At 40.1% G+C, this 144,179-nt stretch overlaps 10 protein-coding genes across 10 annotated transcripts; 6 read left to right on the top strand and 4 right to left on the bottom strand.

Moving 5' to 3' along the window:
• The first annotated feature begins 39,456 nt into the window (after positions 1-39,456).
• On the top strand, positions 39,457-41,458 carry LOC127441900 (PYD and CARD domain containing). The gene is made up of 2 exons (XM_051699500.1): positions 39,457-39,721; positions 41,208-41,458. Exons 1-2 carry the CDS (start codon positions 39,457-39,459, stop codon positions 41,456-41,458), a joined length of 516 nt encoding a protein of 171 aa, XP_051555460.1.
• Positions 41,459-72,780: 31,322 nt separating this feature from the next.
• LOC127442549 (histone H2B-like) lies at positions 72,781-73,173 on the bottom strand. Its single transcript, XM_051700664.1, has one exon. It carries the CDS (start codon positions 73,153-73,155, stop codon positions 72,781-72,783), a length of 375 nt encoding a protein of 124 aa, XP_051556624.1. The 5' UTR covers positions 73,156-73,173.
• A 542-nt stretch (positions 73,174-73,715) lies between these two features.
• On the bottom strand, positions 73,716-79,320 carry LOC127442575 (histone H3-like). Its single transcript, XM_051700715.1, has 2 exons — positions 78,975-79,320; positions 73,716-74,390 (listed from the first exon to the last, which is right to left on the bottom strand). Exons 1-2 carry the CDS (start codon positions 79,303-79,305, stop codon positions 74,068-74,070), a joined length of 654 nt encoding a protein of 217 aa, XP_051556675.1. The 5' UTR covers positions 79,306-79,320; the 3' UTR covers positions 73,716-74,067.
• Positions 79,321-81,211: 1,891 nt separating this feature from the next.
• Positions 81,212-82,035, bottom strand: LOC127442347 (histone H2A-like). Its single transcript, XM_051700306.1, has one exon. The coding sequence runs from the start codon at positions 82,011-82,013 to the stop codon at positions 81,627-81,629; it is 387 nt and encodes a 128-aa protein (XP_051556266.1). The 5' UTR covers positions 82,014-82,035; the 3' UTR covers positions 81,212-81,626.
• A 370-nt stretch (positions 82,036-82,405) lies between these two features.
• On the bottom strand, positions 82,406-83,308 carry LOC127442143 (histone H1-like). Its single transcript, XM_051699987.1, has 2 exons — positions 82,679-83,308; positions 82,406-82,552 (listed from the first exon to the last, which is right to left on the bottom strand). The coding sequence occupies exons 1-2, from the start codon at positions 83,284-83,286 to the stop codon at positions 82,522-82,524; spliced, it is 639 nt and encodes a 212-aa protein (XP_051555947.1). The 5' UTR covers positions 83,287-83,308; the 3' UTR covers positions 82,406-82,521.
• Positions 83,309-103,053: 19,745 nt separating this feature from the next.
• On the top strand, positions 103,054-103,956 carry LOC127442159 (histone H1-like). The gene is made up of 2 exons (XM_051700005.1): positions 103,054-103,683; positions 103,810-103,956. The coding sequence occupies exons 1-2, from the start codon at positions 103,076-103,078 to the stop codon at positions 103,838-103,840; spliced, it is 639 nt and encodes a 212-aa protein (XP_051555965.1). The 5' UTR covers positions 103,054-103,075; the 3' UTR covers positions 103,841-103,956.
• A 370-nt stretch (positions 103,957-104,326) lies between these two features.
• LOC127442369 (histone H2A-like) lies at positions 104,327-105,150 on the top strand. Its single transcript, XM_051700346.1, has one exon. The coding sequence runs from the start codon at positions 104,349-104,351 to the stop codon at positions 104,733-104,735; it is 387 nt and encodes a 128-aa protein (XP_051556306.1). The 5' UTR covers positions 104,327-104,348; the 3' UTR covers positions 104,736-105,150.
• A 1,528-nt stretch (positions 105,151-106,678) lies between these two features.
• LOC127442301 (histone H3-like) lies at positions 106,679-107,981 on the top strand. Its single transcript, XM_051700225.1, has one exon. The coding sequence runs from the start codon at positions 107,057-107,059 to the stop codon at positions 107,465-107,467; it is 411 nt and encodes a 136-aa protein (XP_051556185.1). The 5' UTR covers positions 106,679-107,056; the 3' UTR covers positions 107,468-107,981.
• A 3,956-nt stretch (positions 107,982-111,937) lies between these two features.
• On the top strand, positions 111,938-112,609 carry LOC127442451 (histone H4). The gene has a single exon (XM_051700506.1). It carries the CDS (start codon positions 111,981-111,983, stop codon positions 112,290-112,292), a length of 312 nt encoding a protein of 103 aa, XP_051556466.1. The 5' UTR covers positions 111,938-111,980; the 3' UTR covers positions 112,293-112,609.
• A 577-nt stretch (positions 112,610-113,186) lies between these two features.
• LOC127442555 (histone H2B-like) lies at positions 113,187-114,076 on the top strand. The gene has a single exon (XM_051700679.1). The coding sequence runs from the start codon at positions 113,205-113,207 to the stop codon at positions 113,577-113,579; it is 375 nt and encodes a 124-aa protein (XP_051556639.1). The 5' UTR covers positions 113,187-113,204; the 3' UTR covers positions 113,580-114,076.
• The last annotated feature ends 30,103 nt before the right edge of the window (positions 114,077-144,179 follow it).

Raw genomic sequence — 144,179 nt, 5'->3', positions numbered from 1 at the left:
ATTCATTAATACACACCTCAGATGTGATTAATAATAATGATTAATTTCACCACCTGGTGAATTTGGTAGGGAAGATTAATTCCAAATTGAGAGCGAGGTGGCCGACTGTCACATCCCTTCATGTCACCATCCCTTCATGTTCACAGACTCTTAGTTTGACACTTTCATTGACTTTTATGTGGTAGTTTTTCCCTCACACAACATTTCCCAGCAGGCATCATCATCATTACATTCCCAACATTGTTCCCAGCTGTTCCTTGTGTTGTTATTCCCATGTCTGTAGATATTCTCTCGTGTTTCCTCACTAATTGTCTAGTCTCGTCTATAGTGGCACTGAACTAAGTTGTTGTGTAAAATATTTGTTAATACACACCTCAAGTGTGATAAATAATAATGATTAATTTCCCCACCTAGTGAATTTGGGAGGAGAGATTAATTTCAAACTGAGAGCGTACAAAAATCATGTAGCTGTGTAGACCAGCCACGCATCTGTGGAGTGGGATAACATGTGTGTCTTCTCGCTCGCTAAATGAGATTGAATGCCGTTTGCCACCAGGAAGCAGTTGTGGAAAGTACTCATTATTTTAGGAGGGAATCACTCGAGACAGAGTGACAACATTGGACCATTCGCAGTCTCTTCTGCTGCGAGGGACATGGCATCATCTTCATCATCAGCACCACCAAACTGAATCATAGAAGGGGCAAGTGGAAGAGCAAATGTGGCATAATCGTCCCTCAGAACGAGGTCGATCCAAGAGCGAAGTGTCTTGAGACCCATGCTCTCACACTGAGGGCAATCTGTCTCTATAAAAGCTGCTTCAGAGTGGCCGCGGCCCCTGCAACGAACACAGCTTTCATGACTGACTGAATGGATGTGCCGCTTGGAACACTTGCAGAATGACATCTTTAAAAAGACACGTACACGCAAGCAGCCCTTTTGTGATATATATATAAACACAATATCAACAATAAGCTTATAAGAAAACAAAACTCCTGCCGAAGCACTGCAGGGAATCAGGATGCTGAAGCATCAAGCGGCGAGGCAGAGTAAATGTTTGCTGGAAACACTGCAGGGGAGCAGAGAGTCTTCTTGTTGCCATGAATATCCTGCCCACTGACTCTTATGTTGATAGCGAAGTTATAAAGGGCTTCTAGATGAGAGAGATGCTGCACACCTGCTTATATACCGGACAGCTTCACACCTAAAGGGGAGGGGCTTAAACACCATAACCAATCTTAGAATTGCCGTTATTGTAAAAGGGTTTCAACTAGGTCATCAGAAAGGGAATTTGCCATATGCATCAGCATAATGCAATGTCAAGTTAACTGGGCCATAAGGGAATGAAAGACTCAGATACAAAGACAGAGTCGGAAGGTGAACTAATCAATTCTGTTTCCTGTAGAACCTGTGTGGCAGTCATGTGACTAATGAATGAAATGACTTGAATAAAGATTTGTTAATTTATCTGAATAAGATTCAAAGATCCAAGTCAAATAACAAAATACTTTATTTAATAAACAAACACAAAATCCCACAAGGAGGAAACCAACTAAAGCTAACCCGTAGGGGAAACTGAAATCCAGGCTGGGCAGAGGTGAAACGGGGAACAGGACCAACCGGACCGCACTGCAACCAGGGAGGTGAACAGAACTAACAGGAACACGAGAGAAAATAGACAAGGTAACAAAGCTAGAGAACAAGATACAAGACTTGCTTTGCGTGGGTGTGAGAAGCAGACATGAAGACTGACGTAGATTATTGACATGAGTGCATGCAGCCAAGCTGACACAAGTGCGATGCACCCACGTCAGTAACAGACAGACAAGGAGTATGAATGTTCTGGTCCTGACCTAGACTGGAACCGAACTAGACAGGAAGTCAGAACCTAGACACCATACTCCAGACATGAAATACAACAGACAGAAGAGCGCGTGGCTGGGAATTGTACAGGGACCGCAAACTCACATGAAGACAGACATGAGTGGATAATGTGACAGTACCATACTCCAGACATGAAACACAACAGACAGAAGAGTACGCAGCTGGGAATAAAACAGGGACCGCACACTCACATGAAGACAGACATGGGTGGATAATGTGACAGTACCCTCCCCACCCCCCACCTGATCCACCTGGTGTCCAAACACGGGAACATCAAACACAAAACCCAACACAGACACTGACAAAAAACAAAATAAGATAAGGGGAAAACACAGACCAAGGAAATAGACAGAACCAACCGAGGGAGGGAGGGAGGGTGGGGGAAACAATGGAGTCCAGAGGCCTCGGAAGACGGTCAAGGTAGGGGGGCAAGGTCCGGTGGCCTGGGGAATGCCTCAGGGTGGAGGTGAGGTCTGGAGGCCTGGGGGGGGTGACCACAGGGCAGGGTCATGAGGCCTGCGAGGCAGCCACAGGGCAGGGACAGGGGGCCTTGGAGATGGCCACAGGGCAGAGGGGGGTTCGGGAGGCCTGAGCATCAAACATATGTTTTGCAGCAGGATGGTCTTCTCAAAACACATTTGCAACCTAGACATAATGTTTATCTGATTGCAAGACGTTCAAACATACAGTACCCTCATGTCCCTCTTTTTAAGTACGGGCTCCCTGTCATTTTACACAACCACCTACATTCATACCGTTGTATTTCCCAAAAAGTCACAAGCACTTTCATTATAAATAACTTCCTTCACGACTGGGTTCGTGAAGGGGTTATTTTATACTATATGACCCTAGTTCATATATATATTCTGAGTGTTCCCCTCCTGGCTAACCATGAGGGTCATTCACTTGCAGCATACACATGTTGGTCACTGTCCCACGAGACTGTGGCATCATGTTTCCTCTCTGGGAAGGTTATGATGTGTAGTGTGGCGTGATGGGACTCTGTTCCCCATAGCGTCAGCTTAGTGTCAAATGAACTGAATTGTAAGGGAACGTCTTGGTAATGTATGTAAACTCGGTTGCCTGAGATGAAGGGAACGAGACATTGCGTAAATTGGCCGCACTACAGACTCAGGGTTTTTTGAGGTGTGAGCGATGTGCTCTTTGTCCCTCAGTCAGAAAATTTGGAGGAATGGTGTTTGCGCACCCGCTTTTATACAGGACAGCTTCGCATCTAAAAGGGCGGGGCTTAAACACCATAGCCAATCCTGGCATTATTGTAGAAGGGTTTCAAATAGGTCATGTAGAAGGACACTTCCCATAGGGTTAGCTTAGTGATGCAATGTCTTGTTCCCTTCATCTCAGGAAACCGAGGTTACATACTTAACCAAGACGATCCTACCTTAAAATAAGCTTTCTAGTTGCTAATTTCCCCCATAAGGTCTGAAATAAGTTAACACAAATGAATAAAATTACATTTTAGAAACATTTAAATAATAACTTGACTGATAACTTATAAAATCTGTTCAAAAACTTAACAGCATTCAAATAAATTGTCAGAATAACCAGTCTTGCCAACTATTTATCATGTGAAATCGCCAAAGGCTAGCTGAAATGTCGCTAAAAGAAGCTAAATCACGTGATGATGTAATTTATTACTCAAGACATCTAACTGACATATGTAGATCTATGGCAATTGTTTAACGGAGTAGAATTTTTTTTTTTTTTTTTTAATTGAACTAATGATATAACAAATAGTATTTACTGTAACTACTAATCATTTAGCTATCACTATTTGAACTTGTCAAACATTCAGACAGTGGGGGATTTCTATTTATTTTTATTATTATTATTTAATTTGTTTTGTAATTAAACTGCATTATTGAAAAATGACAAAGTCCATAATTATCCAAGCAATTATAGCAACCAGGGGTAGGCAGCGATGTAGTTTTGGGGATTATTATTATTTTTTATTTTTTAACGGCTCTATATGCTAATAATGCCTCATGTGGAGCTGTTTTGGAGATAACATGTAATGCATTTTATTTTTGAACATAACTGTTGTGTGATGCTGAACCATCAGTGTGTATTACTTGTGCCAGTGTTACTGTGTCACAGTGACTTTTTGACAGTGACATACACTTTTATTATAGACCAGGGGTTCAGATCCATTCTATTCTCTCTCTCTTTCTCTCTCACCCTGCTAGATAATTTCTCAATGCTCATCTATCGCTTTAGGCTGACTTTTCTTCTCTAAACAGAGAGCATGCACGTGAATTGAGGTTGAGACTGCAGCAACAAATGCCAACAACACAAAGGTTTGTCAGTCATTCGATTTATAGAACATCCATCTGTATGCACATAAATCCAACTGCTGATGGCATTCAGGTCAGTCATATTACTTAAAACATAGGGGGGTGCTAGGACACAGAGAAAAATGAGACATCGTTCACGATAGAGCTGATGCTTTTTCTGTGTCGCCAGATGTGGAAGAATGTCGCTAAAGCATACTACAAAAGTCACAAAAATTGTTGCTAGTCGCTAGATGGCTCTTTTACTCACAAAGGGGGTCAAACAGTAGCTAAATCTAGTGACAAAATCACTAAATTGGCAACGTCATGGTTACTGGTGTAACCTCCGTTCCCTGATGGAGGGAACGAGACGTTGGTGTCGATGTAGTGACACTAGGGGTCACTCTTGGGAGCCCGAGACACCTCTGGTCTTTGATAAAAGGCCAATGAAAATTGGCGAGTGGTATTTGCATGCCACTCCCCCGAACATACGGCTATAAAAGGAGCTGGTATGCAACCACTCATTCAGGTTTTACGCTGAGGAGCCGAAATAAGGTCCAGCCATTTCAGCGGGTAGTTCAGCGTTGTGGCAGGAGGGACCAACGTCTCGTTCCCTCCATCAGGGAACGGAGGTTACACCACTAACCATGACGTTCCCTATCTGTCACTCACTCGACGTTGGTGTCGATGTAGTGACACTAGGGGTCCCTATACAAAACGCCACAAGGCTGAACTGTGTTACGTGAACTGGCAGTGTGTGGTGGGCAGACTTGCTGTGTGCCTCATAGCCAGCGCACCAGGTCGACACGTAACCTCCCCCAACATAGTTATGAGTGTCGAAGGCCCTTTTTGGGGACAAGTCGACTACCCAGAGATAGAGAAAGGCTTAACCCAGTCGTGGCCTCTTTCCCCTTCTCTTTTTCCACTCCCTAAAAAAGAAGGGGGATTATCCGACTGGGCCGCCAGGTCTAGTCGGGGGGTGTCCCTCCTAAGGGAGGGGGGGATATTTAAGTGGAAGAATACATCACATGGTCTTTCCAACCATGTGGAGAGCCTTCAAGGTAGATCCTGTCCAATGGGGGAGGAGTTACTACAACATGGAGACTGGGGCAGAGGGGCTCTGCCCAAGGAAGACGCAGTTTGCCAGCAGGGAAACGAACTAGCGGAAGATATAGATCGCATGGGGTTAGCCTTACAGGGAACCGCCACATGCGGAGCACCTACCCCAGAACCGGGCTCTTAGTTAGCGCGTGTACTGGGCCGGCAGCAAGTCTCTCCGAAAACTCGACTGCCACAGGGCTCGGAGGAAGTCAACCAGGGAACAACTTTTGTGAACACTACTGGGAATTAACAGCACACGTCTTCAGCTCAAAAGGAGGTGGAAGGCGCTATGTGCAAGCGATACACCCGGCCAGCTATCCCGGGCTTATCCGCTTGTGTTGCGTGCCACTACCTGGGATGAAACCGGTTCCACCCGGAGGTTGTAGAACCTTGCAAAGGTGTTGGGTGTTGCCCAGCCCGCTGCTCTGCAAGTGTCTGTTAGAGAGGCACCTTGAAGTGGCGTCTGTTCGCTAAGTGGTGTTCTTCCCATCAGGAAGACCCCCAGAGGTGTGCAGTCAGATCAGTGCTTTCCTTCCTGCAAGAGCCAGGGCCCAAGAAGCCGCTACACCATAGGTAGAATGGGCTCGTAGCCCTACCGGGGGCAGCATGTTTTGGGCGAGATATGCCATAGTTATGGCGTCAATGAGCCAGTGGGCGATCCTCTGCTTGGATACAGCACTTCCTTTCCGCTGTGCACCAAAGCAGACAAAGAGCTGCTCAGAGATTCTAAAGCTCTGCATGCGATCCAAATAGATGCGTAAAGCACGCACCGGACACAGCAACGACAGGGCTGGGTCTGCCTCCTCCTGGGGCAGTGCTTGCTGGTTCACCACCTGGTCCCTAAAAGGAGTGGTGGGAACCTTGGGCACATAGCCCGGTCAGGGGTCTCAGGATCACTTGAGAATAGCCCGGACCGAACTCCAGGCACGTTTCGCTGACAGAGAACGCTTGCAGATCACCTACCCTCTTGATGGAAGTGAGCGCAGTCAGAAGGGCAGTCTTCAAGGAGAGTGCCTTAAGCCCGGCTGACTGCAAAGCTCAAAGGGGGCTCTCTGTAGACCCTGAAAAACTACAGAGGTCCGATGAGGGAACGAGGCGCGGCCTGGAGGGATTCAGCCTCCTGGTGCCTCTTAGGAACCTGATGATCAGATCATGCTTCCCTAAGGACTTACCGTCGACTGTGTCGTGGTGTGCTGCTATGGCAGCAACGTACACCTTCAAGGTGGAAGGGGACAGCCTCCCTTCCAACCTCTCTTGCAGGAAGGAAAGCACTGATCTGACTGCACACCTCTGGGGGTCTTCCTGACGGGAAGAACACCACTTAGCGAACAGACGCTACTTCAAGGCATACAGGCGCCTCATAGAGGGAGCCCTAGCCTGAGTGAACGCGTCCCGTCCAGGGGCCAGACATTGAGATTCCAGAGGTCTGGGTGCGGGTGCCGATGTTGCCCCTTCCCTGAGAAAGAAGGGCCTTCCTCAGGGGAATTTGCCCGGGGGGAGCTGTCACGAGGAGCGTGAGGTCCGAGCACCACGTCTGGGCGGGCCAGTAGGGTGCTTACCAGGACGACCTTCTCCTCGTCCTCCCTGACCTTGCACAGGGTCTGTGCGAGCAGACTCACTGGGGGAAAATGCATATTTGCGAATGCCAGGGGACCAGCTGTGTGCCAGCGCGTCTATGCCGAGGAAGGCCTCGGTGAGGGCGTACCAGAGCGGGCAGTGGGAGGATTCTTGGGATGCAAACAGGTGCACCTGTGCCTGACCGAATCGACTCCAAATCAGCTGGACCACCTGAAGGTGGAGTCTCCACTCTCCCTTGAGGGTAACCTGTTGTTACGGCGCGTCCGCCGAAGTGTTGAGGTTGCCCGGGATGTGAGTGGCTTGCAGCGACTTGGTGCTGCTAACTCCATTGGAGGAGACAGCGGGCGAGTTATGACATACAGCGGGAGCGCAGACTGCCTTGGCGGTTGACATATGCTACCGCTGCCATGCTGTCTGTCCGAACTAGCACGTGCTTGCCCTGGATCAACGGCCGGAACCTCCGCAGGGTGAGCAGAATTGCCAGTAACTCGAGGCAGTTGATGTGCCAATGCAGCCGCGGACCCGTCTAGAGGCCGGCGGCTGCGTGCCCGTTGCCAACAGCGCCCCAGCCTGTTTTGGAGGTGTCTGTCATGACCACGACGCGCCTGGAGACCAGTTCTAGCAGAACACCTGCTCGTGGAAACGAGAGGTCGGTCCAAGGGCTGAAAAGACAGTGACAGACTGACGTAATGGCCACGTGGTGTCCCGTGGCACCATGCCCGTCTCAGGACTCGAGTCTGGAGCCAGTGCTGAAGCGGCCTCATATGCATCAACCCGAGCGGGGTGGCCACCGCCGAGGATGCCATATGCCCCAGGAGCCTCTGAAAATGTTTCAGTGGAACCGCTGTTTTCTGTTTGAACGCCTTCAAACAGGCCAGCACCGACTGGGCGCGCTCGTTCGTAAGGTGCGCCGTCAAGGAGACTGAGTCCAACTCCAAACCGAGAAAAGAGATGCTCTGAACCGGGAGGAGCTTGCTCTTTTCCCAGCTGACCTGAAGCTCTAGTCGGCTGAGGTGTGAGAGCACCAGGTCCCTGTGTGCGCATAACCCGTCTCAAGAGTGAGCTAAGATTAGCCAGTCGTCGAGATAGTTGAGAATGCGAATGCCCACCTCCCTTAACGGGGCAAGGGCAGCCTCTGCGATCTTCGTAAAGACGCAAGGAGACAGGGACAGGCCTAAAGGGAGGACTTTGTACTGATACGCCTGACCCTCGAACGCGAACCGCAGGAAGGGTCTGTGTAGAGGAAGGATCGAGACGTGAAAGTACGCATCCTTCGGGTCTACCGCCGCGAACCAATCTTGATGCCGGACGCTCGCTAGAATGCGTCTTTGCGTCAGCATCTTGAACGGGAGTCTGTGTAAGGCCCGGTTCAGTACTCACAGGTCCAAGATTGGCCGCAACCCACCGCCTTGTTTCGGTACAATGAAGTAGGGGCTGTAAAACCCCTTCTTCATCTCAGCTGTAGGGACATGTTCTATCGCGTCCTTCCGTAGGAGGGTAGCGATCTCCGCGCAAGGTCGCAGCGTTTCCGTCTTTCACCAAGGTGAAGTGGACACCGCTGGACCTGGGCGGATGCCCGGCGAAGTGAATCGCGCAGCCGAGTCGGACGGTCCGGACCAGCCCTCGTGACTGACTGGAAAGCGCAAGCCATGCGTCCAAGTTCCGCGCAAAGGGGACCAAAGGGACAACGTCATTGGATGTACCGGCAGGTGGGGCCTCGCGGCGGGGTGGAGCTCAAGGTGCCACACCACATCGTGGCCGTGCTGAGTCCGAGGACATCGAAGCACTTACTTGGCTCCTTGTGACCACCCCGGAACAGCCTGGGACAGGGGAGGAAGAGACCTGTCCTCGTGACCCGTGGAGACTGTCACATTGGGGGCGGATTTGTGCCACAGCTGGGCACTCAGGGCGGGAGACCGCTGCTGGAGCGCCAACCTGCCAAATGGAGTGGTGGACGGTGGTCGTGATGCCAGCCGTACACACCGGATATGTGACCCAGGGAACAAGGAAACCACTCTTGCTGAGCTCTTGAGTACTGCAGCCGCTTGGGCATGCAGCGCAATTAAATGCAAAAGGTAACAAAAAGACGAAGATCTGCTTACCAGCTCCAGAGCAGCGGGTTTCGTTGTCCCTGGGTCGCCCTTCTCAGGGGCGCTTCGAAGACCTCCGTGGGTTCTTCGGTGCCGGCTGTGAGACGGGTGGCGTCGGCTTCCTGCGGTGGGCTCCACGCCGGGGCCGGGCCGGAGGGGCGGGCTGCGGCAGGGGGACGCCCTCGGCGATGAGTAGATGGGGTGCGGGATCTTGAGCCGCGCCGGGGCAGGATAAGCCGGCTAGCATCCATCTACTGCTCTACCATCGAGAACTGCTGGGCAAAGTCTTCGACAGTGTCGCCGAATAGGCCCGCCTGGGAAATGGGGGCAGTAAGGAATCGTGTCCTGTCGGCCTCACCCATCTCGACCAGGTTGAGCCAAAGGTGGCGCTCCTGGACCACTAGTGTGGCCATCGTCCGCCCGAGAGACCGCGCCGTGACCTCCGTCGCTCGGAGAGCGAGGTCGGTCGCCGAGCGCAGTTCCTGCATCAATCCCGGGGCAAAACTACCCTCGTGCAGTTCCTTTAGCGCCTTGGCGGACTTGCAGGAGAGCCATGGCGTGCAGGGTGGAGACGGCTTGTCCAGCGGCACCGTAGGCTTCGTCCGTCAGAGCTGACGTAAACCTACAGGCCTTGGACGGGGGCTTTGGGCACCCGCGCCAGGTGGCGGCGCTCTGCGGGCATAGGTGCACCGCGAGCGCCTTTACCCACCGGTGGATTGCCGAATTACCCTTGGCCGCCCCACCATCGAGGGTAGTGAGAGCGGGGAAGCTGAAAAGATCGGGACCGGGCAGTAAAAAGTGCCTCCCGCGACCTTGTCAGCTCTTCATGCACTTCCGGAAAGAAAGGAACGGGGCGGGGCGGGGCGTGGCTTTGAGCGGCGGCACCAGCCCAGGAACCAATCACCGAGCCGCGAGGGTTCAGGGAAGAGCGGTGAAATCCACTCTAACTGACGCTCGCGGCTGTCCGGGAAAGCATGTCGTCATCTCCGCGTCAGCCTGTGACTGGGCGATCGACCCCGAAGGGAGGAGCCCAGCTGAGGCTTCTGACTGGACGAGCCTGCTCTCCGATGCTGCGTTCGAGAGCTCATCACTTTCGCGGGCTCCGAATAAGAGGTCGAACTCGCCGTGAGACGAGCCGGCGGACTCACCCAGAAGCCCACTCGGGGTAGACGAGCGTGCTGGGGAATGGGAGGTCCGCGGGGGGATACTCGGCGGAGGCGGTCCCATTGGGGTCCCCAAATCGACCCCAGTGCTAGCCGCACTGGCCTCAAACCCGTGGGTAAAAGGACCGAGGCGGGAGCCTCTGGGGTGGCTCGCTTTCTTACGAAGGCGAGCCGCGACCGCAACGTTGCCATGGACATATTCTCGTAATGAGAACGTGACCATCCACAAACGCTGTCTCCGCGTGAGCAGTGCCCAAACACGAAAGACAGTGATCGTGACCATTAGAAGGCGAGAGATAACGAGCACAACCAGGAATAACACACAATCGGAAAAGCATCTTTAAAAAGACGTGTCTTTAAAAAGACGTTCCGTGTGTGCGCTCTTTTAGAGAAATATATACTCTTTTAGAGGGGAAAAACGCTCTTTCAGAAAATATACTCTCTAGTTTTTCTGCCGAAGCGCCCAGGGGCATTCTCTGCAGTGCACCAGTGCAGAGGAGGGAGAAGCCGCTGAAATGCGCCGTCAGATCCAGCAGGTGAATGAACAGTAGTAATCAGCTCAGTGAGCATGACCGTTCGGCTCCGAAGAGAAAATCTGAATGAGTGGTTGCATACCAGCTCCTTTTATACCCGTATGTTCCGGGGAGTGGCATGCAAATACCACTCGCCAATTTTCATTGGCCTTTTATCAAAGACCAGAGGTGTCTCGGGCTCCCAAGAGTGACCCCTAGTGTCACTACATCGACACCAACGTCGAGTGAGTGACAGATAGGGAACACTGTGCCAATTTACATTTTTGGGTGAACTATCCAATCAAGAATATTATTATCCAGATGCTATTATGTTTTTATTGTTGTGATTATTTTAGAACAAATTATTCCTATAAAGCAGTTGGACAACACACAGCAGTGGGAATTCAGGGTTATTTAATTATTTAACAGTGCACTTAAATTATACTTTGTACTCTCCCTTTTTATAATGTATTTTTTTTATCATTTGAGGTTGCCTGTAAGAACACACACAATGTTTGTCCCAATTTGATGGTGTTTATATATTGTGTCATTTAAAATCAAATGTAAAAGTAATAGTTTACAGAAATGTAACATTTTTAACCACAAGAAAAAAAAAAAAAAATTAAATAAATAATAATATTTTTTTACAATCCAATAAAATGAGGAGAGTTACATTTTAGATGTGGATGGTTTCAGGAAGGCTTCAGTTTTCCAAGAACCAATATAAGCATCTGAAGAATCTTTAAAGTAACATCAATGACTTTTTAATATCCAAAGAACCTTAGAACCAATTCAAGAACCCTATACAGTGAAAAATGGTTCTTCATAGTAAGATAGTCCTTTGTAGAACCTAAGGTGCCTGAAAGAACCATTGAAGAACCTTTATTTTTAAGATTGTGTCCTGCTGTTCTTCTCCAATGTGAAAAATAAAAAGTTTATTGGGAGTTATACTGGTATCTTAAAATCCTGCACCTCTGACACAATTGTTCAAATTTTAAGGTGTCTTCCTCCAAGAGGGCGCTTACCGTCCGAAAAAGCAGAATCTTCCATTGGGCTGCATGCAAAATTCAGGATGTTTTTGACATGAAATATTTTGTACATGAAAAGTATGATTGTTTAAATCTATTAACTTCAAGGATTGAACATAAGATACCAATCTGAATTCGCCCGTGTAATTTACAGAAAATTATTTTTAAAAAATCTTACAAACGACTGTGGTTGGTGCATCCTGAACAGCACTGAGAAAAGTTACAGGTGCCACATGACAACACTGTTTATATGCAGCTTCAAAAGAGGTAGAGCAATAATTTACACATGAATAATTATACTAAGGACCTTGTTGGTTGGGACATATCCAATTTTCTGAAAGGTGGTAGGGACATGTCTATCATCCCTATTTAAATCTACGCCAATGGGCCAAAGTATGCACAGTATGTGGCATGCCTGCCATTGATGGTACTAAATGACGGTACTCAAAATGCAGTTGTAGTTGGCATGCGTCTAACTCCTTTGTATTCGCTCTTAGGCAGAAGAGTATACTTTGAAAGGCAACTTGGTCCACCGGGCGCAATCCGATCCGGAACGCACAAAAACAAAGTATACCTGGGCCTTAAGGTGGAGGTATTTGTCCGTTGTGTCTTGCCCTTTAATCAGCACTTCTCATTATAAGCAACAGGTTTTAAAACGCTTTGTTAGAAAAAGAGTTCAATTTGGAAATGTGGGTCTCAAGGTCCTCACATTGTGTTTCATTCTTTCCATTTAAGGTGAAACAAAAATAAATTTTCATTGAGAAACTGGATGACCAAGACCATATCACTATTAGTCATAATTTTCTCTATTCAAATATGTGGATTCATTACACATAAAACTCCTAAGATTAGCCTGAAACCTTGTGATTGTGTTCTGAGGTATCAAAAAGTAAAGCACAAAGAGATTGTGTTAACAATACTGTTAATGACCACGACACACAATTTTGTTTAATTATGTAATTAATCCATTTGAATTTACCATACTGTTAAAAGGGGCATCTTACCACATCATTGGCTCATTCTTGGGTCAAACACCCTCTGGTGGGAATTGTTTTATTTTATTTATTTTTTATTTTATTTTTTATTTGTATCCCCTTTTCTCCCAATTTGGAATGCCCAATTCCCACTACTTTGTAGGTCCTCGTGGTGGCATGGTTACTCACCTCAATCCGGCATATTCATATGGTCCTGCAAAGGCTCTTCCGAAGTTATTGTTCACATGTTGTTCAAAAGTATGTTCTCACTTGTCCATGTTTTCAGATTGCTTTATATTTGCCTTGAGAATGTTGATCTCATTAAAATAAAGTGACTGTGGTGACATTTTACCAAAATGACATTATGCTGTCCAATGCATGTGTTGCGGCAGCTCCAAGGTGAAATGTACACATGGAGATTAAAGTGAGTTAAGTGATCTCCCAAACAGAAAAGTTTTTGAAGATTAATGCTCTATTGAGTTGTAGATCAACAAAACCTACTTCCCGTCCATAAACCTTAAACCTAAACCTAACTAATAGTGTCATAAAAGCAAATGTGAGATGAAAAACACATTTTCCGGTTAATAACACTTTCAGCTCACACATCAACTTGTGTGCTCTTCAGGACTCCTTTGTATTGCAACTGCAATGCTCTTATCAGTGATTTAGATCACACTTGGACAAGCATGCAAATGAAGTCAGTTTTGTAAAAAAACAAACAATAATAAAAATAAAAATAAAACATTTAAATGTATTGCTAATGTATTTCTGATTTCATAAGATATGGGTGAAAATTAGATGTTTTTTTGTTTTTTTACTGATAATCTGCTATTTTACCTGTGATTTGTGTGAAAGTGAACAAAAGTCATTGTTATACTGCCTCTAATTTTAATTTCACCAGGAAACCGTAGAGATATACAATGAGCCATGTAAAAATAATTTAGCAAAAATGAAGGTATAGTGACATGATTCTATGAGACCAGGTTGAAAAATCTTGAGTTACATCTTATAATTTTTTATTGTTTCAGAAGTTAATCATGAGAAATCAGTTTTACATAATATTGGTTTTACTGTAATGCAGCCACACTGTTACACATATGACAGATATATTTAAGATTATATTATGTTCTTAATTTTTTACATTCCATTTATTTACATTCCTAACTTCTAACTTAAAGGTGCAATATGTAAAAATGTTCATGTAGTATTTGCCTTTTTTTTTTTTTTTTTTTTTTTGCCAATGTGTGAACGGCTTGTAATGCAACTTAAAAAAATGAGCCCTTCCCGGACTTCCTAGATTGCCTATTAAAGCCGGTAGACTGATTTTCATGCGAAGGGAGCGGGTTGCTTTTGCCGGGAAAATCCAAAGGATGTGACGTTTATGCGCGCTCCCGAGAGCCTTGCCTCAGTGGTTCTCTTCCGCTATTCAACAGCGACAACAAACTGCAACACTAGGTAACGTTATCTTAGAGATGGAATCCAGCAAACATCCGGCTCCCAGCACAACACCAACTCCTACACAAACTCCGAGTAAGCCAAAAAAACATTTATCTACTGAATCCTCTCTGGCTAAGCGGGAACGTGATCGTGGTTGAGCGAAAACTAGAGTGAACATAGGCAAGGCATTTGATTCCTGGTGGGACCTTCGTTCGGTTTTGGGGATCAAAACCGACCCTGAACTGGTGTTCTTCTTATTGGACAGGTAAGCTTACATAACTGCAAAGCATGTGAAATATAGTGCCATAAGGATCGATCTGTGTCATTTTAGCTAAACTACAATAACACATGAAATGAATGCTAGACAATGTTCAAAATAATGCAAAAGCTCCATTCATTAGTTTAACGTAACTTGGTTATACAGAAAATATATACATTCTATTATTATAAAACAATAGCAAATTGATATATCAAAATGACAGTTGTGATGGAATCACACCAATACTGAATTGTGTCAACATATTTATAATGTACAGTCTATTTTACAAACAGCTACTGTCATCATCCACCAAATTTAGCTAACAGCTAAACTGGCTAGCTAGCTAACGCCGACATAGGCTATCATATAAATGCAATCAATGTATCATGCAAAGAAAAGTGATTACATCAAACTACAGTCTCGCATAGTCAGACCTATATCCACACTTTGTTTTAGCCCTGTTCCAGCACTGGAGAGTCAAATATAATATACAGTCTCAAAGTTTGTTGTAAAATAATCATAACTTTGTAATTTTAATTATGCTACCTCATCTGTCAGCATGATGCCGGTGAATCACGTTGTCTCTTTGTATGTTACGTCATTGTTTTGGCCGATGCTCGCTCGCTCGCGTCCCTATGGAGTGTGTGAATGAGCAGCAGGTAGCTGGCTGCAGTTCACTTAAAGGCCACAGGTGTCATTAATAACAAGGGTTTCTGAATTTTACATACTGCACCTTTAAGTTGTACTGATCAACAGTGGCGATTTTAGGGGGTGGCCTGTGGTGGCCTGGGCCACTCCTGAAATCTCATTGGCCACCCTGTGGCCACCCCAGAACTGATTGGTAGTTCATCATGTTCATCAACACAAGAACGAAGAACCAATAGAAACACCTGTGAATCAAAGATGACATCTCAGGTCATTTGTTGATTTAGAGCCACACTGACCCAGGGTCAGTTTTATATTTCTGACCATTATAGTAGTTGTGGGACTGAAGCTGTGTGAGCTGATCTTTGATCAGTGGTGGGAGGGGCAGGCTGCAGGTGGCCAGGCAGGTGCCGCAGTTCGCGGGCAGCGGGCACCAAGTCTGGAGTATAATGGTCGGTCAGAAGCACGAAGCTGACACGAGCTAGCGTCTACCTCCAACTTCCAATGAGTTGACGACGTCGATTTGTGGTAAAAAGAAAGCTGTTATTTGAGAGGTATGTTCATCTAATCTAATGTTTAATTTATCCCGAATTTCCATGTGAATGTGAAAACATTTTTTCATTGTTACAGTAGCTAGGTTAAAGAGTAAAGACCCTACACCACATTCAGCATGTTATCTTTATATTGACATGAAATATGAAATGCCATGTTTTCTGATTTAACGACAGAGGTGTGTAAAGCGTTTTACAGATGTATATGTTCAATAGCTAAAGTTATATATATGGCTAACCTGTGTGTGAAATGGAAGGGTTTGTGCTGTGACTGTACTTTAAATCTTTACATGAGTTATATATGAGCTCTTTATGTGTATTATTGGTCAGTCAGACCAATAAAATCTTCAAAGTTTTTATACCTTATTTGACATTTTAAATATACAGAGGCAGGGCAAATTGCACTTAAATGCCGCAAATGATTTGACTAACTATTTTATTTGGTAATATTCAAAGTAATTGAAGCTATCAGAACATGTGGAAAATAAACCTGAGTAGACACTGTAAATAGAGTTTTGTTTTTTACTGTATTCAGAGCTCAGTCTGCAATTTTGGGGTTTCCAGACAGACACCTATAAGCCCTCGTAGCCAATTTCACACACTGATTTGCACCCAATTTAACAATATTTCTGCTGGACAGTGCAGTTATAGCTAATAAATGAATGAATAATTGATCGAATGATTGATTGAATTGTGCCTCAATCAGTTATCACCTGTACTTGTATCTTTTTATGATTATACACTATACCTGATGTTATACGCAGATTAATTCTCTACAATGAGAATAGCTCTTAAAAATGTGTAACTGACTTTTCCTAAACAATTACTGATTTAAAACTGGATGTTATGTTAAAATAACCAGAGATTCCCTGAAACTGTAATAGGTTGAAATAGAACAGGAATAGAAAACTGTCAAATGTCAAAACAACAGTCTGATATTGAATACAAACAATTCAGTGAATGCTAACATGAGTTTAAGAATTCATTTATTCTACATGTGTAGATATTGAAGCAAAGCAATGCGATATTTACACATTTTGATCATGTGCCATTCATAAAGGTTCTCCCGGTATTGCCACCCCACACTAGGTCTGTGCCCCATCTTGGCCACCCCAGTAAAATGTCCTGGATACGCCACTGCTGATCAAATGCTACTTTACTTGAAAATGAATAAAAAAAATAGTCTAAACAAATAACATCCCATCACCAGGATTACAAATAATTTTATTTTAAGGCAAAGGCGTAGCCAGGAAATTACTTTTATGTGGGCCTCAATTTTTTTGTTTAACCAAATTTCCCTTTCATTCATTCAGTTCTTTCACACATTCAGAAATCAGAATTTATGCATTTTTAAAATATTTTATGAATTTATATTTTAAGTCAAAGAATAATCTCTAAAATTCCTGGTGGGCCTGGGTCTAATTTGGGTGGGCTACGCCACTGTTTTAAGGAGAGATTGTTTTGGTCTCATAAGAACTTGAGCATGAAAAGTGTTCCGTTAATCCATGTACTACAAATAAAACATGTGCATATAACATCAACATTAAACAAACTCATAAGATAAAGGTCATCTGAGATAATCACCTTCTTTGTTGCATAATTATAAAAAAATAAGTATTATGAATTAATTTCTAAGATTTGTCATCGATATGAGAATTTGATTACACTGCAGTACTGTTTAGACTTTCACATTTTACAGTCCAATAGTCACCTAGGAATATTTCAGGTTCAATAAAGTAAAACTTAATCAACAGTGTTTGTGGCATAATATTGATTAAATGTCGTCCCTCGTTAATAATAATAATAATAATAATAATAATAAAAGTAGTTACAGTAAGACACTTAAAATGGAAGTGCCAGTCCATAAATGCTAAAAAACACATTGTTTCAAAAGTATAGCTTCAAAACGAACATTATTCATGACAATGTGAATTTAATGTTATAAAATCTCTTAATAACCTTATCTGTGAAAAGTCATGTCCTATCATGGGATTACATGGTTTTGTTTTCATGACAACCAAGTTGTAATATTTGATATAACTTTACACAGAAATGGTTAGTAAGCAGTTTTATCACAGTAAAATTATGTGAAAAACAACATATTTTTTTTTAGTGTTTAAGGATCGTCCCCATTCACTTTCATTGTGAGTGCCTCATTGTAAGCGCAGCTTTTTCTTTTTCTGTCTTTCTTTCTTTCTTTATATGGTATTAGTCAAAGTCAGGGACTAAAAATTGTTCAAGGAATGAAACCGAAAACGAACATTATTATTATTTTTTTTACTTTATTATTATTTTTTGTTTTATTATTATAAAAAAAATTTGTGCAGAAACCGAAACATGAATAAAGTGATTTTCAATTGTTCCAGAGTGAAAACAATATTTTAAATGTTGGTTACCGGTTATAACAGGTTAATTTTGCTCCGATATATATATATATATATATATATATATATATATATATATATATATATATATATACACACTACCGGTCAAAAGTTTTGAAACACTTGACTGAAATGTTTCCCATGATCTTAAAAATCTTTTGATCTGAAGGCGTATGCTTAAATGTTTGAAATTAGTTTTGTAGACAAAAATATAATTGTGCCACCATATTAATTTATTTCATTATAAAACTAAAATTTAATAAAAAAATAAATTAAAAAAAACTTTTTTGAAATTGATGATTTGGACCAAATAATAAAGAAAAGCAGCCAATAAGTGCCCAACATAGATGGGAACTCCTTCAATACTGTTTAAAAAGCATCCCAGGGTGATACCTCAAGAAGTTGGTTGTGAAAATGTCAAGAGTACATGTCTGCATTCTAGGCAAAGGGTGACTACTTTGAAGATGCTAAAATATAACACAGTTTTGATTTATTTTGGATTTTGTTTAGTCACAACATAATTCCCGTATTTCCATTTATGTTATTCCATAGTTTTGATGACTTTACTATTATTCTCAAATGTGAAAAAAAAAATAAAAAATTAAAATAAATTAATTAATTAATATATATATATATATATATATATATATATATATATATATATATATATATAAAATAAAGAATGAGTAAGTGTTTCAGAACTTTTGACCGATAGTGTGTGTGTGTGTATATATATATATATATATATATATATATATATATATATATATATATATATATATATATATATATATATATATATTTTTTTTTTTTTTTTTTTTTTTTTTTTTTCATGAAACCAAAAACCAAACCATTTATCACAGAAAATTTGTGGAACTACACCACTTCATACTGCCCAAAAAAATGAAACATGCTTTGATCCTGAAGGAAACTGCTGCATCACACATTTTTATTTTTTATTTTTTGTCTAATTGCCTGTTGTGAATGACACATTCTGTGAATGAAGACCTTTTTAACAGCTATGCACAGTATAATTACTACATATACTGTACATGCACTGCTAATCCAGATACAAGGAAAACATTATTAGAGGTAAAAAGTACATTTCTCAGTTGTTTCCAAGTCTTCTCTGAATTATTGATAGATATGATGGATTAATACAGATTTGATGCTGCCAGGTTTTGACTGAGAAGCAGATCTTTTATTAAAATTATACTTAACTGTTAATTAACAGTATGCTTGTTATGATATCTATGCTGAAAAATCCACCACAAAAGAAAAAATTTAATTGCTTATATTCGCTTATTTTGGTGAGATAAGTGGCTTATTTTGGGCTTGTTTTTCCAGACCAGGTTGCTTGTTTCTTTTGCGAGATCTGGCAACACTGCAATTGGTATTTCACTCACCCCTTAGCACAGAGTACTGTAGTTTTAGGGTGCGTTCACACTTGTAGTTCGGTTCTCTTGGTCCTCTTTGTCCGGACCAAAAAAGAAAATGATACATTTAGTCCTGGTTCGCTTAGCATTCACACTGCATTTTTAACATAAAATCGAACGATACAAAACCAAAGGCATCAGGAAAAAGTCACAACCTGATTGGACAGCTTTTATGATGTATATTTTTTTGATGGAACTTGCCGATCATCCAAAATAATGCTGGCTGCTGGACGAAATGCACTCGTTATATTTATATATGTATTATATGGTGGTGTTTTTACCAGCTGAGAACAAACGAAGAGCTAATAAAATGTGTAAAGGAGTCAAAACAGTGCCAGGAATTCCTCCGTTGCACACACAAATGAAGATATGCTGCGAGGACGGCTGACGGCGGTTCCGATGCCTGTACCGAACTGTAATGGGCAACATAGCTTCTATGATAAGAAGAACCAGGTATGCTTGAGGTCAGTATTAGGCAAATTACTTCCTGTTTTTGGTCCGTTTAGACATCTTTGGTCCATGATGCGTTCATACAGTATATCAATCGAACCGCACCAGAGTTCGTTTGGAAGCGGACCGAGACCCACTATTCAGGCGGTCTCGGGTCGCTTGTTTGGAGCGCACCAAGGTTCGGGTGACAGCGTTCACACTTGTTCAAATGAACCGCACTAACAGAGCAATCGCACCAGAGTTCGTTTTAATCAAACCAAACCTGCCAAGTGTGAACACACCCTTAAAAAGAACGTTATAAACCTTTCTTTTATTTTGTTCTAACCGATTACTATTTGGAAAGGAGGCTGCAGAACTTCTGTACCGGAACGAAAAAATACAGTTTCTGCTCAAAACAAACCTAAATGAAAACCATTTAGTTTTTAGTCCCTGGTTGAAATTATTTGTGGTGGTTATCAAAATTATGCAGCTAATTTTGTTAATTGAGTTTAACTTGCATTGAACCTGGAATATTTCTTTAAGCAGTTAGATCATAATATTCAAATATAATTGTCATTCTGAAAAGTTCCATAAACAACAAACAAAAACTCTTCTATCCAGAGTTAACCAAGTGTTCAGTAAGGGTTGGATCATTCTTTAAAAGGCTCTGGTAAAGTGTGTCTTTTATGTAATTTCTCGATAAAAGGAAAGAGTAGAGCTTTCTCATTTTATCCTTGTTTGTTGGGGCTTCTCTGATGGTTAAACACTTTTCTTTGCCAATCAGTGGAAGAAGGTCATCTATGACTGAAGTAACATTCTTGACGTTCTCTGAATGATAACATCCTTGTGTGTGTCCACAAAACTGTCAGCTACAGAGAAAGGGGCATAATGGGCAAATCAATACAATTAGTCTATTGATAAAATATACAAATAGCATGCAATTGGTTCTGTGACTCTTCTGAAAAAAAGTAAAATCAATCATAACTCACCATGCACAACACATCTGATGTTGAAGGCAACAGGTCCTTTGATGGTAAACCCAAGGTAGAAGGAAACCGGGCCTGGCTTGTACACACTGGCCGGATTGTGGGCTGAAACTTCAATCTGATTCTTTTCTCTCAAAACAAACACCTTATGATTTCTGACTTCACCTCTGATACGCTGAAGACCTTGTAATTCTGCTCTTTTTTCACCTTTAGTGAGGTGGTCCAAGTCAGCTTTGCTGAGTTTCGATCTGTGAACAAAAAGTCTCCCAAAGTTTCTGTAATTTGTTCTGGAGTTCTTCTAGTAGTACTTCAGACACTGTGGACTTCTGACTCAAGATGATGTTGGCAAGGATGTAGTTTTTGGCCAAATCATCATAATCATCATCATCATCATGAATTTTTCTCCATTGTTTAGTGATTTGCTCCAACTCAGAATCACTTTTGTTCTCTGGAGTGGAAAGCAGACCTGCAAAAGTGCTGGCCATCTTCTCCTGAAGGATCTGCCAGGCTGTCTGTCTCTCTTCTTTTATGAATTTGACATAGCATTCTTTAATGTCTGGCCAAATGTATGATGGGTCTTTTTTATGTATCCCTAGATTGGAATATGTCAGGAATATGTCAGGTACATTTCAAAAAAACTGAACTTGTCCTCAACTCTTTGCCTTAGAGTCGTGAGGAGAGATTGGTACTTCCCACAATTTTGAGAGTAGATAAAACTGTCGGATTTTGTTACCCGTGTGAGGATATCAGCCCATTTCTTGTTGACATTTGTAAGCTTGCTGAAAATAGCATTTGATGCCTGTATGTAGCCAAAGAGCCCTCTGTTATTGAAAATGGTGGGGATGTTTTTCACCCCATCCTCTTGCAGTCCTGGTTCTTGCTCCTGTTTAGCAATATCTGCCTCATCTTCGAAAGCCTCCAGTGCTAGTTTACCAATCTGTAAGATTTCTCTTGCAGTAGATGTTGCATCTACAAGTTTCTTCAGTTGGTTTTTGTAGACTTGTCCAAGTGTGTCCCGGATAAACGAATTCTTCGGATCTCTTTTAATCGCCTCTTTGGCCCAATATGTTGCGTTTGCATAATCAGTCAGCCTGATGTAGTAAAAACGAGCCAGAGCCTGAGGAAAAACTGGAAACTGTGCAAACTTCTCTGTTGCATCTTTGAACAGTCGCACACACATTGAGTGGCCTTCATTGTCCTCCACATCTTGAATCAGTTTGGAGAAGGCATTTAGTTTGATCTCTCCATTTTCTTTGTTCACGCTAAGTTCTCGCTTTGTAAGCAGCTTCTTGATGATTTTCTCCAAGGGTTGTAGGATTTCGCTCTGCCATGCAATGAATTTTCTAGTTGTATCATATCGTGTAAGGCCAGCTTCGGTTATTAACCTCAGACATTCATCAGCGATCATCGGGTGTACAATTTGTATACGTCTGTCCCTATCTGTGGCTTCTCCTGCATGAGCTGAAAACATGACCAAAAGATCACTGAAGGGTTCCATTTGTTCTTCCAAAGTTGGACGACCAAAAATATAATCTTTCTTATTAAATTTCAAGCACATGTCCTCAATGAGATATGAGCCTGGGACATACGAGTTAATCAGAGCCAGAAAAGACAGAAGTTGTGCTTTGCGAGTTCTCCTCTTTCTCTTTATTGGTTGGAGAAATTTGCAGGCCTCTGTAACATAATCCTGGCTGAAATTGCTCTTCATTATGTTAAAGCCATGAAATTTTGTGTGGCTGACTCCATGCCTCTGAACAACCTGAGAGTTTTTCATTTTAAAATTATGCTGCTCTTCTTCGGAAAGGCACCTATACAATATCACATTCTCTTGCTTTTGTCTCTGGAAAACCCCAGTGTGTTGATTATTAAAATTGCTCTTTTGGTGACAGCAATTTAAAATTATAATCACTGGAATGTCTGTGCTAATGCATCTTTGTTTTATCTCAGAAATCAGGTTGTGTTCCAAGACAGATTTAAATGGCTTGTCCTCATTTGTGTCCATCTCCTTGTAATCCAAAAGTAGCAAGACTGTATTCTGGTTTTGCACCTCACCTGCATTGAAAAGGTTTAGTATTTGCTGTGCGATTGCTTTTGGATCTGTTGTTGAATTGTTCAAGCGTGCATATCTGAGCTTTTTCCTTAAGTCCCACAAAACCTGCATTGCAAGTGTAGTTCCTCCACTGCCTGGCTCGTGAAACAGATCAATGGTGGAAATGCTCCAATCTTTCTTTCTTTTTTGCTCTATTAGACCTTGTATCTCTGTGTATTTGTCCCTCTTAACAAAAGGTGTGTTCTCCCTTTCTGCCAAGTAGAAGTTCAGCCATTGGGGTGTAGCTCCTCTGTAGAATTCTGCTTCCTTGTCCATGGCAAACTGAATATCAATTCTCTCATTTTCATACATATTTGTCCAAACAACATCAAGACTTGAGAGAACATCTCTTACTTGAGTCTTGAGTGGAATCTGAGCACCAGCTTTTGTTGGAATTGTGTAATATTCCATTTAGCAGGTACTTTGACATAAAACCTTGACAGAATGTATATGGTGTTTCCACACAAATGAAGACTTTTTCTAAATATTTTTTTTTTCAACCAAAAAAAAAAAAAAAAAAAAAATGTTTAGTTTGAAGATAATGTAAAAAAAAAAAAAAAAAACAGTTAATCATTTTAAGACTTTTATGACAAAAAACAAATAAACAAAATATTTTGCACTTTCATTTAACATTCCTTTATTTACACACACAACCTCCTTGTTTCGTACTGGAATATTTATATATACAAAGTAATCAGCATGTTCTAAATAAACAGGCACGTATGTTTCTTGCTATTCTCTTCTGAAGTACAAAAGGTACTCTCTTTTTCCTATTTTTATATTAAAAAAAAAAATAAAAAAATGTTTCTCCAATCCAACACAGTTTCTTCAATAGCTATACTTTTCATTGCCTTAACCACGTGGCACCCAGAAGTGCTTTCATATGGAATTGTATAGATAATGTATAAATGAAAATTATGAATAAAGTGTTTACATGAATCAGAATTCCGATTAATACTGGTCATTAGGGCTGCACGATTATAGCAAAAATCATAATTGTCGATTATTGCCCTTGATATTGTAATCGCGATTATTAATGTCGATTAAAATATTAAATTACCGTGACGTCACAAAGAAAGCAACCATGTGGTTATTCAGAGTAGCAGATTTCAGTGGTGGATATGAGCTGCGCTTCAGTTTCATTTAAACATATTTTAAGCATTATATTGTATTGTATTTTATATTATAATAATGTTTGTTAAGGTAAGGCAAATACAAATTATTTTAAATGGATATCTATGGTATAGAATAAATTAAATTATTGCTAAATTAATGCTTAAATTATTAGTCCACGTACAGTAAATAATATGACATATTTAATATTCAAACTTATTAACAGCCGATTTAAATCGACCAAGTTACTTACTGCGTTCAGTAAGCCCTTTGGTGGCGAGACAGGGTCCCATTGATCCCGTTAGATCTTCAATGGTGATCTTGTTCATGTTAGATCATTTTTGGCCTCAGTGGTTGCACTTTGGTCATTTGCGATCGGAGTTTGTGTGATTCGTGAAAATGTTAAATCTACTAATACCAGCTGTGTGGCAAATGGGTCTTATTAGAGCAGATTAGAGTGATAACAATGATGGTGATTCCTGAAATATGCTATTCATGCCATATTCTTTATGTTGGCTACACCTCCCAAACAAACTTAGAACAGTTAAGCTGAATTAATTTATTGCTATTTTGTACAAATCAAATTCACATTGACCTACTTATTACCATGACAAAACAAAACTGTTATTACATTTTTAATCAACTGTACACAGAAATCGAGCAACGCGACAAACTCTCCCATTACAATGACTGCTGTTACTCACTGCAGGTTTTAGACCTGCATCTCAACGACGCTCCACACAAATGTTCTGAACAAAGCTGTCTAATCAGCATAATAAATCAGTTATTTACACCGCGTGTATGCCTTGATTATAACGTGAGTGTTTTAGTTTTGTTGTGTTGCTCATTTGCAGTGTATTTAACATCTACGTTCAAAGCGAGCGGTGCAATATGCAATGAATCCAAAATAATTCCAAAGTGCTTTTCGCTCTTGTTCTACAACTTCTTTTCGAGTGTCAGGTGATGTTTTTTCAGTATTAATTTGAGGTGGAACATAAAGCAAGCATCTGGGCATTCAGACGGTTTTAAACTTGTGCATTGTATCAGTTGTCATTACAGATAGGACGGAGGACTAATCTAAGCGACTCTGATTGGCCATTGCCGTTTCTTTGCTCAACAGACATGTTAGTTAGTGGTGCTTGCGGAGCAAAGCATCACTATTGTAATCTCACGTACTTATTATTATTATTATTATTATTATTATTATTATTATTATTATTATTATTATTAGTGGTGCTTGAGGAGCAAAGCATCACTATTGTAATCTCACGTACTTATTATTATTATTATTATTATTATTATTATTATTATTATTATTAGGTTGGCTTGAGAAAGCCAAACTACTGAAATTATATTTAAACTTATTATTATTATTATTATTATTATTATTATTATTAGGTTGGCTTGAGTAAGCCAAACTACTGAAATTCTATTTAAACTTATTATTATTATTATTATTATTATTATTATTATTATTATTATTATTATTAGGTTGGCTTGAGTAAGCCAAACTACTGAAATTCTATTTAAACTTATTATTATTATTATTATTATCATTATTATTATTATTATTATTATTATTATTATTATTATTATTATTATTATTATTATTAGTTTGGCTTGAGAAAGCCAACCTACTGAAATTCTATTTAAACTTATTATTATTATTATTACTATTATTATTATTATTATTATTATTATTAGTTTGGCTTGAGAAAGCCAACCTACTGAAATTCTATTTAAACTTATTATTATTATTATTATTATTATTATTATTATTATTAGGTTGGCTTGAGAAAGCCAACCTACTGAAATTCTATTTGAACTTATTATTATTATTATTATTATTAGGTTGGCTTGAGAAAGCCAAACTACTGAAATTCTATTTAAACTTATTATTATTATTATTATTATTATTATTATTATTATTATTAGGTTGGCTTGAGTAAGCCAAACTACTGAAATTCTATTTAAACTTATTATTATTATTATTATTATTATTATCATTATTATTATTATTATTATTATTATTATTATTAGTTTGGCTTGAGAAAGCCAAACTACTGAAATTATATTTAAACTTATTATTATTATTATTATTATTATTATTATTATTATTATTATTAGGTTGGCTTGAGAAAGCCAAACTACTGAAATTCTATTTAAACTTATTATTATTATTATTATTATTATTATTATTATTATTGTTGTTGTTATTAGGTTGGCTTGAGAAAGCCAACCTACTGAAATTCTATTTAAACTTATTATTATTATTATTATTATTATTATTATTATTATTATTGTTGTTGTTATTAGGTTGGCTTGAGAAAGCCAACCTACTGAAATTCTATTTAAACTTATTATTATTATTATTATTATTATTATTGTTATTATTATTATTATTATAGTTGTTATTAGGTTGGCTTGAGAAAGCCAAACTACTGAAATTCTATTTAAACTTATTATTATTATTATTATTATTATTATTATTATTATTATTAGGTTGGCTTGAGAAAGCCAAACTACTGAAATTCTATTTAAACTTATTATTATTATTATTATTATTATTATTATTAGGTTGGCTTGAGAAAGCCAAACTACTGAAATTCTATTTAAACTTATTATTATTATTATTATTATTAGGTTGGCTTGAGAAAGCCAACCTACTGAAATTCTATTTAAACTTATTATTATTATTATTATTATTATTATTATTATTATTATTAGGTTGGCTTGAGAAAGCCAAACTACTGAAATTCTATTTAAACTTATTATTATTATTATTATTATTATTATTATTATTATTATTATTAGGTTGGCTTGAGAAAGCCAACCTACTGAAATTCTATTTAAACTTATTATTATTATTATTATTATTATTATTATTATAGTTGTTATTAGGTTGGCTTGAGAAAGCAACATCATAGAGACTTCGGGTTGCTTTCATTGGACTCAGGGTAGCAAGGAGCCTTTTGAGTATCACCTTGGTAACTGCCTAGCAACCAAATGATCGATCGATCTATCTATCTATCTATCTATCTATCTATCTATCTATCTATCTATCTATCTATCTATCTATCTATCTATCTGATAGACTGAATGGTCTTATAATCTTTAAACTTTGAACTTTTAAAACTACTTCAAACTTTCAGGCTAGGCTTTCTCAAGACAACCTAAAGTTTGTCCACAAACTTTTCAATCTAGTTATATTTTATTCTTCTGAGACTAAAATTTCTAAATCTTACTCCTCCTAGAGCTTTTAAGGTACATGCACCAAACTCGGCACAGACCTTCAGACTAATCTCGAATAGTGTGCTATATCTTTTCTAACTTTTCTTACAATTTTCCCACAGCGGACGATCAAACATCGGAAAAATACCATTCACTTACATTAATGGAATGTTCAGATGAGCCACGACTATCAAAGACTATTCCAACTGTCAAAATTTAAATCTGAGCCACCAACAGAAGGCTTTAACATGCTTTAGGCTGCTCTTCTATCAAATCTCTATTTCTATCTGTCTCTTAATATGCTGAGGGCCACTCTGTTGAATCTTTATTTCTATCAAATTCAATCAAACTTTATTTAAATGACTGTTTTTACAGTATTGCCATATTAATACAATATTTCTATCTGTCTATATCTGTTTCTTTCTATTTATCAATTTTCATCCCTCTCTCTGTCATATCTATCTATCTGTCTATCTGTCTGTCTGTCATTTAGTGCACCCTAGCAACCAAAACCCATTGACTGCCATTCAAAATGGCTTAGATGGATATCTCCTGATCAGAATGTCCTACAGACATGAGAGTTGGCTTGTTTGAATTGAGTGAGCAATCAGTCTTCAAATATCATCATGGAAACTACTTAGATACGCCCTAGCAACTATTTAGAGCACCCTAGCAACCAAACACCATTGACTTCCATTCAAAATCACTAAAAAGGGTAACTCATGATCAGAATGTCATAGAGACTTCTGTGTTGACTTATTTCACTTAGGAGAGCAAGGAGCCTCATTAAGTATCACTCTGGTAACTGCCTAGCAACCAGATGGGGTTACCCTTGCAACCAAGTAACAAACACATATCTCTGCACCAGAATATCGTAGACATTTCCGGGTTGACTTATTTCACTTAGGAGAGCAAGGAGCCTCATTAAGTTTCACTCTGGTAACTGCCTAGCATCCACATGGGGTTACCCTAGCAACCAATTAACAAATCATATATCTCTGCAACATAACATCGTAGAGACTTCCGGGTTGGCTTATTTCACTCAGGATGCCAATGAGCCATGTTAAGTATCACCTTGGTAACTGCCTAGCAACCAGAAGGCGTTACCCTAGCAACCAAGTAACAAATCACATATCTCTGTACCAGAAAATCATAGAGACTTCCGGGTTCACTTAGTTCACTCAGGATAGCAAGGAGCCTCATTAAGTATCACTCTGGTAACTGCCTAGCAACCAGATGGGGTTACCCTAGCAACCAAATAACAAAAAAATATATCTCTGCACCAGAATATCGTAGACACTTAAATGTTGACTTATTTCACTTAGGAGAGCAAGGAGCCTCATTAAGTATCACTCTGGTAACTGCCTAGCAACCATATGGGGTTACCCTAGCAACCAAGTAACAAATAACATATCTCTGCACCAGGACATCATAAAGACTTCCGGGTTGACTTATTTCACTCAGGATAGCAAGGAGCCATGTTAAGTATCACCTTGGTAACTGCCTAGCAACCAGTTGGGGTTACCCTAGCAACCAAGTAACAAATCACATATCTCTGCACCAGAAAATCATAGAGACTTCCATGTTGACTTATTTCACTCAGGATAGCAAGGAGCCTCATTAAGTATCACTCTGGTAACTGCCTAACAACCAGATGGGGTTACCCTAGCAACCAAGTACCAAATCACATATCTCTGCACCAGAAAATCATAGAGACTTCTGGATTGACTTATTTCACCCAGGATGGCAAGTAGCCTTGCTAAAAATCACCTTGGAAACTACCTAGCAACCATATGGGGTTACCCTAGCAACCATGTAAAAATGCACATATGTCTACACCAGAATATTGTAGAGACTTCCGGGTTGACTTATTTCACTCAGGATGGGAAGTAGCCTTGATAAGTATCACCCTGGTAACTGCCTAGCAACCAGATGGGGTTACCCTATCAACCAAGTAACAAATCACATATCTCTGCAACAGAACATCATAGAGATTTCCTGGTTGACTTATTTCACTCAGGATAGCAAGAAGCCATGTTAAGTATCACTTTGGTAACTGCCTAGCAACCACATAGGGTTACCCTAGCAACCAAGTAACAAAAATCATATCTCTGCACCAGAAAATCATAGAGACTTCCGGGTTGATTTATTTCACTCAGGATAGCAAGGAGCCTCATTAAGTATCACTCTGGTAACTGCCTAGCAGCCAGATGGGGTTACCCAAGCAACCAAGTAACAAATCACATATCTCTGCACCAGATAATCATAGAGACTTCCGTGTTGACTTATTTCACTCAGGACAGCAAGGAGCCTCATTATGTATCACTCTGGTAACTGCCTAGTATCCACATGGGGTTACCCTAGCAACCAAGTAACAAATCACATATCTCTGCACCAGAACATCATAGAGACTTCCGGGTTGACTTATTTCACTCAGGTTGCCAAGGAGCCATGTTAATTATAACCTTTGTAACTGCCTAGCAGCCAGATGGGGTTACCCTAGCAACCAAGTAACAAATCATATATCTCTGCACCAGAAAATAATAGAGACTTCCGGGTTGACTTATTTCACTCAGGATGGGAAGTAGCCTTGATAAGTATCACCCTAGTAACTGCCTAGCAATCAGATGGGGTTACCCTAGCATCCAAGTAACAAACATATATCTCTGCAACAGAATATCATAGACACTTCTGGGTTGACTTATTATAGCGAAGACTCAGTTGCGATTAGATGCTGGTCTTATCCTGTCAACGCTTAAGGTTAATGTAGCGACTATTTTGGTATTTCATGCCACGGAGGCAGGCTCCTCTATTGACAGACATGATCTGATCATAAAATTCCTCAGAGGAGCAAGGCAACTGTTCCGTCCATGAGACACCCCTATGCGCTAAAATGGAATGTGTTCACTAATTGGTGTCTTTCACATGGCAAAGACCCAGTAAACTGCCCAATACATAAAATTCTCAAATTTTTTCAAGAGCGATTATACTCACACCATCAATGCTCAAAGTTTATGTGGTAACTATATCTGTGTATCACGCACCTGAAGCCGGTGCCATTATATGCAAACATGATTTAGTCATAAAGTTCTTTAGAGGAGCAAGACGATTAAATCCACCTCAGCCAGATACAGTCCCAGCTTGGGACCTAACTTTGGTCCTAAAAGCACTCGCAGGGCCCCCCTTCGAGCCATTGGACGCTGTTGATTTGTGCATGCTCTCTAATAAGACTGCATTCCTGCAGGCTCTGTCTTTAGTAAAATGGGTCGGGGACTTACATGCACTATCAATTGACAATTCATGTCTGGAGTTTGGCCCTGGTCTTTCAAAAGCCACTGTCAAACCCAGAATGTTCTAACCACGCCCTTCAAAGCACAGGGTGTTCATATTCAAGCCTTCTTCCCTCCTCCATTTATTTGGATGAGGAACAATCCTTGCATTCATTTTGCCCTGTGCGGGCGCTACACGCATACATTGAGTGCACCCACCAGTTCAGACTGTCTGATCAGCTCTTTGTGTGCTATGGAGGATGCACAAAAGGAATGTATGTCTCCAAGCAAAGATTTCCTCACTGGATCGTTGATGCGATTGCCCTGGCTTACGAGTCACAGAGTAAGATTTGCCCATTTGGTGTTAAAGCATACTCAACTAGAGGCGTGTCCCCCTCTTGGGCATGGATGAATGGTGTTTTTACAAGACATATGTTTTGCAGCAGGTTGGTCTTCTCAAAACACTTTCGCAAGGTTTTACAAACTAGACGTAAAACATCCCTCTTCACAAGTCCTCTATATTTAGAGCACTAGCTGTTTCGTTTGCCAAATGTATACTTATGCCCCTCCCTTTAAGGACGGGCTCCCCATCATTTTACACAACAACCTGCATTCAGGCCATGCAATTTACATAAACCCGACTGGGTTCGTGAAGGGGTTCATTCATACTATATGACTATAGATCATATATTCATTCTGAGTGCACCTCCTGGCCCAACATAAGGGTCACTTGCAGCATATTCATGTTGGTCGCTGTCCTGTGGGACTGCAGCATCATGTTTCCTCTCTGGAAGGTTATGCCGTGTAGTGCGGCGTGATGGGTTTCTGTACCCCATATGAGTTAGCACGCAATGTCAAGTGTACTGAGTCGTAAGTAAACGTCTTGGTTATGTACGTAACCTCGGTTCCCTGAGATGAAGGGAACGAGACATTGTGAACGCTGGCCACACTACAAGACTCAGAGTTCTCTGAGGTGCGAGCATTACGCTTATCTCTCAGTCAGAAAATTCTAAAGAATGGTGTTTGTCCACCAGCTTTTATAGTGGACAGCTTTGCGCCTAAAAGGGCGGGGCTTAAACACCATAGCCAATATTATAATATTGACGTTACTGTGGAGAGGTCTCAACTAGGTTGAGTGGAATGACAACTCCCCATATGCGTTAGCACGCATGTCTCGTTCCCTTCGTCTCAAGGAAATGAGGTTACGTACGTAACGAGATGTTCCCTGAGATGACTTGATCTTCAGTGATTTGAGAAAAGAATAATGCCCTCTGTACCTCAGTCAGAAAATCTGAAGTAATGATAATTGACCGTCCGCTTATATATGCCTGATGCACACCTAAAGGTGTGGCGCTCAAACATCATTGCCAATCAGAAAAATGCCGTTATTTTACAAGTTTTTCAATTAGGTCATAGAGGAAAGTACTTTCCCCATAGCAATGTCTAGATCCCTTCATCTCAGGGAACCGAGGTTACATGCGTAACCGGAGACTATTTCTTTTTTTTTTTTTTTTTCTGCTTGTAAAGTACTTCTTCTCATTTGTCATAGGTGGAAGGCAGGCCAGCTGAAAGGTGCTTTTGCACCACCTACCGTACCGGAGTAAAACAGCTTGTTGATTAGCGCCACTTTTTGTAAAGGCATGAATGTGATAACCACAGTCATTCACGTCGCTTTCTATGTGCAAGGACCATTTGTTGATGATTCGCCTCTCATCATCGCGTTGACTTTAGTGTGAAAAGGCCTTTACTCAGGTTTCTAGAAACTGACATATTGGCTTAATCATAGAATATAATTTGGTTTAATGCATTTACTCGATGCATAGATAATCAGAATAAAAAACTTAAAAACAAATCACCAGCATATCTGAGAAAACAAAAGGTAGACTTAACATGTATTTTTAAAGATATCTTCAAATATTTTGACATATATAAATTGAAAACGTAACAAATTATTAATCTATTGTAAAATTCCTTTTAGATATCATGTGACAGATTACATTGCTCAATGTTTTGTGTGAATGAATGTGTTCGTTATAAACTGTCACTGTGATGGTTGCTATGATGCATCTTGGCTGTGAGTGACTGTCATAAAGGAAACAACAGGCTGCCACTTAGATTTAGTGGACCAGGGACCAAACATTTATGGATGAAGAAGAAATTTTTCTGATAAGTTTTTTTTTTTTTCTTTCTTTAATGCCCCCACCCCTATTATTGTTTTCAGCATTATGGTAAAATCTGTCTCTCCATGTTTTTTTTCTTCTTCTTATTTTTTTTAAATAACCGCTTATTTTTTAGTCATGCAGGAATTTATGAAATCAAATGGTGTGAAGGTTCTACATTTCAAATGCAAAGTATTATTTTAGTCTATTTATCAGTTAAAGAAGGAACCCTTATATTTGTATTAAACCATCAGCTGTTAAATAACAAATGTGCTTTCATAAGTCAAATTAATATAGTCTTACCTCTCTGTTGAGCATCAAATGTTATAACACAGTCACAGGAAGAGAGAATCATTTATAGCCATAAAGTGAAAAAGAAAAGCCGTGCCCCCTTTTGTGTCATAAACTGGTTACACCAGTTATTTATGTGTTAGTTGAGTGCACAGTTGAGTGAAGTTGAATGATAAATGCCTTATAATTTAAACCTAAGCTTACAGTAAGAGAAACAGCTAAACAAATAAATACAAGTTTAAAAAATGTCTGGTCATTAGCAAGGAAGAATAACTTACCCACATGGAATATATGTGTGTATATATACATATACAGCTCTGGGGAAAAAATTAAAAGACCACTGCAAACTTATCAGTTTCTCTGGATTTACGATTTATAGGTATGTTTTTGAGTAAAATTAAAAAAAAAAAAAAAAATTGTCTCTAGGGTTAGGGTTAGGGTTAATGCTAGTACTGACAACATTTCTCCCAAATTCCAAATAAAAATATTGTCATTTAGCGCATTTATGTGCAGAAAATGAAAACTGGTCAAAATAACAAAAAAGATGCAGTGTTTTCAGATCTTGAATAATGCAAAGAAAACAAGTTCATATTCATTTATAAACACAATACTAATGTTTTAACTTAGGAAGAGTTCAGAAATCAATATCTGGTGGAATAACCCTGATTTTCAATCACAGCTTTCTTGCACCTTGACATGCTCTCTACCAGTCTTTCACATTGCTTTTGGGTGACTTTATGCCACTCCTGGCACAAAATTTCAAGCAGCTTGGCTTTGTTTGATGGCTTGTGACCATACATCTTCCTCTTGATCACATTCCAGAGGTTTTCAGTGGTGTTCAGGTCTGGAGTTTGGGCTGGCCATGACAGGGTCTTGATCCGGTGGTCCTCCATCCACACATTGATTGGGCTGGCAGTGTGACATGGAGCATTGTCCTGCTGGATAAATCAATCCTCAGAGTTGGGGAACATTGTCAGAGCAGAAGGAAGCAAGTTTTCTTCCAGGATAACCTTGTATGTGGCTTGATTCATGTGTCCTTCACAAAGACGAATCTGCTCTCAGATCATCACCAATCCTCCACCTGGTCATCTAATAGTTAGACAGAGACCTGGAGAGGCCTTCAAGCCACAGTGTCTCACACCCACTGTGAAATTTGGTGGAGGATTGGTGATGACTGTTTTCTTTGCATTATTTGAGGTCTGAAAACACTGCATCTTCTGCAAATAAATGCTCTAAATGACAATATTTTTATTTGGGAGAAATGTTGACAGTACATTATAGAATAAAACAAACATTTTCATTTTAATCAAACACATACCTATACATAGTAAATCCAGAGAAACTGATAATTTTGCAGTGGTCTCTTATTTTTTTCCAGAGCTGTTGCAGATATATTATTATTCTATCCAAAAACTACAACTCGATATTAAAATGATAGTTGGAAACAAAATAACACAAAGTCAACTCAAAAGAGCAACAAAAATGTCAATGCATCATAAGCTAATGATAATTTGATCTAAAATGTATATTTCAAATCCATTTGTTTATTATTTTTTTTTTTTTTGGTAGGGCAGTTTTGTTTGAAATACTTGCACCCAGATGTACATTACACACACTGAACCAGGTTTAAAAATGCACAAGCCTATGATGCAGTCCTCTTTTCCTGTAAAAGGAGACTTTATAATGATTGTTGGATCTGCTGCAATGTAAAACTTTGCTAACTTACCACCAAACACTTAAAGAATCTGACAGCAGAAACATTGCAATGTTTTTTCACATTACATTCCTGATGTGACTAGTTTTGAAACAGTGAGGTTTGATTTCATTTCTCTGAAAATGAAAGTTAGGACACTATGGTTTCTGTTATGGCTGTGGTACAGTTACACATAATTCTATATGACAGTGCAATTTACCATATATAAATATATATATATATATATATATATATATATATATATATATATATATATATATATATATATATATATATATATATATATATATATATATATATATATATATATATATATATATATATATATATATATATATATATATATATACATACATCTAAGCCTAACTTAAAATTTTTATGACTCAACTGGATCATTAATGATGATAGTTGGAAGCGAAATACAACAAATGCAACTCAAAAGAGCAAGAAAAATGTCAATGCATCATGAGCCTAATGATAATTTCAACTAAATTTTATATTTGAAGTCCATGTGTTTATTTATTTGGTAAATAGCTATGCCATAAATGGGGCTTCAAAGATTCATCAAAAATGAACAAACTAACAAAATGTTGTCAGAATTTAGCAAGTGCACAGTATCAGTGTCTTTAGCATATCTATGAAACTCTGTTTAATTATACAAATAATTATTTCTAAATTAACATACAGTATTAATGAGTTAATCAATATTTTGCTTTGTGAAATTAATTTAACATGATATTTTTTCCTTTAACTCCCAAACAGGCAAAGATGAAACTTCGGGGGGACACTGCCTTGCACACACCTGTAAATGCATAGATAAATCAATCAGTCTGAGCACAGCATTTCAAAACATTGCAATTGACCCTTTGCTAAGCTCCACCCCCTTGGCTACTGTTGCTCACCCTGACATGCTCTGCAGAACTTCCCATAAGAATGAATGGGAGATTGCCATGAAAGGCAAGATTTTTGACGAAATATTCTCGGAATTGACAATATTCTTACGTGGGCTGTAAAGAAGAGTCACTTCGTAAAACATATTTATCTGAATTATTTTTTTTTATATATATATATATTTTTTTAAGAAATTGTTAAATTACTCATTAACTTGATTGAAAACTGTGGAGACTGTGAATCAGAATCGAAGCAAACGATCATCACAGTCACTTGAAAAGAGAAAAGTGTCATTTGATATCGATTACACACCTGATAACATCTCATTACACACTCACTATGATGCTGTGAACATTTAATTTACTGTCCATCAACTTTACTAAGACCTGAATCAAAATGTAAATATAAGTTTAAAAATTATTAGCTTTAATATACATTGGAGAAAATGTAGGCATCCTTGTTGAAGTTATGCATGTTTATTTGGGAAAGAGCAATGACACAGTTTAATCCAAACTCTTCTTGAGATTTTTTTTTTTTTTTTTTTTTTTAAAGAAATAAAAACACTGCATGTATCCTCTCTATATACCTCTTGTCAAATTCAAGTGACCCAGTAACAACAACAACAACAACAAAATATTTATTTATTTATTTTACATTTTGTGGATAATTTCTGTAAAATTCTGTGTAAAATGACTCAAAACACACATCACTCCCACAGACTCTCATTGGAAACTAGCAAACGCGTGTCAGAGAAATGGCGGATGGCAGCAGTTGCTAAGATAGGACTGGTCAGAAATGCTTTTAAGGCATAGAGTCAGTTCTGCTTCATTATCTATAAATGTGTATAATACATTGTTCACTTTTCTTAAAACTGAAATTCACTTTGGAGAAAATATGATAATGAAATTCGGTGTGTGTGTGTGCAGGGGTGGGTTTATGATTCCCGAGGCCCCAAGCAACTGTTCAACCAGGGGCCCCATTTTGCTGGATGTTGGCTCCAAAAATGATATTGTTTTATATATATATATATATATATATATATATATATATATATATATATATATATATATATGTGTGTCTGTAAAATGTTGATATTGTGCTATTTGCCCATCATAGTACATTCAAAATGTTTAGTGAAATAAAAATATACTTAAGGATAATGAATGTATGTTTTCCAGTTTTTCCACTAAATGAAAGCAAGGAAGAATGGTATTTAATTTATACTATAATAAATATAATTCATACAGTATGTACCAATACAGTAATGAAACAAACTATATTTACCTACATATATTTATTATTATTGTGATTGTTATAATTATTATATTATTTATTGTGTGTGTGAATGAACAGGGTGTGTAAAACTAAAACTTCACTCACTTATATTTGGGACCCAGTTGTTATTATTTTTTATTGTTATTATTAAGAATTATTTTTGTTGTCCAGTTTAGTTTATTATAATAATATTATACTAAATTATTATTATAATTATTTTAATAATTTGTTTTATACAACAGTAACTTATTTCTGTCATACTTATGCTGCGTTCAGTTCAACTCGGAAAGTCAGATTTTCCAAATTCCTACTAGGAATAGTGCAGTGTAATGCTACTTGAAGTTGGAATTCCAACTGGGAAAATCTCAACTCAGATTTCTTCGAGATGCAGGTGATTTCACACAAACATGTCTGCACCCAAGGATATATATACAAAGTAAGTGATAAACATTTACTTTTATTAAGAAATATCGATAAATGAGTCACAGTTCCTACATTAATCAGAATGAGCTTTATTGCCAAGTATGCTTACACATACAAGGAACTTGTCTTGGTGACAGGAGCATCCAGTACACAACAATACAAAAACAGCAGCAAGACTTTTAAAAAATAATTAAAATTGAATAAAAAATAGATAAATATTGAAAATAAAAAAGTATATATATAATACACAATATACAATATATACATATATAAATACATACATAAATATACATATATACACGCACACATACATACACACACACATACATACACACACACACACACATATATATATATATATATATATGAGATATATCTTTGGCTTGATGAAGCTGCCTGAGTTCTGTTGTAAACCATAGTTTGTCATTGTTAAATGTTAAATAAGTCCTAGTAGGAATGCACATATCCTCACAGAAACTGATATATGATGTTACAGTATCTGTGAGCTCGTCCAGATTGGTGTCTGCAGTTTCAAAAACACTCTAATCAGTACAGTCAAAGCAGGCTTGTAGTTCCAGCTCTGCTTCGTTGGTCCATCTCTTTACAGTCCTTATTACAGGCATAGCAGATTTAATTTCTGTCTGTAGGTTGGAAGAAGATGAACCAGACAGTGATCAGAGAGTCCCAAAGCTGCTCTAGGAACAGAGCGATATGCATCCTTTATTGTTGTGTAGCAGTGATCCAGTATATTTCTGTCTCTGGTAGGGCATGTAATGTGCTGTTTTTATTTGGGCTGTTCACGTGTGAGGTTTGCTTTGTTAAAATCCCCAAGAATAATAATAACTGAGTCCAGGTATTGTTGTTATGTGTCTGTGATTTGATCAGTCAGCTGTTGCAGCGCAGCATTCAAACATGCGTTTGGTGCGACATACACACTCACCAGAATAAATGAGGAAAACTCCCGTGGCGAGTAGAAAGGCTTACAGTTCACTCAGCCAGGTTTCTGTGAAGCACAAGGCAGTGGAGGTTGAAATGTCCTTGTTTGTGTGGGTGAGGAGATGTATTTCTTCCGTTTTGTTAGGGAGAGAGTGGAGATTCGCAAGATGAATGCTCGGCAGCGCTGTTCGAAAGCCACGCCGTCGGAGTTTGACCAGCGCACTGGCTCGTCTCCCTCGCCTGTGTCTCATAGCACGTTTAAACAACACAGCTACGCCTCCGACTAAAATGTCAAACAAAACGTCAGAATATTCTAAATCCGGGAAAAGATTGACTGGTATATGCTGTCGAATGTTCAGCAGTTCGTCTCTAGTAAAACTGACTGGAAAAAGATTACTAAACACAGGACAAACAAACAAAAACAACAAAATAATAGGAGCGCTCCACACCGAGGCAGCCATCTGTGGTACCATCATGATGTAATACAACATACACTGAACTTCATAATGTTGTAATTAATAATTTATAAGCTGCTCTAACATTGATGTTAAACATACTGTACACAAAAAGGCTTTTAGAAAACATACTCATATGAAATTGGGCATAAGGACGTGTTTGATTATTATTAGTGTTATGATTATGATTATTGATTATTGTAAATAGAAAAATCACTGACTTTTATGCTGTTAATATAAATTAAACAAGAGAAAAACACTCACTGCTCTTGGCTGGATAAAGTAAGTAGCTTTAAACATTAGCATGCAGTTTGAGCTAAAGTAAGAACCAAAAAACAAAACATCTGTATAGGCTACAGCTAATTAATATCTCAAATCTTACAATTATAGGAATAATAAAAGTAATGAATAAAGAAAAAAATCTGTCATTATATATAATTTATTTACCCTCATGGCGTTTATTCACATGACGTTAATGACATAGTCACCATATTGGATTTTGGGAGTTGATCAATAATTTGATTTGAGTGAATAAAAAATTAATCACACAAAGTGATCGTATGACTTCAGAAGACTTGGAATATAATGCTTGAGTCATACTGATTACTTTTACTATTGATTAAGGATACTCATTGAAAGCAATACGCTTGATGTCTGTGACACATTACACACACTCGAAGGTGCTTTTGGAGTCTATAGAGTGGCACGCAGGGCTCTTGCAGTAAGCGGCAGTATTTGACGCCTTGGGAGTGAGAACCCATTTAATTCTAAAGAGTGTATGTATTATCAGTATGCTAGCTTGGTTTTTACGTTTATGTGTTGGAGGACAAAATAATCAAACAACATCATTTGCGGTGATCCAGCATGGATGTACACAAAATTCTCCTTGGGCACTTGGACGAATTGGAATCTGAGGAGATGAAAACTTTTACATGGCATTTGACTCAAGGTGTAAAAGACTTCAAAATCGCTAAAAGTCGACTGGAGAAGAAATCAAGGTGTGAAGTTTTGGAGTGCTTGATTGAATATTATCATCCAGATGGTGCTGCTCAATTCACTCAGATCATCTTGGAAAAAATGAAAAAGAACAATCTTGCAAAACAACTGCAGGAGAAGCTTCATGTCAATGGTATATTTGATATAATAGGTATTTCCATAATGTCTTTAGGCACATACATACAGCAGCTTTCAACTGATCATATGTAGAGTTTAAAATGTTATATTACATTGGTTTGCAGTTACTGTAGATATAAAATATACTTTATCTTAGATGTGCACTGACAAAAATTACTGCACTTTAGTCAGTCTATATTCTTAACTTTTAATATCCTCAGTGAATAATCATATGAATTAGGAATCACCTTTTAATGCCTTCCTTATTATGTTCATACAGAGCCTTGATGGTCAAAATATGTTGCCATTAAAAAGCATTCCTCCTTTTTTTCATCCACCCAGGTCATCTGTGTACGAGAGGCCTTGCAGTCCAAATGTACTAATGAGATTTATTCAACTCAGAAACGAGAGATGCAAACATGGTAAAACACTGGCTAAAATATTGGTATTCACACTTAGACACTTAATCCATTTTTTTTTTATTGATTTATTTTTCTTTAGTGATCTGGAAGCTATCTGATCATGAAAAGACCAAGACAAGACACATTCGAGATTGCAATCTAATCACACACAATAGATTGAACTTGGCAAAGTTTTAAAAAAAAAAATAATTCTGGTTGTTTAAGCCACATTCACAAACTTAAGCCAGTAACTATGGAAGAATATTAATGACAAATGTCTTTGATACAAAAAAAAAAAAAAAAAAAAAAGAAATGCTTATTTGCAACATGGTTGTTTATTTAAGCTGTGAATATTTTAATATAATGATTTTGCACAAAACTTCATCATTAAAAAAATAAATAATAATAATTAAAAAAAATAAAATAAATAAACATTCACCTTCCTAAGATATTTTTTTTTTTTTTTTTTTCATATTTATTATTAGACAGGTTATAAAGTGTAATTTTCTTTCAAAATCACCTTTAAAATTTCAGAGATTTAAATTTAGTTGGAAATTCAATCTTGCACATTTGCAGGAAAAGCAGTAGAGTGCCAATGCACAATCTTGCTGCTACTAGGCTTCACCGCTACGTGTTGCAATTGGGTTTTGATGAAAATCAAGAGCAACAGGGAAAGATCCTCACCAAATAAACCTTTATCACAGTCTGTGCGCCATCACATTTAACTTCATTTAGTAACATTTTTGAAGTTTCACCTGCATTGTAGTCCATTGTTTTTAAATTAGTGCTATTCAGCGTGCTTTTTTATCATTTGTCATGAATATACTTCCATAAAGAAACATACTTTTCACAAGTATGTGGATGCAGACCTGAGCATGTTGCCAATGCATTGACCATGCATGGTCCATAGTGTGGTGGTAACAAACATCCGTACTCAAGAGAGCGATAGAATTACCTTCAAAAGTTTGTGCCATAAACTTGATGTTATTTATTTTTTTAGGAGCCGCATGAAGTGCCTAAGTGTAAAATGTCCCATAATCAGGCAGCTTTTGTGTGGTTTTGGCCCAATGTTGTTTACAGTGTCTTTTCATCTCCATGCAGGTGCTGAGTTTGTGGAGAAGCACAGAACAGACTTGATCAACAGAGTTTCTCTGGTGGAGCCCATTGCAGATGACCTGAAAGCTCTGATTGGTGATGAGAAATATGCAATCATCTTACAATCAGAAACATCCCATAAGAAAATGAGAAAGCTTCTGTCTTTCCTGACAACACCTACACTGAAAGAGAAACTTTACCAAAGCCTTTTAAAAAATGAGCCCTACCTTGTAGATGATTTGGAAAATTCTGCATAAGAGAATCAATTTACTCTTTTATTGTATCAATACAATTAATTCATTATGGCTTATTATTATTGCTATTATTATGGTCCAACATTAATTATATAAATTTAACGAATAAGAACTCACTTAAAAAAAAAAAAAAAATAAACATTTCATCAAATGCACTTATTGTGAACATTCTGTATGTGTTCTGTGAAATTCTCACTTAGATTCTGAGATTCACATGTTTGTTGTTACCAAGGTTGGGGTAGGGTATTTTTAGTGTAATAACAGATGTTTTTACATGCAGGTACTTTAAATATAGGTAAAATGACATTTAGGTTTTTTGGAAATTACTCAAATCAACTTGTTCAAAACTTTACATATTATTGGTGCTTAATACCGTGTGTTGCCTCCTCGAGCATCAGTGGCTGTGAACTTTTGAACACAACCTCATTGTCGAATTAAATCTTTACCATGTAAATGACCATCTGACCAATGCATTCAGTGTTTTTGTATCTTGTTCTTTTTTCTCTCTCCCCTCTGCTGTAGCTGACTGGAATACATAATCTTCATCTGTAAGAGCACCTGAGACTGGATGGCAGAAATCATGTTCAGTGAACATGTGAAGATTCTTGTGCCTCTAAAGTTTGAATAGACCAGACCAGCTGGCATCTCCAGTCAAGAACAATTCGCCATGAGCTTTTAAAAACCATCATGGGTGTGAAATGGACTATGTATGGTGCTCCATTATTTACACATTCACAAATTACATTTTAACTATTCACACATGAAAGGCCTGTGATAGTAAAAAAAAAAAAAAAAGTAAGCCCAAGTAAAAATATTCATTAAAATAAACATTCATAAACATTAAGGTATGTGGTTAAGACTTACAGTAAATATATTTGTTTTGTTACACACCATTGCCAGTGATGAATAAATGAGTATGGACTTTTTTTTTTTTTTTTTTTTTTTTAACCAAAGAACTTATTTAAATGTTCTTAAATGCATTGAACCAGGGCCATAACCACTACAGACAGTCAGATTAGTGGTTGACCAATATTGGTTCGTCTTGTTGATGCTTAAATTAAAACATTTGATTTTCCCAATACTGAAAACTGTATGTGGTTGCATTCTTGCACACAGATCATCAATAGATCACTGGAGCAGTGTGAAGTCCCATGCTGCTTCAAACGCTCAATCATTATTCCTGTCCCAAAGAAACAAAAATCACAGGACATAATGACTACAGACCTGTTGCCCTGACGTCTGTGGTCATGAAATCATTTGAGAGACTGCTGTTGGCCCACTTAAAGAACATCACTGGACCCTTTCTAGATCCCCTTCAATTTGCTTATCGAGCAAACAGGTCTGTGGATGATACAGTCAACATAGGACTGCATCATATCCTGCAACATCTGGACAGACCAGGGACATATGCAAGGATCTTTTTAGTGGACTTCAGTTCGGCTTTCAACACCATCATCCCAGCTATTCTCCAGAATAAATTACACCAACTCTCTGTTCCCATGTCTATCTGTCAGTGGATTACCAGCTTTCTGACAGACAGGCAGCAGCTTGTAAGACTGGGGAAACTCACTTCTAGCACATGTACAATCAGCACTGGTGCCCCCCAGGGATGTGTGCTCTCCCCACTATTCTTCTCCCTCTACACCAATGACTGCATAACCAAGGACTCCTCTGTCAAGCTCCTGAAGTTTGCAGATGACACCACTGTCATCGGCCTCATCCGAGATGACGATGAGTCTGCATACAGAAGGGAGGTTAAACAGCTGGCTGTCTGGTGCAGTCAAAACAACCTGGAGCTGAACACACTCAAAATGGTGGAGATGATTGTGGACTTTAAGAGAAACACCCCAACACTGACCCCCCTCACCATTCTAAACAGCACTGTGGCAGCAGTGGAGTCATTCAGGTTCCTGGGCACTACCATCTCACAGGACCTGAAGCGGGAGACCCACATTGACTCCATTGTGAAAAAGGCCCAGCAGAGGTTGTACTTCCTTCGCCAGCTGAGGAAATTCAACCTGCCACAGGCGCTGCTGATACAGTTCTACTCAGCAGTCATTGAGTCTGTCCTCTGCACTTCAATAACTGTCTGGTTTGGTTCTGCTACGAAATCAGACATCAGGAGACTACAAAGGACAGTTCGGACTGCTGAGAGGATTATTGGTTTCCCCCTGCACCCCCTTCAAGAACTATACCCTTCCAGAGTGAGGAAAAAGGCTAGAAAAATCACTCTGGACCCCACTCATCCTGCCCACTACCTTTTTGAACTGTTGCCTTCTGGCCGACGCTTCAGAACTCTGAGCACCAGAACCGTCAGGCACAGCAACAGTTTTTTCCCTCAGGCTATCCATCTCATGAACAGTTAAACTGCCCCATTGAGCAATAACTGTGTGCAATACACAGTTTAGTCTTTCTTATATTTATCCAACACACCCAACCTCTTCTGCCATTTCATTCTTCTAAATAAAAATAAAATAAATACATTTGCACTGTACATAACAGATTTGTATTTGCACTGTACATAACAGATTGTATTAGATTTGCACTACCCATGTGTATGTGTGTTTCTGTACGTATGTGTATAGTTTTATTTTTTATTATTATCTATGTCTTGCTGCTGTTTTTGTATTGTTGTTCACTGGAAGCTCCTGTCACCAAGACAAATTCCTTTTATGTATTAAGCATATGAGCAGACCAATCAATTTATTAATAATTTATTCTATTAATCATTTGATAAATTATAACATTTTTATTTGTAAATGATGCACTAATGAATAATTCTGACAACAGAAAATCACCTTTACTATGATCATAGTATGACAGTTGACACCAGACTGATAACACTGTAAATTCAGCAACAGGAGGTCGAAAGTTCCACTACTAAATTTGGTCTGTGGTTACAGAAATTCAAACCACTGACCCCAGTGGCTGAAGCTGGTAGTGTTGTTGAGGTGAAATGTCAACAGAACTCTTACGAGGAATGGAACACCCGTGGAGACTTTTGCCCGTTGCATTCGCATTCACAAAAGGAACCACTGTAGTGACGTCATCTAGTATCGACCATTTTTTCTGACGTTATTTGCACGCACGTTTCAATAGCAACAACAACAACAAAATCAACAATGACGACGTAGGACACCGGGATTGGAGCTACATTTTTATTTGTTTAGGGCTGTTTTATACGGATTTTGGCTGCATCGAAAAACGTAGGAAGCTGCCTTATCAGTTAATGGTTTAAACTACAGTGCATTTCAGTGGATGAATGGAACTATCTGAACAGTTTAAAAAGCACCTTATTTCATCCTACCTTCATCCATCCTTATACAGCCTCTGAAGGCAGCGTTTTCCAGTTTTCAGAACAGCTTGTGTCTTCAGGTTACAGGTTAAACTGGACTCGTGAGGTGTGCATGTGGTGCTTCATGCTGCAGCCGGTGTGAGAGATGAGACGAGGTGGTGCTCTTTAACCATGCTGAACACGCTGAACTCAGCGGACAACATGCTGAAAATGCAATATAAACCTTTTTGTCAACACGCTCATTTACAATAAAGGCTTTCCATCACTTGGTATTATTTCAAATTTCACAACTTAGTCCCGCTGTCCACATTTGTGGACATCAATTTTAGGAAAACTATTTGCTCTAGATTCTTTTTTTTTTAGGTGCTACTTGTTAAAAATCAAAAAGGGAAATAGAAAATGCACACAGCAGTCACGTGCGGGTCTCAGGAGGATAAATGATTTTGAACATTTTATTTATAATCATAGATTTATTACAAAAACATTTTTGCATTTCAGCTTTGACCTGGAAATGAGCGAATACTATACAAACTTGATCTCTGCGTCATGAATACACACTGACCCTTTGGGCATGTTGTCACACTATATGGGGTAAGCTGTCACACTGGACCTTGCATGCATATTAAAGTTTTTTTTTTTTTTTAGCAAAATGTAAACAGTAAAACAGCAATTAAACACATTTCACTTTATGAAATAACAAAAATAAAAAAGCAAGCCACTCCAGCGGCTCCCCACACCGGTCCTTCTACCTACAGGTTTGAGGCCGTATCGGTTAGCACTGGGGGCGATTTGGGGACATCAATGGGACCACCTCCGCCGGGTATCCCCTCACGGACCTCCCATTCCCCAGCACGCTCGCTTGCCCCAGTCGGGCGCTCGGACGAGACCGCCGGCTCGTCTCAGGGCGAGTTCGATCTCTTGTTCGGAGCCCGGGAAGACGATGAGTTATCGAGCGCAGCATCGGACAGTGGGCTCGTCCAGTCGGACGCAGAGGCTTCGGCTGGGCTTCCTCCTTCGGGAATGGTCGCCCCGTCTGAGGCTGACGCGGAAATTATGGACATGCTTTCCTGGGTGGCCGCAAGCGTCGGGCTAGAGCAGAATCCTCCACTCTCCTCTGAACCCTCGTGGCTCCACGATTGGTTCCTGGGCTCAGGGCACCACCCACGGCCACGCCCCACCCCGGTTCCTTTCTTTCTGGAAGTGCATGAGGAGCTGACAAGATCACGGGAGGCACCTTTTACTGCCCGGTCCCGGTCTTTCAGCTCCCCCACTCTCACTACCCTTGATGGTGGAGCGGCCAGGGGGTATTCGGTGATCCCCAGATGGATAAGGCGCTCGTGGTGCACTTGTGTCCACAGAGCACCACCACCGGGCGCGGGCGCCTGAAGCTCCCATCCAGGGCCTGTAGGTTTACGTCATCCCTGACGACTAGGGCCTACGGTGCCTCTGGATAAGCCGCCTCCGCCCTGCACGCTATGGCTCTCCTGCAAGTACACCAAGCCAAAGCGCTAAAAGAGCTGCACGAGGGTAGTTCTGACCCTGGATTGATGCAGGAACTGCGCTCAGCGACCGACTTCGCTCTCCGGGCGACAAAGGTCATGGCGCGGTCTCTCGGGCAGGCGATGTCCACCCTGGTGGTCCAGGAGCGCCACCTTTGCTCAACTTTTTGAGATGCGAGAGGCTGACAAGGCACGGTTCTTTGACGCCCCCATCTCCTAGGTTGGCCTGTTCGGCGACACCATTGAGCACTTTGCCCAGCAGTTCTCGGCAGTAAAGAAGCAGATGGACGCCATACAACACATCCTGCCCCGGCGTGGCTCAAGACACCGCACACCATCTGCTTGTCGCCAAGGGCATCCTCCTAAAGCAACAACACCAGCTCTGCTGCAGCCCGCCCCCATCCCCGGCGTGGAGCCCAATGCAGGAAGCAGACGCCACCCATCTCACGGCCGGCTGCTACGAACCCGAGGAAGGCTTCGAAGCGCCCCTGAGATGGGTGACCCAGGGGCGAGGAGACCTGCTTCTCTGGAGCTGGTGAACAGACCACTCCATCCCCCAGTGGAGGGCCGGGAGGAGAATCTTTTGTTTAATTTTTTGACGTATGCCCAAGAGGCTGCGGTACCCAAAAGTTTGACAAAAGAGTGGTTTTCTTGTTTCCTGGGTCACATGTCCGGTGCGCACGGCTGTCGTCATGACCACCGTCCACCGTCCCATTTTTGCAGGTATGGTGCACCAGCGGCGGACCCTAAGCCCCTGTGCGCCCAGCTGTGGCACAAACACGCTCTCATGGGGTTTGTTCCGGTGGACTACGGGGACGAGATTCCTCCTCCACCCTCCTCGGCCAATCTTATGGTGGGCGGCAGGAGTGAGTTAAGTGCTTTGATGTCCCTTGACGTGGCACCTCGAGCTCCGCCCCACCGCGAGGCCCCACCCACCAGTATGTCCGACATGATCATTCCCTTGGTCCCCCTCGCCCAGAGTTTGGGCGCGTGGCTCGTGCTTTCCAACCCGTCGCAATGGCTGACCTGGAGCGTCTGACTCGGCACGTGATTCAGTTTGCCAGGCACCAGCCCAGCTTCAGCGGTGTACACTTCACCTCAGTGAAGGGCGAGAACGCCGCTACTTTGCGTGCAGAGATCGCGACACTTCTGCGCAAGGGCACGATAGAGCCTGTCCCACCAGCCGAGATGAAGAAAGGGTGGACATGCTTTCCTGGCCTAAAGTCGCTGCGAGTCACTCACATCCCGGAGGACCTCAACACCGCGGCAGGCACACTGTCATGACAGGTTACGCTAAGAGGAGAGTGGAGACTTCACCCCCAGGTGGTCCAGCTGATTTGAAGTCGTTTTGGTCGAGCACAGGCAGACATGTTTGCTTCCCAGGAATCCTCCCACTGCCTGCTTTGGTACACCCTGACCGAGGCACCCCTCGGTAAAGATGCGCTGGCACACAGCTGGCCCCCTGGACTACGCAAGTATGCGTTTCCCCCAGTGAGCCTACTTGCACAGACCCGAGGAGTGGCCCACCCAGACATGGTTCTCGGATCTCACGCTCCTCGCGACAGTCACCCCCCGGTGAATTCCCCTGAGGAAGGACTTTTTTCTCAGGGACGGGGCACCATCTGGCACCCACAACCAGACCTCTGGAATCTCCATGTCTGGCCCTTGGACGGGATGTGGAAGACCTAAGTGGCCTATCACCCATGGTGGCAGACACGATCACTCAAGCTAGGGCTCCCTCTACGAGGTGCCTGTATGCCTCGAAGTGGCATCTGTTCCCTAAATGGTGTTCTTCCCAACGTGAAGACCCCCAGAGATGTGCAGTCGGATCGGTGCTTTCCTTCCTGCAGGAGAGGCTGGAGGGGCGGCTGTCCCCCTCCACCTTGAAGGTGTATGTAGCCGCTATTTCAGCTCATCACGATGCAGTAGATGGTAAGTACTTGGGGAAGCACCCTCCAGACTGCACCTCGTCCCCTCATGGGACCTCTCTGTAGTCCTTCGGGGTTTACGGGGAGCTCACTTTGAGCCCTTGCAGTCAGCTGAGCTTAAGGCACTCTCTTTGAAGACTGCCCTCCTGACTGCGCTCACTTTCATCAAGAGGGTAGGGGACCTGCAGGCGTTCTCTGTCAGCGAATCGTGCCTGAAGTTCGGTCCAGGTTACTCTCACGTCATCCTGAGACCCTGACCGGGCTATTTGCCCAAGGTTCCCACGACCCCTTTTAGGGATCAGGTGGTGAATCTGCAAGCATTACCCCAGGAGGAGACAGACCCAGCCTTGGCGTTGCTGTGTCCGGTGCGAGCTTTATGCATCTATTTGGACCGCACACAGAGCTTTAGAAGCTCCGAGCAGCTCTTTGTCTGCTTTGGTGGACAGTGGAAAGGAAGCACTGTCTCCAAACAGAGGATCACCTACTGGGTCATTGATGCCATTGCGATGGCATATCAGGCTCAGGACGTGCCACCCCCTGCAGGGTTATGAGCCCACTCTACCAGGAGTGTGGTGGCCTCCTTGGCCCTGGCCAGTGGCACCTCTTTGGCAGACATCTGCGGAGCAGTGGGCTGGGCAGCACCCAACACATTTGCGAGGTTCTACAATTTCCGGGTTGAGCCAGTCTCGTCCCGTGTATTGGCTGGCACGAGCAGGTAAGTTCCAGGACAGCTGGCCGGGTGTACCACTTGCGCATAGTGCCTTTTCCCTCCATTGAGGTGAAGACGTGCGCTCTTGACACCCAGTTGTGTTCACAGACTGTGATCGCTGGATGACTTTCCTCCTTAGCCCTGTGGCAGTTGAGTTTGCGAAGAAACTCGCTGCCGGCCTAGTACGTGTGCTAATGAGCCCCTGTACTGAGGTAGATGCTCCACATGTGCTGGTTCCCTGAAGGCAACCCGATGTGATATCTTCCGCAAAATCGTTTCCCTGTTGGTAAACTGCATCTTCCTTGGGCAGAGGCCCCTCCACCCCTGGTCGCCATGCTTTGTAGAAACTCCTCCCCCTTCTGGTAGGACCGACCATGGGACCTCTCCACATGACATACTTCCGACAAGACTCGGTAAGACCATGTGAAACAAAACCTGAATGAGTGGTTGCATACCAGCTCCATTTATACCCGTATGTCCAGGGGAGTGGCATGCAAATTCCACTTGCCAATTCCCATTGCCCTTTTTTTTCAAAAGATCAGAGGTGTTTGGGGCTCCCAAGAGTGACCCCAAGTGCCACTACATCGGCACAATGTCTCATTCCCTCCATCAGGGAACGAGGTTACGAAAGTAACCATGATGTTTTCCAAATAACCCATATCAGAACATAGCAGTGTGTGAGAAATAGAGTGAAAAATACGTGTTTATGAAGTCATAATCAGCCATTGTAGTCAAGTTTGAACTTTGTTGTCAGAGTAGGCAATGGAAGCAATGTCTCCACAAAAATTCAGGTGAGCAAAATAAATGACTGTACAAAAATAAAACAAATAAAATATTACAAAAATTGAACTCAAACAATGTGTGTAGAAGTCATCTTTCTGCAGTCATTCTGTCAAACAGTGACAACCAGCAGATAAAGTTTCAGTGGGAGCATCTCTCACGCCTCCCTTCAGCTCATTGGGATCTCATTCAGCACCTCCCAGCCAACATGTATATGTGGGCCCCACATGGTTTATGCTTAGGCTACATGGGTACCGAGTGGGCAAGGTCCCAAAATGGGCATCTTAACTTGGGTCAGCTTGGTAGGTCCCACATGGGAGATCCCAGGTGGGCTCCCTGTGTGGGTCCGAGTTGGGTCACTAATGGGAAATGAGTGCATGGGCTCAAAATGGGCAACACAAATTAGGCTCATTTGGGTTTAACCAATAGGTAAGACATGTGCAAACACAATCAATCCCATATAGGCTGACTACATAGGTCCAAGATAGTACACAAATAGTACACAAATATGGGGCCCACTTGGCCAAACCATATGGGTAAGACATGGGCAAACACCAGCCAAACATAGGTGTTTGTCTGTATGGGCCCAAGGTTGGTCAGTAAGAGAATATGTTGTGGCAGGGTGGGCAGTGGGTTGGGACCCCTTTGGGTCAACCATATTCATTGCATATGGGCAAACACAGGTCAACCCCAGCTATTAAATGCATATGGGGCCTATTTGGGCGAACCATGTGGGTAAGACATTGGAAAACACACACAAAACATAGGTAGGCACCTATGTATAGGTCCTAGTTGGGTCACTAATGGGAAATGAGTGCTAGGCTCAAAATGGGCCACCCCCTGCAGGGTTATGAGCCCACTCTACCAGGAGTGTGGTTAGAGATGGGCAAACACAATCAATCCCATATTGGCTGACTACAGGGGTCCTAGGTAATGCACAAATAGGCAATCAGTATATGGCTTCAGAATGGGAAATGCTCACTTGGCCAAACCATATAAGACATGGGCAAACACAAGCCAAACATAGGTGGGCCATCTGTGTGGATCCAAGGTTGGTCACTAATGGGTAAGAGGATTATGTGAGGTCAAAGTTTCAGAGTGTCAGTGGGTCTGGGATCCATGTGGGTAGGTTACAGTATAGGCAAACACAGGTCAAACCCAGGTGTAGTCAGGAATGACCTGCAGAGCTCACATGTCTTTTGGAGTCTGAAATTGGGCAAGAGACTGTTGTACAGTTATTGATATTAAATATCCCAAATGTCAATTTTTAGTGGTCTGATTTAAGTTACTGAACTATTGTACGACAATTAGCCCACTTGGTATTACCTCCATCATGTTGCTGCTCAATATTAATACAGTCAACATAGATTATGGATGGCATTTTATACAGTGGAACTTGCCAAACAATATTAGAGAAAATGAACAGAATTCAATACAAAGCATTTATATTATCTACAGGATATATGACGACCTACATGTTTATCACTAGTTGAATCAGGGGAATTCCCACTCAATTTAAGGAATGTCAAGTTGTCAGCTAATTGGGTCAGATACAAGGAAATGTGACAACAAAGTCAGTTACATAAGTGTTGGGACTACTCCATGAAGGCAAAAGGGTTTGGGTGGAACATAGACAGATCAGAAGATCAGTTCAGGCTTAAAGAATTGGAGTATACAGTAGTCCTGCAATAGCTATGAGCAATACCCCCCTGGATATTTCCAGCTCCCTAAGTAACATAGTAATAATAGAGAAAAAGAAAGCGTTCAATGATCATTAAAGTTTTGTGAGTTACAGCATAATGTTTATCAACTGCATATAGTTATGATAAAATGTATACAAATGGTTAAAAAATATCCAGAAAATGATCACTGTGCAATAGGAAGAATCGGTTACAGAAGGCTAATTATCTATCAAAATAATGACTGGGATAATAATGGCTTTAAGGTGGGTAGAAGAAATCAGACCCCTAGCAACAGCCATTTGCCCCAATTCCATGGCAGTACTCCAGAGTTTTATTGTCAGTCAGTTAGGGACAATTTAATTCTAGAGATCAGGACTATTCTTTTGAATATTGAGAGGTTAGGCATTTCAGTTCAGATGGTGAAATAGCCAAAGTGAAGAAAGATGGAATGGAAATTAATGTTTATGAAGGGAAAATCCAAAATAAAGTCGGAGACAGGAGGGAAAGCAAAACAATGTCATGGGATACAGAAAAGGATATCAAATGATTTCCTTGTTATCAAGCCCTTGACAAACTCCCTCTTGTGTTAGGTTATTGCAGGCTATGAATAATGTGAATCATATTTGTATATTATTGATAAAATACGTGAGTACAGAATAATAAAGTGCAATTTCATTCATTTAGCAAATTGTGTTTTGTGTTCAGTTTTTTTTAGGCCTACAGTACAGACTTTTCTTTTCAGTGGCAGAGTGGAGAAGGGTGAATACATGTAGCCTACTTAAATTGCATCCAGTGGCTACTTTATTAGGAACAATTGTGCACCTGAACTCTAATGCAAATATCTCATCATCATGTGGCTCTGAGTTTAGGACTTGTTTAATTGCGCCATGTGACCACTTGGCGGTAATTCATTTGCATCACTTTTCATCACAAGGCCAGGAGTGCAGCAAGAGAGCTTCAACTGCAGCGAGTATATCTGCCAATTTGATTATCTGTCATGTAAAATTCTTTTAATAAACCGTCCTATGCATATAATATATTGAAGTTTTGTATTTTGATAAAGAAGCTAAGACACTGGGGAAGTAGCCAATTTGCTAATTTAAACTTAGCTAATTTAAAATTCGACATTACATGAAATAAAAATGCACATTCGAATTTTAGACGTGTGCCGCCAAGCACTGACGATGACACAAGCCATTTAACTGATTGCATTCTAGAGCTAAAATCAGACAAACTTAGTGATTAAAAGAGAATGCGGGTGTCTTGAGACACATACAGAAGACAAATATTCTCTTTACATGGATGCAGTGTTTAAAAATGCAGATCCTGTGCAGACGTGGGGCGACAGTCAAGCGCATGCTTACATTAAAAATGAGCATTTGGAGTGAATGGCCCCTTGGACATCTTTCACGGTTGTGTTTTGCTCTCCATCAGTGTGTCTCGCTATATAAGCGTTAAGTATGTACATACAACTGTATTTAATGAGAAACACTGGTATTATGAAGCTCGTGTCTGTGGTAGAACTTGTTCTTTCTAATGTTCCAAATAGGTTTATTTACATTATGTAATAATTTGGTTTACTCTGATTGGTGTTTGGAAAGCAGTGTTGTTGTGAGACTGGTCAGGATGTTTCTGAGAGGGGGCAGTTAGTCTCTGCACCAACTGACATATAGGGGACTCTTTTCTGGGCTCGGCTCTTTGCAGGGCTTTGGAATGGATTGAATCTTAATGTTTATATCCTTGAGCCATTAATAATAATAATAATAAATTATACAAATTGTCAATATTTGTGTGTTTGAAATATGGATGCACCCAGTATTATCTGTAAAATATGATAGAAAATCATCATAATTGACACGAAAATGTCTGTGTCAGTGATAACATATAATACAGGTGCAAGATCACTCGTGTTTTGACCGGAAGTGGCAGATTATCACTAAAAACGTCTAATTATTTTGATGCAGCATTTATCTGCTGTTTGGACTCTCAAAGTCATGGTACCCATTCATCTGCATTCTTTACATTTACAAGTTCAGAGTTCCTTCTAAAAATCTTCATTTGTGTTCTGATGAAGAAAGAAACTCATCTGCATCTTGGATGGCCTGAGGGTGAGTTAATTATCAGCAAATTTTCATTTTTGGGTGAACTGTTCTGTTGATTGACTTGGCCAGTTTAAAACCTTCCACTTTTTCCTCCTGATGAAGTCCTTTGTTGAGTTGGCAGTGTGTTTTGGATCATTGTCTTGCTGCATGTTAAAGTTCCTCCCAATTAATTTGGATGAATTTCTCTGTAGACTGGCAGACAAAATGTTCAGGTAAACTTCTGAATTCATTCTGCAGCTACCATCATGAGTTACATCATCAATAAAGATTAGTGAGCCTGTTCCAGAAGCAGCCATGCATGACCAAGCCATGACACTACCTCCATCATGTTTCACAGGTGAGCTTGTATGTTTTGGATCACGAGCAGATCCTTTCTTCCTCCATGCCTTGGCCTTTCCATCACTTTGGTAGAGGTTAATTTTGGTCTCATCAGTCCATAAAACTCATCTCTGTACGTTTTGCAAATTCCAATCTGGCTTTTCGATTCTTATTGCTGATGAGTCGTTTGCACCTTGTGGTATGGACTCTATATTTCTGCTCTCTAAGTCTTCTTCGAACAGTGAATTGTGATACCTTCACCCCTGCCCTGTGGAGGTTGTTGGTGATGTCACTGACTGTTATTTTTGGGGTTTTCTTCACAGCTCTCACAATGTTTCTGTCATCAGCTGTTGTTGTTTTCCTTGACCGACCCATTCGATGTCTGTTGCTAAGTACACTTGTGATTTCTTTCTTTTTGAGGACATTCCAAATTGTTGCACTGGCCATGCCCAATGTTTGTGCAATGCCTCTGATTGATTTCCCCTTTCTCTCAGCTTCAAAATAGCTTGCTTTTCTCCTATAGAAAACTCTCTGATCTTCATGCTGGTTAATGGGCGGCTCCAGGGATGGGCTACCGGGGCTTAAGCCACAAATGTTTTCCGTAAAGCCCTGAATGTTTTGATCATCTTTTTGTGGTGACGTCATAAGTACCAGTGCTTGGGTATCAAGTTGATATGAAAACATATTACATTTTATTATTGTAACATTACATTTTAAAGTTAGGGTAATATACTGTATATAAATGAATGATTCCTGTCTTTCTATTGACAACACCAAATACAGACTAAATTCATTACCCATGAGCTGTCTTGTCAGCAGCTGCTTTCCAGCTCTCATGTAACCTTTGTGTGCACATGCACATACGTGCGTGTACTGGAAACTGTGTTGAGTTGGTCCATCCAGATTCAGTAAGTACCAAATATTTAGATGTATAACTCTGAAAACAAGGAGTAATATATACAGATGTATTTGAGGAATTTGCTAACTTTAAAATCACGATCCTGGACATTTGCGTGTTTAGCAAAACTCTTTATAAAGACAATACAATAAACATAGCAAACTTTAGATGACCTAGACATTATTTTTCATCTCTAGTACCTATTTAGCCTGTCTACAACCTGCTTTCTTTTAAATTGACTTAAGTACCTGACGAATCAGTGAAAACTGTATAGAGCCATGTATACTTGTGAGGCTGCATCCTTCCTAGAACAGTCCTTCTGAGGCTTCTAGGCAAGACTCCTCCTCAGCATTGAATGCTAGAATGAGGCAGTCTAGTAAGTCTGCATGGCTACGTCATGAAGGTTTCCGTCCCTGCGGTCATGGTGTGAAAACTGAACACATTTTTTAAATAAAGACAATGAACTCTCATTACACTGAAAAACTTGCATCACTTTACTTTCAATTTCAGTAGCTGAACTACAACATGACCATACAGCAACAAGGTATATAATCTTCCAGAAGAGAAAAATGAAAGAACATGCATAGAGCACCTCCTACTGTTAAGTTTACAGAACACATAAAGAAAAAACATACATAAAGTATTGCTTCTTACATAAAGTATTGCTTCACTTCTGCTTAACATATAATATTAATACTTAACAGCTTGAGCTAAAAATAATATATTTAAGCTTAACAAATCATTCTCTTTTACTTTCGCTAGGGGTGTAACGTATGAGATCTGCACTGTATATAAAAATATAATGGTATTACGTTATGACAGTATTACGGTGAATTGCTAGCAGAGGTGTAGTCAAGACCAGACCCTGACCAAGACCAGACCAAGACTAGACCCTCCAAGACCCAGACCCAGACCACGTTTTTATGGTCTCGAGACGTCTTGAGACCAAGACCACTAGAACAAGACCCCACCTCTGGAAAATACCCCTGTTCATTAACAAATCAAAATATTGTAATAGGATAATACTTTAATATTGTTATATGTTAAAATTCTCATTTTAAGAAAGTTAGCAGTCTAGCAAATGGAAAATAATAATAAATAAATAAATAAATAAAAAACATGTAAAATACAATGTGACTAACTTACCTATTGAATGATGATGATTTACCACATGCTTCACTTATTAATGTGTGACATATTTTGCAGGTTTCTCTCCATTTCTTATTTTCAGAATCTTCTTCTAAATTTTCAAATGCAGATTTTACCACTGCAGGCTCTGACATTTTCCAGACTGCTATATAGAGAAAACAGTCCAGTTTTACGAGATGCCATCGTAATCCGAATATATATAAAATAATACAACTAAAGTGAAGTGACTTGAATTGGCTAGTGCACCAAAACTGAAGTCTGCATGATATTAGTATGATTTTCACTGCATGTACATTATTAACAATTATGTATGCTATTAAACTATTCAAACAACTATGCAAAGTTATGCACTGAAAATAACAGTGAAGAAACAAAGCAAGAAAAACGCTGATTCACATTTTGAAAGAACTGATTAATTGAAATTCTGACTTCCCAAAAGCATGGTTTATTGAGAAATGTGTTTCATATGCATTATTATTCTAACAAAATAATACTGTTTATTTATTTTTTAATAATGTCAGCTGAGCACATAAATGCAACGACCAATCAGAGGCATTTCAGTCACCGGCTCAGCCGTTGCTCACAGACTGAGTTCTGTATGTGCTTACTGCCATACTCTCAAGCAAGGAGTAAAAACGATGTAAATAAGAAATTTATTGTATTGAAATTGAATGTAAAATAATGAAAGTTTTGGGGAGAGTGCAGAACTTTAACTGAAGTGATTGACAGCTTCAGTGATTATAAATAGAGTGCGTTTTGCTCGCTTTCTGTACATAATTTAATTACTATTTAAATAAGTTTTATTTCATACTGCCAAGAAGAGGAACATTGTAAAGTTGTCCATTTGGTCACTGTCTTAATTTAGGCTACTAATGAATAAATAGAATGAACTAATTCAGGAACACAGTTCTCAGCTTGTTTGGGATGTGTAGCTGCATAGATATGCCATGCAATAAAATTATTGTAATAGATCTTATTAATAGCGATTACAATATCAGGGGGAAAAATCTTTAATTATGATTTTAGTCATAATCTTTGAGCCCTGCTCCCGCCAATAAAGAACACCTCGCAACGTAACAAGCTTATTGGGTCGTGCGATTACCCCGAGTGAAGTCACGGCTTCTACATGGCAGATGTAATCATAAATCATTAATGTTTGCTTTGTGTTGTTAAACCATAGTTCTTGCACTTACATGAGAGATGGTGCTTGCCGACACATGCGGTATGACCGAGGCAGAAGTACTGTGCTTGCAAATTCTCAGTAATGGTAAAGATGCAGTGGCTGAAATAATAATCGAATTTGGTGCACTGGTAAATACACAGCGGTCTTGACCATCAAGACCATAGGCCGAGACCGAGATCCAGACCAAGACTTTAAATGTTGAGACCAAGACCCAGACCACGTTTATGTGGTCTCGAGACGTCTTGAGACCAAGACCACAAGATCAAGACCCCACCTCTGATTGCTAGTAATGCTGTAATATGTTCTTTATTTTTCCAGTACCAATGCCATAACAGTAATGCCATAATATCTTTTATAAGTACTATTGATTTTTTGTAATTGTAGTATTGTAATACTATTTAAAAAGTTAATGTAGGAAATTAATACTTAAAAATCTTTATATTAACTGACTTTATATTAATGCAATACAGTGAATGCGAATCATATGACAACCGTCTGTGGTTTCCCAGTGGTTTATAACATGGGCAGTTTAGCATTATGCGATTAATTTACATCAAAACAAAAGAAAACATGAATGCCTTCATCTCCGAAAACATTTTTGGTCTTACATTTCATAATAAACTCGGGCCAGCTCAGTGCCGACTCGTGTCCCGCCTTTTTTCTTTTTCTTGAATGTGTGCAAAGGATTGTGGGTGATTGGAGGATGCAAAGGATACACTTGATGCATCCTTCAGACTACACAGAATGAAGGCCACGAAACGAAGGCTGCCTTCCAAGGATAATTCAAATTGAGGCGGCCTTCGATGGCACTTGATGACATAGCAGACGAGATATGCAACCTTAATAGGACGCAGCCTTCCATTTGAGAAGCAACCTCAGTGTTTCTCAAATCCAGTCCTCTACCCCCCCCCCCCAAGAATGTTTTAGGTGTCTCAATATTTAAAACACCTGATTCAACTCATCAGCTTGTTAGTGTGTTAAATAGGGAAACATCTCAAATGTTCTGGGAGGTGGGGCCTGAGGACTGGGGTTGAGAAACGCTGCATTAATTCAACTGATCTGTCTTCACACAGTTGACACAGCCCTTTGCAGATGAGATTTGACACCTCTGCTTTTATTCTGCAATAAATGCAGCTTTCATGGTAGTAAACACTTATGCAAATCTAGTTCTATTTTAAAATCTGCCTCACTCCTGTTATTACGTGTCATTGTATTTTACAGCCACTTATGCAGATGCCAGGGTAAAGCTACATCAAGCTGAGTATTCATCAGACCTGACTGACACTGAAAATGGCTCAAGATAAAGAAAGTAGGTGTTTGTGGGGTAATGCATGTTAAAGGCCATGCCCTCTAGAAATAATATGGAAGCAGTAGGTATGGTGTGCCTTATATGTTTATGTTAACCTCTCTTGGCCAAGTGCAAAACTCCTCCAGAGTCAAGTGAGCAGCCAACTAGAATCAACTGAGCATTCTGATTTGGAGGAGGAACTTCCAGCCACTCCCCCAGACCAACTCCTTGGGCCAGCAGCAAAGAAAATGATCAGCTGGGTCTTCAGCCCCACTGTCCAGTGAATCACCAGCCACACTGCCCAACGTGTTACCAGCCCCACTGCCTAAGTTGCCAGTTCCAGAGCCCAACAAGTTGCCAGCTCCACTGCCAAATGAGTCGCTAGCCCCACTGCCCAACAAGTCACTAGCCCCACTGCCCAACGAGTCGCTAGCCCCACTGCCCAACGAATCACTAGCCCCACAGCCCAACGAGTCGCCAGCCCCACTGTCCAGAGGGTTGCCAGCCCCACTTGTGAAGCCATGTTCTCTAAACATTTAACAATCTTAGAAGAAGTGAAGGAGATCCAACGGGTTCAAGGTAAGATGCTAAATGCCCTGCTGGAGAAGCAAGATGGATTGGTTGTAGAGGTCCCTGAAGGAGTGGTCTTACCTCTGAAAACCCAGGCTGACGTTGAGGCCCTCGATGAGAAGCTGGGGGACCATAGTCTCATGTCTGCTGTTGTAAGATTACATTATTTATTTAGCAGACACTTTTCTCCTCTCTGTACACATCTAGGATAAGAAAACACTAGTGAGATACATATGAACAGTTTTTTTTTTTTATTTTTTTTTTATTGAATGATGAATTGTTGTGGTTTGATCTTTTATGCCTTATTTATTTATTTGTTTTTTCTTCTTTTTATTGTTATGGACCCTCTTGTGAGTCTGAAATAAAGTTTGAATATCCAAAGGTATTTGCACATAGGCTACAAAGTAGAATTTGATCATATACAAATTTGTATTGCATTACACTAAATTACATAAAGGCTACAAATTCAAATGTTTAGTCGGCTTTAAGGAATTGATTTGTTGAATCTTTGAAGCTTATTGTCTTGTAAACCTAAACATGTACACCTTTTTTCTCCTTTTGGCTCTCATCCTTAGGTTGCCATTGTGGCAGATGTAGGGGGGCACAAGTGTGGATGATGCAACAAGAAGAATGATGAAATACATCTTATCAAACGATCTGGCAATGGAGTAAAATATGATTGACAGTCACGGGAACAAAGTTTAAAGACTTGCGTATTTTCAACGTTGTGTATGGTAAGTAAATTAACTTATTATAACTTATGTTGTTAATACTGTGACTCTTCAGTCAAGTCATCCTGGAAATTGAAGAATGGCCCGCACCTGTGATTATGTGTGTGCCAGTGTAACCAAATGAACTCAATTATGTTCCAAACACACAAAGAGACATATTTTAATGGTGGGTTTCTACTCTAAATGCACTCATAAATCATTAGCAATAATAAAAAAAAAATATATATATATATTAAAATACTTTATTATGTGTTATTTTTTTATGTCTGTTCTGTCTGTCCATGGATGGAGAATCTGAACGTGAGAAACCACCTAATAATAAAAATGACAATAATTAGTCTTCAGAGACCTTTTTTTTTTTTTTTTCAACAAAAAACATTATTATTATTATTTTATGTTTATTATGATGGTGTAGTGGGCTGAAGCACATAACTGGTAATCAGAAGGTTGCTGGTTCAATCCCCACAGCCATCACCATGTGTCCTTGAGCAAGGCAGGTTGCTCCGGGGGAATTGTCCCTGTATTAAGTGCACTGTAAGTCGCTTTGGATAAAAGCATTTGCTAAATGTATATTTTGGATTATTTTAACAAAATTACAAATGTAAAAATTTAATTATCTCCAAACAGTATGTTTAAAGTCTCCTGAGTTGAATATTCTGTGTACATAATCAATATGATGCATTATAAGCTGATTATATCATTACAAAATCAAATCAGAATGGACCATTCCAATGGAAGTTTTTTTTAATATATTATTATTACTATTTATTTATGTTATCCTGAGTAAAAGCTATAAATCTTGTATATGGTATTTTAACATATATAAGTAATATAACATTTCATGTTTACTTTAAACACAGTTTAAACACTGATTATGTACTTTAACAATATGATTATTAGATTAAAATGTGCCTAAAGCTTCCTCCCTGCCTCACTGTCGGCCATGATTGCTGAAAAAGGGGGTGTAGCTCTACTGCAGTCCACTTAGATGATGTGGAACACTGTGATTGGATTATAGACATCCTATCAAATAAGTTTGTGAATTTGGGTGGAGTCAGATGACAGTAGTCATAGATTTAGACATACTAGAAAAGTTATGTCCATTAGAATGGACAGGGGATCTGAATGGCTTTGTTTTTATTCTATTGTTTTCCTTACTGTAGGTGAGGGCAGTATCCTCATATGTCATTTTCCTTTTTTTATTATCACCCTGATTGTACCAAGCACAAAGGTGCTATTTGTAATGTTAGCTTATATCTCTATATCTTCAAATAAATTTGTTTTGCAGAGGCTTTTAAGAACAATGCACTGATGTCAAAGGTCAACCAGCAAGAAGCTGAGAGGGCACTGTCAAAATGGTTCACCGGGGCAAGAGACAGAGGAGGACATGGGGCATCTAGAATGCACCAAAGGCTGTCTGCAGTGTAAGCAGTACTGAAAATGTTATAGGTGGAGTTGCTGCTTCTAGCTGTACCCAATGTATTTCCTATTCAAATGTGTTCAAAGCTTTCCAAAACACTCAAGACCAGTTCAAAGACAGGTTCAAAAATAGTTAATGTATCCTTAATATCCTTTTTTTTAGATAACTTTGAAAAGATACCTTTTAATCTGGCACTGTTCTTTTAATATTGTCTCTGGAAATGTCATAGAATGGACTACATAAATATGAATTATATGGGTGTAATCAGATATCCTAGGCAAAAATAAAAAAATAAAAATAAAACAATATGCAGCATGAGTTCAAAGTGTTAATGCTGCTTTCATGGTTGTAAACGCTTATGCATAGGACTACCAGGACTACTGCCACTGTGACATAAACATGACATAATATGATGGGTAGTAAAAATAAAATTGGAATTTAAAAATATTTCATTCTCACCGTGTGCTCTAATAGTTTCTGCCATAGTCATATTTAGCTAACTTATTTGTGTGGTGTTGCTACTCAGATTTGCCTGAAGATGGATTATAGGACAATATTTGTAAGTGTAACCATGTGTAAAAAAATGCTGTGTGTCATGTTAACATAGTAGTATGTCTGAGTGAGGGAGGCATTTATCATCTTATTTGAAAATTGTTCAAAGCCTTTTATTCTGGTCAATGGGGCATGTAGCATAGACCAAGGGTGAGCAATACAGTCCACAAAGGGTTGGTGTATTCTATTTATTATACAATAAATACACAAGAAAAAATTTTAGTCTATTGCAGAGGGGCAGTATGGCTGCAGGTTTTCATTACAACAATACAAGAGCACACCTGATACGACTAATCAACTATGTGAAGACTAAATCAGTTGAAAGTCAAGTCTGATTTGCTCCTGCTCGGTTGGAATGAAAACCTGCAGCCATAATGCAACCCAGATTTCAGCCCATGTAGCACCCACATAGAGCTTGAAGATGGGACCCAGATGGATTTTGCATATGTTGCCTAGTTGTGCCCCACCTAACGGCCAGTGAAATCCTGCATAAAACCTACAAACGCCGAATACAGCAAAAAAGTCACATGATGGAAGGCATTGGGTCAGATTTTCGCTGATTCGTTCAATACGCTGTCAATCAATCAATGTGATAGTGCCTGCCTCTCATTCTCTCATCCTTACAGTGGGTCTCTGCAGATCACTAGGAATGGGACGAACTGATGTAAGTGCATAAACTAACGAAACGATCAAAGAAAGTTGGTGTACAGATGTAACAGCATTGAATAAGATGTGCTGTCCTAATTTAGAAGCGTTCTTCATCAACTGTAAGCCTTTCTACTCACTGCAGGAGTTTACCTTGTTCATTCTGGTGAGTGTTTACATCTCGCCACAAGCATGCATGAACACTTACAGACATGTAATCACATTACAGACATGGACCAATAACACTCTATTCTGGGAGATTTTAAAGAGCACATATTATGGTTTTTCAAATATTACCTTTCATGTAGTGTGTTATAGCTGTTTGTGAATGTAAAAAAGTCTGCAAAGTTTCAAAAATCAAAGTGCACGATAAATGGAGTTATTGACTCCCAAAAGAAAGAACCGATTCTGAACACCTGAAACGAGTCGTTAGTAATTCCAGACTTACTTCTTGTACTAACCTACGTAATTTGGTAACAAAAAACCCGCCTCTGGTCTTCATTGGCTGCTCGTGAACAGCTTTGACCTGCCCTCAAACACTACACTTAGCGGTAGACCAATCACAACAGACTGGGACATCTGACCAATCAGAGCAGAGTAGGCTCTCTGAAAGGAGGAGTTTAGAATTAATCCTTTAGAACAGATCATTGAATGAGTCGTTTCTGACACTGGGAAAAAAAGGTAATGCTGCAGTTTAAATTATGAGCAAATTAAAGTGTTTTTTGACCTTGGATGCATGTAAATCTATTGTATGAGACCTTTAAAACAAAATTAGGCACATTTAAAAACCATAATAGGTGCTTTTTAATAAAGCTAACCTCATCTGTGAACTGTCAAAATAAAACAACATGCCTCACCAGAGACAGAAATATACTGGTGCTACACCACTGTAAAGGATGCATATTGATATGTCCCACGTGCAGCTTTAGGACTCTCTGATCACTGTCTGGTTTATCTTCTCCCATCCTACAAGCAGAAACTAAAATCAGCTAAGCCTGTAGTAAGGACTGTAAAGAGATGGACCAATGAAGCAGAGCTGGAACTACAAGCCTGCTCTGAATGCACTGATTGGAGTGTTTTTGTAGCTGCAGCCACAGACCTGGACGAGCTCAAATATACTGTGACATCATATATCAGTTTCTGTGAGGATATGTGCATCCCTACAAGGACATTTTTATCATTCAATAATGATAAACCATAGTCTACAGTAAAACCCAGACAGCTTCGTCATACCAAAGAGGATGCTTATAGAAGTGTGGATAAAATATTGTACAACCAGGCCAGAAACACTCTGACTAAGGAGATTAGAGAGGCTAAAAAATCTACTCTGAATAGCTGAAAAAACAGTTTTCAGCCAATGATCCTGCATCTGTGCAGAGAGGCCTGAAGGACATCACCAAGTGCAAGATATCCCCCCCCCCCAACAAATGGCTGCTGACCTGAATGTGTTTTACTGCAAGTTTGGAAAACCCCAGTCACATACCCCTCCCCCACTCTGATCTTCACTTCACACACCCACTTACACCTCCTGCAACCCCCCTCCTCCCTCCACCTGCCACTCAACCTACACTTATGGTCTGTGAGGAGGATGTGTGCTGGGTCTTCAAGAAACAGAAGACTAGGAAAACTTCAGGCCCAGACGGTGTTTCACCTGCCTGTCTGAATATCTGCGCTGACCAACTGGCCCCATCTTCACACAGATCTTCAACAGATCACTGGAGCAATGTGAAGTTCCCTGTTGCTTTAAATGCTCCACCATCATTCTGCCCCCCCCCCCCAAAAAAAATCACAGGACTTAATGACTGTATACATGTCACTCTCACATCTGTGGTCATGAAGTCATTTCAGAGACTGGTTTTGGCTTAACTGAAGGACATCACTGGACCCCTGCTAGACCCCCTTCAGTTTGCTTACCAAACAAACAGGTCTGTGGATGATGCAGTCAACTTGGGACTGCATATACTGCAACACCTCGACAATCCTGGGACTCATGCAAGGATCCTATTTGTGGACTTTTGTTCAGCTATCATGCCTGATCTTCTCACAACCAAACTGACCCAGCACTTCATGCCTACCCCAATCTGTCGATGGATCACCAGCTTTCTGACAGATAGGCAGCAGCTAGTGAGACTGGGGAAACTCACATCCGGGACCCTCACTATTAGCAATGGTGCTCCTCAGGGATGTGTTCTCTCTCCACTGCTCTTTTCCCTGTACACAAATGACTGCACTGCAAAGGACCCCTCTGTCAAGCTCCTGAAGTTTGAAGATGACACCATGGTCATCGGCCTCATCTGCGATGGTGATGAGTGCATGCAGACAGGAGGTTGAACATCTGGCTGTTTGGTGCGGTCACAACAACCTTGAGCTGAACATGCTCAAAACAGTGGAGATGATAGTGTACTTCAGAAGAAATCCCCCCCCCCCCATCCTGAACAGCACTGTGGCAGCAGTGGAGTCATTCAGGTTCCTGGGCTCTACCATCTCTCAGGACCTGAAGCAGTACACATACTTAGACTCCATTGTGAAGAAGGCCCAGCAAAGGTTGTACTTCCTTCACCAGCTGAGGAAGTTCAACCTGCCACAGGAGCTGCTGACACAGTTCTACTCGGCCGTCACTGAGTCTGTCCTGTGTACATCTATAACTGTCTGGTTTGGTTCAGCCACCAAATCAGACAGAAGGAAACTACAACAAACAATCAGGACTGCTGAGAGGATTATTGGTGCCCCCCTGCCAACCCTCCAAGACCTGTACATCTCCAGAGTGAGGAAACGTGCAGGTAGAATCACTCTGGACCCCACACACCCTGCCCACTCCCTCTTCTGAACTGTTGCCCTCTGGCTGATGCTACAGAGCACTGAGCACCAGGATATCCAGGCACAAGAACAGTTTTCATCCTAAGGCCATTTTCCACATGAACAACTAAACTGCCTTCAGGACTCCCCCATAGTGCAATAATGTAAATAAATGTACATATGTAAATTCACTCATATTTAATTCAGTAACTGTACATTCCTTGAAATATATTACCACTTGCACATGTACATATGCCATTATATGTTATATGTTCTATTATTTGTATGTCTATTTATACTTTTACCTTGTTTTATATTCTGTCTCACTGTAATGTTCTGTGTGCACTTTTTTCTCCTATCACCAAAAAAAAAAAAAAAATAAATAAATAAATAAATGTTGTGTACGTGAGAACACTTGGCAATAAAGCTCATTCTATCAGAAAGACTCGCAGACTTGAGTAAAGTTTAAGATGACATTTATTTGATGAATATAAAACAGGAATGTAATGTCTCTCTTTGGCATAAGCCCCGTCTGGCAGTCCGAAGAGATTGTACTCAGAACTGTCAGATCCTGCTGGAGATAGGAGGCAGGGACGAGGAGCCTGCCCCGTGCAGGATGAGACTCAACTTGTGACGGTGGGGTGGTGTAGGTTGCAGTGTTGGCACACTTAAACAGCAATGTGATATATTGTAAGCAGACTTATAAAGCGATGGCTGATACCTGATTGGCTAGGAGTTACCTAACTAATGGTGTGATGATGTACAGCTGCGAGTCTTCCCGCTAGAATTGTGCTGCGCATACATTTCTGATTCTGGTTCTGAAATATGTGACTTTTTATATTATACATTTTTTATGCAGGCCTACTTTTTTATACCATATGTTGTGATAAATCAGATTTCAGATTTGCATGGGGCTAACCTGTAAGCTATATAAATGTCAACTGGAACTGAAATAGGAATTTATATTGGAAATGTAAAAAATAAAAAAAAAATTAAGAAAAAATAGACGCTGAGATGGCACTCTGCCTCTTCATTTCAAAAGTCCACCATATGCCACTGATGCAGATGCATTACAAATAGAGGATATATCATTTCTAATGGACCACAGTGCATATATATATATATATATATATATATATATATATGGTAATATATATTCTATGAGACTAGGTTGATTGTTGTATATTGTAATGTTCTTTTTGATTTGATAACATAATTTGCATTAACTGATATGATAAAAAAAAAGTACACAGTCTTGTATCTTTGCCTTTTTTTTCAGATTCTGATATACTCTTTTGCTTGAAATCAACGTTTGCAATGTTGTGATTCACCTCGGAGCTGGTTGGATTGGTTCAAGGTTAGATTTTTTATTTTTTAACCCCAGCAGAGAAAATGAATATGAGTGGAAGTGACTCTATCACTGTTGTGCGCTATAGCAAGAAGAACAGCAACCTCCAGAGCAGATAAATGGGTGTTTAGTGTCACACAAAATGCCATTACACATCACATTTAATGGTTTAACAGCAACTGAACAGTCACCAAATTCTGGGATGTTGACACCAGAGCTCCAGTATTTGAAGAAAGATTTGTCTTGGTCCGAACAGCCCCATGAATCTCTGACTAGTCCAATCCAGACCACACCGTTGGCTGTGATCATGCTCTGGATCTGACTGTTTTCCTCGAGATTCTTCACACACACCATATCTGTGTAGAAGCTTCTTCCATAGATCCGAATCTGGTCTTTATCGCAGGCTTGACATACTTTTGATATCCAGATTCTGTGTCAGAGCATAAAATTGTTTAATAAGTAAATAAATAAATACAAATGTCATTACGCTGGAGTTCAGGCTATATAAAGACAATTTGGCTATATTTCTAGTGGAAAACATACCAGCCTCCTACTTACTGAACTGTGTGCAGTAAACACACTTATTTAATTAATTAATTAATGTAAATCTGTTTGTTTTATTCCACAATAAACAGTTCAAACCATAGTATGCTACATACTTGTCACATGACCTCATCATGTTGCTTTGTGAGTAGTGTCCAGTTATCCTCTTGAAAATGAAGACTAATATTTTCCATTGTTGTTTCAATTTTGTGTAAAAAAAAAAAAAAAAAAAAAAGTCTTCACTTTTGGCAGTTCATTTGAATAATAACTCAAAGAAGAAATGCTAAATATAACCATCTAGAGTCTGGCCTGAGGACCTGAAACTGAGTCACCCAATAGCAGAGGCCAGAGAAGAGCCAAAGACAAGAAGAGAAAAGAGAAAAAAGAGCCCAGAGTTCCAATTTTGTTTTATCCTCTCCTTGACCATGTGACCACAAACAGACCAGATACATTTAAACTGACCAATCAGCAGACCATCTGTAACCCCCACTGTATGCATGTTGTGACCATTTGCAGACCCCCAATTCACAAACACCACAGCCAATCGGCTGATAGATCACTATCAGCACCCTCTGTATGTATTGGAATGAAAGAGGTGGTCTGTTTTCATAAAGGAATAAGGGTTGTAACACAGAAATGAATTTCTTTGTTAATTTTCAATCCTACAACTCTTTATCTACAATCAAAAGATGTTTAAGGTAAGTTGTGGTTGTTTTATATATTTATATTTAATTGACCACACACTTGCACATAGCAAATGTTTTTGGTAAATGCAATTGTAGAAATACACCGATCAGCCACAACATTAAAAGCATAATTTTAGCGCAAATCAATATTTTATGTCAGTGTATTCTTGTATGTGGCTAGTGGCCATGTAATTAGTGGGATAATGTACAGTAAGCCGGTTGTTATCGTAAAATAAACCCCTTCAGGCTGATAGAAGAGTCTCCGATTTGCGTCAGGGTCCTGATCACCCTGTTTGAGTTTATTGTGCGATAACATCCGGCTGACTGTACATTATCCGTTACATGTACATCAGCCAGTTCAGACATGTTCCACTGTGCAAGATACACAACAAGAGTTGCAATGTGCAAGTCATTGATAGTTCTTATGTTGAAGGAAAACCACACATTAGTAAGTTAGTAATGTAATTATAACTACCAGATTACTTGTTTGAGGTTATTTTGCATGGAATTACCAGATCCACAAAGTAATTAGTACCAATAATCTAGAGTCAGTTTTTTACGTTTCACTTATTGTTTAGGTGTGGATTTGGCTTTGGGAAACTGACCAGCAGTTATGTGCCACTTTATCCCAAAGCAGAAATTTAAAGCAACAGGCGGTCGATTAAGTGAGATAATTCCACTATGAAATTCTCTATGCGAGAGCAGAAATCTTTACCAAATCAAATGCTCAATTTTACAATGAAGGCATGAAAGCAGAATGCTCTGCCTGCAAATTAGCACACACTGATCTGCAGGATCATACATGTTTATTGGTTTTGATGCAGGGATTTTTGGTGTGTGTTCGCCGGGATTCAAGGAAAAATGGTTTGCCAATATACAGTATTATTAAGCTTACATATTCTATTGAGGGTGCTCTATATTTTCAATACTTTTCGTTCGCAACCCTAACCGGGCCTGCATGTAGCTGGCAGCTGCACTGACATGATGGCAAAACAACAAGACACATTACTAATCTATTAATTTATTATCAAATAGTAGTGTAGCCTACTAGCTCACCTTTTGCTGCACTACCATGTTCACATAGCACATCAATGTGACGCATTCCAAAAGGAATATTTGCTAATTCTTGCAGTCTCTCCACTCTCCCTTTCAATTGCCTCATTCTTAACTTTGATTTATACTTTGCATTTATTTAGGCTATAAGGTTTGTAACTTCACTAAAACAATTTTAGAGCTCCATAACCTCAGGTTTATTGCTTATTTCGCAGATTCCCAAACCAGCATATCACGAAGCACATTCTGGGTTGAGCGAGCGGCACTGAGCGGCCTTGAGCGAGAAGAGTGGAATCTTCAAAAAGGCGCTCTCCACTCAGGTGATAATTCCACCGCTCCACTCAATGCTCCGCCGCTCACATGCTCTGGATCCAACACATAGCTACTGCCGTCAATCCACATTAAAAACAAAACAAATTATTAAAATATTATTATGACATTGACCTTTTAAAAAGGTTTCGCCTAATTTGCAATTAAGTTCATTAACATTATAATATTATTAATATTACCAGGGTTTGAAACAAACTTTTTGGCTCACCAGCCACTGTGGCTAGTAGTTTCCAAGGTCACTAGCCACTCAACATTTTCACTATCCAAAATTCCTGATTCGCAATAAGGTAACTGGAGACTGTAACTGCATGCATTTGTTTGGACATTATTTGAACGAGAATGGTATTTGTTTAGCGGGACACATGACTAATGATTTAAGTCACCTTTATAATATCTGTGTCATGGACAGTTAGAACAGGAGGAAAATCTGTCAATTTTTCTCCATAATTTTAATCCATTCATTTTAAATTGTACATGCATATGGAAGTTTAGCATTGTTCTATATTGTTTAACAGTGGCATTTGTAATGACAAGGCCATTACCACAGGTAAGACCATGGATGTCTCCTCATTACTGTTATTAGATTAATATAGATAGTCTTTTTAAAAAAATAAATAAATAAATAAACTACCCTATAGAAGCCTATTTGTTATAAAATAAATAAAACACTAATAGCCTAAACACATTTAGTAACCTTTAACCGTTACCATTTAGTGCAGGAAAAATAAATAAATAATTATTTTAGTAAAACATTACCAAATACCAAAACATTTTAGTAAGGATAATGATGATGTGTATTTTAAAAACTGATCATGTGTATTATTCGTTTCCTCTTTTCCTTGTCAGTGCTGTTTATAATGAAGGGGGCATCTAGCAGTTTGAGGGGGTTGATTTCCTCCATATAGAGCTTTATATTAGTGTTGGGCCTCATGTATTCAGATAGAAGACAAAGGCAGGCCTAACAGTCATAAAAAACATTCCTCAAGCCCCCTCCTTCTAAGTCAGATGTTGTACTGATAAAAATCGCGCCAAAATCAAACAAAGGGAGTCCAAAACAGACTACAGATCCATGAAGCCTTGCCTCAACTCCTATTGGATGAGGCACACCACAGAACGTCCCTCAAACATGACATCATCAGGACATCAAATAATTCTGAAATGCTTCCAAAGTGGCTTCCAGCGACTTATTTCACCGAATACGGACGTAGCTTTTTGCTGCTCTCCGGTGCAACCTCGTGGCATAAGGAAGTAATGTCCGACTTGAAACTGTAGCCATACAATCTCCATCTCGCTGGACGAGCTAAGATTACTCTGTGTTCAACCGAACACTCTAACGGATCCAAAGGAGACCGCCGAGCAATTCGCATCTTCATCCATTGGCCTACAGAAGTGAAGAGATTAAAGATTTCTCTTCCATCTTCAATCAAGTCGACATTTCTGAGTTCGTACCGCCCTCTGAGAATCAACAGCCGTACCGGCCGCCGACAATCAACAGCCGTACCGCCCGCCGACAGCGCGAGGAAACGACCTCTCATCATCACACGAGCCTCAAGGAACCGGGTCAAAGTTAAAGGACGGAGGAAAACACATTCTACCTGTGTCCTCATGCGATTCAAGTAAGAGGTTTACGTCTGGGCAGAGATAGAATATTATAGCGTGTTATTCTTGTGTTTCAAGGTTTTTGCTTGTACATGTTTTATCGACGTTAACAATTAACGATTATCTTTGATAACTGTTGATTTAAAGGATTAAAAAAAGCTAACATTGATTCTCATCAATGTTCTATTGATTTTAATAATTAATAATTATCTTTGATAATTATTAATTATTGCCAATAACCAAACTTGCTCCTAAACGTAGCGCACTACATTTACTGGAGTCCCATATGAGGTTTTAATGAGTTAGATCCAATTAATTAATTTAAATATTGATTAATAACTACAGAAATAATTACCAATTATTTCTGATAGTAACACTGATCTAAACAACCAGTAAAGCCCTACATTAGAATGTTCACTGTAGAATTCAAATGGGTCACAAAAGTTTTTGAAAAACATGTTCTCCGCCGGCCACCCTTATATCGAGTAAAGCCTGACTGAATCATGAAAGTTTCGCTCTGGAGCACGCTGATCGTACGTGTCAATTGGCGTGAGTGTCCACGGTTTTAAATTGATTCAGACTCCCATTGGAATTGATTGAAAATGCTTGCTTCTCTTCACTCACCAAGCGCCAGTGGATGCCCAGCATAATATGCACTGTGGCAGTTTGTGCAAAAACTTGCTTCATTCGCCCTGCACAGTTATGAGAGGCATGAATACCATTAAATTTGCTTTACCAGCGGCTCTGAGTTGAGCAACATTCATAGAATTTCAATACAGGAAAAACCCCTGAAAAGGTCACCCGCTAAAGTGGCAGGTAATAGTGACGGAGTTACAGCCCAATCTCCAGACCTGAACCCCATTGAAAACCTCTGGAATGTGATCAAGAGGAAGATGGATGGCCACAAGCCATCAAACAAAGCCAATCTGCTTGAATTTTTGCACCAGGAGTGGCATAAAGTCACCCAACAGCAATGCGAAACACTGGTAGAGAGCATGTCAAGACACATGAAAGTTGTTCCGCCATATATTGATTTCTGAACTCTTCCTAAGTTAAAACATTAGTATTGTGTTGTTTAAAAATGAATATGAACTTGTTTTCATTAACATTATTAATTATCTTTAACAAAGTTTTATCATATATTATATTTAATCAACTAAAAAAAAAACATTTTGACATGAATGAGAGCAACTTACAGAAAATCACATTCATTCTGCCCCTTCGAGTAATTCAGGAAGTTCATTCACTGAAGCATTTGTCAAACTGATTCAAAATGAATGAATCACTGTTTTTTTAGTCATTAAGTCACGAATCAGACTGAACCAGTCAACGTGTTTGTTGTTGATTACATCCAGTGAACGCAATAGAAAGGCGAATGCAATAGAAAGGTGCGCTGTTTTGTTGTTATTTCACGGTGCATGCTTTTTTGTGTCACCACATTCAATTCAGACTGCAATCTCATAACTTGGGTAAAATCTAATTTCTTAAGTGATGATGGTAGATCATCGGTAGAACAAAGGAAAATTGGAGCAGGAAAACAGAAAGATGTGGTTTTCATAGCAACACTGGGGTAAAAGGATTAAAACCTTTTGCCCACCAGCCACAGTGGCTGTGAATGCCCAATTTCACCAGCCACCTGTATGGTAAAATATTCAGCCACAAATGTTTGGAATTAAGCAATGTTGCTTTCATTGCTGAATTCATTCATTCACAATGCGTGCAAACGTGAACTGCTCTGTGGAAATCAAGCAAACTAAACTTAGAGCACCTCTTGAGATGGTCTGAGATCATTTGCAGTGTTCTCATGGACAACACTTTTCTTGCAGTTGCAAATATTTTCAGATTACTGAAACAGCAGAAACAGTGAGCACTCTGCATGCATGTTCCATGAGAAGCTATGCGCTTTCACAGTGAAGCCAATGTGTTCTGCGTTAAAAAAATATTACAGTATTAAAACCTTCCCAATAAAGCACAATGTACACAGTTTGTACACTTACAAACTGTGTACATTGTGTACTTATTTTTTTAAAGAGCTGTTTGGGAGCCAAAAGAGCAGGAACACCAATCACTAATATATCTATTGGATTACTGATTTTTGGCTGAAAACAAACCAGTTTATATTCTCTTCCTCGTTCGCACTGGAGCAATTAACTCTTCAAACGAGTATATGGGTGGCTCTTAAAAGAGCCTTTGGGTGCAGCTGAAAGCTTCATGACACTTTTTACTTGGAGCTGGTGTACTTGGTGACAGCCTTTGTCCCCTCAGACACGGCGTGTTTGGCCAGTTCACCGGGCAGCAGCAGACGCACGGCGGTCTGGATCTCTCTCGATGTGATGGTGGAGCGCTTGTTGTAGTGAGCGAGACGAGACGACTCACCGGCGATGCGCTCGAAGATGTCGTTGACGAAGGAGTTCATGATGCCCATCGCCTTGGAGGAGATCCCGGTGTCAGGATGAACCTGCTTCAAGACTTTGTACACGTAGATAGCGTAACTCTCCTTCCTAGACTTCCTGCGCTTCTTTCCTCCCTTACCGGCGGCCTTCGTGACGGCCTTTTTAGATCCCTTCTTCGGGGCGGACTTCGCTGGTTCAGGCATGATATCACAACGAAACAATGTCAATGTGTAAGTATTGAGCAACACACACAAGCACAATTATCCCCTCCTCTATGCTAATTTCCCAAACAGTTAATGCGCACCTCTGATTGCGTGTTTTTATTGGCCAAACCTACAACATGATTTCATTGGACAGCTACAAGTGTGACGGGCAGGGAAAAGAGCCAATCAGAGGCTTCCAAATGAAAGTCCCACTTACCACCTCATGTTTGAAAATCACCATCCCACACGAGACTCAGTTTCCTTAGTTCAGTTCTCCCGCTCATTATTTCTTATTTTCTAGTAAAATAATGTAATGTAATGTAATGACATCATTTTTCACAAATGATTTCAATACTTTTCTGTGAGTACTTTTGTGGTTTATAACCATAAACAAACATTCTTGAAACCATTAAACACAATAAACCGTTGTATTTTTTATTTTTTTAATCTAATTTTCTATATTTTATACTGACCTGCATTTGGTACAGTTTTGGTCTACTTTTATTTTTCCTCATTTCTTAATTCGCTTTGGGAAAGAAATACATGTATTTGTGCTGCAAATAAAAAAATGACTGTAATATCACGGACACGCGCACATAGAAACAATCTATAATTATGTGTTTGAACATAATGTGAGTAATATGTAATAATCTAACAGCACAGATTTTTGGTAATTCATGTTTATTCAGGGAGAAAAAGAAGATGTCTTAATTTTTCATCAACTGCAGCTAACCCGTGACTTTCATTCCCGTTTCCAAAAATACTGGAACTTTCTAAAGGTACAACTTGCTCATAATTTACAACAAGTGATTAAAACTAAAAATCACTACAGTTCTAACATTGACTCTTCATGTGAGAGTGTGTGTGGCTCTTAAAAGAGCCGTTGGGTTTGTCTGATGAGAATCAAGTCGTTTATCCTCCGAAGCCGTACAGAGTTCGTCCCTGTCGTTTCAGCGCGTACACAACGTCCATGGCAGTGACGGTCTTTCTCTTGGCGTGTTCAGTGTAGGTGACGGCATCACGGATAACGTTCTCCAGAAACACCTTCAACACACCGCGGGTCTCCTCGTAGATCAGACCGGAGATACGCTTGACACCGCCACGGCGAGCGAGACGACGGATGGCGGGTTTGGTGATTCCCTGGATGTTATCACGCAACACTTTGCGGTGACGCTTAGCGCCTCCTTTCCCGAGTCCTTTACCGCCTTTACCTCTTCCAGACATGATGATTACAGCTCGAAGATCAACTGAATGTGAGAAGTGGAGCTACGACATAAAACGTTTACATGTGCCTACAGGACCTAGTAGAAACACCACACTGAAGGCGGAGCCAACGGCACGTCACGTGTTTGTCGTTGTCACAGTTCACATGTCTGACCCAGAGCCATTGAAAAGAGAGTTGCGTCACTGCCATAGACTTCTGTTGTAATCGGACAATGCGGAAGTGACGCGTGTCGTGGGGCAACCGATAGTTCCAAACACTGAACACCATTCATTTCAGTGTTTCTCAAGCACACTCGATGGTAACTTGATGAAATGACTGCATTTTCTTTTTTATTTTATTTTTATATTTAAATAATAGCTTGTTAGATTCTAATTGCAGTTATTTAATGTGAGAAACACTTCACTAGCTACCATAACCAGATGTTACAATCAGTACAATACTGTACATTCTATATATACATATATATATACTTTTTTATATATTTTTATTTTTTATTTTTATTGAATAATGTGTATCTATATAGTGCGTATTGTATACTGAACAGTGTATGTTATTATTTGTAGACTGTTGTGTGTAATTATGTGTATATTAGATTTTAAATTGTGTTGTGTTAATTTGATGTTATTGTAAACTGCTATATGTCTCATCACTGTCACGACTGCTATGTTGATCGGAACTGCACCCAAGAATTTCACACACCATTGCACTTGTGTATATGGCTGTGTGACAATAAAGTGATTTGATTTGATTTGATTTGATGTCAGTTGGCCTACATTTACCACAAATTAATTGCAGTTATTGGCGTTCGGTAACATACAAAGTGTATCTTCGGTGATTAGATTTGTTAAAGTTAGCAACACTTAGTATAAGACCGTACCATATTAGTACACCTAATTTCAATGAATGGTAGCTAGCTCAACTAGACAACAAGGCTGATCATAGTAAAAAGAAATTAAAATTATTACAATTAAAAGACATACAATTAATTTGAACTACAGAGGCATTTACACATTTATTTCCCTTTCAGCTACTGGTCTTCACTTTGCGTGTGTGTGTATCAAGGGACAGTCTTAATGCAGTTGAAGAGATAAAAAAATGGCTACCGATTCTGCACGGCCTTGTGGTGGGACCAGGTATAGGGAGAGAAGACTTGTTACTAAAAACAACCAAGATATGTGGAATATATATTCACTCTCCCTTGCATTCAAAATGGTCTCTTAGGCCAGCTGCTTGTGCATAAGCACAAAACTGAAGTCATATTTTTAACAGTTGTTACATAAAATACAGTGATGAATTTAAGCTGCACAACTCATATTTATGGCTCCCTGTGACTAATAACTAGTGATGGGTCGTTCGCGAACGAGTGGGCTCTAAGAGCCGGCTCTTGTAGGTGAACGTTGGGAGCTGGCTCGCATATCAGAAGAGCTGAATCTATTTATAAAAATATATAAAAAATTAAGATATGAATAATTAAAAGATTTAAATGAATAGAATTAACGAATTCAAAGAACGAATAAAGGAATAAAATAATATAGGCCTAAATGCTCAAGCGCACACACATTTGTTCAGTCTGCTCAGACTAACAGCCTCACCTGTTGTTCCTGTCAATCAGACACGCTGTGTCAACCAATGAACCAAAGATGCGCGAGGGAAGGCGGAGCCAACTCGCTCACAGACACAGTCACACACTAAGCAGCTGAGGAGAGAGAGGAAGGATAGCTGTGAAAACAACAGCTGGAAAACGAGTCGGAAGCACAGTAGCATTTGGATGCATTTTAATAATGTACACATGTTAGAGCACAGTGTAGAATTTGCCAAAAAAAATCTCGTATAAAGCCGGTTCTACGCACAACCTACACCGGCATATGCGAACTGTGCACCCAACTGTGAAGCTAGATGTAGCGGAGCTTCGAGAAACCAGCGGGCCTGCTAGTGATAGTGGTGTAGCCAGCACCTCCACACGTGGAGATGTATCCACCCAGTCAAGTAGGCCTACTCCGCGACCCAAAGCAATGCAGTCTTCTATGGCCCAGTTTATGCCAAAGTCTATGTCTGTAGCAAAACAAGGCCAAATTGATATTGCATTGGCTAAAATGATTCTCTCTGATTTCCAGCCATTTTCGACCGTGGATGTCAGAGGTTTTAGAAATGATAGCAATAGTCTAAATCCAATGTACACAATTCCAAGCAGGATAACCCTTTCAAAATCACTTATTCCACAATTGTATGAGAGCACGCAGGCTTCAGCGCGGGAAAGAGTCCAAAAAGCTACTGCAGTTTGCCTTACCAATGACTGCTGGACATCAAGGGTAACCACTTCTTACATGTTGATTACATGTCACTTCATTGAAGATTTCTGGATGTCTAGCTGTCTTCTGGACAGCTTTGAGTTCAGCGATAGACATGCCTCAGAGAACTTGGCAGAGGAACTGTTGAGAGTGGCCAGAGAATGGCAAGTAGACGGAAAAGAGGTCTGTTGTGTTAGCGACAATGCAGCTAACATAACAGAAGCCATGAAAATGTTAAAATGGACCCATCATCCATGTCTTGCCCACACAATCAACTTGATTGTAAGAGATGCTCTGAAGGTGATTAAGCCCACTGTGGACAAAGTGAAAGCAGCTGTGGAATACTTCCACAGGAGCACAGTAGGTGCTGAAAAACTAAAGTCTACACAAGGACAGATGGGGATGCCTGAGCTGAGGCCTAAAAAAGACTGCACTACAAGTTGGAATTCAACATTTTAAATGTTGAAGCGGTTTCTTGAGTCAAAGGATGCCATCATCTCTACCCTGGCCATTGTCAATGCACCTGTTGATGCTCTGACCCAAGTGAAATAGGAGGTGGTGGAGGAGGTGTGCAGAGTCCTGGTACCCTTTGAGCAGGTCACTGTGGAGATCAGTAGAGAGAGGTACAGTAAGCAATTACTACATCATTATTTAATCCAGTATTATATATATATATATATATATATATATATATATATATATGAGCAGTAGATGAGAATGTAGTATCAGTAGACAAAACATGAACCTGGACTAATACATTACTGTTCTCTCTTTTCAGCTATGTGACAGCCTCAAAAATGATACTCCTGTGTAAGGGTCTGCAGCGAATCACAGCCAGCTGCCAGAGAGAAGCAAACGTAACCACAGCACATGTGACAGAGCTGATGGACACTCTATGTTCATCAATGGACAGAAAGTTCCAGAGAATGGAATATAATCACGTGCTATCAGAAACCACTGCACTTGACCCCAGGTTTAAGAAGTTAGCCTTCGGTGATGCCAGAGCGATTGATGAGGCTCTTCAAAGAATAACCTGATTTGGTCTGCAGATCCTCTGAGCTGGTGGAAGGACAAGGCCTCTGTCTACCCACGGCTTACACACGTCATGACAGGGAGACTCTGCATAGTGGCCACATCCGTTCCCTATGAGAGGGTCTTCTCGAAAACGGGACAAATAATTACTGAGAGAAGAAACCGCATCAGCCCCTCGAAAGTGAGGCAGCTTGCATTTCTGAATGCAAATCTCTCATAAAAGCAAAATATAGTCGGCATTGCTGTGTGCTGCTGGTTAATATATGGCAATAGAGAGAGAAAAGAGGGACCAGTTTAAGGTTTTAAGTGGGATGCTGCAGTTTTGCACATTGTTTTTTTCTTTTTCTTTGATATGGTGCAATATTCTGCTATGCTGTTCAGATTTATTCGTTTTGAATGGTTAGAATTATATGCACTTTGTTTATATACATTTAAAAGTTATACTTTAAATGCAAACCAATGCATTTTTATATACACTGTGGTCAAGGTGGGGTATGATTTCATTTAATAATTTAATTAGAATTGTTTTAACACCAATCAGTCAAACTATTGCAAACTGTTTGACTTGGAAAACATACAAAACTTTTTTTTTTTTTTTTTTTAAAGAGCCATTTGAGAGCCAAAATGCCCATCACTACTGGGTACTGTATTATTATTTTAATTTTTTTTTTCCATGTTATTCTTCAATGATTTTTAAGAACATTTGAATTCTTCAGTGTTTGGTTTAATTAGAATATAGTTACCTGTTATTTTGCGGTTTAAATACGTTTATTAAATACTTAAGTGATCTAATACAAGTACACAAGAGCAGCACACAATTGTTGGGACTTCAAACAGAAATTTTACCATTGTCTACAGGACCTGATAGCAACACAGATCTGAAGTTCACCCATTTAAACAGGTTGTTAAAATGAAGTATACTGTTTAGTGGTTTATATTATAGCACATTCAGAATATAGTAAACTAGACATTTACAAAGTTCAAGAAACAATGTGGAGCAAAAAATAAACAATAATATCGATATGACTTTGCGTTTATGTTAACGGGTTCAAAGTCTACCAGACACACAAATCGATTTATAAACTACCAACAATAATGATGATTGAAACTGAACTGGAAATAGACTCGTTGAGTGTAACTGAATTGGCTCTTAAAAGAGCCTTTGGTGTTGATGTGAATGACGCCGCTGTGGATTTAAGCGCGCTCTCCACGAATGCGGCGTGCCAGCTGAATGTCTTTGGGCATGATGGTGACCCTCTTGGCATGGATGGCACACAAGTTGGTGTCCTCGAACAGACCGACCAAATAAGCCTCGCTGGACTCCTGCAGGGCCATGACGGCGGAGCTCTGGAAGCGCAGATCCGTCTTGAAATCCTGAGCGATTTCTCTCACCAGACGCTGGAAAGGCAGTTTGCGAATCAGCAGTTCAGTGGACTTCTGATAACGGCGGATCTCTCTCAGCGCCACGGTACCGGGCCTGTAACGATGAGGCTTCTTGACGCCACCAGTGGCGGGGGCGCTTTTACGGGCGGCTTTAGTAGCGAGCTGCTTCCTCGGGGCTTTTCCACCAGTGGACTTACGAGCGGTCTGTTTGGTTCTTGCCATGATGACGAGATTCACTTCTCCGTTAAACAGAGTAAATGAAGATCAGCGTTACACCACTGCACTTTAAAGCCGAGGACGATCACGCGCGCAGTGTGGTGAGGGTTTAGAGGCGTGTGATTGGCTGATGTGGACGTGTACGCATGACAGTTGGCCAATGACTGTGCGGCGCGTCTTTTCAAACAAGCGGCGACAGTTTCCCGCTCAAAATCTTCTGTTCAGTTTATATGCGCATGAAATAAACGCTTCACATTTCTTTGTCTAGCTTTTGTACTCAAGTACTTTCATTTATTTTAAATAATGAATGTAGCCTCATGACTGGCCACAACTAATCACAAGCATTTAATAGCAGTGGCAGATTTAATTATTATAATCACAGGAAATAATAGTAAATTAACGCATTTGCGTAGTTGTGCGGGGTTAAAATCAAAATACAGGTGCATCTCAATAAATTAGAATGTCGTGGAAAAGTTCATTTATTTCAGTAATTCAACTCAAATTGTGAAACTCATGTATTAAATAAATTCAGTGCACACAGACTGAAGTAGTTTAAGTCTTTGGTTCTTTTAATTGTTTTGATTTTGGCTCACATTTAACAAAAACCCACCAATTCACTATCTCAACAAATTAGAATACATCATAAGACCAATAAAAAAACATTTTTTTGTGAATTGTTGGCCTTCTGGAAAGTATGTTCATTTACTGTATATGTACTCAATACTTGGTAGGGGCTCCTTTTGCTTTAATTACTGCCTCAATCCGGCGTGGCATGGAGGTGATCAGTTTGTGGCACTGCTGAGGTGGTATGGAAGCCCAGGTTTCTTTGACAGTGGCCTTCAGCTCATCTGCATTTTTTGGTCTCTTGTTTCTCATTTTCCTCTTGACAATACCCCATAGATTCTCTATGGGGTTCAGGTCTGGTGAGTTTGCTGGCCAGTCAAGCACACCAACACCATGGTCATTTAACCAACTTTTGGTGCTTTTGGCAGTGTGGGCAGGTGCCAAATCCTGCTGGAAAATGAAATCAGCATCTTTAAAAAGCTGGTCAGCAGAAGGAAGCATGAAGTGCTCCAAATTTTCTTGGTAAACGGGTGCAGTGACTTTGGTTTTCAAAAAACACAATGGACCTACACCAGCAGATGACATTGTACCCCAAATCATCACAGACTGTGGAAACTTAACACTGGACTTCAAGCAACTTGGGCTATGAGCTTCTCCACCCTTCCTCCAGACTCTAGGACCTTGGTTTCCAAATGAAATACAAAACTTGCTCTCATCTGAAAAGAGGACTTTGGACCACTGGGCAACAGTCCAGTTCTTCTTCTCCTTAGCCCAGGTAAGACGCCTCTGACGTTGTCTGTGGTTCAGGAGTGGCTTAACAAGAGGAATACGACAACTGTAGCCAAATTCCTTGACACGTCTGTGTGTGGTGGCTCTTGATGCCTTGACTCCAGCCTCAGTCCATCCCTTGTGAAGTTCACCCTAATTCTTGAATCGATTTTGCTTGACAATCGTAAGGCTGCGGTTCTCTCGGTTGGTTGTGCATCTTTTTCTTCCACACTTTTTCCTTCCACTCAACTTTCTGTTAACATGCTTGGATACAGCACTCTGTGAACAGCCAGCTTCTTTGGCAATGAATGTTTGTGGCTTACCCTCCTTGTGAAGGGTGTCAATGATTGTCTTCTGGACAACTGTCAGATCAGCAGTCTTCCCCATGATTGTGTAGCCTAGTGAACCAAACTGAGAGACCATTTTGAAGGCTCAGGAGACCTTTGCAGGTGTTTTGAGTTGATTAGCTGATTGGCATGTCACCATATTCTAATTTGTTGAGATAGTGAATTGGTGGGTTTTTGTTAAATGTGAGCCAAAATCATCACAATTAAAAGAACCAAAGACTTAAACTACTTCAGTCTGTGTGCACTGAATTTATTTAATACATGAGTTTCACAATTTGAGTTGAATTACTGAAATAAATGAACTTTTCCACATTCTAATTTGAGATGCACCTGTATACACCTATAAGCATTGGATTAAAATCGATATATAAATGAAATCACAGGGTTTCTTGTTCATTATTTATACTGCATGAATGCCACAATTGCAACTGTAATTCAACCTACACTTTATTAGTTATCAGAGAAACGTGCTAAAAACAGAAAATAATCTGTAGGTGACACACATTTCGAAGTGTTTCACTTCATTTCATTCAAGTTTGTATTACGATTAATTAAACGTTTGAGTAGAAGAACAATCCCTCTCTTATAGTTCAAGTGTGTGGCTCTTAAAAGAGCCTTTGTGTTTCAGTGAAACAGACTGCAGTCCGTTTACTTGGTCTTGCCGGGTTTCTCGGTCTTCTTGGGCAGCAGCACAGCCTGGATGTTGGGCAGCACACCACCCTGAGCGATGGTCACTCCACCCAAGAGTTTGTTCAACTCCTCGTCGTTCCGCACTGCCAGCTGCAGGTGACGGGGAATGATACGAGTCTTCTTGTTGTCCCGAGCGGCGTTTCCGGCCAACTCCAGGATCTCAGCGGTGAGATACTCGAGCACAGCGGCCAGATAAACTGGAGCACCGGCACCGACGCGCTCAGCGTAGTTTCCTTTGCGGAGCAGTCTGTGCACACGGCCGACGGGGAACTGCAGTCCTGCCCTAGATGAGCGAGTTTTAGCCTTCGCACGAGCTTTACCGCCGGTTTTACCTCTGCCGCTCATTTTCAACCTGTTCAAACTACTTGAACACACGGTACAAAGAGAATAACTGAGAGGAGACGGTTAACAGTATTTAAAGGAGTCTGTCAGTCTTCTATTGGCTGGAGCCTGTAAAACATTCTAACCAATCACAGCACTTCCCTAAATCTCTAAACTCCTCCCTCTTATTTCTCTGCTATATTCAGTGTTGATGAGAAACTTCCAGCTGAATGAGTCTTAAATCCAGTTTAATGTAAAATTCAACATCAATAATAATAAATGATATTATGGTCAAATATATCTGACCTGAAATAAATTAGATATATTTCACTGATACAGGCACAATCAATGCAATTATACATATAAAATGTTGTCAGATAATTGCACTAACCTTCATTTTATGGTTTTATGAAACACTTGATTTTAAACTCAACACTTAAACTCTTCAGGCGGGTGAAACTTACACTGAATAACATGTTTCATTACCGGGTTTGCCATTTTCTGAATATGCAGCTTTTGGTTTCATTCATAGTCAGGAGTGATTGTGTCCTCTAACAACCAATCTGTAATACAGCATTACAAAATAAATAAAAATATTAAAACAAATCGAAGTGTTGCTCTTTCATATGAATTAGTGGGTGGCTCTTAAAAGAGCCGTTTTGAGGAAGAAACTCTGTGAGTTCATTTACTTCTTTTTGGGAGCTGCTTTTTTAGGCTTGGCTGCTTTAGTCTTTGCCGTTTTGGGTTTGGCAGCTTTGGCCTTTTTGGGGCTCTTGGCGGCTTTCTTGGCGGCTGCTGGTTTCTTGGCCTTCTTGGGGCTCTTCGTTGCCTTTTTGGCGGCTGCTGGTTTCTTCGCCTTCTTGGGAGATTTCTTGGCGGCAGGTTTCTTAGTCGCGGCACTCTTGGGCTTCTTAGCAGCGGCGGGTTTCTTGACTGCGGGCTTCTTGACTTTAGGAGCGGCTTTCTTGACGGGTTTCTTCGTGCTCTCGGCTTGTTTCTTGTTGAGCTTGAATGAGCCGGAGGCGCCGGTCCCTTTGGTCTGGACCAGAGTGCCTTTAGTCACCAGACTCCTAACGGCGATCTTGACGCGGGAGTTGTTCTTCTCCACATCGTATCCACCGGCGGCGAGAGCTTTCTTCAGGGCGGCGAGAGACACGCCGCTCCTCTCCTTGGATGCGGACACAGTTTTGACGATGAGTTCACCGACGCTTGGACCCGTTTTCTTGGGTTTAGCAGCAGATTTCTTCTTGGGCGCTTTGGCCGGCGGGGCGGCTGCAGCTGGAGCGGTTTCTGCCATCTTTCTGATCGGACCTGTAATCTCACACACACACGAGCACTGAGTTCAGTAATAAACAGCGACTGAGCGGCGCTGCGCTCTTAAAACCCTCATGAGAACCTGAAAGACTCAATCCGCTCGTGTCAGTGTCTGTGTGCCTCCGAGAGCCGCTCGCACTTGTGTTTTCTCCTCTCACATTTAGAGCAAAACTGGAGCGAGAAAACAGTTTAATGGAGTGAAAACAATGTGAACACAGAACAGGAGTTCTGCGCTTTATCTGGAGACAAAAACACGCGACGAGGAAACTTTTAGTTTTATGTCTAAACTTCAGATCCACATCGCGCACCAGCTATTGGGAAAAGCCGCATGTGATTTGGATGTGATTTTCATGTAGAAATGTTTATAATAGGTTGAACGCGTCTTCTGTCTTTTCAACACACACTTTGGAAATGTCTTTAATGAAATGAGCATCACTGAGGGACTTGTGGACTGTTTCATACAGTAGTTGTTTTGGGCAGATTGAAGCACACGTGTCTGTTTGTGACTCGTGCCTGTTCAGCTGCTGCTTCTTGTGTCTTTGTTGGTTGTAATTTGTCTAAAATCAGACACAGACGTTGAATCTACGAAGCTTTGTAATTAAAATAATTATAGTTTCAGTAAACGTGTCTGAGACAAATCCAAATGATTCATTGGCATGAACAGTTATGTGTAACCAGGGTTGGGGAGTAATGAAATACATGTAACGGGAATACGTATTTAAAATACAAAATCTAAGTAACTGTATTCCACTACAGTTACAATGTAAATCAATGGTAATTAGAATTCAGTTACATTCAAAAAGTATTTTGATTATTGAAGAGATTACTTTGCATTTTATTGTCATTTGTTTCATTTAATATTTAGTCCTTTCAGATGGAAAACATTCATACATATAAATGATGTGATCCAAAGTGCATTTGAACAGCGGTGAAACACTTTCTTATGATGTGTTACATTCATTCGAGCAGACAGAGAAGTAAGTTTGGAGCAGAAGAAATAGAAATAAACCTTGCGTAAATTGTCAGCTTTACGCTGAGCTAAAATGCTATTTCTAGCCATTTTGCATGCACATGTTACCAGACACGATCATATTTTTTTTATCAAGAAAATTCACGTAGGATAATCATTTCTTTTTTTCTAGTAAGATATTAGGGCAAAATTCGTATTTTTGATTATAATTTTCCAGTAAAAATATCTAAAAATCCTTAAAACAAGATCAATTTGATTGATCTTGTTTTAGAAACAACACTGCATAAGATATTTTGGTTTTTCAGAGAATGTATTTTTAACATGTGTATTTTGTCTTACTGTACTTGCAGAGTTTTTATAGTCAAAACAAGTGAAAAAATCTACCAGTGCTGAAGAAGTAATCCAAAGTATTTAGAATACGTTACCGACCTTGAGTAATCTATTGAAATACGTTACAAATTACATTTTACATCATATAAATAGCTAACATGTCACACTAAAATATACTCCCAAAATATAAAAAAGAATGGGAGTTAATTCCTGAATTCAAGGGGTGGCTGAAGCCCTATGTGGGCAATGACACAAGGGCTTATTGTCTTTACTGCAAGACAGATTTATGTGCCAAGTTGTCTGACATTAAGAAGCAGGTGTCAACTCAGTCCAAGCCATATAACCAAGCAAAGCAATCTACATTGCCATTTTCTACAAAAAAGCACTGACTCTGTGAAACAGGCAGAGGCTACAATGGCTATTGCAGAGCATTGTTCCATTCTCTCGTGTGACCACATTGGTCAGGCATGTAAGGCTGCTTTTCCGGATTCCAGTGCAGCCAGACATTTTCGGATGCACCATACCAACTGAAATGATCAACGGTGTGTTGGCCTCATATTTTCTTAAAAGACTGGTGGCTGATATTGGTGACAGCCAATACAGCATCCTTCTTGATGAAAGCAACGATGGAAGTGTCTCAAAGTACCTTGGGATCGTAGTTCAGTACTTTAGTGAAGACAAGGGAAATGTGGTGGCCACTTACCTAGGCCTCGTTGAGCTGGAGGGAGGGGAGGCTAGATCAATAACCAGAGAAGTTCTAGCTTTTCTTGGGAAGTGTGGCCTCAAGAGGGAGAACCTGTATAGCATTGACACTGATAATGCATCTGTGATGACAGGAGTGTACAATGGTGTGCACAAAATTCTGAGGGATGAGAGTGACTTAAAACATCTGGTCCTCATCTGCTGTGTGTGTGTGTGTCACTCACCACAATTAGCTGTAAGCTCTGCCTCCAAAAACACACTTCCACGTAGTGTGGAATTCCTTGTTAGAGAAACCTATCAACGCAATCTCACGTCAAAATCGTAAGAGTACGCACAAGTTAACCAGTATGTTCCTCCTAAACCACCAGTAAAAGGAAACAAGAAAAGAAAGACCGTGTTAGAAACTTCTACAATGAAAAAACGTCAATTAACATTGGCATTGCTTTTCCATGCTGGAGGCAACTGCGGGACTCAAAGGGTCTGAAAAATGATGCCATGGTTGCTTTTTTTTCATTCAGCACATGGTTTGATTTGTTTTTTTATATATATTGTTAATGTAATAAAGTATTTAGCTCATGTAGTTTGTGTACCTTTACAAATTATCTCAATGCTAACAGCAGCTACTGTGTAAAATGAAACTAGATTTATGTTTTTAAAGTTAGAAAACACTGCAACATCCACACCTTTTGTGCATGGATTCATAAGGCCACCACCAACTGTTTCGACTATTTTTCATCAGTATCTCCCAAAACAGTGAGTACAATGTCATGTTTTTACTTGAAAATCAAACATCCTTCTGGGTATTGTGTATGGCATCCTAAGGAAGAAAGATAATTGTCTTTTTGCATTGCTTGATAATTTGACATTGTTGTCATTGTAGTTTTGCTGAAATACTATCACATATCTGGTTATAAAGACAATGTCATTCACTTGCACATGCCCAAAGAGGAAAATCAGAGATGAATGAATTTACAATAAAGCTATTTTGATGAAAGTGATTCTGACTGAACACATGCCTATGTCCAAGTCAACTATATGATTACTAAGGTTTTAACACCAGTATTCTTAATTGCACTTTACAGTATGTTTACTTCTCATGATCTTTAACTTGCTATCGGTTTCCCCAACAAAACAAGGTCTACAGGTGCATGTCAATAAATAAACCACCTATTTTCTGTTACATGTGAGGATGCCTTATACACTGAATTCCTTTCCTATGTGTGTGGATGAAAAAAAAAAGTCATCATGCTGCTTGTGACTGCTCTGTCATAAACCTGGAATCCACGGAGTGAACAAAAATATGAATGCAAATTTAAATTGCAGACAGCCTGCTGCATCATTCGACCGAAGTCAGCTGTGGTAATATGCCATCCTGTGTCTGTTTCATTTTTTTTATTTTTATTTTTTACCTCTGTAGCCAGCCTCTGTTGTTCTCCTGGTCCCAGCAACCTCCATCGCTTTATGGGCTGGTGCTGCTGGTCAGATGCACTGTCCTTACACAGAGAGGGAATCGAGGCCCTGGTCCAAAAATTAATGATAATAAATAAAAAAAATAAATTGATGTGTTCTATGACAATCATTCAGTTTGTTGGCAAGGCACATTTAGGCTTTTACAGACTGCTGGAAGTGAGCAACTCATCTTTCTAACAACAACAGCTTTATCAGCCAATAGTAAATATAGTTATTTACCTGATCGTTAGTATGCTGTCTGTGAACCTCTGGACAAGTGCTTTAATGTAGACGGGGTCGATGTTCCTCTTCTGCAGCTGGTTGAACAGCATGTCTACATTTGGCATGATCTTGTGGAACAATGCCAGGAAAAAAACAGAAAACCTCATCTTCAAGCATCCTCACAAAGCCCCCAGCCTCTCTTGACAGTTGCGGGATCAAAGTTCCCAGAGTCTCTGATGGTCTGGAAACACTTTAGGAGATCATCCTTATGCTCATACACGGTGTTAACAGCCCAACTGTGGAAGTGCCACCGTGTTGTACAGGCTCTGGGGAGTCTATGCACAACCACTTGGTCAAGCACGGTGATTCGCTTGGGTGACCTGGAGAAGAAGGCAGAAAGTCCACCAATGTTGGAAAAAAAAAGTGCCGATCCTGGGGACGTGTGATGTTGCCTGCTGCATGATGAGGTTCAGCTGATGTGCATAGCAGTGGATGTAGTGAGCACCTTTGTAGACATCCATTATCTTACGTTGCACTCCGCTGGTGCCTCCCCTCATTACAGCAGCCCCGTCCATTTGGGAGTATGGTGCTTAGCCTGTCCAGAAGCACTGTAGCGATGGTGCCCATAAGGTAAAAAAAAAAATTTTTTCTAGCCAAAATATATTTTAAATATATGCCAAATATATGTTGTAACTGTGAAGCTCAATAAAACATATTTTTGAAATCGAAAATATATTTAATTTGAACCTTCATTTCACAAAATATATTTCAAAATGTATTTCAAGGTCAAGAAAATACATTTCCAACCTTACAGAATGTGGATGGAGATCAAATGTATCCATTATATAAAAAAAAAAAAAAAAAGAAAAAAAAAGTGTGTCAAAAGAATTACATTCTAAAATAGTTTACCGTAGAGTAACAGGAATATATCTTATGTACAACATCAAAAAAATTGTTGGCTACAAATAAAAACAGAGCCAAAGGTTTAGCAAGAATAAGATAACAGATCAAGTTTATTTATTTGATTGTTACATTACAGAATACCTCACTACTACTGTAGTGTACAGTTGACTTTGACATTAACTGTCAGGGATACAGTAGGTCATTTAATGATAACAAGGCAGTAAGTTTACTGTGTGATATGATGTTTTGAAAAGGAACCAGAACAACAACGATGCACAAAATTGCTATGTACACTTTAATTTTTGACATTAATTCATTAAGGGATACAAAATAATATTTTAATAGTAACACACAAAGTATTAAAATCATCGGTATCATTTTCTGTTTAAGATAAACAGAGCAACAACAATGCAAAAAAAAAAAATAAATAAATTAAAAAAAAATAATACTGCTAATGTACCATACATTTGACTTTTTGCCATTAAACATCAATTAAGTTTTTGGTTTTTAAATGATAATGATATAAATAGTGTTATAAATATAAGCATAACAAAATAAATTGAGAAAGTAAAATTATTTACATAAATTGCTTTAAAATCACTTTGCAAAAATATACCACATTGCATAATATATCGCACTGCTTTTGTAATGTACACATAGCTTTTTGTCATTAATTCACAGAGACTATGCTTTGCTCATTCATAGAATCTACCAATGGCATAACACATCTCTTCATTTTCATTTTGACAAATCAAGAATCTTTTAATCCTAAAAAAGTTTTGATCGTCATCATTCAACAGAACAGTGAAGGAATTACATTTAAATACACCGCTGTAATCTTCTGAGTGAACCACCTCGCCATTTGTAATGATTAGTTGAAAGTACTTTACCCTGCCTCTTTGTACCCCATAACAACTCAGTGCCATATAGTCATCTCTCCCAAGTAATCGCACTTTAGGGCGATCGAATGCAGTGATATCACGTGCACGAGTTACATGTTTCAACTGTTTTGGTCTTGTCAGAGTTTCAAAGATCTCCTTGCATTCATTTGAGGCATCATTTAAGATAGTCTGACCATAAAAAGGTAAAGCCTTTTGTAACCAAAAAGTTTTGACAATCTGTAGTGCAACCCCTTGAGTGCTTTTGATCATGTCTAGTAGTTTAGCATTATAAGACTCACATACAAAGGCAGAGTGAGCCCACTAAGGCCCCCAGTTAACTACACTTCTTGGTAAATGGAGACAAAGATGGACATTATAAGAAATATTGGCTTCCCCATAGTATACATCCATGTCTTTCACAAAATCTGTCAGAAGTGCCTCAGACTCAGTAATCTGGTCTCTGGTTATATTTTCACCCAACAGAAGTGATACACCCTTAACTAGTTTGGACCAGTGATTCAGTAGTGGTTCTGGCAAGACACCTTTTAGTACAGGTAAGCTATAATAAAAGAGCCACATGTACCACTCGTAGGCTTTCCAGAATTTCCTCAATGTGACTGATCTTGGCACACGAGGTACATTACATGGCGGTTTAATCTTTAAAAGTAACTCATCTATCAATTGTGTAGACCTACCTATATACCAGTGCTTTTCATGGTTTTCACTGTTTAACCACAGCCCTGTTACGGTTCTTGCAACACCCAGAAGTACTGAATGCATGTAGTCTGGGACATACCCTTCAATGACATCAAAACTGGGAAGCCGACACAATGTACTTGGTCCTTTGACACCCATAACAGGCTGACCCGACTCTAGCACAGCTTCTACAATTTCATTAGTTTGTTCCTGATTGCGGAGCTGGATGTCTTTCTGAAAAGGATATACACGAGCAGATTCTCTGCCCTTTTCAACCAATTTTCCTTTGTGAAGGCAATCGGAGCAGCCATATTCACCATTAAACTGTCTGAAATTCTGTATTAGAGGTCTGGCAAGTGTGTCACTCATCAGAACTAGAGGGATTACCTTTGTATTGATAGAAACACCTTTGTCCTTTTCCCATGTGAAACCACTGTCCTCTAGTTTTGCACATTCGTCTATAAAAGGAATGTTCTCATTTGAGGCTTCTCATCCCCAAACCACAGTCCACAAAGGAGTACATTATCCTGTCTCATTTTCAATGGCAACTCATTAATGGTGCATAAAAGGGGCCAAATACTACAAGGGGACTTTTTAAAAACTGGCACACCATCACAGCTAAATGTTAAGGTATGGGTTTGAAGGGGCGTATCCGAACCACTTAAAGCTTTCTGGTACAAAAAAACCATCACAAATATCACTGACAGATGTTGATGTTTCTGTTTGCCTTTGTACCAATTCGTTTGTAATTCCTGGCATTTGCAAAAGATTTTTTGTTTGATCTTCCAAGGAGAGGTATATGAAAAAATTATTGGTGAACCTACTGGCTTTGTCATGGGTAATGTTTCATTGAACACAATGAACATGGTCCATTCCAGCTGACATTATATTATTGCACTGTACACACACATAACAGATTCTTATAATGTCTTTGGTATCATCGAATGCTTTGTAATTGAGTATTTTGTCTCGCATACCGAATCATTACCACAAACAACATTTAGGATTTTTGTAATATCTTCAAGACAGTCATTGGTCAAACTGTGTTTGAGCTTAAGTGCCAGAAGAAGTAGTTGGGTTTGCTCTTTAGTTTGACCTGAATCCACTGGAACCTCTATCTGAACAGGACTGGAAGTGCACTCTTCATCAGGAGTAGTTGGCTGAGTATTGTCTTCTGGGAGGGTGTCTGAGATTTGCTTAAAAAAAAAAAGGAGAGAATTATGGGTCCTGTTAACATCACATTAAAACACTTCGATGTCAGAACTGCAGCCTAGTGGGCTGCATAGACATAGTGCACTATTTGGCATGTCCATTCAGTTTTGCCCAAATCAACTCTGGCATCGGCTGTCCAAGATTTTTACATTAATGCCTAGTGATTTCTTGAGAATGTAGGTAACCAAACAGTTGATGGCACCCATTGACTTCCATAGTATGAAACAAAAATACTAAGGAAGCCAACAGGGAACAAACTGTTTGGTTACCTACATTATTCAAAATATCTTCTTTTGTGTTCAACAGAAAAAAAAGAAAAAAGAAAAAAAAATCATACAGGTTTAGAACAACTTGAGAGTAAATGATGACAGAATTTTCATTTTTGAGTGAACTATCCCTTTTAATCAATTAAAAAAAAAAAAAAATGTAACAAATGTAAGCTGTGCAAATTACCAGTGAATCACCAATTATTAAGAAGCATACCTTATGACATTCCTTGATTACATTCTCAAGTTCTTCTGCTGCCTTAAATCTGAAAAAGAAAAACAAAATATATAATAAAGGAAAAATTTAAGTGCTTACTGCTTTTATAAAATTCTAAGTTTACTGCCATTAAAACTTCCAAAACCTGGCTAAAAGTGCCAAGCTGTCACTTCATTTTTTTTATATTTACTTGCTTGATAGTAACACCTTAGTTTCTGTTTTGGAATTAAGTTATTTCGCTCCAACTGATTCAAAAACCTTTGACTTACTAAAAAGAGCCACTCGTAAGATAAGGACGATAACTATAACAATAAATGTTTTAAGAATCATTCTATACTTAAAAGAATAGAGTTCACACCACAACTATAACGATTACAGCACAGATAAATGCTGCCATTGGAATCACTTATACAATAATGATTTTCTTTCTACAAGCAGAGGAATCAGACATACTCGCGCTATGTACCCTGATCAAAAGAGCCAATAACTTCGAGTCATTAATTCTGGAACTTGAGTACACTTGTAGTATGCTATGTTCTGTGGAATCACAAGAACTGACTATGAATCATTAGGGACTACACTGTTCGCACCATAAGCACTAGAAACAAAAATACACCCGCCAGAACAGCTGCGTGGAATAATTTATAGGCAAACAGTGTTAATCTAGCTAGCAGTGGGAGAAAACATTATCCACACACCTTTTTTTTAGTGCCCATCTTCAATGGTTCTTGAAGGAATTTCCTCTTCAGCATCAGTTAAATAACGTTTATACGAAATCCTTTGTAGAGGCTCGCTCATTGTGTCTGTGGTCTGTGCACCTCACAGTAAATCATATGCGACCTATTGATGAAATTAAGATAACAAAATAAAGGACAACATTGAGGATTTTTCGTAAAACACAAACGGTAAACATTTGTAATAAAGATTGAATGTTATTTATTGTGAAATCTATGCTTACCAAGCAGTTTTCCAGGGTATTCAAAAAATGCATCGTCGTGTTGCAGGATCCGTACGTTAATTGGCGCATGCAGCACAGTCTGCGCATGTGCATTGCCTTAGTAATGTTAGAGACATAATTAGATTTAAAAAAATAAAAAATAAAATATTTAAAGAATCCTAAAAAAAAATAATGTAAGCGCAATGGAAAAAAAATACATCAAGAAAAATAATCTTGTTTACATTTATTTTTTTTGTCTCCCATTTGCAGATAATTTAGCTTTTTTAAGCAAAAACTCACTTAATTTAGATTTTTTATTTTTATTTTTTTCCCAGAAAACAAGACATAATATCTTATGCCATATTACTTATCTAGAAAATGCATCTTGATTTAAGATTTTTTAGATATTTGGACCGGAAACAAGACAACAAATATTTTATTTTTTTATTTATTTATTATTTTTATTTTTTTGCAGTGTACAATCTCTTTATGAACTTTTTGAAGCGTCAAATTGGTAGTTGCGTGGACTGTCAATGGAGGGACAGAAATCTCTCAAATTTCATAAAAAATATCTTAATTTGTGTTTCGAAGATGAACGAAAGTTTTATGGGTTTGGAACAACACGAGGACGAGTAATTAATGACAGAATTTTCATTTTTGGGTGAACTATCCCTTTAAAATATAGCTGTGATTTTTGTCTCTTACAGTGGCAGTGAAGAAGAGGTTTCCCAGTGTGTCCAGAGGAGCTTTGGGGATTGCAGTGAATTCTAAGCTGGGGGAACTGAGACTGCTTGAAAAAAAAAAAAAGCTAATTTTTTGAAATTTAAAGTATGTTCCTTGCTTGATTTTTATTCAGATGTGTTACATTCACGTTTTAGACATCAAATAAAGATTTTTTTCAACTGTTACGTCTGTATTTTCTTGTATTGAAATATATGGAGGGCAAAATATATTTTTAAATGCTTTTAAAATATATTTATATTTTTAAAATATATTTACAAAAATGGCCAAAAAGGTTTACTCTTTCTCTTCAGAGTATCTGACTTGGGTATCCCATACGGTAAAAAAATATATTTTCAAATATGTTTTTAAATATATTTCAAAATATACAAAAAATGGCCAAAACATGTATTTGCTAAAATATGTCAAAATACATTTACATAAATACATTTTCTACAAATTCATTTTTTTGGCCATTTTTGAAAAAAAAAAAAAAAAAAAAAAAAATATATATATATATATATATATATATATATATATATTAAAAGCATTAAAAAATATATATTTTGCCCTCCATATACTTCAATACAAGAAAATACACACACGTAAAATTTGAAGAAAATCTTTATTTGATGTCTAAAATGTGAACATGTATGTAACACATTTGAATAAAAATCAAGCAAGGAACATACTTCACTGCAATCCCCAAAGCTCCTCTGGACACACTGGGAAACCTCTTCTTCACTGCCACTGTAAGAGACAAAAATCACAGCTATATTTTAAAGGGATAGTTCACCCAAAAATGAAAATTCTGTCATTAATTACTCGTCCTCGTGTTGTTCCAAACCCATAAAACTTTCGTTCATCTTCGAAACACAAATTAAGATATTTTTTATGAAATTTGAGAGATTTCTGTCCCTCCATTGACAGTCCACGCAACTACCAATTTGACGCTTCAAAAAGTTCATAAAGAGATTGTACACTGCAAAAAAATAAAAATAATAAATAAATAAAAAAATAAAATATTTGTTGTCTTGTTTCCGGTCCAAATATCTAAAAAATCTTAAATCAAGATGCATTTTCTAGATAAGTAATATGGCATAAGATATTATGTCTTGTTTTCTGGGAAAAAAATAAAAATAAAAAATCTAAATTAAGTGAGTTTTTGCTTAAAAAAGCTAAATTATCTGCAAATGGGAGACAAAAAAAATAAATGTAAACAAGATTATTTTTCTTGATGTATTTTTTTTCCATTGCGCTTACATTATTTTTTTTTAGGATTCTTTAAATATTTTATTTTTTATTTTTTTAAATCTAATTATGTCTCTAACATTACTAAGGCAATGCACATGCGCAGACTGTGCTGCATGCGCCAATTAACGTACGGATCCTGCAACACGACGATGCATTTTTTGAATACCCTGGAAAACTGCTTGGTAAGCATAGATTTCACAATAAATAACATTCAATCTTTATTACAAATGTTTACCGTTTGTGTTTTACGAAAAATCCTCAATGTTGTCCTTTATTTTGTTATCTTAATTTCATCAATAGGTCGCATATGATTTACTGTGAGGTGCACAGACCACAGACACAATGAGCGAGCCTCTACAAAGGATTTCGTATAAACGTTATTTAACTGATGCTGAAGAGGAAATTCCTTCAAGAACCATTGAAGATGGGCACTAAAAAAAAGGTGTGTGGATAATGTTTTCTCCCACTGCTAGCTAGATTAACACTGTTTGCCTATAAATTATTCCACGCAGCTGTTCTGGCGGGTGTATTTTTGTTTCTAGTGCTTATGGTGCGAACAGTGTAGTCCCTAATGATTCATAGTCAGTTCTTGTGATTCCACAGAACATAGCATACTACAAGTGTACTCAAGTTCCAGAATTAATGACTCGAAGTTATTGGCTCTTTTGATCAGGGTACATAGCGCGAGTATGTCTGATTCCTCTGCTTGTAGAAAGAAAATCATTATTGTATAAGTGATTCCAATGGCAGCATTTATCTGTGCTGTAATCGTTATAGTTGTGGTGTGAACTCTATTCTTTTAAGTATAGAATGATTCTTAAAACATTTATTGTTATAGTTATCGTCCTTATCTTACGAGTGGCTCTTTTTAGTAAGTCAAAGGTTTTTGAATCAGTTGGAGCGAAATAACTTAATTCCAAAACAGAAACTAAGGTGTTACTATCAAGCAAGTAAATATAAAAAAAATGAAGTGACAGCTTGGCACTTTTAGCCAGGTTTTGGAAGTTTTAATGGCAGTAAACTTAGAATTTTATAAAAGCAGTAAGCACTTAAATTTTTCCTTTATTATATATTTTGTTTTTCTTTTTCAGATTTAAGGCAGCAGAAGAACTTGAGAATGTAATCAAGGAATGTCATAAGGTATGCTTCTTAATAATTGGTGATTCACTGGTAATTTGCACAGCTTACATTTGTTACATTTTTTTTTTTTTTTTAATTGATTAAAAGGGATAGTTCACTCAAAAATGAAAATTCTGTCATCATTTACTCTCAAGTTGTTCTAAACCTGTATGATTTTTTTTTTCTTTTTTCTTTTTTTTCTGTTGAACACAAAAGAAGATATTTTGAATAATGTAGGTAACCAAACAGTTTGTTCCCTGTTGGCTTCCTTAGTATTTTTGTTTCATACTATGGAAGTCAATGGGTGCCATCAACTGTTTGGTTACCTACATTCTCAAGAAATCACTAGGCATTAATGTAAAAATCTTGGACAGCCGATGCCAGAGTTGATTTGGGCAAAACTGAATGGACATGCCAAATAGTGCACTATGTCTATGCAGCCCACTAGGCTGCAGTTCTGACATCGAAGTGTTTTAATGTGATGTTAACAGGACCCATAATTCTCTCCTTTTTTTTTTTAAGCAAATCTCAGACACCCTCCCAGAAGACAATACTCAGCCAACTACTCCTGATGAAGAGTGCACTTCCAGTCCTGTTCAGATAGAGGTTCCAGTGGATTCAGGTCAAACTAAAGAGCAAACCCAACTACTTCTTCTGGCACTTAAGCTCAAACACAGTTTGACCAATGACTGTCTTGAAGATATTACAAAAATCCTAAATGTTGTTTGTGGTAATGATTCGGTATGCGAGACAAAATACTCAATTACAAAGCATTCGATGATACCAAAGACATTATAAGAATCTGTTATGTGTGTGTACAGTGCAATAATATAATGTCAGCTGGAATGGACCATGTTCATTGTGTTCAATGAAACATTACCCATGACAAAGCCAGTAGGTTCACCAATAATTTTTTCATATACCTCTCCTTGGAAGATCAAACAAAAAATCTTTTGCAAATGCCAGGAATTACAAACGAATTGGTACAAAGGCAAACAGAAACATCAACATCTGTCAGTGATATTTGTGATGGTTTTTTTGTACCAGAAAGCTTTAAGTGGTTCGGATACGCCCCTTCAAACCCATACCTTAACATTTAGCTGTGATGGTGTGCCAGTTTTTAAAAAGTCCCCTTGTAGTATTTGGCCCCTTTTATGCACCATTAATGAGTTGCCATTGAAAATGAGACAGGATAATGTACTCCTTTGTGGACTGTGGTTTGGGGATGAGAAGCCTCAAATGAGAACATTCCTTTTATAGACGAATGTGCAAAACTAGAGGACAGTGGTTTCACATGGGAAAAGGACAAAGGTGTTTCTATCAATACAAAGGTAATCCCTCTAGTTCTGATGAGTGACACACTTGCCAGACCTCTAATACAGAATTTCAGACAGTTTAATGGTGAATATGGCTGCTCCGATTGCCTTCACAAAGGAAAATTGGTTGAAAAGGGCAGAGAATCTGCTCGTGTATATCCTTTTCAGAAAGACATCCAGCTCCGCAATCAGGAACAAACTAATGAAATTGTAGAAGCTGTGCTAGAGTCGGGTCAGCCTGTTATGGGTGTCAAAGGACCAAGTACATTGTGTCGGCTTCCCAGTTTTGATGTCATTGAAGGGTATGTCCCAGACTACATGCATTCAGTACTTCTGGGTGTTGCAAGAACCGTAACAGGGCTGTGGTTAAACAGTGAAAACCATGAAAAGCACTGGTATATAGGTAGGTCTACACAATTGATAGATGAGTTACTTTTAAAGATTAAACCGCCATGTAATGTACCTCGTGTGCCAAGATCAGTCACATTGAGGAAATTCTGGAAAGCCTACGAGTGGTACATGTGGCTCTTTTATTATAGCTTACCTGTACTAAAAGGTGTCTTGCCAGAACCACTACTGAATCACTGGTCCAAACTAGTTAAGGGTGTATCACTTCTGTTGGGTGAAAATATAACCAGAGACCAGATTACTGAGTCTGAGGCACTTCTGACAGATTTTGTGAAAGACATGGATGTATACTATGGGGAAGCCAATATTTCTTATAATGTCCATCTTTGTCTCCATTTACCAAGAAGTGTAGTTAACTGGGGGCCTTAGTGGGCTCACTCTGCCTTTGTATGTGAGTCTTATAATGCTAAACTACTAGACATGATCAAAAGCACTCAAGGGGTTGCACTACAGATTGTCAAAACTTTTTGGTTACAAAAGGCTTTACCTTTTTATGGTCAGACTATCTTAAATGATGCCTCAAATGAATGCAAGGAGATCTTTGAAACTCTGACAAGACCAAAACAGTTGAAACATGTAACTCGTGCACGTGATATCACTGCATTCGATCGCCCTAAAGTGCGATTACTTGGGAGAGATGACTATATGGCACTGAGTTGTTATGGGGTACAAAGAGGCAGGGTAAAGTACTTTCAACTAATCATTACAAATGGCGAGGTGGTTCACTCAGAAGATTACAGCGGTGTATTTAAATGTAATTCCTTCACTGTTCTGTTGAATGATGACGATCAAAACTTTTTTAGGATTAAAAGATTCTTGATTTGTCAAAATGAAAATGAAGAGATGTGTTATGCCATTGGTAGATTCTATGAATGAGCAAAGCATAGTCTCTGTGAATTAATGACAAAAAGCTATGTGTACATTACAAAAGCAGTGCGATATATTATGCAATGTGGTATATTTTTGCAAAGTGATTTTAAAGCAATTTATGTAAATAATTTTACTTTCTCAATTTATTTTGTTATGCTTATATTTATAACACTATTTATATCATTATCATTTAAAAACCAAAAACTTAATTGATGTTTAATGGCAAAAAGTCAAATGTATGGTACATTAGCAGTATTATTTTTTTTTTAATTTATTTATTTTTTTTTTTTTTTGCATTGTTGTTGCTCTGTTTATCTTAAACAGAAAATGATACCGATGATTTTAATACTTTGTGTGTTACTATTAAAATATTATTTTGTATCCCTTAATGAATTAATGTCAAAAATTAAAGTGTACATAGCAATTTTGTGCATCGTTGTTGTTCTGGTTCCTTTTCAAAACATCATATCACACAGTAAACTTACTGCCTTGTTATCATTAAATGACCTACTGTATCCCTGACAGTTAATGTCAAAGTCAACTGTACACTACAGTAGTAGTGAGGTATTCTGTAATGTAACAATCAAATAAATAAACTTGATCTGTTATCTTATTCTTGCTAAACCTTTGGCTCTGTTTTTATTTGTAGCCAACAATTTTTTTGATGTTGTACATAAGATATATTCCTGTTACTCTACGGTAAACTATTTTAGAATGTAATTCTTTTGACACACTTTTTTTTTTCTTTTTTTTTTTTTTTTTTTATATAATGGATACATTTGATCTCCATCCACATTCTGTAAGGTTGGAAATGTATTTTCTTGACCTTGAAATACATTTTGAAATATATTTTGTGAAATGAAGGTTCAAATTAAATATATTTTCGATTTCAAAAATATGTTTTATTGAGCTTCACAGTTACAACATATATTTGGCATATATTTAAAATATATTTTGGCTAGAAAAAATTTTTTTTTTACCTTATGGGCACCATCGCTACAGTGCTTCTGGACAGGCTAAGCACCATACTCCCAAATGGACGGGGCTGCTGTAATGAGGGGAGGCACCAGCGGAGTGCAACGTAAGATAATGGATGTCTACAAAGGTGCTCACTACATCCACTGCTATGCACATCAGCTGAACCTCATCATGCAGCAGGCAACATCACACGTCCCCAGGATCGGCACTTTTTTTTTCCAACATTGGTGGACTTTCTGCCTTCTTCTCCAGGTCACCCAAGCGAATCACCGTGCTTGACCAAGTGGTTGTGCATAGACTCCCCAGAGCCTGTACAACACGGTGGCACTTCCACAGTTGGGCTGTTAACACCGTGTATGAGCATAAGGATGATCTCCTAAAGTGTTTCCAGACCATCAGAGACTCTGGGAACTTTGATCCCGCAACTGTCAAGAGAGGCTGGGGGCTTTGTGAGGATGCTTGAAGATGAGGTTTTCTGTTTTTTTCCTGGCATTGTTCCACAAGATCATGCCAAATGTAGACATGCTGTTCAACCAGCTGCAGAAGAGGAACATCGACCCCGTCTACATTAAAGCACTTGTCCAGAGGTTCACAGACAGCATACTAACGATCAGGTAAATAACTATATTTACTATTGGCTGATAAAGCTGTTGTTGTTAGAAAGATGAGTTGCTCACTTCCAGCAGTCTGTAAAAGCCTAAATGTGCCTTGCCAACAAACTGAATGATTGTCATAGAACACATCAATTTATTTTTTTTATTTATTATCATTAATTTTTGGACCAGGGCCTCGATTCCCTCTCTGTGTAAGGACAGTGCATCTGACCAGCAGCACCAGCCCATAAAGCGATGGAGGTTGCTGGGACCAGGAGAACAACAGAGGCTGGCTACAGAGGTAAAAAATAAAAATAAAAAAAATGAAACAGACACAGGATGGCATATTACCACAGCTGACTTCGGTCGAATGATGCAGCAGGCTGTCTGCAATTTAAATTTGCATTCATATTTTTGTTCACTCCGTGGATTCCAGGTTTATGACAGAGCAGTCACAAGCAGCATGATGACTTTTTTTTTTCATCCACACACATAGGAAAGGAATTCAGTGTATAAGGCATCCTCACATGTAACAGAAAATAGGTGGTTTATTTATTGACATGCACCTGTAGACCTTGTTTTGTTGGGGAAACCGATAGCAAGTTAAAGATCATGAGAAGTAAACATACTGTAAAGTGCAATTAAGAATACTGGTGTTAAAACCTTAGTAATCATATAGTTGACTTGGACATAGGCATGTGTTCAGTCAGAATCACTTTCATCAAAATAGCTTTATTGTAAATTCATTCATCTCTGATTTTCCTCTTTGGGCATGTGCAAGTGAATGACATTGTCTTTATAACCAGATATGTGATAGTATTTCAGCAAAACTACAATGACAACAATGTCAAATTATCAAGCAATGCAAAAAGACAATTATCTTTCTTCCTTAGGATGCCATACACAATACCCAGAAGGATGTTTGATTTTCAAGTAAAAACATGACATTGTACTCACTGTTTTGGGAGATACTGATGAAAAATAGTCGAAACAGTTGGTGGTGGCCTTATGAATCCATGCACAAAAGGTGTGGATGTTGCAGTGTTTTCTAACTTTAAAAACATAAATCTAGTTTCATTTTACACAGTAGCTGCTGTTAGCATTGAGATAATTTGTAAAGGTACACAAACTACATGAGCTAAATACTTTATTACATTAACAATATATATAAAAAAACAAATCAAACCATGTGCTGAATGAAAAAAAAGCAACCATGGCATCATTTTTCAGACCCTTTGAGTCCCGCAGTTGCCTCCAGCATGGAAAAGCAATGCCAATGTTAATTGACGTTTTTTCATTGTAGAAGTTTCTAACACGGTCTTTCTTTTCTTGTTTCCTTTTACTGGTGGTTTAGGAGGAACATACTGGTTAACTTGTGCGTACTCTTACGATTTTGACGTGAGATTGCGTTGATAGGTTTCTCTAACAAGGAATTCCACACTACGTGGAAGTGTGTTTTTGGAGGCAGAGCTTACAGCTAATTGTGGTGAGTGACACACACACACACAGCAGATGAGGACCAGATGTTTTAAGTCACTCTCATCCCTCAGAATTTTGTGCACACCATTGTACACTCCTGTCATCACAGATGCATTATCAGTGTCAATGCTATACAGGTTCTCCCTCTTGAGGCCACACTTCCCAAGAAAAGCTAGAACTTCTCTGGTTATTGATCTAGCCTCCCCTCCCTCCAGCTCAACGAGGCCTAGGTAAGTGGCCACCACATTTCCCTTGTCTTCACTAAAGTACTGAACTACGATCCCAAGGTACTTTGAGACACTTCCATCGTTGCTTTCATCAAGAAGGATGCTGTATTGGCTGTCACCAATATCAGCCACCAGTCTTTTAAGAAAATATGAGGCCAACACACCGTTGATCATTTCAGTTGGTATGGTGCATCCGAAAATGTCTGGCTGCACTGGAATCCGGAAAAGCAGCCTTACATGCCTGACCAATGTGGTCACACGAGAGAATGGAACAATGCTCTGCAATAGCCATTGTAGCCTCTGCCTGTTTCACAGAGTCAGTGCTTTTTTGTAGAAAATGGCAATGTAGATTGCTTTGCTTGGTTATATGGCTTGGACTGAGTTGACACCTGCTTCTTAATGTCAGACAACTTGGCACATAAATCTGTCTTGCAGTAAAGACAATAAGCCCTTGTGTCATTGCCCACATAGGGCTTCAGCCACCCCTTGAATTCAGGAATTAACTCCCATTCTTTTTTATATTTTGGGAGTATATTTTAGTGTGACATGTTAGCTATTTATATGATGTAAAATGTAATTTGTAACGTATTTCAATAGATTACTCAAGGTCGGTAACGTATTCTAAATACTTTGGATTACTTCTTCAGCACTGGTAGATTTTTTCACTTGTTTTGACTATAAAAACTCTGCAAGTACAGTAAGACAAAATACACATGTTAAAAATACATTCTCTGAAAAACCAAAATATCTTATGCAGTGTTGTTTCTAAAACAAGATCAATCAAATTGATCTTGTTTTAAGGATTTTTAGATATTTTTACTGGAAAATTATAATCAAAAATACGAATTTTGCCCTAATATCTTACTAGAAAAAAAGAAATGATTATCCTACGTGAATTTTCTTGATAAAAAAAATATGATCGTGTCTGGTAACATGTGCATGCAAAATGGCTAGAAATAGCATTTTAGCTCAGCGTAAAGCTGACAATTTACGCAAGGTTTATTTCTATTTCTTCTGCTCCAAACTTACTTCTCTGTCTGCTCGAATGAATGTAACACATCATAAGAAAGTGTTTCACCGCTGTTCAAATGCACTTTGGATCACATCATTTATATGTATGAATGTTTTCCATCTGAAAGGACTAAATATTAAATGAAACAAATGACAATAAAATGCAAAGTAATCTCTTCAATAATCAAAATACTTTTTGAATGTAACTGAATTCTAATTACCATTGATTTACATTGTAACTGTAGTGGAATACAGTTACTTAGATTTTGTATTTTAAATACGTATTCCCGTTACATGTATTTCATTACTCCCCAACCCTGGTTACACATAACTGTTCATGCCAATGAATCATTTGGATTTGTCTCAGACACGTTTACTGAAACTATAATTATTTTAATTACAAAGCTTCGTAGATTCAACGTCTGTGTCTGATTTTAGACAAATTACAACCAACAAAGACACAAGAAGCAGCAGCTGAACAGGCACGAGTCACAAACAGACACGTGTGCTTCAATCTGCCCAAAACAACTACTGTATGAAACAGTCCACAAGTCCCTCAGTGATGCTCATTTCATTAAAGACATTTCCAAAGTGTGTGTTGAAAAGACAGAAGACGCGTTCAACCTATTATAAACATTTCTACATGAAAATCACATCCAAATCACATGCGGCTTTTCCCAATAGCTGGTGCGCGATGTGGATCTGAAGTTTAGACATAAAACTAAAAGTTTCCTCGTCGCGTGTTTTTGTCTCCAGATAAAGCGCAGAACTCCTGTTCTGTGTTCACATTGTTTTCACTCCATTAAACTGTTTTCTCGCTCCAGTTTTGCTCTAAATGTGAGAGGAGAAAACACAAGTGCGAGCGGCTCTCGGAGGCACACAGACACTGACACGAGCGGATTGAGTCTTTCAGGTTCTCATGAGGGTTTTAAGAGCGCAGCGCCGCTCAGTCGCTGTTTATTACTGAACTCAGTGCTCGTGTGTGTGTGAGATTACAGGTCCGATCAGAAAGATGGCAGAAACCGCTCCAGCTGCAGCCGCCCCGCCGGCCAAAGCGCCCAAGAAGAAATCTGCTGCTAAACCCAAGAAAACGGGTCCAAGCGTCGGTGAACTCATCGTCAAAACTGTGTCCGCATCCAAGGAGAGGAGCGGCGTGTCTCTCGCCGCCCTGAAGAAAGCTCTCGCCGCCGGTGGATACGATGTGGAGAAGAACAACTCCCGCGTCAAGATCGCCGTTAGGAGTCTGGTGACTAAAGGCACTCTGGTCCAGACCAAAGGGACCGGCGCCTCCGGCTCATTCAAGCTCAACAAGAAACAAGCCGAGAGCACGAAGAAACCCGTCAAGAAAGCCGCTCCTAAAGTCAAGAAGCCCGCAGTCAAGAAACCCGCCGCTGCTAAGAAGCCCAAGAGTGCCGCGACTAAGAAACCTGCCGCCAAGAAATCTCCCAAGAAGGCGAAGAAACCAGCAGCCGCCAAAAAGGCAACGAAGAGCCCCAAGAAGGCCAAGAAACCAGCAGCCGCCAAGAAAGCCGCCAAGAGCCCCAAAAAGGCCAAAGCTGCCAAACCCAAAACGGCAAAGACTAAAGCAGCCAAGCCTAAAAAAGCAGCTCCCAAAAAGAAGTAAATGAACTCACAGAGTTTCTTCCTCAAAACGGCTCTTTTAAGAGCCACCCACTAATTCATATGAAAGAGCAACACTTCGATTTGTTTTAATATTTTTATTTATTTTGTAATGCTGTATTACAGATTGGTTGTTAGAGGACACAATCACTCCTGACTATGAATGAAACCAAAAGCTGCATATTCAGAAAATGGCAAACCCGGTAATGAAACATGTTATTCAGTGTAAGTTTCACCCGCCTGAAGAGTTTAAGTGTTGAGTTTAAAATCAAGTGTTTCATAAAACCATAAAATGAAGGTTAGTGCAATTATCTGACAACATTTTATATGTATAATTGCATTGATTGTGCCTGTATCAGTGAAATATATCTAATTTATTTCAGGTCAGATATATTTGACCATAATATCATTTATTATTATTGATGTTGAATTTTACATTAAACTGGATTTAAGACTCATTCAGCTGGAAGTTTCTCATCAACACTGAATATAGCAGAGAAATAAGAGGGAGGAGTTTAGAGATTTAGGGAAGTGCTGTGATTGGTTAGAATGTTTTACAGGCTCCAGCCAATAGAAGACTGACAGACTCCTTTAAATACTGTTAACCGTCTCCTCTCAGTTATTCTCTTTGTACCGTGTGTTCAAGTAGTTTGAACAGGTTGAAAATGAGCGGCAGAGGTAAAACCGGCGGTAAAGCTCGTGCGAAGGCTAAAACTCGCTCATCTAGGGCAGGACTGCAGTTCCCCGTCGGCCGTGTGCACAGACTGCTCCGCAAAGGAAACTACGCTGAGCGCGTCGGTGCCGGTGCTCCAGTTTATCTGGCCGCTGTGCTCGAGTATCTCACCGCTGAGATCCTGGAGTTGGCCGGAAACGCCGCTCGGGACAACAAGAAGACTCGTATCATTCCCCGTCACCTGCAGCTGGCAGTGCGGAACGACGAGGAGTTGAACAAACTCTTGGGTGGAGTGACCATCGCTCAGGGTGGTGTGCTGCCCAACATCCAGGCTGTGCTGCTGCCCAAGAAGACCGAGAAACCCGGCAAGACCAAGTAAACGGACTGCAGTCTGTTTCACTGAAACACAAAGGCTCTTTTAAGAGCCACACACTTGAACTATAAGAGAGGGATTGTTCTTCTACTCAAACGTTTAATTAATCGTAATACAAACTTGAATGAAATGAAGTGAAACACTTCGAAATGTGTGTCACCTACAGATTATTTTCTGTTTTTAGCACGTTTCTCTGATAACTAATAAAGTGTAGGTTGAATTACAGTTGCAATTGTGGCATTCATGCAGTATAAATAATGAACAAGAAACCCTGTGATTTCATTTATATATCGATTTTAATCCAATGCTTATAGGTGTATACAGGTGCATCTCAAATTAGAATGTGGAAAAGTTCATTTATTTCAGTAATTCAACTCAAATTGTGAAACTCATGTATTAAATAAATTCAGTGCACACAGACTGAAGTAGTTTAAGTCTTTGGTTCTTTTAATTGTGATGATTTTGGCTCACATTTAACAAAAACCCACCAATTCACTATCTCAACAAATTAGAATATGGTGACATGCCAATCAGCTAATCAACTCAAAACACCTGCAAAGGTCTCCTGAGCCTTCAAAATGGTCTCTCAGTTTGGTTCACTAGGCTACACAATCATGGGGAAGACTGCTGATCTGACAGTTGTCCAGAAGACAATCATTGACACCCTTCACAAGGAGGGTAAGCCACAAACATTCATTGCCAAAGAAGCTGGCTGTTCACAGAGTGCTGTATCCAAGCATGTTAACAGAAAGTTGAGTGGAAGGAAAAAGTGTGGAAGAAAAAGATGCACAACCAACCGAGAGAACCGCAGCCTTACGATTGTCAAGCAAAATCGATTCAAGAATTAGGGTGAACTTCACAAGGGATGGACTGAGGCTGGAGTCAAGGCATCAAGAGCCACCACACACAGACGTGTCAAGGAATTTGGCTACAGTTGTCGTATTCCTCTTGTTAAGCCACTCCTGAACCACAGACAACGTCAGAGGCGTCTTACCTGGGCTAAGGAGAAGAAGAACTGGACTGTTGCCCAGTGGTCCAAAGTCCTCTTTTCAGATGAGAGCAAGTTTTGTATTTCATTTGGAAACCAAGGTCCTAGAGTCTGGAGGAAGGGTGGAGAAGCTCATAGCCCAAGTTGCTTGAAGTCCAGTGTTAAGTTTCCACAGTCTGTGATGATTTGGGGTACAATGTCATCTGCTGGTGTAGGTCCATTGTGTTTTTTGAAAACCAAAGTCACTGCACCCGTTTACCAAGAAAATTTGGAGCACTTCATGCTTCCTTCTGCTGACCAGCTTTTTAAAGATGCTGATTTCATTTTCCAGCAGGATTTGGCACCTGCCCACACTGCCAAAAGCACCAAAAGTTGGTTAAATGACCATGGTGTTGGTGTGCTTGACTGGCCAGCAAACTCACCAGACCTGAACCCCATAGAGAATCTATGGGGTATTGTCAAGAGGAAAATGAGAAACAAGAGACCAAAAAATGCAGATGAGCTGAAGGCCACTGTCAAAGAAACCTGGGCTTCCATACCACCTCAGCAGTGCCACAAACTGATCACCTCCATGCCACGCCGGATTGAGGCAGTAATTAAAGCAAAAGGAGCCCCTACCAAGTATTGAGTACATATACAGTAAATGAACATACTTTCCAGAAGGCCAACAATTCACAAAAAAATGTTTTTTTATTGGTCTTATGATGTATTCTAATTTGTTGAGATAGTGAATTGGTGGGTTTTTGTTAAATGTGAGCCAAAATCAAAACAATTAAAAGAACCAAAGACTTAAACTACTTCAGTCTGTGTGCACTGAATTTATTTAATACATGAGTTTCACAATTTGAGTTGAATTACTGAAATAAATGAACTTTTCCACGACATTCTAATTTATTGAGATGCACCTGTATTTTGATTTTAACCCCGCACAACTACGCAAATGCGTTAATTTACTATTATTTCCTGTGATTATAATAATTAAATCTGCCACTGCTATTAAATGCTTGTGATTAGTTGTGGCCAGTCATGAGGCTACATTCATTATTTAAAATAAATGAAAGTACTTGAGTACAAAAGCTAGACAAAGAAATGTGAAGCGTTTATTTCATGCGCATATAAACTGAACAGAAGATTTTGAGCGGGAAACTGTCGCCGCTTGTTTGAAAAGACGCGCCGCACAGTCATTGGCCAACTGTCATGCGTACACGTCCACATCAGCCAATCACACGCCTCTAAACCCTCACCACACTGCGCGCGTGATCGTCCTCGGCTTTAAAGTGCAGTGGTGTAACGCTGATCTTCATTTACTCTGTTTAACGGAGAAGTGAATCTCGTCATCATGGCAAGAACCAAACAGACCGCTCGTAAGTCCACTGGTGGAAAAGCCCCGAGGAAGCAGCTCGCTACTAAAGCCGCCCGTAAAAGCGCCCCCGCCACTGGTGGCGTCAAGAAGCCTCATCGTTACAGGCCCGGTACCGTGGCGCTGAGAGAGATCCGCCGTTATCAGAAGTCCACTGAACTGCTGATTCGCAAACTGCCTTTCCAGCGTCTGGTGAGAGAAATCGCTCAGGATTTCAAGACGGATCTGCGCTTCCAGAGCTCCGCCGTCATGGCCCTGCAGGAGTCCAGCGAGGCTTATTTGGTCGGTCTGTTCGAGGACACCAACTTGTGTGCCATCCATGCCAAGAGGGTCACCATCATGCCCAAAGACATTCAGCTGGCACGCCGCATTCGTGGAGAGCGCGCTTAAATCCACAGCGGCGTCATTCACATCAACACCAAAGGCTCTTTTAAGAGCCAATTCAGTTACACTCAACGAGTCTATTTCCAGTTCAGTTTCAATCATCATTATTGTTGGTAGTTTATAAATCGATTTGTGTGTCTGGTAGACTTTGAACCCGTTAACATAAACGCAAAGTCATATCGATATTATTGTTTATTTTTTGCTCCACATTGTTTCTTGAACTTTGTAAATGTCTAGTTTACTATATTCTGAATGTGCTATAATATAAACCACTAAACAGTATACTTCATTTTAACAACCTGTTTAAATGGGTGAACTTCAGATCTGTGTTGCTATCAGGTCCTGTAGACAATGGTAAAATTTCTGTTTGAAGTCCCAACAATTGTGTGCTGCTCTTGTGTACTTGTATTAGATCACTTAAGTATTTAATAAACGTATTTAAACCGCAAAATAACAGGTAACTATATTCTAATTAAACCAAACACTGAAGAATTCAAATGTTCTTAAAAATCATTGAAGAATAACATGGAAAAAAAAAATTAAAATAATAATACAGTACCCAGTAGTGATGGGCATTTTGGCTCTCAAATGGCTCTTTAAAAAAAAAAAAAAAAAAAGTTTTGTATGTTTTCCAAGTCAAACAGTTTGCAATAGTTTGACTGATTGGTGTTAAAACAATTCTAATTAAATTATTAAATGAAATCATACCCCACCTTGACCACAGTGTATATAAAAATGCATTGGTTTGCATTTAAAGTATAACTTTTAAATGTATATAAACAAAGTGCATATAATTCTAACCATTCAAAACGAATAAATCTGAACAGCATAGCAGAATATTGCACCATATCAAAGAAAAAGAAAAAAACAATGTGCAAAACTGCAGCATCCCACTTAAAACCTTAAACTGGTCCCTCTTTTCTCTCTCTATTGCCATATATTAACCAGCAGCACACAGCAATGCCGACTATATTTTGCTTTTATGAGAGATTTGCATTCAGAAATGCAAGCTGCCTCACTTTCGAGGGGCTGATGCGGTTTCTTCTCTCAGTAATTATTTGTCCCGTTTTCGAGAAGACCCTCTCATAGGGAACGGATGTGGCCACTATGCAGAGTCTCCCTGTCATGACGTGTGTAAGCCGTGGGTAGACAGAGGCCTTGTCCTTCCACCAGCTCAGAGGATCTGCAGACCAAATCAGGTTATTCTTTGAAGAGCCTCATCAATCGCTCTGGCATCACCGAAGGCTAACTTCTTAAACCTGGGGTCAAGTGCAGTGGTTTCTGATAGCACGTGATTATATTCCATTCTCTGGAACTTTCTGTCCATTGATGAACATAGAGTGTCCATCAGCTCTGTCACATGTGCTGTGGTTACGTTTGCTTCTCTCTGGCAGCTGGCTGTGATTCGCTGCAGACCCTTACACAGGAGTATCATTTTTGAGGCTGTCACATAGCTGAAAAGAGAGAACAGTAATGTATTAGTCCAGGTTCATGTTTTGTCTACTGATACTACATTCTCATCTACTGCTCATATATATATATATATATATATATATATATATATATAATACTGGATTAAATAATGATGTAGTAATTGCTTACTGTACCTCTCTCTACTGATCTCCACAGTGACCTGCTCAAAGGGTACCAGGACTCTGCACACCTCCTCCACCACCTCCTATTTCACTTGGGTCAGAGCATCAACAGGTGCATTGACAATGGCCAGGGTAGAGATGATGGCATCCTTTGACTCAAGAAACCGCTTCAACATTTAAAATGTTGAATTCCAACTTGTAGTGCAGTCTTTTTTAGGCCTCAGCTCAGGCATCCCCATCTGTCCTTGTGTAGACTTTAGTTTTTCAGCACCTACTGTGCTCCTGTGGAAGTATTCCACAGCTGCTTTCACTTTGTCCACAGTGGGCTTAATCACCTTCAGAGCATCTCTTACAATTAAGTTGATTGTGTGGGCAAGACATGGATGATGGGTCCATTTTAACATTTTCATGGCTTCTGTTATGTTAGCTGCATTGTCGCTAACACAACAGACCTCTTTTCCGTCTACTTGCCATTCTCTGGCCACTCTCAACAGTTCCTCTGCCAAGTTCTCTGAGGCATGTCTATCGCTGAACTCAAAGCTGTCCAGAAGACAGCTAGACATCCAGAAATCTTCAATGAAGTGACATGTAATCAACATGTAAGAAGTGGTTACCCTTGATGTCCAGCAGTCATTGGTAAGGCAAACTGCAGTAGCTTTTTGGACTCTTTCCCGCGCTGAAGCCTGCGTGCTCTCATACAATTGTGGAATAAGTGATTTTGAAAGGGTTATCCTGCTTGGAATTGTGTACATTGGATTTAGACTATTGCTATCATTTCTAAAACCTCTGACATCCACGGTCGAAAATGGCTGGAAATCAGAGAGAATCATTTTAGCCAATGCAATATCAATTTGGCCTTGTTTTGCTACAGACATAGACTTTGGCATAAACTGGGCCATAGAAGACTGCATTGCTTTGGGTCGCGGAGTAGGCCTACTTGACTGGGTGGATACATCTCCACGTGTGGAGGTGCTGGCTACACCACTATCACTAGCAGGCCCGCTGGTTTCTCGAAGCTCCGCTACATCTAGCTTCACAGTTGGGTGCACAGTTCGCATATGCCGGTGTAGGTTGTGCGTAGAACCGGCTTTATACGAGATTTTTTTTGGCAAATTCTACACTGTGCTCTAACATGTGTACATTATTAAAATGCATCCAAATGCTACTGTGCTTCCGACTCGTTTTCCAGCTGTTGTTTTCACAGCTATCCTTCCTCTCTCTCCTCAGCTGCTTAGTGTGTGACTGTGTCTGTGAGCGAGTTGGCTCCGCCTTCCCTCGCGCATCTTTGGTTCATTGGTTGACACAGCGTGTCTGATTGACAGGAACAACAGGTGAGGCTGTTAGTCTGAGCAGACTGAACAAATGTGTGTGCGCTTGAGCATTTAGGCCTATATTATTTTATTCCTTTATTCGTTCTTTGAATTCGTTAATTCTATTCATTTAAATCTTTTAATTATTCATATCTTAATTTTTTATATATTTTTATAAATAGATTCAGCTCTTCTGATATGCGAGCCAGCTCCCAACGTTCACCTACAAGAGCCGGCTCTTAGAGCCCACTCGTTCGCGAACGACCCATCACTAGTTATTAGTCACAGGGAGCCATAAATATGAGTTGTGCAGCTTAAATTCATCACTGTATTTTATGTAACAACTGTTAAAAATATGACTTCAGTTTTGTGCTTATGCACAAGCAGCTGGCCTAAGAGACCATTTTGAATGCAAGGGAGAGTGAATATATATTCCACATATCTTGGTTGTTTTTAGTAACAAGTCTTCTCTCCCTATACCTGGTCCCACCACAAGGCCGTGCAGAATCGGTAGCCATTTTTTTATCTCTTCAACTGCATTAAGACTGTCCCTTGATACACACACACGCAAAGTGAAGACCAGTAGCTGAAAGGGAAATAAATGTGTAAATGCCTCTGTAGTTCAAATTAATTGTATGTCTTTTAATTGTAATAATTTTAATTTCTTTTTACTATGATCAGCCTTGTTGTCTAGTTGAGCTAGCTACCATTCATTGAAATTAGGTGTACTAATATGGTACGGTCTTATACTAAGTGTTGCTAACTTTAACAAATCTAATCACCGAAGATACACTTTGTATGTTACCGAACGCCAATAACTGCAATTAATTTGTGGTAAATGTAGGCCAACTGACATCAAATCAAATCAAATCAAATCACTTTATTGTCACACAGCCATATACACAAGTGCAATGGTGTGTGAAATTCTTGGGTGCAGTTCCGATCAACATAGCAGTCGTGACAGTGATGAGACATATAGCAGTTTACAATAACATCAAATTAACACAACACAATTTAAAATCTAATATACACATAATTACACACAACAGTCTACAAATAATAACATACACTGTTCAGTATACAATACGCACTATATAGATACACATTATTCAATAAAAATAAAAAATAAAAATATATAAAAAAGTATATATATATGTATATATAGAATGTACAGTATTGTACTGATTGTAACATCTGGTTATGGTAGCTAGTGAAGTGTTTCTCACATTAAATAACTGCAATTAGAATCTAACAAGCTATTATTTAAATATAAAAATAAAATAAAAAAGAAAATGCAGTCATTTCATCAAGTTACCATCGAGTGTGCTTGAGAAACACTGAAATGAATGGTGTTCAGTGTTTGGAACTATCGGTTGCCCCACGACACGCGTCACTTCCGCATTGTCCGATTACAACAGAAGTCTATGGCAGTGACGCAACTCTCTTTTCAATGGCTCTGGGTCAGACATGTGAACTGTGACAACGACAAACACGTGACGTGCCGTTGGCTCCGCCTTCAGTGTGGTGTTTCTACTAGGTCCTGTAGGCACATGTAAACGTTTTATGTCGTAGCTCCACTTCTCACATTCAGTTGATCTTCGAGCTGTAATCATCATGTCTGGAAGAGGTAAAGGCGGTAAAGGACTCGGGAAAGGAGGCGCTAAGCGTCACCGCAAAGTGTTGCGTGATAACATCCAGGGAATCACCAAACCCGCCATCCGTCGTCTCGCTCGCCGTGGCGGTGTCAAGCGTATCTCCGGTCTGATCTACGAGGAGACCCGCGGTGTGTTGAAGGTGTTTCTGGAGAACGTTATCCGTGATGCCGTCACCTACACTGAACACGCCAAGAGAAAGACCGTCACTGCCATGGACGTTGTGTACGCGCTGAAACGACAGGGACGAACTCTGTACGGCTTCGGAGGATAAACGACTTGATTCTCATCAGACAAACCCAACGGCTCTTTTAAGAGCCACACACACTCTCACATGAAGAGTCAATGTTAGAACTGTAGTGATTTTTAGTTTTAATCACTTGTTGTAAATTATGAGCAAGTTGTACCTTTAGAAAGTTCCAGTATTTTTGGAAACGGGAATGAAAGTCACGGGTTAGCTGCAGTTGATGAAAAATTAAGACATCTTCTTTTTCTCCCTGAATAAACATGAATTACCAAAAATCTGTGCTGTTAGATTATTACATATTACTCACATTATGTTCAAACACATAATTATAGATTGTTTCTATGTGCGCGTGTCCGTGATATTACAGTCATTTTTTTATTTGCAGCACAAATACATGTATTTCTTTCCCAAAGCGAATTAAGAAATGAGGAAAAATAAAAGTAGACCAAAACTGTACCAAATGCAGGTCAGTATAAAATATAGAAAATTAGATTAAAAAAATAAAAAATACAACGGTTTATTGTGTTTAATGGTTTCAAGAATGTTTGTTTATGGTTATAAACCACAAAAGTACTCACAGAAAAGTATTGAAATCATTTGTGAAAAATGATGTCATTACATTACATTACATTATTTTACTAGAAAATAAGAAATAATGAGCGGGAGAACTGAACTAAGGAAACTGAGTCTCGTGTGGGATGGTGATTTTCAAACATGAGGTGGTAAGTGGGACTTTCATTTGGAAGCCTCTGATTGGCTCTTTTCCCTGCCCGTCACACTTGTAGCTGTCCAATGAAATCATGTTGTAGGTGTGGCCAATAAAAACACGCAATCAGAGGTGCGCATTAACTGTTTGGGAAATTAGCATAGAGGAGGGGATAATTGTGCTTGTGTGTGTTGCTCAATACTTACACATTGACATTGTTTCGTTGTGTTATTATGCCTGAGCCAGCGAAGTCCGCCCCGAAGAAGGGATCTAAAAAGGCCGTCACAAAGGCCGCCGGTAAGGGAGGAAAGAAGCGCAGGAGGTCTAGGAAGGAGAGTTACGCTATCTACGTGTACAAAGTCTTGAAGCAGGTTCATCCTGACACCGGTATCTCCTCCAAGGCGATGGGCATCATGAACTCCTTCGTCAACGACATCTTCGAGCGCATCGCCGGTGAGTCGTCTCGTCTCGCTCACTACAACAAGCGCTCCACCATCACATCGAGAGAGATCCAGACCGCCGTGCGTCTGCTGCTGCCCGGTGAACTGGCCAAACACGCCGTGTCTGAGGGGACAAAGGCCGTCACCAAGTACACCAGCTCCAAGTAAAAAGTGTCATGAAGCTTTCAGCTGCACCCAAAGGCTCTTTTAAGAGCCACCCATATACACGTTTAAAGAGTTAATTGCTCCAAGAAAAGTGTAATAAGAAACCTCAACCAAAGGCTATTTTAAGAGCCAACCATGTTATCGCTTAAAGAGCTTCATCGTACATTTATAATTTATTAATGTAATGTAATTTTTTTTTTTTTTTTTTTTGTTACACAGATTAGTTTCCAATCAGACTTAACGTTATTTGACACATCATTCTCCATCAATGTAGTGTATTGATATTAACCACCAGCAGGATTTAATGTTGGTAAATTTATTAAATATTTCCATTAATTTGAAACACTTAATAGTAGAATTATGTACCTGCAATAATTGTTTGTACTCCACTGTTAAATAAAAATCTGCAGAATTTATTTTTCAAACACTAAGTACAGTTATTTACATTATTCAATAGAGGACCAAATGAGAAAATGTATCCATTCCAAATTAATGTAATATTGCAGCATGAAATCATTAAAAGTATCTTTGAGGTGCTTGGACATTTATGCGGAATTTATTAGAAAAATCCCAGAAAAGCACATGAAAGTTCTCATTGATGTCTTAATTTACTTTTCGATATTAGTAACTTTAAAAAAAAAAAAAAAAAAAAACTTTTTTACAATAATTCTTAAATCAACATTTTTGTTAGCATTTCATATTTTTTTGGAGGAAGATATTAAAATAAGATTTGTATTCAAGCAACTAATTGCAATTATTTTGGTGTCATGAAGAAAAAAAACCACTGAAATATGAATACAACACTAATCTGATTACATTTGAAAACAGTTTTCTGTTTCCCAGAGTGACTAATAAGTGAAGATAATGATTAAAGGTTTTAATAATTTGCTTCCACCCTAGTTTCCATAGATAATATTAAGTCCTACATTCCATTTGAATTCCTGTGAGAAGAGTCGCTCTGGTTGGAGCATCCGATTGGCCGCATCACCGGAAATTGTCAGCAGTGTTGGCCAGCTTGAAGTTCTTCTGTCAGTTGGCAGAGCTCTGGTGGCTTTGATGGCACTCCAGGCATCACAAATGCCTGTGGTCCGAACAGCTCTTGAGCCTGTCCAGGCACGGCATAAGTTATGGCAGCAGGTGGGGGTCACGGTAAAGATTCAGACACAAAGGACACGTCAACTCTTCCTCCAGCATGCCTCCAACTGTAAGACATCAAATACTTCATGTGCCAACTGCCTGAACCTTGGATTTAGGATGGACCCCACCGAACCTCACCGAAATGACCTGCAGGTTGAACTGTGATGCACCTCATTGATCTCTGACTGCATCACCTTGGTCTATTGATGGACTACACTCTTGAAATGGACTTCAAAGACATTAGTCATTCATCTTAAAGTTCATAAAAAATATTTTATTTTTATAACACTGTACATTAACACTTACTTAATTTACAGTGTAAAACCATGACTTGCACTGCACACAAATAACTCATATTGGCATTATATTCATGTTGTTTACCCAGAGGGGAACTGGCTCCCACAGTGAGCCTGGTCTCTCCCAAGGTTATTTTTCTCCAATAACCAACATCTTATGAAGTTTTGTGTTTCTTGCCACAGTCGCCTTAAGCTTGCTCACAGGGGTTCTAAATACAATTATTATTTAATTTCTATACTACTTTTGCAATCATATTTAATCAAACTACACAATGATCACTGTAAGACATTAACAAAAAAAAAAAAAAAATATATAACTAATATCTATAATGCATGATTTCCTATAAAGCTGCTTTGAAAAGATGTGTGTTGTGAAAAGCACTATACAGATAAAATGACTTGACTTTGTTGTCCTTAAGTCATTTTGCCAAAACTTTGGAGGTATACTTGTGGTCATTGTCCATTTGGATGACCCATTTGCAACCGAGCTTTAACTTCCTGGCTGATGTCTTGAGACGTTGCTTCAATATATCCACATATTTTTCTTCCGCATAATGCCATCTATTTTGTGAAGTGCACCAGTCCCTCCTGAAGCAAAGCATCCCCACAACATGATACTGCCACCCCCATGCTTCACAGTTGGGTGTTCTTCGACTTGCAAGCCTCACACTTTTTCCTCCAAACATAATGATGGTCAAGGTTCCCCACTCCTACCTAGACACAAGACACTAACTAACTTTACCCTAGTCTTCATGCAGTTACTTGTGGGGGGTATTTAAGCACTAAAGCCCACTTGCACAGTAAAAGCAACCAGCAAGCTGGCGACCATCCCGTGCCATGGATGTGCCCATGAGACAACCGCTCTACCCACAGTCACCACACAAAAATAACAAACAAATTACGATGAGCTCAACTTGTCTCAAAAGGGGACAAATTGCTAAAGCCTACCAAGGGAACACAAATGGCAAAAACAGCAGCAATAATGCTGCCACAAAATCCCCACTGTTTAAACCAAAAGATCATTTACCTTTTTAAACAAAAGTTCAACAAAAAAAAAAAAAAAAAAAAACTGCCACTGTGGTCCTCCCGCCAAAGCAGAAACCAGGAAAGTAACACTTTCCAAACAAACAAAAATAAAATAAATTACTACAAAACTAACATTTAGCAAATTCCTTACATCACAGGAACCCTGCCTGATTTTCCCTGCCAAAGACTGGTTTATGTTTTACAATTACGTTTGGAGAGATTTGAATGACTGTGGCGATGAGCCACTGTACATCGTTGAGTGGGATGCCATGACTCCTTATATGAGTCTGAGCATCACATGTACTATGACATGTAATTTTTGTTTCAGCGGAAAGATGTTCGTATGCTTGAAAACATTTTTACCTGTTTTGGCAAGATGTTTAGATGGTGTGATATGTATGATCGCTACAGTTCTGTAAAGATGATATTGTTTCACCCTGAGCAGGGCATCAATAACCCCGAAGACCGCCTCTTAAATCCGCTCCCATATTACAGCAATTAAAAACGCCAGCAGTTCGGTACATTCGCTACATACATTCACCATGTCTCAAGAATCTATGACTGTCTGCTGCTACACCAACACTCCTGAGACTGCACTGGCGATGCCTGATGACACTGCAACACCGCTGGAGCCCCACCCACAAACTTGTGACAACAACTGGTTAGATACATTTTGCAAGGATCTGGGGTATCACAACCTGACCTTCCTTACAACGCCATATGGCAATGCTGGAGCAATAGCTGGAGCTGTGGCCTATGCTGGGATTGATGACACAGACAGTTGTATCCGCTCTGACGGCTTCAAAATCATAAAAGCGACTGTCGTGGTCCTTCTGGAACATCTCATCAACAAAAAGCTGAAAGAACTCTGTTTGGATTCAGGGGGCAGTGGACACTATTATGCATAAACTGCGTGACAAAGTTTACATTGTGGAAAAGCTTTGTGAAGTCAGAGAGAAAGTTGTGGATGTCAGCAGCGAACAGATTGTTTATGATGCCGTGGACAGCCGGAAAGGCTCCATACAAGTTGCCTGTGTGTGATACTGAAATGGGGAACACATGCTGTCCAACAGGACTGGCAAAGTGTCTACTTAATTGCATATTAGATGTGAGATGACCAACTTAATGTACAAAATCATTAATGACTGTGTTGATGTACCTGTTGCTGTAAACAAATGTGGTGTTGATCCAAAACGTTTAACAAACCTCAAGAAGCAAATGTCTGTTGTAAGAGGCATGTCAAATGAGTGGACAGATATGATGCGTATGTGTATTAATGTGGGCGATCCAATTTGTGCAACTATCAGAAAAATACTAGACCTGGTGACTGAATGTGGCAGTTGTATTAGAATTGCTGACATAATCTGTATGTGTACATATGTGACAAATTTATGTGTAATCACAGTGTCAAGAAATGACCAGACTGATGTTTGTGAAATTATTAAAACACTAGTTGATTACATTCTTGAGAAAAACATTGTGATGTGTATAAAATTTCTACAGTACCTCGATGCTGTATGATGCTAATGTTCTCTTTTACTGAAATAAAAACCCAAAACACTTAAACCATCTGAGTTATGGGTTTTTTTTTGTGGATACTGAAGTGACAATATGTTCGAAGAAATGAAAAATATTTATTACATGCCTTCTAACCCGGGATCTTTAGGAGGTAAAAAACGTTTAAAAGATGGTGTTTTAAAAGAAACAGGTGTTCGTTAAACCGATAAACAAGTTTCGACCTTGCTCGCCGGTGAGGATGCTTACACACTACACAGAACTGCCCCTCTAAAATACAAAAGGAATTGGGTTTTTGTCTATGGTACTGATATGCAGTTCCAGGCCGATCTAGTTGATATGTCTGCATACGCCAGGGAAAATGACAACAATAATTTTCTGTTGACGTGCATAGATCTGTTTAGTAAATATGTATGGACGCGTGTTAAAAAACGAGATCGGCACCGAGGTGACTAAAGCTTTTGAATCTATACTGAAAGAGGGACGTGTGCCACACAAATTACAGACAGACAAAGGAAAGGAGTTTTTTAACAAGCATTTTCAAAGCATGACAAAAAAGTACATCATCACACATTTGCACCCGCCACAGAATTAAAAACCTGTGTAGTTGAGCGGTTTAATAGAACCTTAAAAAGTAGGATGTGGATTTAGCTACAAACTCCAAACACTACATTGATATACTTCAAGACATCACGGATGGATACAACGTCAGCTATCACAGAAGCATCAAGATGAGACCGGTTGATGTGAACAAAGAAAATGAATCTGTGGTGTTTCATAATCTATATGGGTCTAGTGGGGGTTGCGGTGTCACCCCAAAATGTAAATATAAAGTTGGTGACATTGTTAGAATTTCTAAAGTAAGAGGCCCATTCACAAAAGGGTATGAGGAAAACTATACGCAGGAGTTTTTCACTATAACGGTGCATCCCACGTGACCCACCTGTCTACAGATTGTGTGATTATGACAGCAATGTCATCGATGGTGTTTTTTATGAGGAATTACAAAAAATATTTGTGAACAAAAACAAGACATTTAAAGTGGAAAAAAATTTAGACAAGAAGAAACAAGGCCGGAAAACGTTAGTGTTGGTTCGCTGGCTCGGATGGCCTGCAAAATTCGCATCATGGATCGACCAGAAAGAATTGGTTGATGTACAGAAGCCATAAAAACAAAAGGCCTACATGGGTAGCACACATTCATGTAAAAACCAACCATGACTGAGGGTGGATTTTATGTCACGCTGCCCTGCAACACCTCGTTATCTGTTTATCCGGAAAACCGCATATCTAATTATACAACCATGTTGGCAAGAACTATAAACCTAAAAGGAGAATGGCAAGTTGGATTGATTGAATTTGAATATCCTGTGTCATGGTACACATTTAATGAGGAAGATGCTGCGTTCATTCTCAACTATGGTGAAACAACGGCAACAGATTGTGAGGAACACATCACCGACTATCCTGTTGAAGGCAAAGAGATAGAGATTTTCATCAGCAGCTATCAAAAGATATCAAATGTACCTTACAGGTTAAAGATTGGATATTATGATGACATCGTTTTTTTGATCAGGGAGATCAATGCAAACCTGCCATCGCGGGTGAGTCTTGGTTATGACCATGTTAAAAACAAAGTGTTTCTGAAAGCCCCTCCGAAGACGTCACTGACATTTTATGGAAAGTTGGCTAATATTTTAGGATTAAAACCAGGGGTTGCTATAGAAACTGGTAACCAATCTCATGAAAATCATAGTGTTGGGTACAAGCCTGTGACGTATGCACCCTATCAAGCAGACATAAATGGGGGGTTCTACACCATGTATATCTACACGGATATTATAGAATATCAATCAGTTGATATTCAATCATATAGACAGTGAGAATAACAAGATTGTTAGTGTTAGATACGACAGACCGCATTACGTATCAGTTAATAAATCGTCCATCACCGAGATAACCATACAAGTGAAAGACAATCAAAATCAAGACGTACGTTTCAGTTTCGGTAAGGTGTGTGCTAAGCTACACTGTAGACCTGTGAAACAATTTGTTTAAAAATGTAATATTTCAACAATCACAATGCCGACCCCATGCGTTATGTGGCCTATTACCAGAAGGCAATGGACTCCCCGGCTATGCCGGGGGCGGGGTTATGTATGGAGCTGGTTTTGGGGGGATGTTTAGAGGACTCTTTAGAATGGCTATACCAATGCTAAAACGAGGATTTAGCATAGCCAAGCCACATCTTAAGTATACAGCAATACTAAGTGAAGTTGTTAGCAACACATTATCACAGTCTTTTAATAACAACAGTACTCAAGACGGATCCTTGCTAATGGTGGTGGCTCGCAAAAGAGCATCTAGGCCACCAGGGATGCGGAGGAGTGGCCAAACGCAGAAGAAAACAAAACATACACCTAAGAAAGCGTCAGTCGTAAAACGCAAGCGCAAGGAGACAACAAAACGTGCTACATCAAAAAGACCAAAGAGATCTGTTAAAACAATATTTTAGATCATGGCTTTACTACACAACATGTCAGAAGAGTGTTTAAAAACCGAACTGGATCTGTTTACAGTGCCATTGACTCAAACTGCTATTGAAAAAAATACTTATATAGAAGTACCACCATTATCAGCGATATCGGACTCATCACCTTTGGAGTTTTTTATTGCGGGGACTGGAGAGGATTATGTAGACCTAAACAACACATTGGTATTTTTGCGTCTCAAAATCACTAATGCTGACGGCACAGATATTGCAGATGGAGCCCCAGTGGGTCTATTAACTATGCAACAATATTTTCACAAGTGGATGTGTTGCTTGGAGACCGTCTTATATCACAGAGTTCTAGCACACATCCTTATCGATGCGTACTAGAATGTCTTACCAATTATGGTAAAGATGCCCTTGAAACGCTTTTCTCTGCAGGGCTCTTTTACAAAGACACGGCTGGTCAAATGGATGTGGCAGACCCCGCTGGGGGTAATCACGGTCTGACAAAGAAAGTGGCCTTTACCGATGCCAGTAATGTGGTTGAGCTACTCGCACCCATTCACAGTGATATTTTCTTTCAAGAAAAACTGATGCTTAACAGGGTGGACATTAAAATTCGCATGACGATAGGTAAAGATGAATTCTGCTTGATGAGGAGCGACGCTGTAGCCTATAAACTAAACATCCTGTCAGCCTCGCTATTTGTGAAAAAAGTGTCTGCACTGCTCTCAACAACTGTCAAGTACCCCATTGACAGAGTGTGCCTGAAAAACTTCTCAATACCTGCAGGCTCACGTGTCTGCAATCAAGAAAACGTATTCTTAGGAACTCTACCAAAATCTGTTGTTTTAGCGATGACTGATAATGATGCGTTTACAGGATCCTATAATAAAAATCAATTTGCATTTAAAAACTATGAACTAGAATTTTTGGCCATTTATCTGGATGGACATCAGCACCCAGCGAAGCCTCTGCAGCCTGAATTTAAAAGTGGTTCTGCAGTGCGGGAATTTTACCAGTTAGTGTTGGCTTCTGGAAATCATCTTAAAAATCAGGCTCTATCTATTGATAGGGAGGACTTTCTGCATGGTTATACCCTCTATGCATTCAATTTCACACCAGATGAGGAGTGCAGTCAGCACATATCGCTTATCAAGTCTGGAAATATTAGACTAGAAGCTCGTTTTAGACAACCGCTACCCCGAACGATCAACTTAATTGTTTATGCCATATTCTACAGCATCATCGAAGTGTCAAATAGCCGACAAATCCTGGTTGATTATTATTAATATGTAAAAATGGACACCGTCCAGCTTATGACTATCATGGATAAGATCTAATGCAACATCCATTTTCTTGGTGTATTCCCATGTGACTATCTACCAAAAGACCCTTTAAGAAAATTACCATCAATGGTTATAATCAACACACATCCTGCAGGACTCCCAGGTGAACACTGGTTAGCCATCTACATATATGTGGATGGTGTGGGGTGTTTTTTCGACAGTTTTGGTAATAAACCAGATTACCCCCATTTTCCTTCGATTATCAAAAACGTTCTAAACCGCAATTCTAGTGTAGTACAGCATTCATCAGTGCAAGTCCAAGATTATTCATCAGAGACTTGTGGTCAGCATTGTGTGTTCTTTCTCTACCACATGGCAAAGGGGTATGATTATGCTAATGTGTTGAAGATGTATACCAATGATTTTATTAAAAATGACAAAAAGGTGTCAGCTGTTGTGAAAAAACTAAAACAATCTCATTGTAAAGAAATTTTTTTCAAGTGTGTTCAGTGTGTTAAGACTGGTGAAATGTTTATGTCTTATGCTTAATATTTTCAATAAACTTTTTATTTTGACTCTTTATTATACATACATCACATTCAACAATACAGATAATAACAAGATCAAAACATGAGAACACAGAACATGCAAAACTCTGAGATTAAAAACTTAGCCACTGACTCTGGTCAAGAGTGGATGACTTGAATACATGGCCATCTGAATAATTTGAATGTGTTGATGGCGAACTCGGGTGCACTTTCTGTTTTTTACTCTTCTTAGATGAGTTGGTTATAGACGGTGTCAGTTTGGTTTTGAAAGAGTTAATTGCGTGTCTGACATAATGATTTGGTATCATTGAGGATGGTATGTTTAAAGTAGCAAAAGCATCCAGAAACTTGTTCCATCCAACTGGTCTCTGTGCATCAGCAATCTTTTGTGGAGCCGTGATACCTTTAACTAAATCGAGCATGTGTAAACCAGGGATTGTTCTACCTTTAAAACACAAACTCACCCAACTCAGCCCAAGAAGTGACATCTTTAGTATTAGACATTTTATCTAAAATGTAACAAACGTTTTTTTACACTCCTCTGTGGAACATTCAAAATGTCGTCCACAACATTATCTAAAACATCCTGGACACTTACACCGACCGTCACAGGTGGGTCTTTTTCAATGTGGTCAGGCTGTTGAAGGGTTAATGTGTTGATTTCCCTGTCCCCTTGTCTAGCAAGTGTTAAAAATCACTGTAAAGTATTTGTGTACAGTTTTGCCTTTTCATAATTGTCCAAATCAGATCTGTGCAAAATACTTCTTATAGTCATGTCCAAATCATTCTCCACAACCTGTTGAATAGACTCACGGGGGGTACCAGTCTTTAGTTTATCCATTTGATGCTGTGGAACTAAAAACATCTTCTCTGCATACTCCATCCCCAAAGTTATCTAGAAGCAAGCAAGCTGGAGATAAAAGGGATTGTGACGCTTAAGAGGGGAAGAAGAAATCCACCCTGTTGGTTTATCAGCCATCTCTTTCTTTTAACACCAATCTTCTTATCTGCAACAAATTTGATCTCGCTTTTCCTCCTTCTTAGCTTCTGGTATTGTTGTGACGTGAGTGGTATATTGCCGTAGAGAACATTAAGAGCTACTTCACACAATGTCACAATGAGCTCTTCTGTGGCAGACTGTAAAATAACCCATCTCTGTCTGGGTGTTGCTTTTAATAATAATTTTAAAAGAGGAATGTTTCTACAAAGTCTAGCTGACATTTTCACCGTCCAACAGTTTTTCACTACCTTCTTTTCTGGAGGTATACTACAGGATGTAGTGAAAGTAAATCTGTTCTGAGCCGATAGTGTTCGGGTGTTTTTGTTTTATAATCAATCATCAGGTAACCGAAAGGTTTGTTTGTTGCATCTTGATAACATTCCATAAAAATAAAAAAAACAAAGTGTATTCCCAGGATACATTTGCCTTCCTAGTACATTGACCTGATTGGTGTCTCTGGGGTTTTTAAACAACATCAGATAATTTGGGTTTAAGCTGATGGTCCTGCTGGATTTACCCTGGCAAAATAAATTCTGTACTATATAAATAGCACTAAGATTTCTGTGGTGAACATACTGTGTGAACACCTTCTCCACCTCATTACTCCCACTGGCCTCTTTCATGAGGTCATCAAGGATCAGCAAATTAGTTTTGTTGATGGTGAATAAATCATCATCATTCAGAGTCTGTGGTAGTCCTTCAACAAATTTCATTTTGTACATTTTCAACAATTCGTCATACAGTGGTTGCCAACAATCATAAATATACACAATATTTTATTTTTTTTTTAGAAATCAACCGTACAGAATTTTGCAACAACATTTTTACAAAATATGACTTTCCCGAGTTTGAAGGGCCGCTTATCACACATGAAAATGGATGCTGTAATCTGAAATCAAAACCATCTGTGTCTCGCACACCCCTATGTCCAAAAAGATTGTCAGAATCCATATGGGACTGTGGTGAAATCAGGGAGCAGCACACGTTTGTTGTACAACACCTTACATTTTTTAACGACTGACCTGTTGTGTAGTGTGAAGTGTTTTTTATTTATGAGGCCAGTGCGGCTAGCACACCACGACGCAGTCGACGGTAAGTCCTTAGGGAAGCACGACCTGATCATCAGGTTCCTAAGAGGCACCAGGAGGCTGAATCCCCCCAGACCGCACCTCGTTCCCTCGTCGGACCTCTCTGTAGTTCTTCAGGGTTTACAGAAAGCCCCCTTTTGAGCCTTTGCAGTCAACCGAGCTTAAGGCACTTTCCTTGAAGACTGCCCTCCTGACTGCGCTCACTTCCATCAAGAGGGTAGGAGACCTGCAAGCGTTCTCTGTCAGCGAAACGTGCCTGGAGTTCGGTCTGGGCTACTCTCACGTGATCCTGAGACCCTGACTGGGTTATGTGCCCAAGGTTCCCACGACCCCTTTTAGGGACCAGCTGCAAGCACTGCCCCAGGAAGAGGCAGACCCAGCCCTGTCTTTGCTGTGTCCGGTGCGCACTTTACACATCTATTGGGATCGCACGCAGAGCTTTAGGATCTCTGAGCAGCTCTTTGTCTGCTCTGGTGCAGAGCGGAAAGGAAGCGCTGTCTCAAAGCAGAGGATTGCCCACTGGCTTGTTGACGCCATAACTATGGCATATCACGCCCAGGACATGCTGCCCCCGGTAGGGCTACAAGCCCATTCTACCAGGGGTGTAGCGGCCTCCTGGGCCCTGGCCAGAGGTGCCTCTCCAACAGACATTTGCAGAGCAGCAGGCTGGACAACACCCAACACCTGTGCAAGGTTCTACAACCTTCGTGTGGAACCGGTTTCGTCCCAGGTAGTGGCACGCGATACAAGCAGATAAGCCCGGGATAGCTGGCCGGGTGTATCGCTTGCACATAGCGCCTTCCACCTCCTTTTGAGCTGAAGACGTGTGCCATTAATTCCCAGTAGTGTTCATAAACTTTGTTCCCTGGTTGACTTCCTCCGAGCCCTGTGGCAGTCGAGTTTTCGGAGAGACTTGCTGCCGGCCCAGTACACATGCTAACTAAGAGTCCTGTTCTGGGGTAGGTGCTCCACATGTGGCGGTTCCCTGTAAGGCTAACCCCATGCGATATATATCTTCTGCTAATTCGTTTCCCTGTTGGCAAACTACATCTTCCTTGGGCAGAGCCCCCTCTGCCACAGTCTCCATGTTTGTAGTAACTCCTCCCCCATTGGGTAGGATCTGCCTTGAAGACTCTCCACATGGTTGGAAAGACCATGTGACATATTTTTCCATTTAAATATCCCCCCCTCTCTTTGGGCGAGGTGTGGTCTCCGCGGTGTCTTCCCCTTGGGAGGGACACCCCCCGACTAAACCTGGTGGCCCAGTCAGATAACCCCCCTTCTTTTTTAGGGAGTGGAAAAAAAGAAGGGGAAAAGAGGCCACAACTGGTTTAGACTGTCTCTATCTTTTGGGTAGTCGACTTGTCCCCAAAGGGCCGTTCAACACTCATAACTATGTTGGGGGAGGTTACGTGTCGAACTGATGTGCTGGCTATGAGGCACACAGTAGTCTGCCCACCACACACCGCCAGTTCACGTAACACAGTTCAGCCAGTTGTGGCGTTTCGTATAGGGACCCCTCGAATAACGTTGAGTGAGTGACAGATAGGGAACGTCATTGTTGCTTGTGTAACCTCTGTTCCCTGATGGAGGGAATGAGACGTTGAGTCCCAACAGCCACAACGCTGAACTACCCGCTGAAATGGCCGGACCTTATATCGGCTCCTCAGAATAAAACCTGAATGAGTGGTTGCATACCAGCTCCTTTTATACCCGTATGTCCGGGGGCGTGGCATGCAAATACCGCTCGCCAAGTTTCATTGGCCTTTTTATAAAAGACCAGAGGTGTCTCGGGCTACCAAGAGTGACCCCTAGTGTCATTACATCGACACAACGTTTCATTCCCTCCATCATGGAACGGAGGTTACACAAGTAACCATGATGTTCAATTGTTTTTTCTTCATGACTCAGATTTTATATTTACAGATTGGACAGAAAACAGTGCAACACAGTACCACCATTTTTTTGTTTTTTTTTACTTTAACATTTAAAATGTCACCAAAAATACCCTAAAAATCAAACAGTGACATGTATTATGTTACCATGATCTGGATAGGTCCAATAATAATAATAATAATAAAATAAAAAAAAAGGGAAAAAAAATGCTTAACATGATATAAACTGAATAGGAACAATTTATAAATTTTTTGCATAAACAATAGCAGAAGTGTGATTTAGCATTGATAAGAAAATATTAAAATCCACTATCAATATGCATTAGACAATATAAATGTGTAGTGCACATAAATTCCTTTCTTATAAAATTATGTTTTTAGATATTAAATTAACAGACTGTATCATATGTATTTAAAGTGTGATTTTTATATATGTTGCTCTTTGTCATATCAGGTTGTATTTCGCTAAACTTTGTAAAGTGTAAACATATGTTCTTTGTGTAACTGTATGTCTAAGATTAAGAACAACAATGAGCCACAACACAACAATAAGCCACAATAGAATGGAAAAGGCACAACACAACAACATTAAGCCACAACACAACAACATTATGCCACAACACAACAACATTATGCCACAACACAACAGAATTAAGCCACAAAACACAACGATATTAAGCCACAACACAGCGGAAAAGGCACAACACTACAACATTAAGCCACAACACAACGGTATTAAGCCACAACACAATGGAAAAGCCACAGAACAACAACATTAAGCCACAACAGAACAATAATAAGCCACAATACAATGGAAAAGGCACAACACAACAGAATTAAGCCACAACACAATGATAGTAAGCCACAACACAATTGAAAAGCCACAACACAACGGAAAATCCACAACACAATAGAAAAGCCACAACACAATGATATAAAGCCACAACACAACGGAAAAGCCACAAAACAATGGAAATGGCACAACACAACAACATTAAGCCATAACACATCGATATTAAGCCACAGCACAAGCAAATTAAGTCACAACACAATGGAAAAGCTACAGCACAACAAAATAAAGCCACAACACAATGGAAAAGCTACAGCACAAAAAAAAAACAAATTAAGCCACAACACAATGGAAAAGCCACAGCGCAACAAAATTTAGACCCAACACAATGGAACAGTCACAACACAACAGAATTCAGCCACAACACAACAATATTAAGCCACAGCACAAAAAAAAAAAAAAAAAAAAAAATGAAGCCACAACACAACGGAAAAGGCACAACACAACAAAATAAAGCTGCAACATAACAAAATTAAGACCCAACATAACATTTAAAAAGAAAATAATAAATAAAACAGCACAACAACAATATGACACAACACAACGGAAAAGGCACAACACAACAACATTAAGCCACAACACAATAAAATTGAGACCCAACATAACAAAAAACACAGCACAATGACATGTAACGTCTGTGTAAGATCAGTGATGGCTAATTACACTTTGTTTGAAAAAAAAACCTTTTAGCCTTTTGACATTTGCATATAAATTACTGACCTGGCCTCTGCATTTACATTTATATGGGTGCTAAATTGCAGATGGTCTTTATCACTATCAAAAGGATGCTAAAACAGGTCTCCTCTGAAGGGTTTCCATCAAGCTTCAAACACATTCCACAGAAAGGGGGGTGACCCCCCCCGTTCCAGGCACCAGAGCAGTTGTCTGTCTCCAGTAATTCCAATACACGTCACACAGACACCTAAAGACATTTTCTCTATTTAGGCCATAGTAAGCAGTTATAAATGTATCTGCTATATGCATGTGTTGTATGTATATTCCCCTATTATATTAACTTGGTTAAAACCCTTTACTTGTATTAGTTAGAAGTTAAACGCATATATTCAAGTGTATGAGTGTATCTCTGCTTTAATATCGTCTGGAGGTTACCTTCTTGGTATCAAAATGATCTTCTCTTTATTTCTCACACCATAATGGGTGACCCCCATGACAGGCACCAGAGCAGTTGTCTGTCTCCAGTAATTCCAATACACGTCACACACACACCTAAAGACATTTTCTCTATTTAGGCCATAGTAAGCAGTTATAAATGAATCTGCTATATGCATGTGTTGTATGTATATTCCCCTATCATATTAACTTAGTTAAAACCCTTTACTTGTATTAGTTAGACGTTAAATGCTATATTCAAGTGTATGAGTGTATCTCTGCTTTAATATTGTCTGGAGGTTACCTTCTTGGTATCAAAATGATCTTCCCTTTATTTCTCACACAATAATGTACACCATGTGATCGTGAAATGCATCAAACAATTCTTACTATGTTTTGAATTAAAAGCTGCACTAGCGGTCCAGATCAGCAATAAAATGCGAATGGGCCATAAACGGAGACAAAGGATGTTTCTCCCGCTCAAAATGCATGCCTCTGATTGGCCACTCCACCCACAAAATGGGTGCGGCAATGAACTATCAAAACTCCAGAGCGCAGACTAATCATCGCTCAAAAACTCTTCTTCTTGAGACCAACACACTCCAAAACTCCCTCTTGAGTTTAACCTTCTGGCAGTGTTTACCTTCAAGTAACTTTGTGGATTTCCTGTGGACTTCTTCAACTCACTCCTAAAGAAATCGTCGAGAACCTCGTCTACCGCATCAAGACTCTTATTCAGCAACAAACCAATGCAAGTAACCATTTACAACTGATTAGATGCGCGTTTAAGTTTGAACCCCTTTTAAGGTGAATTGTGCCTCTGATGATTCTCATTTAGGTTGTGGTTAACTGACGTGAAATACTGCCTTCTTTGCTCTCTCTCTCTCTCTCTCTTTTTCTTACTTTCCTTCATTCTATATATGTATGTTTTGCTTAGTTTGTTTGTATGTTAGTTATAGTTTCATTTATTAAATCCCTTATATCCACAATTGATTGTCTCTGTGTTCCGCTCACAATTCAAAGTCACTGAATGTTGCTCCTTGCTACATGCTAAACTACTGCTAGCACTGTATAAGTAGGAAGGCTATTGTTCCTTGGCCAGGAAAGTAATCTTCCAAGAGTTGATGAATAATTATATTGTCTGCTCGCTGGACGGACAGATCAGGTAATTGTAATATCGATTCTGCTACAGTTAATTCTAAGATCTAATCTAAATATTTATTATTAATTATAACCAGTTATAATTAATTATAAATAATTCCCTTTTAAGCTAATTTGCTACAGACATTATGCCATAACACAACGATAATAAGCCACAACACAACGGAAAAGGCACAACACAGCAACATTAAGCCACTAAATAACAGAAAAGCCACAGCACAATGAAATAAACCCACAACACCCATCCAAAATGCATCCAAAATGCCCTACAACCATCACAGCACTTCACACACCTCTCAAAATTAATCAAATCAAATCACTTTATTGTGATTAAATCAATTCATTTTACCAAAATACTAGCAAACTTTTTCTCCCAATAGAAATAATTTGTCACTCAACAACACATGACATAACCACAAACAACAGGAATCATTACAAAATGTTTCATTTTGGCTTACTGTTGGGTATGTTTGACTTTTTACATATGTAAACCAATATTCTGTTACAAAGCAAGAGAGGCACTGTGTAGAATGTACTTCATTCTAAACTAACAGTATGGAATAAATCTCAAATGCTTTCTTCAGTGTGCTTTACTGTAATAATTTGCAATAATAATTTACGACAATAATTCCAAAATAACAAAAAAGCTCAAAATCCAAAAGTTACAAAGTCACAGTCAGAAAAATACATGTAAGTAGTTCTGCAATCTCAATTTACAGTACATCATACTGTCCACTGTAATGTAGGTCTGTTAGGTTCAATTGCAGAATACAGACAGTATCTTACTTGTTTGTTTGATTAAATATTGCTCAATGGATGCCACTGTTGAGAACGTCATGGTTACTTGCGTAACCTCCATTCCCTGATGGAGGGAACGAGATGTTGTGTCAATGTAATGACACTAGGGTTCACTTTTTGGAGCCCGAGACACCTCTGGTCTTTGATAAAAGGCCAATGACAATTGGTGAGTGGTATTTGCATGCCACTCCCCGGGACATACGGTTATAAAAGGAGCTGGTATGCAACCACTCATTCAGGTTTTATGCTGAGGAGCCGAGACAAGGTCCGGCCATTTCAGCGGGTAGTTCAGCGTTGTGGCAGGAGGGACACAAAGTCTCGTTCCCTCCATCAGGGAATGGAGGTTACGCAAGGAACCATGACGTTCCCTATCTGTCACTCACTCGACGTTGTGTCGATGTGACAAATACAAAATACAAAATGCTGCAACTGGCTGAACTGTGTTACGTGAACTGGCGGTGTGTGACGGGCAGACAACTGCGTGCCTTGTAGCCAGCGCACCAGTTTGACACGTGACCTCCCCAAACATATTTATGAGTGTCGAACGGCCCTTTGGGGACAAGTCGACTACCCAAAAGATAGAGACAGGCTAACCCAGTTATGGCCTCTTTTCCCCTTCTTTTTTATGGAGTGGATTATCCGACTGGGCTGCCAGGTCTAGTCGGGGGGTGTCCCTCCCAAGTGGAGGACACCACGGAGACCACACCTCGCCCAAAGAGAGGGGGGAATATTTAAGTGGAAAATACGTCACATGGTCTTGCCGATCATGTGGAGAAGTCTCATGGTAGATCCTACCAAATGTGGGAGGAGTTATTACAAACATGGAGACTGTGGCAGAGGGGGCTCTGCCCAAGGAAGACGCAGTTTGCCAACAGGGAAACGAATTAGCGGAAGATATACATCGCATGGGGTTACCTTACAGGGAACCACCACATGTGGAGCATCTACCCCAGAACAGGGCTCTTAGTAAGCACGTGTACTCGGCCGGCAGCAAGTCTCTCCAAAAACTTGCCTGCTACAGGGCTCGGAGGAAGTCAACCTGGGAACATAGTTTGTGAACACTACTGGGAATTAATGGCACACGTCTTCAGCTCAGAGGAGGTAGAAGGTGCTATGTGCAAGCGATACACCCAGTCGGCTATCCCGGGCTTATCCGCTTGTATTGCGTGCCACTACCTGGGACGAAACCGGTTCCACCCAGAGGTTGTAGAACCTTGTAAAGGTGGTGTGTGTTGCCCAGCCCGCTGCTCTGCAAATATCTGTTAGAGAGGCACCCCTGGCCAGGGCCAAGGAGGCTGCTACACCCCTGGTAGAATGGGCTCATAGCCCTACTGGGAGCAGCACATCCTGGGCGTGATATGCCATAGCTATGGCGTCAATGAGCCAGTGGGTGATCCTCTGCTTGGAGACAGCGCTTCCTTTCCGTTGTGCACCAAAGCAGACAAAGAGCTGCTCAGAGATCCTAAAGCAATGTTCACCTTCAAGGTGGAAGGGGACAGCCACCCTTCCAACCAAAATTGCTTGCCTTCAGTCGGATCATTGAAGGAAAGCAATGATCCGGCTGCACATCTCTGGGGGTCTTCCCGTCGGGAAGAACACCACTTAGTGAACAGACACCACTTAAAGGCATATAGGCGCCTCGTAGAGGGGGCCCTAGCCTGAGTGATCGTGTCTACCACCACAGGTGATAGACCACTTAGGTCTTCTGCATCCCATCCAGGAGCCAGACATGGAGATTCCAGAGGTCTGGTTGCGGGTGCCAGATGGTGCCCCATCCCTGAGAAAGAAGGTCCTTCCTCAGGAGAATTTGCCGGGGGGGGGGGGGCTGTCACGAGGAGCGTGAGGTCCGAGAACCACGTCTGGGTGGGCCAGTAGGGTGCTACCAGGACAACCTGCTCCTAGTCCTCCCTGACCTTGCACAGGGGCTGTGCAAGTAGGCTCACTGGGGGAAACGCATATTTGCACAGGCCAAGGGGCCAGCTTTGTGCCAGCGCGTCTATGCCTAGAGGTGCCTCGGTCAGGGTGTACCAAAGTGGGCAGTGGGAGGATTCTTGAGAGGCGAACAGGTCTACTTGTGCCTGTCCGAATTGACTCCAAATCAGCTGGACCACCTGAGGATGAAGTTTGCACTCTCCCTGAGGGTAACCTGTCATGACAGCATGTCCGCTGTAGTGTTGAGATTCCCCCGGGATGTGAGTGGCTCGCAGTGACTTGAAGTGCTGCTGAACTCCAGAGGAGGAAACGGCGGGCGAGTTGTGACATACAACGAGAGCGCAGACCGCCTTGGCGGTTGACATATGCTGCTGTTGCCGTGTTGTCTGTCCGAACTAACACGTGCTTGCCCTGGATCAATGGCCGGAACCTCTGCAGGGCAAGCAGAATTGCCAACAACTCGAGGCAGTTTATGTGCTACGGGCCGGTCCATAAGCTGGCAGCAGCATGCCCATTGCAAACAGCGCCCCAGCCCTATTTAGAGGCATCTGTCATGACCACAACACGCCTGGAGACCTGCTCTAGGGGAACACCTGCCCGTAGAAACGAGAGGTCGGTCCAAGGGCTGAAGAGATAGTGACAGACTGGCGTAATGGCCACACGATGTGTCCCGCGGCGCCATGCCCATCTTGGGACTCGAGTCTGAAGCCAGTGCTGAAGCGGTCTCATATGCATCAACCCGAGCGGGGTGGCCACTGCAGAGGATGCCATATGCCCCAGGAGCCTCTGAAAAAGTTTCAGTGGAACCGCTGTTTTCTGTTTGAATGCCTTCAAACAGGTCAGCACCGACTGTGCACGCTCGTTTGTGAGGCACGCTGTCAATGAGACTGAGTCCAACTCCAAACTGAGAAAAGAGATGCTCTGAACCGGGAGGAGCTTGCTCTTTTCCCAGTTGACCCGAAGCCCTAATCGGCTGAGGTGCGAGAGCACCAAGTCCCTGTGTGCACACAACATGTCCTGAGAGTGAGCTAGGATTAGCCAATCATTGAGATAGTTGAGAATGCAAATACCCACTTCCCTTAACAGGGCAAGAGCTGCCTCTGCGACCTATGTGAAGATGCGAGGGGACAAGGACAGGCCGAAAGGGAGGACCTTGTACTGATACGCCTGACCCTCGAATGCAAACCGCAGGAAGGGTCTGTGTCGAGGTAGAATCGAGACATGAAAGTACGCGTCCTTCAGGTCTACCACCATGAACTAATCTTGATGCCGGACGCTCGCTAGAATGCGTTTTTGCATCAGCATCATGAACGAGAGTCTGTGTATAGCCCGGCTCAGTACTCGCAGGTCCAAGATTGGCCACAACCCACCGCCTTTTTTCAGTATGATGAAGTAGGGGCTGTAAAACCCCTTCTTCATCTTGGCCGTAGGGACAGGTTCTATCGCACCCTTCCGTAGGAGGGTGGCAATCTCCGCATGCAAGTTAGCAGCATTTTGGTCCTTCACCAAGGTGAAGTTGATTCCGCTGAACCTGGGCAGACGCCTGGCGAACTGAATCACGTAGCCGAGCGACGGATTGGAAAGTGCAAGCCATGCATCCAAGTTCCGTGCGAGGGGAACCAAAGGGACAATGTCGTCGGACGTACCGGCAGGTGGGGCCTCGTGGCTGGGCGGAGCTCGAGGTGCCACACCATGTCGTGGCCGTGTTGAGTTCAGGGATATTGAAGTATTTACCTGGCTCCTTGTGACCACCCCCGGAACAGCCTGGGATGGGGGAAGAAGAGGCCTGTCCTCGTGACCCGTGGAGACTGTCAAATCGGGGGCGGATTTGTGCCACAGCTGGGCACTCAGGGGCGGGGAGACCTCCGCTGGAGCACCAAACCTGCCAAATAGAATGGTGGACGTTGGTCGTGATGATGGCCGTGCACACCGGATACGTGACCCAGGGAACAAGGAAACCGCTCTTGCTGAACTATTGAGTACTGCAGCCACTTGGGCATGCAGTGCAATTAAATGCAAAGGTAAAAAAAGATTATCCTCCCTGCCCTCGACCAGGGGATGGAGTGGTCTGCTTACCAGCTCCAGAGCAGCAGGTTTCGTTGCCCGTCTCAGGGGCACTTCGAAGCCTTTCGCGGGTTCTTGGTGGCCGCAAGACGGGTGGCATCTGCTTCCTGCGGTGGGCTCCACGCCGGGGTCGGGCCCGCAGGGGTGGGCTGCAGCGGAGCCGGTGCAGTTGCTGCAGGGGGACGCCCTTGGCGACGAGCAGACAGGGTGCGGGATCTTGAGCCGCACCGGGGCAGGATGTGCCGGATAACCTCCGTCTGCTGCTTCACCGCTGAGAACTGCTGGGCAAAGTCCTCAGTGTGGTCGGACTGGCCAACTTGGGAAATGGGGGCAGCAAGGAACCGTGCCTTGTCGGCCTCTCCCATCTCAACCAGTTTGAGCCAAAGGTGGTGCTCCTGGACCACCAAGGTGGACATTCCCCGCCAGGCATTCTCTGCAGTGTACCAGTGCAGAGGAGGAAGAAGCCGCTGAAATGCACTGTCAGATCCAGCAGAGGTGAATGAACAGTCATGGGAATTCAGCTCAGTGAGCATGACCATTCGGCTCTGAAGAGAAAATCTGAATGAGTGGTTGCATACCAGCTCCTTTTATACCCGTATGTCCGGGGGAGTGGCATGCAAATACCACTCGTCAATTTTCATCGGCCTTTTATCAAAGACCAGAGGTGTCTCGGGCTCCCAAGAGTGACCCCTATTGTCACTACATCAACACAATGTCGAGTGAGTGACAGATAGGGAATGGGAGATTTGGCTGCACTCTTAGGCCAGCCTCTCAAAGATATACCATGGTTTATCACATGATCAATAGTAGTAGCCCTTATCTCATCAGAGACTACAGATTTTGGTCTTCCCCTTATTGGTCTTCATCCACACATTTGCACTCCTCTCCTTCTCCTGCCAACTCCTCTTTCTCTGTTACCTACTTGTTAATCCATGCTTGCAAAAGGAACCGTTCCAAAAATGTTCTTATATAGAGATGGTAATGACAGAAGACAAAACACCAGGATAGGTCTTCAACTAAAATCAGAATCGGCTGTTTTTTTTTTTAATTATTTATTTATCTTGATCGTGGATATATTTTAGTATACTATTATTACAGAAATATATAAAATTAATTAAAATTTAGTTTTGTGTGAGGTTATGAACTGAAGTTTAACAGGTTTGAAAACAGTATGCAAACAAGTGCAAAAAGCTGCTTTTGCATGAAGTTTTGCTGGTTGTTAAGAGTGAGTGACAAAAGATGTCATGATTTTTGATGGATGTGGTAAATGAATGGATTTTGCATTAAAGCAATGAAAACTGATCACAGTTTAGTCCAGATAGACTGATGTTGTGCTAACTGTATGAAGAGTTTTGAAATGTGTTCTCAGTATTGAGAAATGTGTGAAAATTATTGTATAAAACTGTTGCTTATTGCTATAGTGTATACTACTACTACTGAAACTAAGTGATAAACCAAAAACTGCAGTAAAACAACACAGCAAAGCTAAATGAAACATGGCATCTTTAATTACATAATGTCATCAGAAGGTAAATTCAGTTCACTTTCAAAGAAGTAACTTCAACACTACATCAGAAGTTGACACTAAGAAGGCACCCATCAGACTGATTATCCAAGAAGCTCAAGGATACAGCGATATTTCAAATCAATATATCCAAAATTACAATGTAATGATGAGTCTGTGAAGCTAATGTAACTTGTGTAAACCTTATAAATAAAATTACACACAGTTTGATATCAAATCAGATGGCCGCGAACTTCACTCCATTTGCAGTCTCCATTTACTGTGCACGTCTTGAATTTGTCAAGATTAACATTAACTTAGAAACTATATCATATACATTTTCCACTTCATGAAATGTCTATGTTAATATATCACACGATTAACATGTAATGATTCCCATGCATGCATTCAAAAACCAACCTGAATATTTGTTTTCTATTTTTCTTCAGATGTGCTCTGCAAAAGAAAGAAAGTCATTCACATCTGGGATATCATAAGGGTGAGTACATTTTCATTTTTGGGTGAATTATCTATTTAACACATTCTTACTGCCATTGGTCCATGTCATCGGTGGGTGTGACCTGGAGTTGCACCTACTTTGACAGGAGCATTTTTTTTCCTGTTAATTTCCTCACTCATTCAAGATTAGTCAACATGAACACACTGACATGCGGAGTTGCCAATCTGGAAAAAACGAAACTATCTATATCAGGGGTCGGCAACCTATGGCACGCGTCCCAACATTGGCATGAGGAATGGTAATCACTGGCACGCCAGCAACAGCGAGAAGTAGACTATTTTATTTACATAAATTCCGCACCTGTATTTCAATCTACATCTTGATTTAATCCTTCCTCATGATCACACATTTTCATGAGCTGAATGGGAGGCTATACAAATAGTTAAAATGTGACGAGACTGCAGTATACCCAACAGAAAACGTGTCCGCTTTGCTTCGGTGTGGCTGCGCAGATGACAGCCTACATTCCGTGTTTCATTTTTTTCTTTTTGCTTTCCGAACAACACGAGATGTAATAAGAAAAACACCACTATTAATCCTTGAGATTTCCAACCCAGCATACAGGTACACCCTGCTTAAACCATGGTCACACTTACACAGCCATTGACCAGGGAAATAAAAATAGCACTCCATGTCAAAAAGGTTGCCGACCCATGATCTATACAATTGTTTAAGTAGAGAAAATTTCCAAGAACATGTGTTTAATGTCATTAATTAAGTCATTAATCTTACAGTTCATACTAAATCTTTGTTTTAAACACTGACCCTTAACACTTACTTAGCTGAATAATTTTAAACCATGACTTGCACTATACATAAGTAATATTGGCATTATATTCATGATGTTAGCCAGAGGGGAACTGGCCCCCACAGTGAATCTAGTTTCTCCCAAGGTTATTTTTCTCCATTAACCAACATCTTATGGAGTTTTGTGTTCCTTGCCACAGTCGCCTTCGGCTTGCTCACTGGGGTTATAAATACAATTATTATTTAATTACTTATTTTTAAACACAATTCACAATCGTATTTTATCAAACTACACAATGATGACTCTAAGACATTATAGATATTACAGTTTTATCTTCAGTTAATGCCCGATCTTCTGTAAAGCTGCTTTGAAACGATGTGTGTGGGAAATGACTTGACTTGAAAAGTGACGATAATAAGAACATGTGATGTTCTTTAAATTAGTCTACAAAAGAAACCAAATCCACTCAAATGCTCTTAAGTGCCCATTCACTGTGTTGTTTGATATGCTGCTACATTCATGTGCCGTTTGCAGTCGAAAGCCATAAACACTTCTGCCCAAAGTAAGATATGCCTATTATCATCAACACTGTTTTATACACCCATATTTGCAGTAGTATCTGTGTCATGCATATTATGACTAATAACACATTATTTACTGCATAAATATTATTTTAAATCCTCATTAAGTGGTTAAAACAGCATCTTTTACAGATGTAATGTGAATTCTACTAATATAATAAGGCATGAAATCATTGATAACACATTTTAATGTTACATTAGTTGATGTTTTACATGTTGTCTTGTGCTTCTCATATTTGAAGGATCTTTTAAAGCCTCCCCCAGAGAATCAAAAGATAATCACAGCCAGGACAAGATAACAAACATGACACTGTATGAATTGTTGTTTTTAAAGTTTATTTGAACAAGAACCATGGAAAAAGTCACCCAAAAGAAGCACAAGCACAATAAAAATATTTTGTCAAATATTTTAACCCTCAGTGACTCAAATATTGGTATTGATGATTTTGATCTTTCTTGGATTTATTTATTTATTTAGTAAGCCACTAATTTTAAAATTATGATTGATTGATTTTTATAACAGAACAGCACAGAAAACATCTGAAAATCATTTGTAATAGTTTATCTATGATTTACAGAATAGGCTCCATTGTGTGATTATAGAAAATATGTGAATATAGTGTGAATATATACAAATAGAGAGCATTAATTACCAGTGTTGTATTTTTGCTATGCTTAGAAAATTTGTCTCAGTTTTATGAAAGTTGTTATTTTCAGGTGATTATTATTATTATTATTATTATAGCAATTGCCATTCTATATTTGTTTTTTTATTTTGTTTGTTTGTTTTTCTTTGTTTTTATTTTTATTTTATTTTATGAGGGTCTCAAGAGTTTGTGTGAATCAGGCCAATGATCTGAGGAGTTAAAGTATTATTATTATTATTATTTGTCAATTCTGAACTGTATTTATTTAGAAATATTTATTTATATAATAATTTATATATCACTTTTATATAAAGTTTTAGGCACTTAAGATGTTTCACAAAAACATTTGTCTTAAGATGGTTATTTATATCTTCAGCTTTATTGTGTCAATAGGAAAAATACATTTTATATATATATATATATATATTTCAACCATCAAAAAGGTTTATTTTACATTTATTTTACGACATTTTATAAATACATCTTGCTTTGATTCCTCCGTCCTCATTTCCATTCCTTCTGTCCTTTTTTTAATTTCCTAAGAGGCTGGAGCAAGGAAGTGAGAAAAGGAAGCAAGGAAAGGAAATGAGGATGCACAATTTCAGAAATTTGAAGCACCCCCAATGTGATGTCTGTGAGAACTGTTGAACTTCCTGTCAGTCAAGGTCACATGAAAATAAGTAGGAAGTGTTTGATACCAGCTATTGTATACAAGGAAGCAGCATTGCACACAAGGAAACCTGTTGTTGGTTGATTATCATCATTTGGTTTTAGGATTTCATAGTATTAAACACTAAGGAACAGTTGGGACTACTGCATATTGGATTATCGCACTTTGAATCGTATATACACTGGTGAACATTGGGACTTCACATTTGGACACTCAGACTGTTGGTGTATCCTGCCAGAGCCTCTACACCTTGTTACAGACTGAGAGTAAACTTTATAAAAAGTTTATATAAAAAGTCTTGTTCACTCATACTGCATATAGTAAATATAATTGGCTTGCAATTCACTTCTTTGTATATGGTTTTGCTCATTCTCACACATATTCCCTCACAGAGGATCACAGCCTCTCTTTATTATGTGTACGATACGTTTCAAAGTGAAAGTCAGCACACACAATCATTGCTGAGATGCTGCTACTGTTCTTGCAGGTTCTGAATGCAAAAAAATAAAAACAATAATTTTGATATTTCTCTCCAGTATTGTCGGAAAACTTGGGGAAAGAAAGCAATGATACACAAAAAGTTTTGTTTAAATTAACAAACATTTTGACCACTATTTAAAAGGTCTCCAGTCTGTTCAGGTATCCTCAGGACATGCTTCCCAAGTTTCATTTTGATGTGACAAAGTGTTGAAAAATATGTATTGTCAAACTGCATATGACCCAAGGAATCCAAACAGAGCTCAATCATTATTTTAGCCCATATTATTTAAAGGTTATGTGCATAAATATATATATATATATATATATATATATATATATATATATATATATATATATACATATTTTACCAATAGGTGCTGCTGTCACCAAACTTAGCAGGTATGTTCAGAGTAATGGTGCATATCAAGTTTTGTTTCGATAGGACAAAGCATTGCCAAGATACAGTCTGTCTTTCTGTTTCTCTGTGACTTTGCCAACTTCATTACAGTGTAATTTGGTAATGCTTCCGTAAATTAAAAAAGAAATCCATTGATGACTTTTTGTGACTCTATCTAAAAATCATCTGAGAAAAACTTACAAGAAAAAAAAATCGGAGAAAAAAAAAATACAAGATGTTTCGTTGGAGAAGCAAAAAAAAAAAAAAAAAAAAAAAAAACAATGATTTCGTACGATTGACATGACATCACCATGCTATCACCAAGTTCATTCCACTTGACATGCAAAGAGAAGTCCTCCGCCGAGGAAGGACATCCAGGGTCCATGACTTCGTGAACTCGACTGGAGGTAAAAGCGCACGCTTTCGCCTCAGGGAAGGGGAAAGGCGCTATACACAAGTGATACACCCGGCCAGTTGTTCCGCATTACCAAACTCTACCTGTTCGGACCTGACAAAACACAGGATGAAACCAGCTCAACCCAGAGATTGTAAAATCTCACAAAGGTATTGAGTGTAGCCCAGCCCGCTGCTCTGCAGATGTCTGCTAGAGAGGTGCCATGTGCCAGTGCCCACAAGGATGCCACACTCCTAGTAGAGTGTGCTCGCATTCCCAAAGGTGCGTGTGCACGGCTTGGGCCTGGTATGCCAGAGTGATGGCATCCACGATCCAGTGGGCAAGCCTCTGTTTGGAGAGAGCATTCCCTTTCCACTGTCTGCCGAAGCAGACAAAGTGCTGCTCAGAGCGTATAAAGCTCTGCGTGTGATCCAAGTAGGTGCGCAAAGCATGCACTGGACACAGCAATGACAGGGTTGGGTCTGCCTCCTCCTGGGACAGTGCTTGCAGGCTCACCACCTGATCCCTGAAGGGGGTCGTGGGAACCTTGGGCAGAACTCCAGACAAGTGTCGCTGACAGAAAATGCTTGCAGGTCCCCAACCCTCTTGATGGAGATGAGCGCAATCAGGAGGGCCGTCTTCAAGGAGAGGGCTTTCAACTTGACTGACTATAGCAGCTCAAAGGGGGCTCTGCAAAGGCCCAGGAGGACTGCGGAGAGATCCCATGAGGGGAAGAGGTGTGGCCTGGGAGGATTCAGCCTCTGGGCACCTCTGAGGAACCTGATGATCAAGTCGTGCTTCCCTAGGGACTTACCGTCCACTGCATCATGGTGAGCCGCTATAGCGGCTACATATACCTTCAAGGTGGAGGGAGACAGCCGCCCCTCCAGCCTCTCCTGCAGGAAGGAAAACACTGACCTGACTGCGCATCTCTGGGGGTCTTCAGCTCAGGAAGAACACCAATTCGCGAACAACTGCCACTTCAGGGCATAAAGCTGCCTCGTAGAGGGAGCTCTGGCCTAAGTGATTGTGTCCACCACTGCTGGTGGTAGGCCAATTAGGTCTTCCGTGTCCCATCCAAGGGCCAGACATGGAGGTTCCAGAGGTCTGGGCAGGTAGGTGCTGTCGTGAGGAGCGTGATGTCCAAGAACCAAGTCTGGGTGGGCCAATATGGGGCCACGAGGGTGACTCATTCCTCGTCCTCCCTGACCTTGCACAGGGTCTGTGCAAGTAGGCTCACTGGGGGGAACGCATATTTGTGCAGCCCCCGGGGCCAGCAGTGTGCCAGTGCATCTGTCCCAAGGGGGGCTCCCATCAGGGAATACCAGAGCGGGTAGTGGGAGGATTCCCGGGAAGCGAACAGGTCTACCTGTGCTTTGCCGAATTGACTCCAAATCAGATGGACCACCTGGGGGTGGAGTTCACACTCCGCTGAGCATCGCCTGCCATGACAGCACATCCGCTGTAGCGTTGAGGCTGCCCGGGATGTGAGTGGCCCGCAGTGACCTCAGCTGCCACTGACTCCAAAGAAGGAGATGGTGGGCGAGTTGTGACATGCAAGGAGAGCATACGGCACCTTGGCAATTTATGTACGCTACTCTCACTGTGTTTTCTGACCGGACCAACACATGCTTGCCCCAGATCAACGGCAATTGCCTCCGCAGGGCGAGCAGTACAGACAGCAACTCTAGGCAGTTGATGTGCCAACCCAGCCACGGTCCTGTCCAGGAATCAGCGGCTGCGTGCCCATTGCACATGGCGCCCCAGCCCAACTTGGAGGCATCTGTGGTGACCACGATGCATCTGGAAACCTGCTGTAGGGGAACTACTGCCCGCAAAAATATGAGGTCTGTCCAAGGGCTGAATAAGTGGCGGCAGAGCTGCGTGATAGCTACATGATGTGTGCCGCGATGCCATGAAAAGAGCTTGCTCTTTTCCCAGTTGCCCCAAAGCCCTAGAAGGCTGAGGTGCCTGAAAGATGCCCTCCACGACCTCGTCAGTTTGTCGTGCACCCCCGGGAAGAAAGGAACCAGGGGCGGGGGGGCGTGGCCATGAGCGGCGCCCCGAATGCAGGAACCACTCATCAAGCCACGAGCACTCAGGGGAGGGTAGAGGGTTCCAGTCCAACCCGATACTCGCGGCAGCCCGGGCAAGACGGTCAGATCTGCATCAGCCTCAGACTGGGCGGGCAGACCCAAAGGTGGCAGCCCAGTTGAGTCCTCAGCGTCCGACATCGCCAGTGTGCTCTCTGATGCAGCGATCGAAGACTCATCCTGCTCGCAGGCCCTGAAAGAGACGTCAAGCTTGCCATGAGGCAGGCTGGTCTCATTTCAGAACCGGACGGGAGCAAACGAGTGTGCTGAGGAACAGGAGGTCCGCGGGGAATTACCCAGCGAGACGGCGCCCATTGAACTCCCTAAATCGCCTCCAGCACCAGCCGGGCTGGCCTCATGCCCATGGGAAGAAGGAGAAGCGCGGGGGGCGGCTAGAGTGGCTTTTCTTCTTCCGAAGTGGAAGCGACCGCAACATTGCCATGGTCATATTCTCGCAATGAGAACATGAACTATCCACAAACGCTGCCTCAGTGTGATCGCTGCCCAGACACGTGAGGCAGCATTCGTGGCCATCGGAGGCAGAGAGATAATGACTGCATCCAGGAATCACACAAAGATGGAAAGGCATCTTTATAAAGACGCGTCTTTAAAAAGACGTTCAACATCAATGTGTGTGCTCTAATAGAGAAAATATATTCTTTAGCAGGAATATACACACTTTTAGCGCTGTCGAAGTGCCCACTCATTGTGCAGAAGGAGAGAAAGCCGCTGGAAATGCGGCATATATCCAAGAGCATACGCTTCTTAAGAGGTGAATGGAACAGCAGTAGTATTCAGCTCGCTGATAGTACAACCGCTCGGCTCCGAAGAAAAAATCTGATTGAGAGTGAGCATTCCTTCTCCTTTTGTACTCGTATGTCTGGGAGAGTGGCATGCAAATTCCACTCGCCAATTCTCATTGGCCTTTTATCAAAAGAATAGAGGTGTTCGGGGCTCTCAAGAGCGACCCCTAGTGTCACTACATCGACACAACGTCGAGTGAGTGACAGAAGGGGAACTGCAGCATCAGGCTCGTGTTGAGCTTTCACACACTGACAGTGTTTCTGATGTGTAAAGGAGCTGAAGGTCTATTCAAAAAAGTAGTTTCTGGGTTGCTACATAGTTTTTCCTTTGCCATGAATTATACAAAATAAGGAAAGGGTCATTAGCCCTATTAGGACGGGATTCATTTCAGGACATATGTATGTAAAGTATTTGTTACAATTCGCACAGGATAAGTGATGTCTGTAGAAATCACAGAGATGGGAGTGTCTACTGCTTTTACACACTGCCGTCATGCATAATTGACAAGAAAATGTATTTAGCTTTGCTGATTAATTGTGCAGGAACTATTTAACATGGGCATATGCTATATCTGGAATTATTAGAAGAATCTGACTGGAATATCTGGCAATATACAACAGAACTGTGAGTGTGGTGCCTCAGATCAACCACTTTGCCTCCCACCCCAGCTACAATGTTACATTTGACAAAACTGTTATATTGTTCCCATGTGTCTTCATTCAATACCCACAATGTGCAACTCCATTATAAAATGAATAAATGTGTAAATTAATTTGTTTTGAGCAATTGGGTTCTAGTTTGTCAGCGTTCTCTAGGGTGGCATGTGGTGCTGTGTGCAGAGACAGCTCAACTCCCGCACTCCCTCTTCAGGCAGATTCATGAATTCCACCTGTTGCTCACAACCTCACGTTGAAAAGGACTGTGACATCGCACCCTATGCTTTTTAAATTGACGACCCTCTCACTCCTGCTGCTGTCTAACCATAGAAATAGCAGACTGCCCATGAAAAATTCTCTTTAAGACAAAAAAGGTGATTGGGTGATAATAGCACTGTACAGTATGGGTCAAGTTATTCAAATCACAAAATAAGATGTGCCGCTGTGCCTAATATAGTCTACATACACTAGCATACAGTTTCTTAAATAACTTTGTTTCTAAAAACAAAAGAGCATGCCCATTGAGTGTTTGAACTTGAGCTCTTTATCACAAGTTTACATCAGAGATAAACTGTGTAAGTAAAGTATATTTTCTATTTTTATCAAATATAATTTAAGAAATATTAATTCTCTTTGTCTTTGCTTCTTAATATTCAGCTGATTGTTTATTTACTTTTATTTTAGTCTATTTTAGCCAGGTAGAAAGGTATACACTTTATTTATTTTGAACTTTATAGTATAGTTTATATTTTTTCATTTCTACAAAAGCCGAGAGAGCAATGTTACATTTAATTAGGGTATATAGCATGCACGTTGCATCCAACTAAGCAAGTTAGGCAGTGCTTAACTAAAAGAAGGGGAAAGAGAAAAAAACAACATAGAATATTCCAACTAAATTATAAATAT

This window comes from Myxocyprinus asiaticus, chromosome 1, assembly GCF_019703515.2.
Source record: "Myxocyprinus asiaticus isolate MX2 ecotype Aquarium Trade chromosome 1, UBuf_Myxa_2, whole genome shotgun sequence".
Taxonomy (NCBI): domain Eukaryota; kingdom Metazoa; phylum Chordata; class Actinopteri; order Cypriniformes; family Catostomidae; genus Myxocyprinus; species Myxocyprinus asiaticus.
Note: the sequence above shows the minus strand (reverse complement) of the source record. Positions and strands in the feature narration are given on the sequence as shown.

Coding starts and splice junctions, on each gene's coding strand:
- LOC127442575 (XM_051700715.1), bottom strand. CDS start 79,305: ATGGCAAGAACCAAACAGACCGCTCGTAAGTCCACTGGTGGAAAAGCC. Junction 74,391..78,974: donor GTTCGAGGACACCAACTTGT/GTGCCATCCATG, acceptor TTGATCTTCGAG/CTGTAATCATCATGTCTGGA.
- LOC127442301 (XM_051700225.1), top strand. CDS start 107,057: ATGGCAAGAACCAAACAGACCGCTCGTAAGTCCACTGGTGGAAAAGCC.
- LOC127441900 (XM_051699500.1), top strand. CDS start 39,457: ATGGATGTACACAAAATTCTCCTTGGGCACTTGGACGAATTGGAATCT. Junction 39,722..41,207: donor GGAGAAGCTTCATGTCAATG/GTATATTTGATA, acceptor ATCTCCATGCAG/GTGCTGAGTTTGTGGAGAAG.
- LOC127442369 (XM_051700346.1), top strand. CDS start 104,349: ATGAGCGGCAGAGGTAAAACCGGCGGTAAAGCTCGTGCGAAGGCTAAA.
- LOC127442347 (XM_051700306.1), bottom strand. CDS start 82,013: ATGAGCGGCAGAGGTAAAACCGGCGGTAAAGCTCGTGCGAAGGCTAAA.
- LOC127442555 (XM_051700679.1), top strand. CDS start 113,205: ATGCCTGAGCCAGCGAAGTCCGCCCCGAAGAAGGGATCTAAAAAGGCC.
- LOC127442549 (XM_051700664.1), bottom strand. CDS start 73,155: ATGCCTGAACCAGCGAAGTCCGCCCCGAAGAAGGGATCTAAAAAGGCC.
- LOC127442451 (XM_051700506.1), top strand. CDS start 111,981: ATGTCTGGAAGAGGTAAAGGCGGTAAAGGACTCGGGAAAGGAGGCGCT.
- LOC127442143 (XM_051699987.1), bottom strand. CDS start 83,286: ATGGCAGAAACCGCTCCAGCTGCAGCCGCCCCGCCGGCCAAAGCGCCC. Junction 82,553..82,678: donor AAAGCAGCTCCCAAAAAGAA/GTAAATGAACTC, acceptor GCTGTATTACAG/ATTGGTTGTTAGAGGACACA.
- LOC127442159 (XM_051700005.1), top strand. CDS start 103,076: ATGGCAGAAACCGCTCCAGCTGCAGCCGCCCCGCCGGCCAAAGCGCCC. Junction 103,684..103,809: donor AAAGCAGCTCCCAAAAAGAA/GTAAATGAACTC, acceptor GCTGTATTACAG/ATTGGTTGTTAGAGGACACA.